The 144,179-nt window shown below is 38.7% G+C and overlaps 1 protein-coding gene across 4 annotated transcripts; it reads right to left on the bottom strand.

The window, feature by feature from the left end:
- Window positions 1–51,029: 51,029 nt before the first annotated feature.
- pax3b (paired box 3b) lies at window positions 51,030–141,112 on the bottom strand. Of its 4 annotated transcripts, none has more exons than XM_059989393.1 (10): window positions 141,025–141,112; window positions 139,961–140,193; window positions 138,337–138,466; window positions 137,658–137,792; window positions 111,832–111,852; window positions 97,218–97,405; window positions 86,658–86,823; window positions 82,399–82,613; window positions 52,793–53,039; window positions 51,030–51,178 (listed from the first exon to the last, which is right to left on the bottom strand). In XM_059989393.1, the coding sequence occupies exons 1-10, from the start codon at window positions 141,110–141,112 to the stop codon at window positions 51,144–51,146; spliced, it is 1,458 nt and encodes a 485-aa protein (XP_059845376.1). In that variant the 3' UTR covers window positions 51,030–51,143. The 4 variants fall into 4 exon arrangements, with proteins under 4 accessions (XP_059845376.1, XP_059845368.1, XP_059845358.1 ...); XM_059989385.1 differs by lacking the exon at window positions 111,832–111,852 and adding an exon at window positions 61,211–61,218 and having other exon boundaries at window positions 82,395–82,613; window positions 97,218–97,417; XM_059989375.1 differs by lacking the exon at window positions 111,832–111,852 and having other exon boundaries at window positions 97,218–97,417.
- Between the last annotated feature and the right edge of the window lie 3,067 nt (window positions 141,113–144,179).

The following is a 144,179-nucleotide window of genomic DNA, read 5'->3' as shown; positions in this document are numbered from 1 at the left end:
AGATTGGGCTTCATAGAGGATGTCATTAAAGTCATCCCAATAATAACAGATAATCAAGGAGCAGGGATGCATGTGGTAGAGGAAACTTAAACTATCATGGTCATGATATGAAGAATACTAGACAAACTAATGGCAATAAAGCCCAACAAGTTCCTTGACCCCAATGGTCTGTATCCTAGCATTTTGAAGAGAGTGGCTGTAGAGATAATGTATGTGTTAGTTGCAATTTCCCTGCTGTTTGAGGGATTAAAACAGCACAAATGTTATATCACTATTCAAGAAAGGAGGGATGCAGAAAGCAGGAAATTAAAGGCACTTTAGATAACATCTGTCACCGGGAAAATGCTGGAATCCTTTACTCAGGAGGTAACAGGCACAATAATTTTTTTAAAAAAATCATAAGACATTCAAACAGAGTTAACCCAGAGTTAACCTGACTTTATGAAAAGGAAACCATGTCTGACAAATTTTCCAGGATTATTGGGGGATGTAATAAATTCAGATTCAGATTCAGTTTATTGTCATTTAGAAACCACATATGCAATGCAGTTAAGAAATGAGACAACGTTCCTCCAGAATGATATCACAAAAGCATATGACAAAACAGACTACACCAGAAAATCCACATAACATTTGGCAATCCCCAATCCAGAGTCCAGAGAGGCTGCTGCGTATTAATATCGTGCTACCGTCTTAGCACGTTCCCCGGAAAGGAGCTCCAAATCCACCAGACAAAGACCAAAAACTAAAGCTACAAGTCCTGCACAAAACCACATAGTTACAACATATAGTTACAACAGTGCAAACAATAGCATAATTGATAAAAAAAAATAGACCATGGGCACAGTAAAGATAGTCCAAAGATGTTAAAGGACTGTAAGTTCAAAAGAAACCACCACACAGTTTCCACAAGTCCTCAGGGTCCTAAAGACTCGCCATCCCACGCCGGCGGCAGAAGGGAATAGCCCTGCTATGGACTTCCACAGCACCGTCCAACTCAGCCTTGCAGACGCAGAACACAATGAAAGCTCCGTCGAACCCAGCCTCACAGATGCAGCACACACCGAAAGCGACCTGACCACGGCGGACTCCGAGTCCGTCGAACCTCCGAGCCGACGACCATCCCCTCCGGCACAGCTTCTCCTAGAACCATCCTCTGCTGAGCGTATTAAGACAGCCCCACCAACGGCCATCAGCAACGCGACCCTGAGGACTGGGAGCCTGTTCTTCCCAGCAGAGTCCCGGACCTCACAGCAGCAGCAGCAACGAAGAAGGTCTTCCTGGAGATTTCCCAATGTTCCTCCGTGTCCCATGTCCATTTTCAATTGATTATGATTGCTCACAGCACCCCACTTCACAAATAACAGATAATCAGCTCCGGAGTGGCCACTGCAAGCTGCGTCGCGCTGCCATCTTGGAAATATAAGAATATATTAAGTAACAATAGAATAAGAATAAATAAGAAATAGGGCAAATAGAAAGAGAACTAGAGGAAGTAGTGTACCTGGACTTTCATGTGGCACTGTAACGAATGCATTCTGGAGAATTACTATGCAAGAGTGCAGGGAATTGTGGGTAATCTATCAGCAAAGATGTGGCAGTGAATATTTTACCAGAATATTAAAAACGTCAGCCATTTCCAGACTGGCAGTCAGTAAATACTGGGGTGCCACAGATATTACTGCTGGAGCCTCAACTAATTATAATCTATTTTGATAAGTTGGCTGAAGGGATACAGTAGGTTGTAATTAGCTCTGCTGAAGAAACAAAATATATTAGTAAATGAGTTATGATGATATCTCAATAATACTGCAAAACAAAACAGATTAAGTGAATGGGCAAGAAGTTGGTGGCAAATAAGAGTAAATGTGGCAGGACAAAGAGATCTAGGGATCCTAGCACATGAAACACAAACCGTTAGCATGCAACTACAGCAAATAATTAGAAAGACTAAAAACAAAATTGGCCTTTATTACAAGTATTATGCGATATAAAAGAAGGGAAGTTTTTATTGCAACTTCGCAAGCTGCTAGTGAAACTACTGCTAGATGGGTTTGATCTCTGTGTTTAAGCAAAGGTACCCTTCTAGTAGAGGCAGTCCAGAGAAGATTCATTAAATGAGTGCTGGGCTGAAGATGTTGATATATAAAGCGAAGTTGAACAGGTTGGCACATCAACACTTGGAAAGTAGAAAAGTGAGCATATTGCAGCACATAAAATTCGGAGTGGTATTGACAAGATTAATGCTGCAAAGTTGCTTTTCCTCGTGAAACATAGCTTCAGAGCAAATGATTGCCCATTCTAGACGGAGATGAGAATTCTTTCTCCTCGGCGGCTCATGGGATATGAAGAAAGGCATTGAATATCTCAATCTGCATACAATATATGAAAACACAGGGGAATTCAGATGCTGCAAACTGCAGCAAGAAACAAATTGCTGGAGGAGCTCAGCAGGACAAGCAGCATCTGAGAGGGGACGGGTAGGGAAGGAATCCTCAGGGCTTCCAGTCAAGTTGCTACATTGGGGCTGAGTTTTGAAAACCGATGCTGCTCGATCTGCTGAATTCCTCCAATAATTTGTTGTTTTATGCAATCTATTAGGCACCATTGCAGCAAGATAGAAGCACACATACTGTACGTGCCTCAAGGGATGTGAGCAGGACCAAGAAGGGATCAAGTTTAAGTTAAGGAACAGTCCTTATCTGAGGCTCTGTTGGGAACTCCCACAGTGAAGATGACCACTGAGTCACAATGAGAAAATCACAAAGAATAAGCATGGTCCCTTCTTTGATCTGCTTACTCTAATCAATGGCTACTATCATCCATCCTCTACTAGTACTAGTCCCTGGGTAAAAGAAGATTTCCATTCCAGAGAACTGTTTATAAGCTGATTTCTCTACAAGTTTGAAGTGTCCATTTTCTTTTGTGATCCATATCATATCATTCTATATTCAATGGATTGCAAGACTGGGGCTGTGTAGGGATGGGATAACGGTTTAGTAGAAGATACTTGCCATCTTGGGCAGATAAGCAACTGGAAGGATTTACCTGCACTCCGAGTTTACTTGGCCAACTATCTTAAACCATCAAATAAACTCCGTCCGAGATTGTTTTGTAAGTCATGATCTTCATCGAGCATCTATGATCTGTCCGCAACAACAGATAGGATTTCCCAGAGGCCACCCGTTTTAATTCTATTTAACATTTGCATTCCGACATGTTGGTCTATAGCCTCCACTGCTGCCACATTGAGGCCACTCTCAGACAGAAGGAGCAACAACTCATATTCTGTCTGGGTAGCCTCAATTTGATGGCATGAAAATCAACTTCTCAAACTTCTTGTAATTTCTAGCTCCCCCTTCCCATTCTCTCTTTTTTCATTCCCCTTTCTGACTCCACTTTTAACCTTCACCTGCCCATCACCTCCATTGCCCATGGTCCACTTAACTCTCCTATCAGATTGATTCTTCTTCAGCCCTTTACCTTTCCACCTATCATCTCCCATCTTCTCACTTTAACCCCTCTTCCACCCACCCACCTTCCCTCTCACCTGGTTCCACCTGTTACATTGTACTCCTTCTCCTCCCCCACCTTCTTAATCTGGTCTTTTCCCCCTTCTTTTTCAGTCCCAATGAAGGGTCTCGGCTAAAACATTGAATGTTTGTTCCCCTCCATAGATGCTGCCTAACCTGCTGAGTTCCTTCAACATTTTATGTGTGTTGCTCCAGATTTCAATCATCTTGTGTTTATCATTTGATGTTTTGATGGCAGGCAACTGGAGATGATCTAAGCAAAATGATGTCATGGATGCCCAGTTTTACCTCAAAACCATTCTGGTTTCCTTGTGCTCTCCCAACTGAGAATCCAAAATGACATAGTTGAGCTGGAGGGCTAGGCTGGGCCAATTGATATGTGATCATTTTTGGACCGTTTTCACACCAGCTGTGCCAAGCATCAGGAGTTATAGTTGATTGTCTCCTTTGCTAAAATGTTAACATACTTCACAGTTTTGCACAGGGTGTTAAATGGATGTCTTACATTCCCACGGACTCACAACTGGTTGGCTTCTTTCAAAGATTGCAGTGTTTTTCTAGTCACCCAATTTTATGAAATGGCTCATATTAAAATACTCACTCCAGAGCTATGGTTAGCTCTCTTCCTCTCTCAAGGCAAGTTCTGTCCTCACCAAAGGCCTTTCCTTTGTCCCTCTCTGCCCACACCTCAGAGAGTTCCACACCCACCACAACACCGAACTCTTCTTCCATCACCTCTGTCTCTGAGCCCACTTTTTTGGCAAGAGTTCCACACCCCACACTGATGACCCCTTCTCCCAGCTCCAACACTCCTTCTCTTCTTGGACACCCCACTTTGGATCTTTTTATCTTGATTTGCCAATGGGACATAAACTGGCTCAACTTCAGCCTCCTCTCTCCTCATCAATCCTCTCCTCTGAATGCACTGCTCTCCACTCCCTCAGTACCAATCCTATCTTTATCATCAAACCTGCAGACAAAGGAGGAGCTATTGTAGTGAGGCAGGCTGACTTCTACCTTCCTGAGGCCAGTCTTCAACTCTCATTCACCTCTTCATACCTATCCCTTGAAGAGGACCCCACTCCAGACCATCAGAAAACTGTCACTGATCTCATCAACTCAGGAGACTCCCCCATCCACTACCACCAAATTCATAGTTCCCTTATCCTGCACTGCTAGATTCTACCTCCTACCCAAGATTCACAAGCCTGAATGTCCAAGTATCCCATTGTCTCTGCCTGCTGCTGCCCTGCTGAACTTCTGTCCTCATACCTTGACTCCATTCAAACCCCTTGGTTCCATCCCTTTCCACCTACTTCTCCGCGGATTGTCACCTTGTTGCGGTGGAGAAGCTTGTGTGGTCCTGAGATCCCGAGAGCGGTGCCATCTGGAGCTCTGCTCCTGGTAGGGTCACCCATGGCGGTAAGGTCGAGGGTGACATCCTGACAAAGAGCAATCCAACTAAGACCTCAACGGTGGAACAGGTGGACGAAGTTACTTCAACTCAATGGCCGTGAAGGCGGATGAAGGCTGCAACAAATCCATCAGCTCCAATTGTCATGTTTCCATGCCATTGGAATCAGTTGGTTGATTTGTGAAGTATCGTGTGCTTCTTGGAGTGCAACATCAAGTACACATTAAACAAATACACACACAGGCGTCTTTGCTCTGTGGAAACAAAACGAAGAACATCATCCTTGACCTTGAGAGATAGCCACGACGACGACTTCCATGACACTTCTCATGCTCTTGATCTCCTCACTAACTTTCAATTCCCTGCCCTGACCACCTAATTTTCACCATAGTTGCCAAGTCTCGATTCACTTATATCCTCCAACAAGAAGGCTTTATAGCTCTCTGCTTCCTTCTCAATAAAAGAACCAACCAGTTCCCCTCCACAACCACAACCATCTGGCAGAACTTGTCCACAACCTCAACAAATTTTCCTTCAGCTACTCAGACTTTCTCCAGACTTGAGGGGTGGCCATGGGTACCTAAATGTGTCCCAGCTATGCCTACCTTTACGTTAGCTATGAAGAACAGTTGATGTTCTGAGCCTTCCCTGGTAACGCTGTCAGGGTCCGGTCCGGAGTCCGCGTTCTGGGTCTCGATCCGGTCTGAGAGCTCCAGACTCCGGGTCTTGTAGCTGTCCCTCCCGGCCCCTGTTAAGATCATCCTGGATCAAGGAGGCACACCTGTGGCCAATTTGGCTGCAGGTGTTTATAAGGGGCTGTGGGACAGAGACTGGGTGGGTGCACTGGGAGGTGGGGCTGAGGGTTTGGAAGGTGATGGTGCATGTGGTTTGGAACTTGTTGAGGGAAAGAGAGTGGAGAAAGAGTGGGAATTGCTGAGAGGGGTTTGCCTGGGTCTGGTAATGGCAGACAAGGTGAGAGGAGGGGCTGAGGGAAAGAGAGTGGAGGAGTGGGATAGGGATTTGGGATCAGAGGTAGGCAGCTGGGGAGAAATGGATTATTGTGAAGGGAGAAATAAAGGGAATAAGAAGATAGTGAGGGGATGGATGAATGAAAACTGAGACAAAGGGAATAAAAGAATAAGAAATGACAATGGAGAGAGTTCTGAAAGTGAGGAAGATGAACAAGTTCAGAGAGGAGGTGTTGTCATAATTAGGTTTAATGAGAAGGTGCAAGGACACATGAAGAAAATTAACCTGTTTGTGCTAACAACAACTCTGGCAAATAAGATAGGGGAAATAGTATTTGCAAAAGTCCTTAATGATGGCAATCTATTGGTAAGATGTGTGAATGAGGAACAATTTGAGAAAGTACTCAAGCTAAAATGCAAGGTGGAATATACAGGGAGGGTGGGAGCATGAAAGGGTGGTTGTAAAGGAGTGATCATGGGTGTACCAATGAGTATAAACATGGAGGAGTTGAAGAGGAATATCAAAGGGGGGAAAGTAAATAATGTTCTAAGACTGAAAACAACAAAGGAGAGAGTGAAAAAGGAAAGTGAATCAGTATTGATTGAATTTGAAGAAGAAAGAGTGCCAAGGAAAGTGTTCCTGGGTTTCATAAGTTACCCAGTATGGGTATATGTGCCAAAGCCATTGAGGTGCTATAATTGTCAAAGGTTTGGACACATAGCTAAAAACTGTAAAAGGCAGAGGAGATGTGCTAGTTGTGGGGATGATCATGAATATGGAAAGTGTGGAACAGGAGTGCAACCAAAATGCTGCAATTGTGGAGGAACTCATAATGTGGCGCATAGTGGGTGTGAGGTTATGAGATGGGAGAATAAAATTCAAGAAATAAGAGTGAAAAGAAAGACCACTTATGCAGAAGCTGTAAGAATGTCAAGAGAACAGAATAATGCTCCTAATGACCAGGGAGCAATAGGGATGCAAGAGATGCAGTGAAGAGTAAATGACAGGATTTATGTGGGGGGGGGGGCGGGGGGAAGCTCTTGTAACATTCATTACAGGAGTCATTAATAGTACGGCAGAGGTAAAGTCAAAAAGTGACAAAATTCAGCTGGTTGTCAAAGCAGCAGTAAACCATTTAGGGTTAGTAGGACTGACATGGGAAGAAGTGAGGGAGAACCTAACTAATCAGTCAAACCAGGGAGTGTCATAGGTTGGTTAGTACTCATTATGGTGATTCTTTTGCAATGGAATGCAAGGAGTTTATTGGCCAATGGCCAGGAATTTAAGGAATTTATTAAGGAAAAGGTTGTAAAACTGGATGTAGTGTGTATTCAGGAAACTTGGTTGAAACCAGCTTTAGACTTTGTGGTACATGGGTATACAATGATAAGGAAAGATAGAAATCTAGGAGGAGGAGGAGGTTGTGCTATGTTAGATAGAGTACTGGAAAAAGGAGACGATCAGGAATACATAGTGGTGGAAATATGGGAGAGAGGGGAGGGAGTTATAATTAACTGCTACAATCCATGGAAAAGGTTGGATTTGGACAGCCTACTAAGGATACAAGGACAAAACAGACATAAAGTAGTGTGGTGTGCAGATTTCAATGCTCACAGCACAATATGGGGGGATCCAATTACAGATTCAAATAGAACGGTAATTGAAGATTTGATGGAAGAAAGGGATTTGGTGTGTATGAATGATGGTAGAGGAACAAGGATAAACATAACAACAGGAACTGAGTCGGTATTAGATATTGTGTTAGTGTCTAATGTTTTGGCTGGCATTAGTAACTGGGGAGTTTGGACTGCTTCAACAGTAGGCAGTGATCACTACCCAGTTTTATGTTCAGTGGGTGAAAGAGTTGAAATAAGACCAGGTGGGGGAGTCCCAAAGTCAGTGTTTGGAAAAGCAGATTGGGGTAACTTCCAGAAGTTAAGTGAAGAAGCATTGACAAAGATTGACATTTCTGGAGATATAGATGAATTTGTTACGTATCCCGTAACTGGATAACTCACCAGCAAAGATAGAGAGGTCCGTTGGAGTCTGATGGCACTATTTTCGAATGTTTTTATTCATAAAGGGGGGCACAAAAGTAAGGTTAATACAAACATTCAGAACATATACATCGGCAAAACTCAATCTAAAGCGCGGGTATAGCAATAATCATCATTAAGAAATAATCTCGACTGTTGTCTGGTGGATAATATATTGTCCATTGGAAATATAAAAGTCACTCACAAGTCTGCAGGCGTCAGTCTTTTTGGGGAATCGCTGGGTTTCACCTGTTTTAGAGAGATTGAGGAGAAACGGAAAAACTTGCCCGGGTCTTTGATGAAGCAACTCCGTTGAATCAGGGGAGCGTTGTTTCCCTGTTATTAGTTCGAAGTCCTTCTCGGTATTATCAGCCACCTGCTCCCCAGGCAGAGAAGTTACGGAACGCACGTGGCCTTTGAATGGCTTCCAGCTATCACGGGAGCGTGGAGCGATCGAGTCCTTCTGGAGCGTCTCTCTGGGGTACCGCCTCCTGCAGTCCCCTTTTATCTTGACTTGCAGAGTTGTAGATGTCCATCAAAGTAGGGTGATGCAATCCCCACCCCCACATTGCCCGAGGGTGTCCATATCCGTGGTAGCTGTCACGTAGCAGGGTCATGCCCTTAGCACAGGTGTCTCTAAGAGCCATGGCCAAAACCGTTACGTTGTCTCTCATTTGCCTGGGTTCGAGACCCGAATTAATAGTGCTCTTGCGATTCTCCGGAAGGAGGGGGCTGCTCCCACCCCTTCGGCCCCTCAGAGTTGTGGTACATTCATAACAAATTAAACAGTCAGGTGATATCAGCAATTATTATGCCAGCAGAAGAACCTATACCCAGGAGTAAAAATAGGATGAATAGAAAAATAGTGCCATGGTGGACAGAGGAACGTGGTCAGGCTGGAAAAAAAAACAGAAATAGAGCATTCAGGCTAGTTAAAAGAACCCATAGTATGTAGTATTTGATTCAATATAAGAAGGCACAGGCAGTGGTGAGAAGAACTATACGTCAAGCTAAAAGGGCAAGTTGGAGGAGTTTTTGCCACAAAATAGGAAGAACAATGCCTGTGGGAGAGGTATGGGGAATGATTAAGAGGATGGGGGGATATAGAACGGATTGGGAGTATCCAGTAATGATATCTGAGGAGGAAACAGCAATCTCCAGCAGGGATAAGACTGAGATCATGGCCAAGTCATTTGTAAAGATACATAGTTCAGAAAATTTGTCTGAAGAAGGGAGAAGATGGGAAAGAACAATGAGTCAATACCCAGGTCTGTTAAATAGGAGGAAAGAAACAGATGATATAATTGATGATCCATTTACTTTGGCAGAAATGGTGAGAGCAATAAAGAGATTGAGACCAACCTCCCTAGTATGCTATGTTATGGTAAAAAATCTAGGAGAAGGAGCGCTCTTGAAGTTGCTGCATTTTTACAACAGAGTGTGGGAGGAGGGAAGATTACCAAGTGCATGGAAAGAAGAGTAGTAATTCCAATAAGGAAACCTGGCAAGGATCCGTCAAAACCCACTAGCTACAGGCCAATAGTACTAACATCAAATATATGTAAGGTAATGGAAAGGCTGATAACTGACAGGTTATCGTATGATCTTGAGAAGAGGGGAACGCTGGCAAGTTATCAATGGTTTTAGGAAGGGAAGGAATTCCATGGACTCAGTGATAAGGTTAGAGACTGAAATAAGAAAGGCCCAGGCAAATAAAGAATCAGTAGTTGCAGTGTTTTTTTGACATTGAAAAAGCCTATGATATGATGTGGAAGGAAAGATTATTAATTAAACTGCACAAGATGGGGGTTGGGGGGGAGAGTTTTTAATTGGATTAAAGATTTTTTGTTTGCTAGAAAAATTCAAGTTTGGATTGGATCAGAATTATCAAAACAGTATATAGTGGGAAATGGCACACCTCAGGGCAGTGTGATACGCCCATTACTTTTCATCATTATAATCAATGATGTCTTCACAAAGGTACCAGTGGATATAGGTAGGTCACTGTTTGCGGATGATGGGGCCTTGTGGAAAAGAGGCAGGAACACGGAGCATATAAACAGGAAACTACAAGGAGCAATTCATGAAGTGGTAGAGTGGAGTTATGATTGGGAATGTAGATTTTCAGTGGAAAAGAACTCAAACTGTATTTTTCACTAGGAAAAGAATTGAAGTAGGGAAGAAGTTAAGGATGTATGGGATTGAATTAGAAAGGGTTGGATCATTTAAATTTCTGGGAGTTATATTTGATTCATGATTAACATGGGCAGACCATATCAGGAAAGTTGAGGAGAAATGTAAAAATGTAATAAACGTGATGAGATGTTTGACTGGTAGGGAATGGGGAGCAAGTTGTTCAGCATTAAAGAGAATGTATGTGACTTTAGTAAGATCTGTGTTGGACTATGGAAGTGTAGCATATGGATCAGCAGCCAGGTCTCTTGTAAGGAAACTGGATGTGATTCAGGCTCAGGTTTTGAGAGTGTGCAGCGGGGCTTTTAAAACATCACCAGTATCAGCCCTGCAGTTAGAAATGGGAATAATGCCTTTGGAATTAAGAAGGATGCAATTGATGGCAAACTACCGGGTTAATTTGCAGGGATGCAATGATTCTCACCCTGCTAAAGGAGTGTTGCAGAAGTCCTGGGAAAATGGGAGGTTTCAGAGGGAAAACTTTAGTCGGGTAGGGAATGATATTGCTAGATCACGTGGAGTGTTTGATCTAAGGATAAGTCCTTCAGTAGTTTATCCGGTTGTAGCTCCATGGTATGGCCTGACGTAGACTGGCATTTGTTAGAGGTAAAAATGGAAGTATAAAACTGATTTGGTTAGTGCATTTAACTGTCATGTGATGGATAAGTATAGTGATTATACTCAGGTCTATACAGTGGTGCTAAGGAACCTGAGACAGGAGTGACAGGGTTTGGGGTGGCTATACCAGCAAAAGCAATTGCAATCAGCAGAAGAACATCTGATAAGTTAGCGGTGTATACAGTGGAGATGATGGCAGTGTTGGTTGCGTTGTGTTGGATGGAGAAAACTAGACTAGTCAAAGTGTTGATGTGCTCAGATTCATCTTCAGTTCTAGCAAGTCTAAGGTCTTCTCACTCAAACAGCCGACAAGATGTACTTCATGAAGTCCTTCAGTCAGTCACAAGAGTTGCAAATCAGGGAGGTCAGGTAAAATTTCTATGGGTTCCAGCTCATGTAGGGGTGAAGGGCAATGAAAGGGTGGATGAGTTGGCAAAGAGGGCAATAAAGAAAGAAAATATATAAATGCATATTAGTATTAGTAAAGCAGAGGTTAAGTGTGTAATCTAGGAAAAAATTAACCAAATGTGGCAAAAAAGATGGCACAGGGAGGGGGAAGGGAGGCATTTATATCAAATACAAAAAAGTGTTGCAGGTACTAGGGTGGGAAGTAGATACAGAAGAGAGGAAATTGTGTGGACTAGGTTAAGGCTGGGGCACTGTGCACTAAACCAAACATTGAAATTGAGAGGGAAACACCAGACAGGATTGTGTGCGGAATGTCAGGAAGAGGAGTCAGTAGAACATGTAGTTCTGAGTTTACTCCTCTCTCTACCCTCCTTTTATTATTCTGACTTTTACCCTCTTCCTCTCTAGCCAAAGTGTCAACTGCTTGTTTCATTACATTGATGCTGCCTGACCTGCTGAGTTCCTCCAGTGTTTTATGGTGGTCCTGGAAGAACTGGCAGTGCCTTTGGAAGACCGGATTGAGGAGGCATATTAGTGTAAGAAGGTCAATACCAGGAGCTGGTAGAGCAGTGCCAGAGACAGGGGTGGACGGCACGATGCAAGCTTATAGAGGTGTGATGTAAAGGTTTTGCTGGCTGCTTGCTGTGCCGAACCTAGTCTCTCCTTGGCATTATGAGGCTGCGAAGAAAAGAGCCATCAGGACCGTCACAGAGGCTGCTGAGCGAGCCTGCAGATGGGTATGAATGAAGCGATGAGACCCATGGATCGATGTTTCTGGGACACAAGCCAGGGCCTGATCAATCCCTGGCTGGGTCGCCTGGGCAAGTGTGTCTGATGATGAATGACCCAAAACATCCGATCACCCCAAGGTACCTCACTGATGATGGGTCCCAGCATCATGTATGTTTCTATTGAAACAAATCATTGGCATGTTACTTAGTCACTCCGTCCCATTGAAAATACCTAGGATAAAACAATAGATGAATGTTCATGTTAAGCAGGATAAGTAGATCTTTCAGGCCGAGACTCATCAGGACTGCCAGTTGATGTTAATTATGATATTTTCACACAATACCCGAATCAGAAGAATAACTACTGAGTGCATATTTTCTACCTGTAGTAAAGAGTGAGCCATGTTCACGTTAGTTATAGGTCATTGAATACTTCAGAATGAGACCAGAGAAGACATCAAGTGGACTCAGGAATTCAGACAAAGGACCCTTGACTATGCCAGCAGACATGGCACTCCAGCCAGAGGGTCTTGACTTTCCAATTTGACCCAGTACAGTCCTTTATTTGTGGTGACATGCATGCATGGTGATCACTAGTCAAGGGAGTCTGAATGAACTACTTCTGCCATTTGATTTGTCCAAACTGCAAGATTATTAAAATTGTCCATGATTATGTAGCACTCAATACTCAATACCCAGAGCCTGGACTGATACCTTACTGCCCTATTGTCTTGTTTGTTATTTATTGTAATGCCTGCACTGTTTTATGCACTTTATGCAGTCCTGGGTAGGTCTGTAGTCTAGTGTAGTTTTTCTGTGTTTTTTTTTTACGTAGTTCAGGCTAGTTTTTGTACTGTGTCATGTAACACCATGGTCCTGAAAAAATATTGTCTCATTTTTACTATATACTGTACTGGCAGTTATGGTCGAAATAACAGTAAAAGTGACTTGACTTGATTTACTTTTTTTAAGCCTCTGTTATTTGCCAAAGAAGATGTTATAGTAAATTTATGAAGTTAGGTCTATTTACAAGATCTCTTGTAGTCTGAAATATTGCTCATATTATAGTCATTAGCTTAGATCTTGCTTTCAACAGGACCAAACAGAAGCATCATCTGGTCTATGAGTCCAAAGATGTGGCATTTGCACGGCCAAACATACTCTCTGTTAACTGCAGCTGAATGTTTCAATATACTCTATTAGGTGAGATCCACTTCCTGGGAATTCCAGCTTTTAATGGGAAAGCAGTTTACCTACCCTAAAACAGTGTAGATAATGTAGATGATAGGACTAGAGGAAGAAGTTAAGGAGAGAGTTTCTTTTAATAAAAAAATGCATATTATCGCATTTTTTATTGATCTTGAAGTGCTTCATTCATTGTTAGTTTTAAAACACTTTTTTTTCAAGTTTGTAAGATTCACTAGACGTGAGTGTCTAAAACATGCAGATATATTTTAAAGCCCTGATAGCTTTGACAGTTGACAAAACTGGGAACAGGGTTTTGCTGGTGGTTGAGGCTTTCAGGGAATCTTTTTAGCATTGAGACTTTTCCATTTGATTGAATAAGGTCCTGCCACACCATTGGGTTTCATTACTGGAATCCAGGATGGTCCAAGCCAGAACGTTATGCTCTACAGAACTGAATGTCGTAAGTTAGGATGCAGGATGACCACAGATGATGATTTCAGGCGGGGACTAGGACAATATCTGGACCAATGTACTTGTGACTTGATGATAGAGTTCCTTCTGTTATTCCTAACAGAAGGTTTATTTGACTAATGATCATTTCCTTCCCAATTTCTCTCTGGGAATATAGTCACTTTACTGTTCCCCAACATGCAGGTCTTCTTTGGTAACACAATAATTCTTCATGTACATTTCCAGCAGGCCATGGAAAGCAATTATGACAGCTCTGTTCCTTATTCCCAACCTTCACACATTCACTTTCTAACATTTACTTCCCCCTTTTTGCTTCAATTGCATTATTTAATAGCAAACCGACAATATAGACTTTTCTTTTTTCTTGTGTACAAGTTTTTTTGTTATGCAAGGAGAATACAGCTAATGAACATGTATAGAGAATTATCCCCATGATCCCCAGCAGTTTTGCAATTTATTAAAGTCAATGAGATGAGACTGTTCCAGATTTCAGGAGCAGCAAATGGTCAGTTAACAAATATCAAAATGCTATAGATATAGAAAATCTGAAATAAAGTGATTTCCAGCATTTTTTGTTTTTACATTTGATCTTCTTTACACAGTTTACCAACCCTCAAAGAGGTTCAAAATTATTCTCAGAGTTTCTGATTTAATATTTCTAGTAACTACAAAAAAGAGTGACTATCGTTGTTTTGTGGAGGAAAAACTATTCTAATAATTCATTCCCCTAATCTACTGTGCTTTCGAGCAATGTTTAAACCTGTCAGTAATTTCACCATTTTGTGGATACAATCTTAGCAAATGACATCCTCAATAATTAACTATTTAGTACATGCTGATAAATAGCTGCTTTAGGGAGCACCATTGAAAGAATCTATTGCATTGTCACAAAAATGTTTAAACAAACATAATTTTATTTCATATTTGAAGAGGTAATATGAATGACCTGCCTTTAGGTTGTTCTGTTGTATTTCAGTGAGACTATTTTGCGTGCTGTACAATAAAGTAATAATATTGGGTATGCTTTTTATTTAGTTTTTTTAAAGATGAACTCATCCCAAATTAGTTCTAAAATACCCCATGGCAGTTCAATACATGGCAACTTTGAAGTGCTGGAAATACGAAAACAGAATATGAATTTCCTCACATTCTGAAGTTCTAGGCCCTAAAGCACTGTGCTGTGAATTCTATTGCTGATAACATTTCAGAGCCAGTATTAATTTATCTGGGATTGATTCAGTAGAATTTTTTTACTTACAGTAATCTGCATTGGGCAAGCCCCAGGCAATTGTAACATGTACTGAGGAGTAGTAGGCAAGGGATATCAATGAGAGATCCTGACTGGCTTACATTTAATTCGAAGGTGCTGGGCTATCATTGATTGAATAAAACGAAGCAAGAGGTATCTGATGTCCCAAGAGGAATAAATGATGAATTATAAATGCAAGTTTACACTGGAAAGTTAAACTGGTGGTTGAGTAATAACTTTGAGGACTTATTTTTGATCACAAGTAGCAGAGTTGTGCATTGGTTCAATCTGCAACTCCAAGAACCAATCATGAAAATGAACGAGAAAACAAAATGTATGTACAGTACCACGTGTGGCTGATGAATGTAACAATGTAATGTAATGTTACCACCAAGAAAACCTTAACGGATGCTGGTTTCTGATAGCAGAAATTCACTGACTCTACAATCCTCTCAATGTAATTTGCTTCTCTTAACTTTATGTTTATTTCATTTTATTTAGTGATACAATTCAGAAGAGGGCCCTTCGAGCTGCACTGTCAACAATCCTGCAAAACCCAATCTAACCCTAGCCTAATCATCGGATAATTCACAATTACCAATTACTTATTAATTGGTATATCTTTGGATTGTGGGAGGAAACCCATGCATTCCACGTGGAGGACCCCTTACAAACCCCTTACAGATGGCACCAGAATTGAAGTCTGAACTTCGATGCCCTGAACTGTAACAGCTATGCTACCAATATTGCAGCAATAGTTAGCAAACATGAAAGTGCAGAATATATTGTCAGAAATATGTTTCTAATGGCTTATAAGAGGGAATTTATCTAACGCACTGCAGCTTGGTAACTGAGCTGGAAATTCCCATTACAAAAGTTCTTCGAAGATTGAAGAAGGAGGGTGAAACAATAGCATAGTGGTGGGTGCAGAACCTGTGATCGCTGATCCGGATTCGATTTCTGCAGCTGGCTGTAAGGAGTTTGTATGTTTCCCCCGTGACTGTGTGTGTGTTTCCTCCAGGTGCTCTGGTTTCCTTCCTCATCTTAAAAACACGTGTTTACAGTTAGAGAGTTGTGGGCATGCTACGTTGGTGCTACGTTGGTACGTTGTGGCAACACTTGTGGGCTTCCCCTGCCACAATCGTCTGTCTGTGTTGGTCATTGACCCAAAGCAATGCATTTCACTGTATGTTTTGATGTACATGTAACAAATAAATATAATTTTAAAACATTAATAGGGAATGTGTTTACCTATCTCGAACCCAGTTATGGAAATAAGTTCAATCCAACTCTACATTAAGCACGCATGGTTAAGGCTAAGGTTAAATATCTGAGAAGAAAATCATCGCGGTTCCCATTCCAGCTTGCTATCTCCTCCTACTGGTCAGAGTCCCTAGCAGGAAGAATGCTGTTTGAATTTGTCATCTGTGGAAAATTGCTCATCACAATTCAATGCAATGCACATAAAATGCTGGAGGAATTCAGCAGGTCAGGCATCATCTATGAAAACGAATAAATGGTCGAGATATTGGGCCATGACCTTTCTTCAGGACTAGAAAAAAATGGGGAAGATGACAGAATAACAAGTTCAAGGGAGGGAAAGGAGATTAGTTAGAAGGCGATAGGTGAAGCCAGCTGGATAGGAAAGGTAAAGGGCTGGAGAGGAAAGAATCTGATAGGAGAGGAGAGTGGACCATAGGAGAAATGGAAGGGAGGATCCAGGTGGAGGTGTTAGGCAGGTGACAAGAGGTATGGGACTAGAGAAGGGAATAGAAGAAAAAGGAGGGGAAGGGATTTTTTTTTACTGGAAGGAGAAATTGATATTCATGTTATTAGTTTAGAGGCTACCCAGATGGAATATGATGTGTTGCTCCACCACCTTGAGGGTGGCCTCACCATGGCACATGAGGAAGCCATGGACCGACAAGTCAGAATAGGAATGGGAATCAGAATTAAAATACTTGGCCACCAGGAAGTTATGCTTTCGGCAGATAGAGCAGAGGCGCTTATGAAGCGGTACCCCAGTTTACAATGGGTCTCACAAGTGTAGAGGAGGGTCCATCAGGAACATCGAAAACAATAGACGACCCCAGCAGATTCACAGATGAAGTGTTGCCTCAGCAGGAAAGAGGGTTTGAGGCCCTGAATGGAAGTGAATAGGCAGGTGGAGCACTTTGGCTGCTTGGAGGAATAAGTGCAAGGAGGGAGATTAATGGGGAGGGATGAATGGGCAAGAGAATCATAGAGGGTGCAATTCCTGTGAAAAGCGGTGGGTGGGGGAAGGTAAAGATAGGCTTAGTGGTAGGATCCCTCTGGAGATGGTAGAAGTTACAGATGATGGTGTGTTGGATGCAGAGGCTGATGGGGTGATAGGTAAGGACACGAGGAACTCTATCAGTGTTAAGGCAGCAGGAAGATAGAGTGAGCATTGATGTTCAGGAAATGGAGGAGATGCACGTGAGAGCAGTCTCAATGGTGGAGGCCCATTCCTGGAAAGAAAAGCTGCATCTTGGGAATGGATGCAGCAGCGATGGAGGAAATGAGAAAAGGAAATAGTGAGAAGATGTTAATAGTCATGATAAGCATGGAATCAGTAGGTTTATTAAAGATGTTGGTCAACAGTTTGCTTTCAGAGATGGAGACAGAAAGATCCAGGAAGGGGAGGGAGGTGTCAGAAATGTACCAGGTGAATTTAAGGGCTAGGTGGAAGTGGAGGCAAAGTTGATGAGCTCAGCATGAGTGCATGAAGCAGCATCAATGCAGTCATCAATGTAGTGGAAAAAGAGTTGGTGAGCGTTTGTCAGGAACTGGGGTCAGATGGACCCAGACGCAGGACGCAGACACTGAAGTACTAGGGGGAGGACAAGATGGGGATGCCATGGCAATTAAGGGTTAATGCAGGTGGGGCTGGATCCCAGAGTTCAGACAGGGCAGGCAGGAGGATCCCAGAGTTCAGATGGGACAGGCAGGCAGGCAGGAAGATCCCAGAGTTCAGATGGGGCAGGCAGGAGGATCCCAGAGTTCAGACGGGACAGGCAGGAGGATCCCAGAGTTCAGACAGGGCAGGCAGGAGGATCCCAGAGTTCAGATGGGGCAGGCAGGAGGATCCCAGAATTCAGACGGGACAGGCAGGAGGATCCCAGAGTTCAGATGGGGCAGGCAGGAGGATCCCAGAGTTCAGACGGGACAGGCAGGCAGGAGGATCCCAGAGTTCAGACGGGGCAGACAGGCAGGAGGATCCCAGAGTTCAGACAGGACAGGCAGGAGGATCCCAGAGTTCAGACGGGGCAGGCAGGAGGATCCCAGAGTTCAGACAGGACAGGCAGGAGGATCCCAGAGTTCAGACAGGGCAGGCAGGAGGATCCCAGAGTTCAGACGGGGCAGGCAGGCAGGAGGATCCCAGAGTTCAGACGGGGCAGGCAGGAGGATCCCAGAGTTCAGACGGGGCAGGCAGGAGGATCCCAGAGTTCAGACGGGGCAGGCAGGAGGATCCCAGAGTTCAGACGGGGCAGGCAGGAGGATCCCAGAGTTCAGACGGGACAGGCAGGCAGGAGGATCCCAGAGTTCAGACGGGGCAGGCAGGAGGATCCCAGAGTTCAGACGGGGCAGGCAGGAGGATCCCAGAGTTCAGACGGGGCAGGCAGGCAGGAGGATCCCAGAGTTCAGACAGGGCAGGCAGGAGGATCCCAGAGTTCAGACGGGGCAGGCAGGAGGATCCCAGAGTTCAGACGGGGCAGGCAGGAGGATCCCAGAGTTCAGACGGGGCAGGCAGGAGGATCCCAGAGTTCAGACGGGGCAGGCAGGAGGATCCCAGAGTTCAGACAGGGCAGGCAGGAGGATCCCAGAGTTCAGACGGGGCAGGCAGGAGGATCCCAGAGTTCAGACGGGGCAGGCAGGAGGATCCCAGAGTTCAGACGGGGCAGACAGGCAGGAGGATCCCAGAGTTCAGACGGGGCAGGCAGGAGGATCCCAGAGTTCAGACGAGGCAGGCAGGAAGATCCCAGAGTTCAGACGGGGCAGGCTGGAGGATCCCAGAGTTCAGACGAGGCAGGCAGGAGGATCCCAGAGTTCAGTCGGGGCAGGCAGGAGGATCCTGGAGTTCAGACGAGGGAGGCAGGCAGGAGGATCCCAGAGTTCAGACGGGGCAGACAGGCAGGAGGATCCCAGAGTTCAGACGGGGCAGACAGGCAGGAGGATCCCAGAGTTCAGACGAGGGAGGCAGGCAGGAGGATCCCAGAGTTCAGACGGGGCAGGCAGGAGGATCCCAGAGTTCAGACGGGGCAGGCAGGAGGATCCCAGAGTTCAGACGAGGGAGGCAGGCAGGAGGATCCCAGAGTTCAGACGGGGCAGGCAGGAGGATCCCAGAGTTCAGACGAGGGAGGCAGGCAGGAGGATCCCAGAGTTCAGATGGGACGAGGCAGGCAGGAGGATCCCAGAGTTCAGATGGGACGAGGCAGGCAGGAGGATCCCAGAGTTCAGATGGGACGAGGCAGGCAGGAGGATCCCAGAGTTCAGACGAGGGAGGCAGGCAGGAGGATCCCAGAGTTCAGACGGGGCAGGCAGGAGGATCCCAGAGTTCAGACGAGGGAGGCAGGCAGGAGGATCCCAGAGTTCAGATGGGACGAGGCAGGCAGGAGGATCCCAGAGTTCAGATGGGACGAGGCAGGCAGGAGGATCCCAGAGTTCAGACGGGGCAGGCAGGAGGATCCCAGAGTTCAGATGGGACGAGGCAGGCAGGAGGATCCCAGAGTTCAGACAGGGCAGGCAGGAGGATCCCAGAGTTCAGATGGGACGGGGCAGGCAGGAGGATCCCAGAGTTCAGACGGGGCAGACAGGCAGGAGGATCCCAGAGTTCAGATGGGACGAGGCAGGCAGGAGGATCCCAGAGTTCAGATGGGACGGGGCAGGCAGGAGGATCCCAGAGTTCAGATGGGGCAGGCAGGAGGATCCCAGAGTTCAGACGGGACAGGCAGGAGGATCCCAGAGTTCAGACGAGGGAGGCAGGCAGGAGGATCCCAGAGTTCAGACGGGGCAGGCAGGAGGATCCCGGAGTTCAGACGAGGGAGGCAGGCAGGAGGATCCCAGAGTTCAGACGGGGCAGGCAGGAGGATCCCAGAGTTCAGATGGGATGAGGCAGGCAGGAGGATCCCAGAGTTCAGATGGGACGAGGCAGGCAGGAGGATCCCAGAGTTCAGATGGGACGAGGCAGGCAGGAGGATCCCAGAGTTCAGACGAGGGAGGCAGGCAGGAGGATCCCAGAGTTCAGATGGGACGAGGCAGGCAGGAGGATCCCAGAGTTCAGACGGGGCAGGCAGGAGGATCCCAGAGTTCAGACGGGACGAGGCAGGCAGGAGGATCCCAGAGTTCAGATGGGACGAGGCAGGCAGGAGGATCCCAGAGTTCAGACAAGGGAGGCAGGCAGGAGGATCCCAGAGTTCAGACGGGGCAGGCAGGAGGGTCCCAGAGTTCAGACGAGGGAGGCAGGCAGGAGGATCCCAGAGTTCAGATGGGACGAGGCAGGCAGGAGGATCCCAGAGTTCAGATGGGACGAGGCAGGCAGGAGGATCCCAGAGTTCAGATGGGACGAGGCAGGCAGGAGGATCCCAGAGTTCAGACGAGGGAGGCAGGCAGGAGGATCCCAGAGTTCAGATGGGACGAGGCAGGCAGGAGGATCCCAGAGTTCAGATGGGACGAGGCAGGCAGGAGGATCCCAGAGTTCAGATGGGACGAGGCAGGCAGGAGGATCCCAGAGTTCAGACGAGGGAGGCAGGCAGGAGGATCCCAGAGTTCAGACGGGGCAGGCAGGAGGATCCCAGAGTTCAGACGAGGGAGGCAGGCAGGAGGATCCCAGAGTTCAGATGGGACGAGGCAGGCAGGAGGATCCCAGAGTTCAGATGGGACGAGGCAGGCAGGAGGATCCCAGAGTTCAGACGGGACGAGGCAGGCAGGAGGATCCCAGAGTTCAGATGGGACGAGGCAGGCAGGAGGATCCCAGAGTTCAGATGGGACGAGGCAGGCAGGAGGATCCCAGAGTTCAGACGAGGGAGGCAGGCAGGAGGATCCCAGAGTTCAGATGGGACGAGGCAGGCAGGAGGATCCCACATCCCACAGCATGGATCCCGGGCAGAGCTGCCTCCCAGGTGGAAAACACAGAGGCCTGAGCCAGTCGCAGACACCTGGGCAGGTGCAGGGCACACCCCTTAGGGAGCAATAGGTGGAAGGGGCAGAACCCCCTCCAGGTAGCGGCAGTGAAGCCAGATCAGCCCGACGGAGGCAATGGGTAAGAAGGGGCAGAACACCCGCCGGGCAGCGGCAGTCCATCCGGATCTGCCTGATGGAGGCAATGGGTAAGAAGGGGCAGAACACCCGCCGGGCAGCGGCAGTCCAGCCGGATCTGCCTGATGGAGGCAACGGGTAGGAAGCTGGGTCCAGTGTAAGCAGCAAAACTACAGTGATCCACCGGGTAAATTGGTAAATTGGGAAAGGCAACCGACAGCATGGCAGCGCAAGCAAGGAGAATAAGGCGGAACAGTGGGACCAGCACACAGGAGAGGAGCAGGGGAACAAGACCAACTGGACAGAGCATATACAGAACAATCCAGCAACCAGGGCAGAGCAGGATTCCGAGCAGGGCAGAGCAAAACGACCACCCGCCCAGTCTCTCTCTCTCTCTCTCTCTCTCTCTCTCTCTCTCTCTCTCTCTCTCTCTCTCTCTCTCTCTCTCTCTCTCTCTCTCTCTCATTTCCTGAAGACTGCTTCTCATTTTAATTAATATATACTATCCATAATTTCAAGCCTCCAGAATAATCCCTGAAATTTTCACTTTATATTTCATACATTTCTGGTGTTAATTCCCAAAGATTTCGCGTTTCCCTCAGTCTATTCATAGTTGAAGCAATTGTCCATGTCAAATCAATTTGGACCGAAGGATATACCAATTGAAGACTGAAGGATGAAGGTAGCACCGCCTCCTTTAGGTAGTACTTTTGAAATAGATAGAGATTTACACATCATTTTTACATTGTAAGTTCAGTGGCCACATTATTAGGAACCTCATGCATCTAATTAAGTGGCCACTGAGTGCACATTCATGGTCTTCTGCAGCCATGGGTTAAAACCCTGGCACAATGAGGCTGCGAGGAAGCAGCTCCACTAGCTAAGGCACCATGGACCCATATCGGGTACAAGATGACAAGAATGTGCAGCCACGTAATGAATGAATGAATGAATAAATAAATATATAGATAGATAGATAAATAAATGTAAAATGGAGAGTTGTGTTTACAGATAATCAGCTCCAAAGTGCTTTGAACACTCCCCAATAGTATTGTAGAAACTAGAGTTAATATGTCTGAAGATATAGTACAGCAATTGAAACAGTATTTTTAAGCACAGATCTCTGATAGCAGAGAATTGTAAATCTGGCACTGCAATCAGACAATGGAGTGAACAGTGAGTGCTCATTTGATTGTGCTGCGAGACACATAGAGGCACTGCAGTTTGGGGAAGTTTCTCAATTCTGAACTCAAGAGGTAGTTTGATGGGAGACATAAATTTTGAAAGGGTCCAGATCATGCAGTAAGAGACAATGAGATGTACACTCAGTGGCCACTTTATTAGGTATGCCCCGTACCCAATAGAAAGGGCACTGAGTGTATGCTCATGGTCTTCTGCTGCTGTAGCCCATCCACTTCAAAGTTCAATGTGTTGTGTGTTCAGCGATGCTCCTCTGCACACCACTGTTGTAATATATGGTTTCCTGTCACTTTTTTATTAGCTGTAATCAGTCTGGCAATTCTCTTCTGTCCTCCATCATTGTCAAGATATTGTCACCCACAGAAATGCTGCTCACTGGATGTTTTCTTTCGTTATTCATACCAATCTCTGTAAACTCTAGAGACTGTTGTGCATGAAAACGCCAGGACATCACCAGTTCCTAAGATACTCAAACCACCCCATCTGGCACCAATAAACACTCCAAGGTCAAAGTCACTTAGATCACATTCCTTCCCCATTCTGTCATTTGACCTGAACAACAACTGAATCTCTTGACCATGCCTGCATGCTCTTATGCATTAAGTTGCTGCCACATGATTGCCTGATTGGATATTTGCATTAACAAGCACATGCACAGGTGTACCTGATAATGTCACCACTGAGTTGTATATAATTTCAGTTGATGGATTTTCTTTAATGCAGGCAAGTGTGAGGTATTGCTCTTTGGGAGGACAAACCAGAGTAGGACATTGATAGGGCACTAAGAGTGGGATAGAATAGAGGGATCTGGGAAAACAGATGAATATTTCCTTGAAGTGGTGTCACAGGTAGATAGCATCATAAATAGAACTTTTGTCACATGAGTTTTCGTATATTAAAGTATTAAGTACAAGGATGGGGATGTTATGTTGAAGTGGTATAAGATCCTGGTGAGACCAAATTTGGAGTATTGTGTGCAGCTCTGGTCATTTGTCTATCGGAAAGATATCAACTAAGGCCAAAGAGTACAGAACTAATTCACTAGGGTGTTGCTAAGAATTGAGCCCCTGTGTTATAGGGAAAGGTTTAAATAGGTTAGGACTTTATTCCTTGGAACATAGGGGAATGAGAGGAGACTCGATGGAAGTATGTAAAATTATGAGGGGTGTAGAAAGGCTTTTTCCACTGATGTTGGCTGGGACTAGAACTGGAGGTCTTTGGATGAGGATGAAAGGTGAAATATTTAAGGGGAACCTGAGGGGGGTTTTCTTCACAGATGGTAGTCTGAGTGTGGAACAAGCTGCCATTAGAAATAGTAGATGTGAGTTCAACTGCAATGTTTAAGAGTACAGAAGTGCATGGATAAGAGGGGTATTGAGGGATATGGACCAGGTGTGGGATGATGAGGCTAGGCAGAATAACAGTTTGGCATGAAACTGATGGGCCAAAGGGTCTGCTTCAGTGCTTTAGTGTTTTATGTCTCTATGGTTCCATGACCTTATGGATAATAAACATTCCTTTCATGATGTCTCCAGTTTCAGAATTGTTTCAGGTGATTAACTGTTTCTAGTGTTGCAATAGTATTTCAGGATAGAAAATTCCAGGAGGAGACTGTTTGAAAGTTAAAACTGTAAGGATAACCATTGGCTTTCTAACCCATTCATGAATAAACTATCCTTATTGATAATTTGTTATTCACTGTTTCCAGTATACAGGACTGAATAAGGGAGAGACCAAGACATGGTGTTAGGACTGTTAATTGATGTTAATAATGAAATTTACACACTATGCCTGTGTAACCCTCTCAGCATAGACTTGTAATGAATTAGCTATTACTGTAAATGCAAACTAACAGCAACATAACTCTTCAATGCATGGGAATAGCAATGAAAAGGTCATTACCAGTAAATAAATGGTCTAGGATGGATATGATTCAGGTAATCACAAAAAACATAAAAGTCTGAAAGTATCTTCCAAGGGAAAATAAGACTATTACCTGTATGAATACTGACAAACACCATGCAGATTAAATGCTTGCCAGGAAGCATTAATTTAGCTCACACCAGTATAAACAGATCAAAATTATATTAACAAAGTATTTGTAACTATAACAAACAAAATAAAGAAAAGGGTCCAAGACTATGATGTGCACATAATCATTGGAGCTCATTGATGTATAATCAATCCAGTTTGCTTCACTCTGTTTACTCACAGTTACCAAAACAGTTCTGCGCTGACGAAACAGTCCAAGTAAAAAAAATTATTAACGCAACATCCAAAGGAAAATGAGAATAGGTTGAGTTAACTTGGCCTTTTCTCCTTGGAGCAACAGAGGATGAAAAGTGACCTAATAGAGGGGTATAACATAATAGGAGGTGTTGATCGTGTGGATAGTCAGAGGCTTTTACCCAGGGCTGAAATGGCTAACACGAGGAGGCTCAGTTTAAAGGTGCTTGGAAGAAGATACAAAACAGATGTCAGAGGTAAGTTTTTCACACAGAGAGTGTTGGGTGTGTGGAATGCACTGCCAGTGAAGGTGGTACAGGCGAATACAATTGGTTCTTTTAAAAGAGACTCTTAGATACGTACATGGAGCTTCAAAAAATAGAATAGGTTACATGGTCGGCACAACATTGTGGGCTGAAGGGCCTGTAATGTGTTGTCAATTTCTTTAAAAAATAGGCATTGAACTTTCTCTAATGTCATGTGCCAACTGAAAGCTATCTGTCCATTCACCATAAGACTACAGTCTGCATGAAGATTTTCAGTTATCTGTAACCGTCCTTCCAAATTTAGTTCTGTGAGCGTTTTACCACGTTCTTCCATTCTTCCACTATATTTGTTGTCTGTTTTCCTTTCCTTCATCTTTCTCCTTCTTTTCCAAAACTTCTTCAATCTCTCTAGAAAAAATGGCTACCCCTTCCCAGTTTTTTTTTTCCTCTTGGGGGGCATTTAATTGGTCAAAATTCAGTAAGTCTAACTTACTGTATTAATCAACTGAATTTTTAATTTAAACAGAAAAATTAAATATTCTGTTGTATAATGTAATTAATGGAATACTTTTTATATATAGATTTGCCTTTAGAAAAATCTGCAGAAAATAAACTGCCCAACAGCATAATTGTACGAATAAAATAAAACATTAGTGTGTTACATTTGATTCAGAAGAATGAGCCCTGAGTGCAATTGTTCCTGACTGTAGCAAACAGGGGAACAATGAGTTGTGCAATTCAACTGAGGAGTAAACAAAAGACCAATAAAGCCACACTTGGTGAAACAATTTCAGGCAAATATTCTTGTCCAAAGAATGGAAAGAATAAAACAAAAAGTTTACACTATATGTAGATAAAAACACAAAATGCTGGCAGAACATGCTGTCTGGCCTGTTGAGTTCTGCCAGCATTTTGTGCTTTTATTTATTTCCAGCATCTGCAGGCTGCAGATTCACTCATGTTACACTACATGTAGAGTTTGTTTTGGAAGATAAACCAGAGCAGATGTGTCCTGCCAAAGGGTCTCAGCCCCAAACTGGTGTGTGTGTGTGTGTGTGTGTGTGTGTGTGTGTGTGTGTGTGTGTGTGTGTGTGTGTGTGTGTGTGTGTGTGTGTGTGTGTGTGTGTGTGTGTGTGTGTGTGTGTGTGTGTGTGTGTGTGTGTGTGGATTTCCAGCATCTGCAGATTCTTCCTTGCTTGGCAGATGAAAGTCCAGATGTAATTGTATCCCTCTTCAGAATCAGAATCACATTTATTATCACCGGCATGTGATGTGAAATTTGTTAACTTAGCAGCAGCAGTTCAATGCAATACGTAATCCAGAAGAAAATAATAATAAATAAGTAAATCATTTACAGTATGCATATATTGAATAGATTAAAATTCATGCGAAATACCAGATATAATATATATGTTAAAAATATAAGGTAGTGTTCAAGTGCTCAATGTCCATTTAGGAATCAGATGGCAGAGGGGAAGAAGCTCTTCCTGAATCGCTGAGTGTGTGCCTTCAGGCTTCTGTACCTCCTATCTGATGGTAACAGTGAGAAAAGGGCATGCCCTGGGTGCTGGAGGTCCTTAATAATGGACGCTGCCTTTCTGAGACACCGCTCCTTGAAGATATCCTGGGTACTTAGCAGGCTGGTACCCAAGATGGAGCTGACTAGATTTACAACCCTCTGCAGCAGCAACCCCTCCCCCATATCAGACAGCAATGCAGCCTATCAGAATGCTCTCCATGGTACATCTATAGAAGTTTTTGAATATTTCTGTTGACATACCAAACTCCTAATGAAGTATAGCTGTTGACTTGCCTTCTTTAACTGCATTGATATGTCGGGACCAGGTTAGGTACTCAGGGATCTTGACACCCAGGAACTTGAAACTGCCCACTTCTCACTTGTCTCAGAGAAAAATAATTGCACTGACTGGAAATATATTCAAACACATTGCAGCTCACTGCAAATGAAACAGTCCACTGTTAGCAATTGTTAACACGCAATCACAAGTACAGAGAATGATTTAATAGTTTCATAATAGATTCAAAGTTCAAAGTAAATTTATTATTAAGTAGACAATAGGTGCAGGAGTAGGCCATACAGCCCTTCAAACAAGCACCGCCATTCACTGCGATCATGGCTGATCATCCACAATCAATACCCTGTTCCTGCCTTCTCTCCATATCCATTGACTCCACTATCTTTAAGAGCTCTATCTAACTCTTTCTTGAAAGCATCCAGAGAATTGGCCTCCACTGCCTTCTGAGGCAGAGCATTCCATAAATCCACAACTCTCTAGGTGAAAAAGTTTTTTTCAATTCCGTTCTAAATGGCCTACCCCTTATTCTTAAACTGTGGCCTCTGGTTCTGGACTCCCCCAACATCAGGAACATATTTTCTGCCTTTAGCATCTCCAATTCCTTAATATGTTTCAATCTGATCCCCTCTCATTCTTCTAAATTCCAGTGTATACAAGTCCATTCACTCCAATCTTTCAACATATGACAGTCCTGCCATCCCGGGAATTAACCTCGTGAACCTACGCTGCACTCCCTCAATAGCAAGAATATCCTTCCTCAAATTTGGAGACCAAAACTGCACACAATACTCCTGGTGTGGTCTCACCAGGGCCCTGTACAACTGCAGAAGGACCTCTTTGCTCCTATATTCAACTCCCCTTGTTATGAAGGCCAACATGCCATTAGATTTCTTCACTGCCTGCTGTACCTGCATGCTTACTTTCCATGACTGATGAGCTAGATCTCGTTGTACTTCCCCTTTTCCTAACTTGACACCATTCAGATAGTAGTCTACCTTCCTGTTGTTGCTACCAAAGTGGATAACCTCATATTTATCCACATTAAACTGCATCTGCCATCATCTGCCCGCTCACCCAACCTGTCCAATTCACCCCACATTCTCGTAACGTCCTTCTCACATTTCACGCTGCCACCCAGCTTTGTGTCATCTACAAATTTGCTAATGTTACTTCTAATCCATTCACCTAAATCATTAATGTATATTGTAAATAGATGCGGTCCCAGCACCAAGCCTTGCGGTACCCCACTAGTCACTGCCTGATATTCTGAAAGGGATCCATTAATCCCTACTCTTTGTTTCCTGTCTGCCAACCAATTTTCTATTCATGTCAGTACCCTACCCCCAATACCATATGCTCTAATTTTGCCCAGTAAGCTCCTATGTGGGACCTTATCAAAGGCTTCCTGAAAGTCCAGGTGCACTACATCCGCTGGCTCTCCCTTGTCCATTTTCATAGTTACATCCTCAAAAAATTTCCGAAGATTAGTCAAGCATGATTTCCCCTTTGTAAATCCATGCTGACTCCTGTTACTGCTATCCAAATGTGCTGCTATTTCATCTTTTATAATTGACTCCAGCATCTTCCCCACCACTGATGTCAGGCTAACTGGTCTATAATTCCCTGTTTTCTCTCTCCCTCCTTTCTAAAAAAAGTGGAATAACATTAGCTACCCTCCAATCCTCAGGAACTGATATGATATGGCAACAATGAATATACAAAGTGTAGAATTCAGACTGTTTTTTTATAAACAAAGAAACATTTATTTAAAACTCAGCTCAGTGACAAAAGAAAAGAAAACAAACGACTAACTTAACTGGAAGTTAACTGCTGTACGGCAGCTCAAACAGTTCTTAAAGCAATAAATGCGGAAGTCTAAATGATTTACACAGTCATTTAGGAGAGACTTTCCTGAAGTAACAAAATCCTCGACGACGTAACGTTACTGCTGATCCCAGCCGAAATATGCCTCGGCCGAAGGATTTACAACAAAGGAAATAAAAAAGCCTTAAAGGAACTGACTACCCTTGGCGAATAACGCTGCGTCCAACCCTTTCTGCTCTTACAGCAGGGATTATCTCGGATGCAGGTTACTAATTCCTTGAATGAAGATTAAATAAGTTTGATCCTGTATTAACGCTGATGACATCAACTTTATTCGATCCTTCAGGTTCCCGTACTTCCATAAATCTTCACTCTTCAACTGAACTAAACTGGCAGCGTTGTGGCGAAATTGCTGGCAATAACCTTTGAGACTTAAGATAGAAATTAAACCTCCACTTTAAAACAAAACTGCGTCACGAGATGAATACGCAGCATAACGGAGCCATTGACAAATTAAACAACGAACAGACCTGTGTCACAGCAAGGCTTTCCCGTTTTATACCTGTTGAAACAGGCCATTACATGATCCCTCACTGGCAGGAAAATTACATCATGTGACCTCACACTGGTGAGAAATTACATAACCTTACCATCACAAGACCATTACATCATGCTCATAAGACAGTCACAAGATACCCATGGGGTATGTAACAATAGAACATTGGAAAATGATTACCAATGTGTCCACAATTTCTAGAGCCACCTCCTTAAGTACCCTGGGATACAGATCATCAGGCCCTGGGGATTTATCAGCCTTCAGTCTCATCAGTCTACCCAATACCATTTTCTGCTTAATATGAATTTCCTTCAGTTCCTCCGTTACCCTAGGTCCTCTGGCCACTATTACATCTGGGAGATTGTTTGTGTTTTCCCTAGTGAAGACAGATCCAAAGTACCTGTTCAGCTGGTCTGCCATTTCCTTGTTCCCTATAATAAATTCCCCTATTTCTGTCTTCAAGGGCCCAACTTTGGTCTTAACTTTTTTTTTCCTCTTCACATACCTAAAGAAGCTTTTACTAACCTCCTTTATATTCTTGGCTAGTTTACCTTCGTACCTCATCTTTTCTCCCCATAATGCCTTTTTAGTTATCGTATGTTTCTCTTTAAAAGTTTCCCAATCCTCTGGCTTCCCACTCATCTTTGCTATGTTATACTTCTTCTCTTTTATTTTTATACTGTCCTTGACTTCCCTTGTCAGCCACGGTCACCCCTTACTCCCCTGAGAATCTTTCTTCCTCTTTGGAATGAACTGATCCTGCACCTTCTGTATTATTCCCAGAAATACCTGCCATTGTTGTTCCACTGTCATCCTTACTAGGGTATCTTTCCAGTCAACTTTGGCCAGCTCCTTCCTCATGACTCCATAGTCCTCCTTATCCAACTGTAATACAGACACTTCCGATTTTCCCTTCTCCCTCTCAAATTGTAGATTAAAACTTATCATATTATGGCTCCTTTACCTCGAGTTTCCTTATCAAATCCAGTTCATTACACAACACTAAATCCAGAATTGCCTTCTCCCTGGTAGGCTCCAGTACAAGCTACTCCAAGAATCCATCTTAGAGGCACTCCACAAACTCCCTTTCTTGGGGTCCAGTGCCAACCTAATTTTCCCAGTCTACCTGCATGCTGAAATCCCCCATAACAACCGTAGCATTACCTTTACAACATGCCAATTTTAACTCTTGATTCAACTTGCACCCTATATCCAGGCTACTGTTTGGGTGCCTGTAGATAACTCCCATTAGGGTCTTTTTGCCCTTACAATTTCTCAGTTCTATCCATACAGACTCTACATCTCCTGATTCTATGTCACCCCTCGCAAGGGACTGAATTTCATTCCTCACCATGAGAGCCACCCCACCCCCTCTGCCCACTGGTCTGCCCGTATCGATAGGACGTATACCTTGAATATTCATTTCCCAGCCCTGGTCCTCTTGCAGCCATGTCTCTGTTAATCCTACAAAATCATACTTGTCAACTTGCAACTCAACCTCAAGCTCATCCATTTTATTTCTTATATTTCATGCATTCATATATAATACTTATAATCCATTACTCCCTTCACCTTTCACATCGATTCCTATTGCATTTAGCCATACTTTCAGATCCCTTCCTGAGCTTTCTGCCCCGTTAATTCTGTTGTCTTTCTTAACTTTTCTTCTTCTCTCTTTCCCTTTAACTCCATCCTTATATTTCCTGTTCATCTCCTCCCCCACACTGCTTAGTTTAAACACAGAAGTATGTGTCACTGTCCCGACCGTTAACTCCCTATCTTTCTCTTAATTTCCTTTGATTGTGCCACAGTTCCAACAGTTAATTTCCCATTTGTTTCTAATTCTCTTTGATGACATCACAGCTGGTTTCCATCAAGACCTGCAGCATAAGAAACCCGACATTACAAACCCTTGTTGCCAGATCGTTGGTTTTTGCCTGTGTGCTAATTAACGTTCCCCAGTCAATTAAGACCGTGTGTTCAAAGTTTTGCTCCAGTTTCAAGGTTTACCTATGAAACTCCGTCTCTCTGTGTCAAGGCTCCGTGTCAAGATCCCAGCTGTTTGCAGGTCAATGTAAGCAGCCTAGCTCAATCTCTGTGCCTGTGTCCTGCACCTGCGTTCGCTTCATTCACTCATTGCAACAGTATGTATATATTACCATATACTATCTTGTCATTTTCTTGCAAACATTTATAGGAAAAATAAATAAGTATAACAGAAACTACAAAAAGACATACAATCAGAGACTGACAAACAATCAATGTGCAAAAAAAGGTTAACGCCAAGTTTAAGATTATCATAGTTTTACAGAAATAAAGTTCTGATTACAAACAAGAGAAAATCTGCAGATGATGGAAATCAAAGCAACACACTCAAAGTGCTGAAGAAACTCAGCAGACTAGGCAACATCAATACAATAAACTATCACATTCTATAAATAATCCCAGCTCTGACAATCAGCATTTTTAGCAACACAAGATGCTGGAGGAACTCAGCAGGTCAGGCAGCATCTATAGAAAAGAGTAAACAGTCAATGCTTTGGGTAAGGACTCCTCATCAGGACTTCTGTTGTTCAGAGCCCCGAAGAAGGGTCTCGGCCCGAAGCATCGACTGTTTACTCTTTTCCATAGATGCTGCCTGATCTGCTGAGTTCTTCCAGCATCTTGTGTTGCTAAAAGTTCTGATTGTCAGACATGGGATTATTTATAGAATGTAATATTCCTGTCTGATGGAACATTAAACAAAAGGGTGAAAAACGAAGGTGCTGCCAATGTTGCTTAGGTGTTTCAAACATTGTGGATAGTAACACAAGTGTCTGAGAATAGAATGGTCGGTGGAAGAAGGCAGGAAATGTAGATCGTATTTTCATTCTATATGTATTACATTATAAAAGATGGTGGAAATGAGCAGGAAAGAGATAGAATCAGATTTAGAGTACAGCATTTCTGAGGAAGCAACCTCCAGCTGCTGATGCAACATAGCTCTGGAACAGCATATAATGTCCTGTTAAAGCAAACTTTAGATAACAAGGTAGTACAGTTGAACATAACAACTTGGGCTGTAGATGCACAATAGGACTATACTGAATCTGGCTGGAAATGATCTCTAAATAATAAACAAGAACACAAGAGAGAGCTCATTTGCATTTTATTGTAGCATTCCAAAACAATGTGATATCTTGCTTGGAAATGGTACAGTAGAGTTGAGAATGATAGAGGCTCACCAAGACAGCATTGTGAAGGTTGCCTCAGCATTGTGATTCACTTCACCTACACACCTCACTGATGAATATAATAATATCTCTCACAGAGCAAGGAAACAAATCAGAAAGCAACATCTTCTCACATGAAGGCATGTTCCAATGGCTTTCCAGGCAATAGACAAAACTATGGAAGAAATACTAGCGTTGCTACGTAATTTTACCCCTGTTTATCTTGTCTGGTGCTTATTGAGAAATAAGGAGCAAGCTGAGAGTCTGTCTAGTCATAGAAATGTTAAAGTGGTTCTGAGGAGAAATTATCCTATGACAGAAAATATTTCAGCAATCCTGAAAAGAGCAAGTATTTTCTATATTTCTTCATGAGGGGAGTTCACATGCAGCCTGCTTCAAAGGATACTTTTAGGGAACACTACCAAAGAATTGACACTCTGAGTACCATAACGATCATATCTGATAGTATTCTGATTGTAACAGAGATTGTATAGGAGGCTTAGATCATGGCTGAAAGATGAGTGTCCTGATGGAGGGGTTAGTGGAGAAGCAACTGAAGCAGAACAAGTAAACATTGAAGTTCGAAATGAAGGAGTTCTCAATCATAAGTCACTTGATTATCAGAGATGGCCTAGAGGTCAAAATAATAAAGGAAATGCTGAGCCTGACTAATACTCAGGGTTTGTCAGCTATCTGAGCAACTTCTTGCCCTAAGTGAGATGTGTGAGTTGCCCAGAAAGCCCAGCTAGAAATGGAATAGTCATGAGGAATACCAATAAACAAGTTATCACAAGACAGGCAATCAAAGTCATGTTGTAGTACTTCAGTGTTAAGAAGAAGGCAGGGATCCAAGAAAGGATGTTAGAACTATGACCTTGCTGGAGGTTTAACCATATACAAGCAAAACTTTGATCGATGCAAAGATGAATGGGAGTGGAGATCATTATTGTTTATATTTTGCTCATGCCCAGAAGTCACACCCTTCCAATTAATAATATTAAAACTATGTGAATTAGAAGTAAAACTTTGATTAAACAATTCAGCGTGGCATTGTATTGACAATTGCCCTAAAGTCACATTTAAGTAAGGTTCTGGGCATCCTTACCCTAACTAATCAGCGTGGAAATCGAACCATTTGCAGAACTCCAAAATTCAGATCTAGCCACTACATGTATGACAAAATATTGGCCGGTATATCACTTAGCACAGCCAGCAATGGCAGTCAACATCACTCATCCTGAATCTTGTACATACACAAAGGCACAATATGACATTCCATAATAACTGAGCATCTTCATCAACAAAATATATTTTAAAATATATATTTATGAGCATATATTCAGACATTACAACCATGATCAATTTGATTAAAAATAACTCTTGAAAACAAATCAAGTAAAGTGTTTTATAAATACTGAAAAAATGCTAGTCCAGTCTATTTAAGTTCAAAGCCAAAATACATATAGAGTACATACTCCCATCATTACATCCAAAACAGCTTGCTTGCTACAGGGGACTCAATCTCAGGGATGTTCACAAATAATCACCAGCTTCCACTTACACTATTCTGCATTAATACAACTTAATTCAGTAAGCTTTCATTGTTGACAGTGGATGTCTAGACACAACTGATATTCCAGCCGAAATGAAACCTGAGGAAATGCATTGCTCCTTCCTGGTCCAAAATCAACCATGCTTATGCTGTCTTGAATGGGAAATGTAGAATGCAATGCAGTGACCTCAGCAGTGCAATGCGAGAATATTTGAATCACACACGTACCGACTTTATAAAACAAGTCGTCAAATAGACTGGCCAAGTAGACACTTACTGACAGCTCATCTACCATCCTCCCCCACCCACATTCCAGAATGGCAGAGCCAAAAATAAAACCACCTTCCAGGCTCTGAGCTGATCCTGAGCATCCACCAGGTTCAAAAACTAACAAGGCAAACGGCTGATTCAATATAAATTCTTGTTTGTCCATTCATTCTGTAAACTCTTCCAGAATCAAATACCCCAGCAGTATTTATCTCCTCTCCCAATGTGGTAATTAAGTAAAGAACTCTTTAAAAAGAAAAAAAAGTGTAAGGACAAAAGTCAGTATTAAGATCTTCAGGCCCTCACCACTCAGGATTATTCTCTGCGGTAAACCTGTTATTTAAACCATATCTGAAGCTCCTTGAAGGCATTTAGTGCATGAATCTTTTTTTTACAATTGATTGATGATTCCTAAGCCCTGATCCAAACAGAAAGTCTGTTTTCAATTAAATCATTATTTAATATATGTATATATATAATATATTAAAAAGGCAACAAACTTAGCTAAGCCGAAACAGAAGCTCGATGAGTCGTGGGAAGGCATTCCTGAGCTTCACATGGGGCTGGTGAGACCTGGGAAGAAACAGCTGCAGTAGGTTATATGAAACTGAAGATGCACCATCATCTACTAATTTGTGAAGGATATTTTGTCCAAATATTGAATGTAGCAATAAATTGTTCGGTGATATTGCATGTGAGGTAATTTCCATATGTTTTCCTTAAATCTCTTGATCAAATAACACAATCATAAGCAATGAAATAATTACAGATCCATGAATTCTAGGCTAATTATTGGCACTTTACCTGATATAACCTGATGAACCTGATGTTCATGGTTAGGATGATATATGTGTTCATGGCTATATCTGCAAGATATATCAGCTAGTTGAGTGGTGTTTCACCAACAACCTTGCACTCAACGTCAGTAAGACCAAAGAACTGATTGTAGATTTCTGAAAGGGTAAAATGAGAAAACACACACCAGTCCTCACAGAGGGATCAGAAGTTGAAAGAGTGAGCAATTTCAAGATCCTGGATGTCAATATCTCTGAGGATCCATGCTGGGCCCACCAAATTAATACAGCTACAAAGAAGGCACAACAGTGCTATACTTCATTAGGAGTTTGAGGCGAATTGGTGTGTCACCAAGGACACTCACAAATTTCTACAGATGTACCATGGAGAGCATTCTAACTGGTTGCATCACCATCTGTTCATAGACTTCAGTTCAGCATTCAACACAATCATTCCTCAGAAACTGATTGGAAAGCTAACCCTACTGGGCCTGAACACCTCCCTCTGCAACTGGATCCTAGACTTACTGACTGGGAGACCTCAGTCAGTCTGGATCAGAAGCAGCATCTCCAACACCATCACACTGAGCACGGGGACTCCCCAGGGCTGTGTGCTCAGTCCACTGCTGTTCACTCTGCTGACCCACGACTGTGCTGCAACACACAGCTCGAACCACATCATCAAGTTCGCCAATGACACGACCGTGGTGGGTCTCATCAGCAAGAACGACGAGTCAGCATACAGAGAGGAGGTGCAGTGGTTAACAGACTGGTGCAGAGCCAACAACCTGTCTCTGAATGTGAACAAAACAAAAGAGATGGTTGTTGACTTCAGGAGGGCACGGAGCGACCAATCCCCGCTGAACATCGACGGCTCCTCAGTAGAGATTGTTAAGAGCACCAAATTTCTTGGTGTTCACCTGGCAAAGAATCTCACCTGTTCCCTCAACACCAGCTCCATAGCAAAGAAAGCCCAGCAGCGTCTCTAATTTCTGTGAAGGCTGAGGAAAGTCCATCTCCCACCCCACCCCCCCTCCAATCCTCACCACATTCTACAGAGGTTATATTGAGAGCATCCTGAGCAGCTGCTTCACTGTCTGGTTTGGAAACTGCACCTCTCGGAGACGATCATCGGGGTCTCTCTTCCCGCCATTACAGACATTTACACCACACACTGCATCTGCAAAGCAAACAGCATTATGAAGGACCCCACGCACCCCTCATGCAAACTGTTCTCCCTCCTGCAATCTGGCAAAAGGCACTGAAGCAATTGGGCTCTCACGACCAGACTATGTAACAGCTTTTCCCCCAAGCTATCAGACTCTTCAATACCCAGAGTCCGGACTGACACCAACTTACTGCCCTCTACTGTGCCTATTGTCTTTTTTTTTATCATTTATTGTAATTCCTGCACTGTTTTGTGCTCTTTATGCTGTCCTTGGTAGGTCTGTAGTCTAGTGTAGTTTTTGTGTTGTTTTACATAGTTCAGTGTAGTTTTTGTATTGTTTCATGTAGCACCATGGTCCTGAAAAACGTTCTCCCATTTTTACTGTGTAATGTACCAGCAGTTATGGTCAAAATTACAATTAAAAAGTGTCTTGAACTTGAACTTGGTATGGAGGGGCCACTGAACAGGATCAAAATAAGCTACAGAGGTGTAAACTTAGTCAGCTCCATCATGGATACTAGCCTCCGTAGTTTCCAAGACATCTTCAAGGAACAATGCTTCAAAATGGCGGAATCCATCATTAAAGATCCACATCATTCAGGTCATGCCTTGTTCTCATTGCTAACATCAGAAAGGAGGTACAGAAGCCTGAAGGCACACACTCAACAATTCAGGAACAGCTTCTTCCCCTGTGCTGTCCAATTTCTGAATTTATATTGAAGCCATGAACTCTACCTCACTATTTTTAAAATTTTTGTACTACTTAACTACTTAAAATATATACTTACTGTAATTCACATTCTTTCCTCTATTATTATGCATTGCCTTGTACTACTGCCACATAGAACAAATTTCATTACAAATGCTGGTGATATTGAACGTGATTCTGATTAAAGAGATATGCAGTGAGTATATTTCATTTGATATGCCATGATACATACAGAAATGTAACAGAACCAAGTGACTCCTCTGCTTCTATTCCTTAAGTTTACTCAGAATGAAAATGTACTAAATACTGGAAATCTACATCTGTGGAGAGAGTAGCTGATAATGCCCTGTTGGATAACATGCTAAGAGTATTATGACCAATTTTTAGTTATCCTGGTATTATGTATAAACTGCAAATTTATTGCTGGTAGAGAGATTTTAATGACATGATAGTTACAATTGCTCAGTCTTCGTAATCATGAAACATCTATTCTGATCAATGCAGATACAGATAATGAATACTATTTGTTTTGTCTTACATCAATCAGTTTGGTCCAGTACCTTTTGGTCCAGTACATTTTTGATTTGCAATCATCCGAATTTATCTCATAGTTCTTCCTTCTCAATTAGCTCGAATTTCTCAAGCCTCGCCTTGTAGAGTGGTTTCTGATACTATAGTTCAAACTCAAGTCTCTTGTTGTATTCATTCCTGGGTTTAATTACTTCCTTAATTTTTGGCAACCCTGAAAATTTTAGTATTAACATCTGCATTTTTTTCAATCCAGTGTATATGTATACAACACAGAAGAAAAGATCGAGCTCTGATTTGATGCTCTTCACGGTTCCTGCTGCATCCACATTGTCTATGATCACACATACATACTTCAATAAAAGCTGAAGGCCATTAGTTCCCAGGAAGTTAACCTGATCAAGAGTCAACATCTTCTAAGAAGGTGAAAAGGACATGAAAGGAGAAGGGTTTGTTACTGGCTGTCAGAAAACAGAGGAATTTGTATTAATATAGAATTAGGATTTTTGCATTATGCAACCTTGTTAATTTATTAGATACTTTAGCATGAATCTGATAGAATATGACTACAATTTCACTTTTTTAATAAAATGATGATTAAACTGGTAATTAATCATTCATCATATTATGTAAAAGATTTCGTATTTCTGTTAGGTGAAATCTGTTATTGGGACAACCCTCTGTGCAACTATCAATAATTTAGCATAACCAAAAAACAAACAACTTCAGAAGTTAGGTATCGGAAATTAAAAAAAGTAAGTGCAGGAGCACTCAACAGATCAGGGAGTATATGTGAACAATTAATATTTACAGTCGACGACCTTTCATCAATTCATGTCTCTCTGCTCACAATTGCTGCCTGACTTGGTTGTTGAGCATTTTTGATTACTGAACTTTCTTGTCCTGAGATGCACAATATTTCCTTTGCACAAGAGCAGAATGAAAACATTTCTGAGAACAGGATTGTGCTGTGTTTCATTTTAACTGTACTTAAGTAAGCAGTTACCAATAATTTCAATCATGCTTGTGAACATACAAAAATGTGCAATAGTAATAAGGTTTTGTTCAGATTGCTACCAAACAATGCTAATAATATTTTTTTTTAATGGAGGGAATCATTCTTGCTATTTTTCTGTATTTGGTATCTTAATATGCCTGAAATGTTTTGCAGTCCTATTAGTCCTGGCAAAGCAGTTACAGGCATAACTAGAGGATTATCAGCTTACAGCCTGTTGCTAGTATTTATTTTTATAGCAAAACAAGCCTATCAGTTCCAAGCTTACACAAGGGACAAGGGTGAACCAAGCTGTTCTATAAAATGGGCAGCACAAAGCTCTCACCAACAGAGCAGTTTCTTGGTGGTAGACAGTAAGACAGATGCTGATTGGCTGATAATTATTTTTCATAGATTTTAGAAACTACAATTTAATTAAACTTAAATCTGACAACAGAAACTTGTAGTGAAATTCAATTGTCAGTAGCAGGTGGATTAGGTAAGATGCAAAGAAAAGCAAAGACTATCCAGAGCTCTGAATAATGGGTGAGGTGGCACAAATGTTCAAGACAAGCTTAATTAAGTTTTAGGAATCACAAACACAAGAAAATCTGCAAATGCTTCAAATCCAAGACAGTCCCGATGAAGGGTCTTGGCCCAAAACATCGACTGCTTATTCATTTCCGTAGATGCTGCCCTACCTGCTGAGTTCCTCCAGCATTTTGTGTGTGTTGCCTTATTTTTAAGAAAGTCATGTATAAAAATAGATCAGAACTTTAAATCAACTGTGGTTGTAATTACAGGGTTTTTGCCTCTGAACTGGAAATCTATTCAAGCCCTACTTCAAGGCAGAAACTCAAGTGAGTACAAATCAAAATTTAAAAATGAGGCCCAATATGTTCTCTCAAGTGATAATGATGGATCTGTGGCTCCATTTTGAGTCTGGGTTCTGGCATAATCACTTTTACCCTGACCAAAGAGAATTTTGTAAATTATACTAGAAAATTTACAAACTCTGCTGTTTGTGGGCACAAATTGTTTGCTGTGTTTCTTACAGTGGGTCTATTGCAGACAGATTTAATTGGCTGGAGGGTGAAAAGCACAATATAAATGGAAGTCTTAATTTCTTTCAGAATAAAGAATTGTTATATACAATATTGTCACATACTTAGTTGACATGGATGAAGTCACCTAATGACACCTGAAGCCAATATTTCTGAAGAGGCATTGTCAACGAATATATTTTCATCTTAATAAAATAATGTTTGCCGATGTCATTAAGGAGAGTGATCTTTAAGTTTTAGGTAAACATTTTGATTGTAGACTCTTGCACTACCCCAATGCCCCACGAACTTTATTTGCATACTTTTGAGATGAGAAGTAGCCTGCCTGATAATCCATTCCTAGGCCAAATTTTGGATGCCTGGTGGCCATTGGCTCAATTGGAGCTGTATCAAGTGGAGGATTGGGAAAGAATAGTCCATGAGGAGGGAGTGGGGAATAACAGCATAGTGATAGATGGTTGGAAGAATTAAAAAGGGGTGGGCATAATGACTTTGAAACTGGGGGATTCATAGTGTCATGGCAGCAAAGAACAAAGGGTAATGAAGAGATGATGTTCAAAGGATGTACGATAATTAATAAACTGACCTAAACTGCAGATGTTCCCCTCCTGTCCTGGGAACACTTGGTTGCCCTTGAAGCACCTGGTGATAGTTATTGACTGGGACAAAGTGGCCCAAATTTCCTTACAGTGTTTCAAGAGTACGACTGGATGGGGAAAGTTACTTTCCAAAGCATTCTTGATGTAGAAATCACATCACAATGTAGAGTGGACTATGTTCACATGTGCCTGGTCAGATTTCCATAGCACTCCAAACAGCACAGATCATTATTGTGTTCAACCAAGAGAAAAAATGATTAAGCTGAAGGCAAGCTTTGTTCAATTATTTCCAGACAGCTGTTCCAACTTTGCACTGGCCTTAAGCTGGAGAGCATATTGAAATGAGGCCCAGAAATTAAAATGGCTTAGATCCCTCACACTTTCAATATTAACTCATTCTCAATGCTTGATTTGAGTAAAAATGTGATTTTCCTTTAGACAATGTATCAATTGGCTGGTTTCTTGAATAATGTCTCATAGCTACAATATGTTCAGCTTTCCTACTCATCTTTGGAGTATGTCATTCACTGGCAAGACAATTTATATTGCCTATCATTAACTGCTTTTGAAAAAGTGATGGTTAGTGGCCTTCTTAAAATGTTGCAACCCTTCTTGTGAGGTGTGGTGAACTACATATACCTGTCTGGACACGCCCCCTGCTGACTGCTCCTGTGGCTCCTCCCACAGACCCTTGTATAAAGGTGATTGAGGCCAGAGCCCGGCCTCTCAGTCTCCAGGATGTAGTATGGTGGTCAACCACTGCTTGTCCCTTCTTCCAGTCAATAAAAGCCGATATCTCGCCTTTACGTCTCAGAGTGAGTTATTGATGGTGCATCATGAAGATCATTCCACATTATTGTTGAAGAGAAATGTCAAGGATTTCAACCCATCAATAGTAAAGAAATAATGATGTACTTCCTATTCCAGTCAAGACAGTGCTGAGCTGTGGCTCAGACTTGGCTGCTTTTCAGATTCATACAGATTGTTTTGGGGGACAGAGAGGGGAGGTAGAGGTGTGGTTAAGATTTGGGGACGGGTATGAGGGGGAGATAAAGGCCAGGCAAGAATGTACTGCTCCACATTCTGTGTTTGAAGGCCACAGTGTGAATGTGCAACTAAAGACACCCGTGGACACATGTTGGACCAGCAGGAGCTGTGGAAAAGGGCCAGTGAGGATGAGAGCTGGTGGCCCCCCAGGATGGCAAGTACCCTCAGGTCAGTACCCCTGCTCATTTCAATGGATGCTGCCTGACCTGCTGAGTTCATCCAGCTTGTTTGTATATGTTGATTTGACCACTGCATCTGCAGTGTACTTTGTGCTCCCCCAGGTCAGTAGGTCCCTGGGTTGGAGATCCAAGCGGATGTAAGGTAACCCCCTAAACCGGCAAGTCTGAAGTTCATGCTTTGCAGTTCAGAGTCCCGTCATTGGCAAGTCCTGGGGGTGATTTCAATGACTGAGATCTAAAGGTCGATGACAGAAGCTGGTGAGTCCAGAAGTTGAGGCCAGTCCATGAGTTCACTGAGGGCTGAAGGCCTGGAGGCGGTGTTGGAAGACAGTCTGTGCACATGAGTGAGAGGGTGAAAGGGAGCTGTTTTTGCTGTTGTTATTCTGTTATTGCTGTTCTTGCTTGTGTTGTTCTGCTGAACATTGTAGGCACGTAATATTGCCACTGGAATGTGTGGCAACACTTGCAGGCTGTTCCCAGGCATCCTTAAGTTGTGTCTGTTGTTAACACAAATGATGCATTTCACTGTATGCTTCAATGTACATGTGATAGATAAATGAATCGAAATTCGGAATAGCGTGACTAGGAGGGCAACCAACAGATAAATGTTCTCATGTAGCTACTGTATACTCGTGGGGTAGCATTCAATGTTTATGATCATGTTTAGCATGTGAACAAAATGGTTAATATCATTCTATGGTCTTGAGCTGCCTGAGTTTTGTTGACTTACTGGTAATGTTAGCGAGAAGAGCATCACATGCTTGAGGTTACAAGTTCATGGTCAACAGTGCCCCATGATGCCTACTTTGGACTAGAACAAAATCATTCAGTACCTATCCCATTCCAGCATGATTGTACTACCATGCAGCACAACGGAGGATGCCCTTGGTATTGAGGCAGGACTTTCTCTACAAGGTCACTCCTACTGATGCTGTCAGGGGCAGGGGCAAGTGGCAGAGGTGATGGAATTCAGGCTCATCAGTTTCTTCACGAGTCCATCTAATCTGTTCTCATCTGAATGAATTGGCAGCAGTTAAGCATCTTGTCATCAGTTTCTTCTGTTGGCCTGGTTGTGTAAGGCTCTAGCAAAGCAGGTTGATTGGGAGAGCAGTCTGTTGTATAAATCCAGACTTATATCTTCCAATATGCTTGAAAGAAGTTCCCTGTTACTATAGTGACCAAATGGGGTCAAATGTTCCAAACTTTTCAGGTTTGAAAGACCATCTAATCTGTTTTGCATTGCAACTTCTGATATCCAATTAGGAAAAAAAAGAATATCAAAAAGTTCTGACTCATTGGTAATGTTGCAACTCTCCAGAGAGATGCTTGTTTATATGATATGATGCCAGGTCTCATTCATTTCTAAGTTATGACTTCAGCTAGTGATTACAGTATTTAAATATTTCAAAACTTGTAAAATTTAGTTTGTCGCTTTAAAGCATTAATGCAAAAGATCTGGGTTATTCCCATAGGAAGGGAATATGCTAGAGAATTGGCAAGTTTAAGATGAACGTGTGACAGCTCCAATTAGACTGCCAAATGGAAAGGATGAAGTTATAATTTATTCAGAAAACAAAAAAAAAATCTGTGCAGAACTGTACAGTGCTCATAAAACCAGAACAAGTACAGAACTTTAATTCTTCTAGCTCAGCCATATATCCTATTACCCTCTTCTTGCAATTTGATTTGAATATATTTTTCTTTTTCCATGACATAGAATTCTACAAGACCGTCTCCTGGGGCCTGCTTTTCAAGGCTGAAAGACCCGTGTTTTTCTCATCTTTCCCCAAATCACCGATCACTTACACTGTTTTCAATTCGGGAGTGTCTCCCTTGCTTGACAGTGGCCAGAACCAGACATAACACAAGAGTAATTGTATGACCAGAGCCCCATTGTCCATGAATTCATTAATTTTTATAGCTTAAGTTTTTTTTTGCCTGTAGCTCAATTTACTTTATCAATTGCTTCTCTGCATTAATTGGCACATTGAACACTAAAGACTAATTAAACTCCTGCCTTTCAAATTCATTTTAAGCCATTTCAGGATCATATTTGGGCTCTATGGCTTATCTACTTACTTAGCATTTGCTTGCATTAAATTTCTTCTGTAACCTTTCCTACCAGGTATATATTTAGTACAATTTATTTTATAGTTTTTCAGCTATATCATTGATCATTCTGACAAATACAGCATCACTGTTTAGCTAAAATACCTTAGCTTTTGAATGAATAGCACTGATAAAGAAAGGAATATTGAGTTCTGCAGGACCTACTGCTTACACCCATACTACATCACCTTGTCCTTGTTATTCTGTAAATTTGGTCCAAGGCATCCATCCTGAGGGGTTATATGATCTTTTTAATGTTCTATGTTGAATCTAACTTTCACTTTGAATTTTACTTATTGAAAATATAGATGTTAAGTTATTGGATTTTCCAAGCCATTTAAGTTGTCAATTTTTTTCAGATGTCAAAAAGGTTGATCACTTTGGAGCTTCCCCTTTGATATCCTGTGGTGTGGTTTTTATTGTCATGTAAATACTCCCTCAAATTTATAGCTAACAATTTGCTCAAAATAGTGTGACTGGGACTATGCCATCTTGCACCTCCGGACCTGCCTATGAAGGCCGCCTTTGCCCAGACCATAAAGTCGCAGAACTAGATGGAAAAATACCCCAACTTCATTAGATTACGGATAACGAGCAGTTCTTTGATTCTGTAGTCATTCAGGTGCCATGTCAATGCTGGAGGAGAGCTTAACTCCAATATCCTCAGGATTCTCATCTTTGGTGATTTCAATATTCATATTAATGATCTCTCCAATGTGAACACTATTGCAGCTGAATTCATTAGCTTACTAGACAGCCTAGATCTTACCCTGCATGTCACTGACCTCACCCATCAACTTATAAATACACTTCATTTAGTAATGACAAATGGGTTAAATATTACTAATGTCTCTTGGTCTGCCACCACTATTTCTGATCATTTTTTGTGTAAATTTTGGTGTACTTCTGCCTGGAACCAAAACCAGAAAAGAAATTACAGTTAAAAGGTTTCTTCATGCTACAACACAACTTAAATTCTCTGAGCTGGCTAGTTTATCTGACCCATATAGCTTAGACTGCTCAGCAAATGAAATAGTTGATTCTTTCAACAATAACTTGGCAAAAATATAAAACAGAGTGGCCCCACTTAGGATTAAAAAGATATCACTGAGTAAAACATCACCATGGTTAAACAATGCTGTCAACAAACTCAAGAGATCATCCCCACTAGCTGAACAAAAATGGAGGAAAACTAGACTAAAAGTCCACCATAATATTTTCAAGAAAAACTAGCCTCCTTTCATGCTGCTATACATTCTGCAAGAACCCATTTTCCAAGATTATTAAAGCGAATAGTGGCAATTCAAGAATATTGTTCTCAACTATAAACCAACTATTGAACCTTGGTGCAATCTATAATGTCCTCAGTCAAGCATCTGCTACAAAATATGTGTATTCGCAATTTTTTCATCAACAAAATTGCTTCCACTAGGAAGAGTACAGCTACAATTAAAGCCAACATCTTAAACCTTCTCCAAATTTACACATATTTCTGGTAGAGATGACTGTAGAAGGGGCAGGTTTGGTGGTGTTTGGTCAAAGCAATGATTAGTGGAAAGGCTAGTTGAGAAGAAAATCAGGGGAAGGGATGTGCCAACTGCAGTTTTCACTTTTGGGAGGGAGGAACAGAGCAGTTAAGTTGGTCAGGAAGAGACTGTGGTGGTAAAAGCCCAAGGAAATAGTGAGCGAGAGTTTGCCAGGGAAAAGATTGGCTCCGGAAAAGGGAGCCTAAGGTCATCGGTAGTAGAAGCAGGAATTGGGGCCATTATTAGCTACAGTACATGAAGGAAAATCTGACCAGCAGATGAAATCCAGAGATGAAATCGCATGGGATCAATAGTAAGTCGGTAAGTTTGGTCCAATTTTGTTTTGGTCGGAGACAGCAGATGATATAGGCAGAGGGGTGTTGGTCTGATGGATGTTGGTGACCAGAGGTGTACCATGGCAATTAGTGCTGGGATCCTTCCCCTTTTCTTTCTTCCATGGCCTTCTGTCAGACTATTAGATTCCCCCTCTCTCTTTCACTAACCTGCTCTTTACTTCACCCCTCCCTGCTCCTGGTGTCACCCATCACCTTGTGTTTCTTCCTCCCTTCCCCTCCCCCTTTCTTACTCTGGCTCCTCATCTTTTTTTCCAGTCCTGATGAAGGTTCTTGGTCTGAAATATCGACTGTACTCTTTTCTATAGATGCTGCCCAGCCTGCTGAGTTCCTCCAGCATTCAATATGTGTTGCTTGGATTTCCCGCATCTGCAAATTTTCTCTTGTTTGTCACTAAAATGTAGCCTGGATCAGAGTGTCTATCCATAAGGAGAAATTGGACAGACTTGGATTGGTTTCTCTGGAGTATCAGATGCTGGGGGGGCGGGGGGGCAACCTGATGGAATTTTATAAAATGATGAAAGTATTTAAAGGGTAGATATTCATATGATTTCCTTCAGGGACAGATATCACATTCTAGAGGTTAGGGTGAGAAGAGGAAAGTTTAAGGAAAGGAAATTAGGGAGGGCAAAAATAGGATTAGTATAGACAAGCATCTTGATTATCATTGACTAACGGGACCAAAGGACCTGTTTCCTTGCTATAGGACTCTACGAATCCATGAGGTGTGAAAAGCAACATCGTTTTTTGCTCAGAAAATAGTAGAAGTCTGGAGTGCACTGCCAGTAGAGGTGGCAGAAGTGGATACAATAGCAAAATTAAGAGACCCTTAGACAGACCCATGAACAAGTGGAAATAGAGGGATACAGGCTATTTCCTGGCAGACAGGATTAGTTAAGAGTAGCATCATGGTTGGTGCAAACGTGGAGAGCTGAAGTGCCTGTTCCTGTCCTGAGTGTTCCATCTTATAAAACTTCAGATTCCCTAACCACAGAAGAGAAAAGATTGCATTGATAAAATTGAAGCCTCAACACACGTGGCCCACTTTCTGAGCCAAGAGGTCATTGTTCCTCAGAGGCCTGCATTGTGCCATAACAAAAGAAAACGTGCACTTGTCACTGAACAGGTCTGGCAGTCTCTCTGCTCTCACTGTCAGAGCCATGCAGAACCCAGAACAAAACAAAACTCCGGAATTGTGCTATTATCCAGTACTGAATGATGTGGAGTTTAAGATTTTTATCGTTGTGATAGAACTTATAGGCCATTAGCTTTGTTTACCCTTCTGTTTTGATCAACTTTTTAAAAAAAAATCACTGCTGTCAGCTCCTCATTGAATGCCCATTTCCTATTGTACTACTGAAAGGCAATTGCTGGAACATTGTTTGCCATCATGACGTTTCTTGGCTAGCTCAGCTTTGGTTTCTTTGATCATGCATTCAACAAGGCTGTGGAAACAATGCAGAAGGGTAAGGCTCAAGAGGTCTTGGACATCAACTTCAGCAGCTATGTACCAAAGAGATGGGTTCAAGGAAGCTTCTCCCTTGAGTAGAGCAGGAGATCACCAGGATTTTGTACCAGTTGTCACCACTATGGAGAGCTGGATCTGTGGAAGAGTGAGAGGATGAGGTGCAGGACAGGCAGGGAGAGAAAAATAATCTTGTTGCATTAAGAGAATTTGTCCCCTTCTGTTCTTAATAAACATAAGAAGAAATTTTGATGTAGCTGACAGTGGTCTCTTTAAGGCCGGATGGTCAAGCCACTGCACACTGGGACTGATGGACAAGTCATGCATGGTGAAACTTGTATTCCAAATCATTCCAAATTTCAGACGGTAATGACAACCATTGAAGTTTGCTGTAAATATTCTGTGTATCTAACAGCAATATTGGATTTTTATGCATGTCATGTGCATGTGAAATCTAGAAACTGATGCCAAATCAATTCACAATTAGGATTTTTTCAAAGTCAAATCTTCACCGAGTTTAGTGTGAAAGAGGAAATTTCTGTGGAAATTTTTGTTCCAGATCCAAAGGGGAAAAGGGAACATCTCATGTTGAAGTGAATGGAATGGATTGGCTTCAAACATGCTGTTTAATTTAAATAATAAGCTCTTAAATTTGGGCAGCACGGTAGCATAGTGGTTAGCACAATACTTTACAGTACCAGTGACCCAGGTTCAATTCTCACCGCTGTCTGTAAGGAATTTTGTACATTCTCCCAGTGATTGTGTGGGTTTCCTCCAGGTGCTCTAGTTCCCTCCCACAGTCCGGAGATGTACCGGTTGGTAGGTTAATTGGTCATTGTAAATTGTCCTATGATTAAGCTCGGATTATATCGAGGGTGGCTAGGCTGCATGGCTTGAAGGACCTACTCGGCGCTGTCTCAATAAATAAATCTTTTAGTCTCCAATAATGTGTTAATTTACATACTTAAGTATTTGTAAGTGTTAAAGAAATGTTTTAAAGTATTTAAACTGATAAAAATTGTTTAAAGCATTTTACATAACTCCAGTATTTTTTTTCCTTTAACTTTTTATATATGCTAGGTATTTTAATGGTTTTGAAAGAGTTTTAAAAAATTTTAATAGTTTAAGTTTCATGATCTTTGATCTTTGAAGTGGATCCCCCTCACTAAGTGTTCTGAATTAGCCTATCTCGGTGCCTATAAAGGACAATGGAAACTGAAAATGGTGCTGCAATTATCAAGAATGGAGAAGTTAAGGGTAGGAAGTACTCAGCAGGTCTTGCAGCATCTGCAGGGTGAGAAATGGAGTTAAATCCCCTGTTAATGAAGTATCATTGATCCTTATTTTTCTAGTTGCTGGTCTCTAGCAAAAAATAGTTCAATTTCCTTTCTCTTTGAATGGAGAATAAAATGATGAAAGGCTAAATTTGAGATATTGTAAAGAATTCCAGATTCATTCTGCAAGAGGCCACAGTCTACTAAGTTTATTTCCACTGTTATTTTGATCACCCATCTGTATGTGGACTTTGGCCCTCAATGGTTCCGGCCACCACAGATGGTAGTTTACTATGTTCCAATATTTCCGACAATTTATTATTTCCAGTATTTTCTGTTTTTGTTTTAGATTTTGAGCATCTGCAGGGTTTTTTTGGTTTTCATATTTCTGTGTGCATTCTTTATGAAATCACATTTTATTGTTCACTGTGGTGAGTAGGAGATTTGCTTCCAAAAACATCCTGGGTGTGGGTACATATCTACTGACAGTTAGTCTTCCATTCTCCTGCATCCTCCTCTTCCAATTGCCCCTCCTTATTCTCCCACCTCCTCATTCGCTTCCTCCGCCTCCTCTGCTAAGGCATACCTACTTTAGGGCTTTTGCCGAAGATTGAAGTCAGCAGCCGGTTCAGCATGTTGGTCAAGTATAGAAACCACTAAACACTTAGATAGTCACAACATCAAGAAAAAACTCCACCAGGAGTTAATACGTGAGGATTTAATGATCCCTTTTAAACAACACTGTTGAGATCTGAGGTATGGACTTGTGGGTGGAAAGACAGAGAAGATCATCTTTCCTGCTGAATGTGTTCAGTTGTGCATATTTAAAAGATGCTGTAAGCTGGAGAGATGGGCTTTAAACTAACTGTGCTGTTGAGTAATCAGTATTACACAAACTGATTTATGCTACAACTTGCATTATCTACATATTTTCAGGTACTTACTGCCTGTGCACCATTGCCTGTACTAATGTGGCATTTTATGCAACCTGCACTACAAATTTGAGTGCACGCCACAAAAATTCTTTTGGACTAATCTCAATTTAACTCTTAGTGGTTGAGGACACAATACAAAGATTTCCTTATCCATATGGGGTTCAAATCCCAAGCAGAGGAAGTAATAAAGTTCAGGTTCTATATCATAGCTGCAATTAAAAGAGTAAGTACAGCTGGAATGTACAGCACATTCACCTTTGCTCATAAATAGTGACCAAACATTGACAACAGTGATCCTTATGCAATAGTGAAGGCACACTCTGAGATATTACAGATATCTTCAGCTCTGGGCTATAGGATTCATGATTACCACCAGACACAACAGCAATGCTTTAAGCTTGCAACTTCTCCTCCAACAGAGGTCAGATTTTAATTCATACATCGTTGCTTTCTGAGGTTCAGGTAGGAAAATTGTTCATTGGAAGCCATATGTCATAAATGGGACTCGTATTCAGATAGATGATTTCCTTAACTGTTTATTTTTTATTATAAATAGTAAATATTCACTGTGTTTGTACAGGAAAGAGAATCTTTACATCAAGGCTGTATTTTTGCAGTCAAATGACAAACAGAAGGATGGATGGCAGACACTACAAAACATTCAGTTCCATTCAGTTTCATCACCTTTTAAAACCAGTATGTGACAGAAGGGGTCACATCATCTAATCTTTGTACTTAATGGCAGTAATTATCTAATTTTTTCTATATTCTAAGCAAAAATGTACACATCATGAGATACATGCTAATTTCTAAAATAGCTGAATATATAGGAATAAATAATAATCTCTCTAGGAAAGTCTATGTTGCAATGCAACAACTTAACAGATTGATATAATGATCATAATTAAGTTTGTGGACAAAGTCATGGGAAATGATCCTGCAAACTCCTATGGATGTATATAAACATCCAGCTATCAAATTTGCTTTGTGATTCGGAAATCATACTTGTGAAAATATCACAATATCCCAATTGCCACTATGTTTTAGGCATTTAGTGGAAAGACAGTCACAATCCATTATAAACAATTTCTGGAAGTCCAGCTACCTGTCCATAGCTTTCCTGTAGACTTACTGAAATAAGAAATAGTTTTCAGTCTGTAATATAAACTTACACATTTTTTCTGCATATCAGATTCTTTTGTGAATAATTTTATGTACAATATCAATGGAATGTATATTGTTTAGATCTTGTATACTGTTAACAATGCCCAAAACACCTGTCAGTAAATATATAGCCAACCAATTATATTACAAGGATATCAAGAAAATATAGAATACAGTACAATACCTTCAAGAAATACCATGGTAGATATAGAAGTACATAATATTGCACATTGCAGTTTCATTACTAAAGCTGGAGTTGGTTTGTTGCTTTTGTTATTTTTTTGCATTGAATGCATTTTGATAGTATACCTAATTATAGAACTTTAAACAGCTCCACTTACTTCAAAAGAGATCATTCCACCCTATTACTTAGTCCTTTATTTGGGTAATTTTGATGCATTCATTAGCAGAATCAGAAACCAGAGTTCTTGTGATAAACATTTACATTTTAAAAATTGAAAATACAGTTGAAATAATTGATTCTACTTCTGATATCACAGCTGTATTCTTAAATCTATTGACAAAAGGAATCAACCCTCCAGTGATCATTGAAGCCTACCCTTAATATTAATTTTGGGACCGAGCCATCAGGATGTCAAAATTTATTGGGAATTAATGAGATTTCAGTGACTACGTGGATATCATTTGATGCTTTGGTAACTTGTAATTTGGGGGGTGGGGGTGGGTAAAGCAACAAGTAGCTATCATGCAGAGTTATGGTACTATCAGCCAAGATCTGAAAGCAAAGTAAAACTTCAGAGAATACTCCATGGATCAATGGAGAAGAAATTTTGAAATGGTATTGTTTCTGTTTGTGAAGTCAGGCCATTTGAAGAGTAACTTAAATTGTCAATACTCAGAGTGTTTCCAAATCAGTTTTTCATTGTATTCCTTATGAAACTATATGTTGATAATTAATGCATGAGGAATGCCACAATCTGGGACACTTACTGAATGTTTGCTGCATATTTTTAATATGGAAGGACTATTTGGAATGAATTTTCTCTATCTTCTCTCAACAGAAGAGTCAAATCTAAGGTATCACTACTATTTAAACCAAGAAATAGAATACGAGTCTCAACCAATGATCACAAGTGAAAACCATTATCAGAAAAAGACAAATGTTGGTTTGTTTCTGGGGAACAGATCCAACCGTTGTGGGCACCATGGTCCCATTATGTTTGTGTGTCCAGAACAAGGGTTGTTTCAACTTTTATGGACTTTTTCATTCATGCTATATCTGGCTTCAGATAATGAAAGGCACCTGTAATGGAAGTAAAAGAAACTTAGGAATGCTTCTTGTGACAACATCGTTGCAAGGGGCCACGTCAAATGCAGGTACAATGTTGTCAGGGCTAATCATGACCTGCCAAAACTACAAGGGTTACTTTGTTTATATTAGGACAAGTTTGACAGTACCACATGGATCCAAGAATATTGTCCAAGATGATGCCTGATTTGGCCTTTCTCAGAACATGTGTTTTTAATAGTGACATTCCAGTGGCTGCTTTATTTTTTGACAGACCTTGGCCTTAGGTTCTACATAAATGGCAAGCATATATTAGGTCCTGGCAATTAATCACATCAAGATGCTGCTGACAGCACTGAAGATAATTATATAGAGTGCTTTAACTCAGCCCTTCAACTAACTTTTTCTGTTAGAAATAGGCAGAAGTTCTTAAGTGCATGGCAATGCCTTTTCAGGATATTTTGTACTGGTTATCTAATGATCTAACTCAATTTATTGACTTTCCAGTGATCCCTTACGACAAAATCTCATCTTGCCAAAATTAAGTTTTGTTTCATTTGTGCTATCTCTCTGTTTATTCAACAGTAACACTAACTGCAACCACAGATTGTTTAACTTTATACTTACAGACAAAGGGAGCCTTAAGAGGAAAGATTTACCAATTAATGTTAATATTTCAATTGCAGCACCTTTACGACTTTTAGAAGTACAAAAATAATAGTGTATACAGTACTAAAAAGTTTGGCATTTCACTGAGTACATAGAATAATATGTTCACATCGAATCCTTCATGCATTCTCTTGATAGATTTGTAGATCTGTCGATTTTAAATCATTTAACAATTGTTTAAATATCATAGAATTTGATCTAATGCTTTTAATCAGTGTAACGAAAGTGTAGGCAGTTTTAATTCCATGTTAGAAGAAACTTGTATCAAAGTTCTAATAGGCAAAGTTCTAATAGCCTATAGACAATTAAACAGTTAGTGTTCTTTATTCATTAATTAAAACTACATCCCAGCTAATATAGGAAATAAAGTACCACCTGTCTGCTTGCTCGTAAGACAGATGATTACAGCCATGAGATTAAGTATTTTCATAATAATAGATTTTTGGCAGTCTAACAGAACTTGAAGGGAAAAATGCTGATTGTAGCCTCGCCAGACTGTGGTAACATCCAACGTGTAGACTGCTATCCAAAAATAGGGCAAGACATTGCATTTTCAGATACCAGAAATGCACAGTACAGAAAAACATCACTTCTTCTTTTGTTCCTCAAATGAAATATAACATTAATCCTGCAATATATTTACATTAGTAATCGGCCCTCTTCTGATCGTAGTTCTTCAGAATCAAACGTTGACCAAATGTACATTTTCTTTTTATTACATTTTGTATGCCCTGCTTGTGCATTTGGCTGGAATGTTGCACTAAGTGCCAAACCAAACTAAAGGAGCAATATATTCTGTAATTATTTATTTTAAACAAGACTAATAAAGTTGTAATGAACTTCACATTCATAATCAGAGTTTGTATACTGAGTCACACATTTTGATACAAATCGATGAAGGATGGGGCGGATATGCATTTTTATAGCTAAACGTATTGCTTAGGTTGACATGGCACTTACTTTGCCCATATTGTCCATACTGGTATCCTGCCACTGGATCCATGCTGTAACCTGAGGAGCTGTAAGTTGATGGACAATATGACTGGGAGGTGGGCAAGGTGTCAAGAGGTTTCATTGGGTCTAGCCGCTGACTACAGCTGGCAGAAACAGAAGTAGATGGTTCCAGGCCTCCAGTTAGTGGTGATAGGGCGTAGTCAGTTTGTGGCTGATGTGGAACGCCACCAGGATTTGCCAAGAGTCCCATTACCTGCAGAGATGCAAAGTCACACAATTACTAAAATACTGAGACCAAATTATATTTTTGAATGCATTTTTAAAGTATTGTTTGGATAGTGTTTTCGGTGGTCTTTGCATTGATCATAATGCTATAATGGGTTGTGATCCAAAAAGAATGCTATTGTGGTCTCACTAAGCACTCCTTGTGAATTGAACAAATAGAGCATAAATAAAAATTACCAAGCAAACTACAGTAAAAAAAAAGATATGTTTCACCAATCTATTTTAAATTTTTGGTCAATGGGAGTGAAATGAATAGGAGGAAATGATTTCTAAATTGTACAAACTGAGAGGTAAACATCTCCATGTTATCATGTATAGCTCTGAAATAAAACCCTAAGGAATGGAACAAATTCAGTTAATTTAAAACATAATGTTAATGAAATCTTGGTTAAGCAAGAAGTGAAAGAACAACTATTTTGGGACTAGGATAAAGTCAATACTCTGGTCCTGATTTACCCCCATTCTCCAACTTCAAACCAGCCTCTAAAACATTACATTGTCTCCGTGTTATAAGCATGACCTCCCTTCCGTGCAGACCACAGCATTGCCTGAAATCCCCCTGGTCACGTTTGAACCCCCATTTCCTTACATTGGTGCTCTCAGGAGTCTATCACTGGTAGACGATTAAAAATGGGCCATGACTATGGGCTCAGAGCAGCAGGTGAAATTCTACCTCAATTCTACAGAGGGAGATTCAGGAGAATTAGCCGTGGAAGTGTTGCACGCCTGCTGGGATGCCATGGCAGTCCTATGGTCAGTCGACTGAATGACAGGAGGGTAAAGTTCATAAGATAAATACCTTTGGATTAAGAGGATGGAGATGTTGGCCAGAAAGAACTACAGTCTACAATTTAGTGGATTTGGATAAATCAAGGACAGGGGGAGCAGACAAACCAGTTGTCTTTATTTCCTCCCATTTTGTGAACTCTGGGATAATCTAATCAGAGCAATTGAATGTGGACACAAGGAGCTTCAGGCAACGACCTGCTAAATCTGAAGCCATTCTCAGAATAGTAGCTACTTATTTTACAAAGTGCCAGACGTATCAAAGAAGCAATCTGTAATTTAGTTAAACTCAGTGTCTGGATCAGCTAATTTGACTGGTTTGGACAGTCAGAGTTGAAAGATGCAAATACACAAGGCTGGGTGGAAGAAATATAGAACAATGTTAGTTGTGGCCCTGGACTAGGGACAGTAACAAGGTGATTCAGGTAAATCAAGACCTTGAGCCAATGGGATGCAGATCCATCAGCTCAGCTGCTGAGGAACATCCTAAGAGTCAGGAGCTCCAAATATGTAATGGCGATAACTCTCCAGGGACCAACCATCACGGAAGTAGAGGACCCCATGGACACATGGCCATCAGAACCACGAGGAACGCCTGGCCAGTGTCGACTCCTTTCCTGGGTAATCCCTTTTTTCTTCACTGAGTATCTATGGAGGACCAGGAAATTCTAGTGGGTGTGTACACAAGTAGTTTGTGAACCCTGGTGCTTTTTAGTTGAAACAATACAGGTGAGTTATCAGTAAATACAGATTCTCTCTGAGCCTCTCTTATTATTATTACAACGGGTGATTCTTGTAACAGCCCAGACTAAAATTTGCATCAATATGAAAAGAATGTCGTGTTTATACATGAAATTCCTCATATCCTCATGTGGAACATGCACTCAAAAGGAAACACTTACAATTGAGTGAGACAGGTATCCAAGTCACTGTGCCAGAAGCGGACACAAACACAAGGAAAGGACGAGAACAAGCAAACTGCTCCAACAATCTTGTCCATTTGACTTCTCCACATCAGAACCCTTAAGCCCATCCCCCAACCCATCCACCATCCTCAGGTGACTAAAGCTGACAGAATCTCTACTTTACCCAGATTAATGTTTCAGTACAAATATCTCAGATATAATTTAATAAAGGTTACCCAAAGATATTTTTGAATTGCAGTTAAAAACAATTTCTGTCATTTAATTTACTGTCTTTGGAATGTTAAATATCGCTTGAATATTATAAAGTTTTAATTTATTAACACCACCCTTTGTTTCAGATATACAACACCAAAAGGAAAATAGTGGCGCCTGTTCTTGCAGATTTCACTCAATTGATTATTGTAAGGTTATAATGCATTATTTTTACATAAATATGTGCAATATCGTCTTCCTCAAGTACAAAAATCAGCAATCCAAAATAAATTTTGTTTCAAATTATAACCAGATATTGAATATAATACTGAAGAGCAATTTCTTGTCAAAGGAAATTTACGTCTCTGGCCTAATTTTGAGATCAAGTAACAGTGAAAAGGTGAAATCCTCACAAAAATAGTTTTAAATGGTAATTTTTTTTGTTATTGAAGGGACAATGCGACTTTTTCTCAAGAGGAATTTGATACACACTCAACTTAATATTTCTATAACTTAAGGCGTCATGGTATTCTATCAGTTGTATAAACCTGCCCGGAGGCAAACTCTTAATATGTTTGGAGGAATGCCAGAGAAAAGATTGAATATTTTAAAGTTTCCTGTTTCTCAGAAGATATCAACGAATGACCCTAAATGTCCATCAATGTAATTTATTAAGAGATAATTATTTTCTGGCAGTTACAGCAAAGGGAAAACTTGCAGGAAAATAGGTAAGGAAAATAAATTCGGATTAAATTTTGCAACACAGTCTCTACTTGTAAGTCTGTTATTTTTATTCTTATACTGTAAATAAACAACTTTGCTTCTTGAGCATTCAGATGGCAGATTGTAAATCAACATATTCAATATTTTAATCATATGTCTGGTTTCTAATTTGAAGTAAGGCAAAAAAAATTACTTGCCCTTCTACCAACTACAGATCCAGTTACTCTAAATGATGCTCAATCATCACATCAGACTCATTCTGTAAACCAAATGTGAAGAGGAATGCTGAAGAAAATTATATATTTACACAGTATTGATTAAACTTCAAAATTTTACAGTTGCTTCCAGGCACAGTTTTGATAAAGGATTAACATCTAGTTTGCAGAGGATTAAACAGATAGCTTTGATGCTCAGAGTGAGATTGCGTATTTTAAGTGTCACACTTGTATTTCAGATACCCAAATACATAGCAGTTAAGAAGCAGTGATTTTATACATAGAAATTCCATACTTGAATCAGAATTTTATTCCTGAAGAGGGATCAAATTCCTTAAAATGATTTGTACCCTTAAATTGTAATGGTTCAGTCTTCACAGTAAGACATTGGGCTTCCCAGCATCAGAATTATATTCAGGAGTAGGCCACTCAGCCCTTAAACTTGCTCTGTCATTTAATACCATGGTTGGGTTCATGGTAGATTAAATTCCATATTCCTGTCCACTCATTGTAATCATTTATATCCTTCTCTACCAAATACTCATCTACATCTGCTTTAAAATATTCATCAACATTATATCCAATGCCCTCGGAGGAAGAAAATTTCAAAGGCTCAAGAGCTTTACCAGGACGTTGCCTGGTTCAGAGAGTATGCATTATGATCAGAGATTAAGAGAGCTAGGGCTTTACTCTTTGAAGAGAAGGAGGATGAGAGGAGACATGATAGAGGTGTACAAGATATTAAGAGGAATAGACAGAGTGGACAGCCAGCGCCCCGTCCCCAGGGCACCACTGCTCAATACAAGAGGACATGGCTTTAAGGTAAGGGGTGGGAAGTTCAAGGGGGATATTAGAGGAGGGTTTTTCACTCAGAGAGTGGTTGGTGCATGGAATGCTCTGCTTGAGTCAGTGGTGGAGGCAGATACACTAGTGAAGTTTAAGAGACTACTAGACAGGTATATGGAGGAATTTAAGGTGGGGGGATATATGGAAAGCAGGTTTAACGGTCGGCACAACATTGTGGGCCGAAGGGCCTGTACTGTGCTGTACTATTCTATGTTCTATGTTCTTGCTCCAAGGGAAGAACAAAAATTTGTTTTATTACTGTCTTAAATGAGTGACCACATAATTTTAAATAGTGACCACTGTTCTGAAGTCTGCCGGAAGGGGAAATGTCCATTCCACATCCACACTGTCAAAACACCTTGAGATCTTGTAAGTTCCCTTTCATCCTTCTATGTTCCAGTAGTGCATACAAACTTATCCTGTTCAACCTTTACTCATAAGTTAAGCAGCCCATTCCAGGTACTGGTCTAGTAAAGCAATTCTGAAATGCTTTCAACACATTAACATTTTTGCTTTGTGAAAGAAATCAATTCCACACACAGTTCTTCAGGTCTAATCTTACCATTGCCCTATATAATAGGAAAAACCTCTGTACTTTTGTATTTAGTTCTCCTCGAAATAAGCAATAACATTCTGTTAGCTTTCCTAATTACCAAGTGTACCTGTATATTAGTTTTTCGTGAATCTTGCATCAGGACAGTTTGATTCCTCAGCTGAACAGTGAGAAACAAATCTGATGACCTTGCTATGATGACCAAAAATGAAGCAAGGACTACCCTCATTTCTGATGTCAGTGACAGTTGGGCAGCAGTTCAGATCCTTATCATCCAGCAGATATAATCTCACCAAGCTGCAAGAACTGGCGATCACATTTTAAAACTTTTAGAAGTCATAAAAAAGCACAGTTTTTAATTAAACTTTTAAAGTTTTTACTGTGTGCTAAGTAAGGTTAATTTGCTTATGATTATGGTATTGTGGGGTGCATGGGAGGGGTAGCACCTCTAGATGGGGGGCTTGTTGCACTACTTGGAGTGGCTCGTCATCTATTGGTCCCCACCAACGCCCAGCTCTCACCCATGGATCCTCGTAGTTGTTTACATGCGACAGTAGCCACACTCTAGGCACGGCTTTGACAGGCCGGCTGAACCAGGTGAGGGTAGGCAACGGGTCTGAAACCCTTGGTGAGATGGAAATTTGCTCATCCCGGCATGCGAAGACTGCTTCGGTGGATCAGGCGGAGGAAACCCCGGGGGTTCAACGGCTGAGAAGGTGTTGCAGCAGCGCATTGTGCAGTGCGTAGGGCGCGGCAGAGCACTTAAAAAGATGCGGCCATCCAATGCAGCCAAGGAAGTTGCCAAACGTAACGATTCTTCATGCCGCTGGATCCTAACTTCTGAGGCCGAGAGAGTGGGGTCATCACTGTGCAAGGCTTTTCCATTTGAATGTCTTTCACACACTGCTAACATTGTGCAATGGTTGGCTGGTGGCGCAGTGAGATCAGCGCCGGGCTCAAGAACGGAGGTTCCCGAGTTCGATCCAGTGACAGGCACTCCTGAGCACACTCTCCATCCGTGCCGGGTTGATGTCGAGCTCACAACTCGGCCTCATAAAAAAAACTGCCTCTCTGAACAATGTAGTTTTCCTTGGACTCCGAGGGACAACAATTGTTGTTATAATTAGTATTATTATTATTATTATGGTATTGTATCATAGCAATAGAGAAAATGTATGTCACATATGGAAGACATTCACACCATTATATCTGCATTGAAGAAGAGCTAGCCAAGCTAATTTTATTTCCAATACTTGTAGGTCAGAACTTAAGTATACATTCAAGATTTGTATAAATTTGATGTGTGTCTCCACCTCCTCAGGCACAAGTTGCAGACCCCCAACTCTTCCTTCATGTAACTGTTTTCATTCTCTCCCCTCTAAGCTTACAACCAAATATTTAAATCTATATCCATTAGTTTGTCTAAATTAAAGTTAAGAGAAGTAGGTCCTACTTATTTATTTTAACTGGGCCCTGCATAACGTTACACATCTTAATTAATTTTCCTCTCATTCTCCTCACTTCCAAAGAAAACAACCTAGCTTATCCAATTTTTCTACACAGCTAAAATATTCCAGCCCTAACAAGACTTCCTCTACACCCATATCAGTACAATGGGATTCTTCCCATTTGTTAACCAAAGTAAAATGCAATACAGATTCAGTAGTCTAACCTGCGTTGTATGTATTTAAACAATAATCTCCTTGGTCTTATAAACATTTAATTTTATTTAGGTTATTAGTTTAAACTCAATTAGTTTTTGAAGCATTTATGTGAAGATATGACAATCTACAGTCATAAAATCAATTTATAAGGTATTGAGGTTTGCTAAGCAATAATTATGGCTTAATATGCAACAATCAACAGTATTTTAAAGCAAGTCTTATTTGTAAGTTTACATCAATTAAACTGATTTCCTTTGACTCTGTTGAAAGCTGTAAACACCACAGGCTGTGGAGGAAGACTGAATCAACGGCTATCCTCATTGGATGTCTCAGCATCCATAATTTAATGCAGATATTGGTGTTAATTTCACAAGATAATGAGAGCATTATTGCAGGAAAGTCTCAGTTGTTTTTCTTGATGCTTTATTGCCGAGTTCAGTAGATGAATGAAACATTCTCAGACTTGGAAGTATGGTCGGTAATATCTCATATTTAATCGTTGATTGCCCAGTGGCATGACCCCAGCAGGGCAGTAGTGCAATATACCTTTTCTCTGTGTCACCAAACTAGTCGAAAGAGTGGGGACAGTGCATGATATGTGCCAGGTACCCGGGAGCCAACCAATCATTGATTATTAATGGAAAATTGATATATTTGGCTGTATCAGTAAGTATAGAATAAAACACAGCTGTAAACATTCTAAAAGAGTAGTTATTCAGGTTCCTAGGCTCATGTACACAGAACATTAGATAAGTTACTTCAGAGTGATGACTACACAACTCTAGTAAGATTTCAGGAAGAGAATAGAGGAAGTTTAGAGTTGATGGAAAAATGCACTGAGAATAACTTATGAACTTTTTTTTATTTAATGTGTTGAACAACTTTAGAATCTTAACTTTGCAATTATGTACAAGATTCTAGTTTGAGTGAAATGAATGAAAGATTATTTTGTATATTTATTTCCAAGTTTTCAAGCAGAACATTATCCAATCTGGTCTTCAAAATCATTAGGATTAAATATGTGCTTTCAATACGTGGTCCTGTCAGTACAGTTTTATCACAAGTTGCCCATCTACCAATGATAGCCATTACAGATGATAGTGATACAGAATTAATTAACAGCTTGCATTGATTTCCAATAGAAATTTTAGCATAAAAATTCAGAAAATCAATTTTTTAGAACATTTGTGATAAATCCTTAAATGTCTATTGAGTAATGTTTTCTGCCCCAAGTGGTTTAATGCCGATAAGAATGCTCCAGGAATCAACCTGCAGTTGATTAACAGCAAAATAATTAGATTTTAGTAATTTCTGCATGGTTCTTTGAGAACAAGAAAAAGAAAGTATCCTGGGGCTATGGGGTGTCAGTTAAGGTATTTCAATGTGACCTTCTCACTTAAAGCATGGAGTTACAGGAAGGGCAGAACTAGTCTGCACCAAATCATACTGCAAGAACTGAATGAAAGGAGAACTAGTCTAGGGCAACCACCCCCAGCTTGCTGGTACCAGGATGTTTCCATCAGTAAAGGGATGATTCAATGAATGCCCATGTGTAAAAAATGAATTTAGTAGAGAATTGATTGTTTTCAGCTTTGATTCTTCCAGCGATCATAGTTTAGGCCATAAGCATTCAATTGACAGCGCAGTCTTTACTGCTTCTATCCAAGAAAGAAACTTCCCAACACTTTTGACCCCTGACCCTTCTTAGATGAAATTACTAAAAAAAACACAATTTTATTTCATCGACTAATGTTCATTGGAAGGAAAAGTTAAAACAACAAAAACTCATTTATCTAGGTTTTAACTAGCCAGATTAATTCACAAGTTCATATTGAAATTTATAATGAGTGTGAACAAAATTAAACTCTAGCGAATAGTCTAAACACATGCATTGATTTTCAATTTAATAGCAATTAAACTGCATTTTTTAGTAAAACCAAATAGTTTTTATGATCTAATTCTGTCACATCACAGAAATCTATTACGCGCATTGTGCAGGTTTATTAAAGAGAAAAGAATTATCATTAAGTTATAGATATTGTATCTTAAAGTGAATTGCAAAGATCTCTGACATAGAAAATAGGAACATGGCAATCTTCAAATGCAAAGAAAGTTCATAATTTGGGGGAAGGAATTTAATATAGAACTTCCCTCCCCTCCACATAAATAAGCATAGGAATGCAATTGGACAATTGAACTATGTTTGTTTACAGTAATACTGACAGTACAACAACTTTGTGTTCTCTGCTCTTTTAATGAATAGTGTGCTGCCCGTACTGACTGCAATATTCATTCACTTCATGCCACTAAAGAGAGCCCAATACCAATACTTACTGGCACAAGTTCAACTCAGCGTGTATGACGTAAATCTAACCCTTACTTTTAATGGAGAGTTTCACTATAACTGAAGTAGATAATAGCAGACATGTAAAAAGCAAATTTGGCCTGAAAAACGGTAAAGAAACTTACAGCAAAGGGAAAAACAGATACTTGGTTTTGCAACTAGAGTCCTTGGTGGAGAAAGTAGAAAGTAGGACAGTTGTTCTGGATCTGCAAGGAATACTTTCAAATAGCTGCAGGCAGTGAAGGAAGTCGAAAGAAGAGACCAGTCAGCAACTGCCCTCTTGAGATGTTGATGACTGGTGAAGTGGAGGTGGAGTGGGAGTCTTTCCTGAAGCTTAATGCATATCAGCCATGAAGAAAAATAAAGCATATAAAGAAAAATTGTCGGCTGGAACTCTGAAAACCGAAGTGGCAATAGAAGTGTCACATTACATTGCAAACTGATTAGTATCATCTGTCTACTCTGCATACTTCTGACAGACATTCGTTTTGTGAATGCCAGTGCCATCATCAATATGGTGTGCAAGGTGACTAGCACCAGTAACAGAGGTGTACATGTGCACAGTGAATCCCAATCTATTCACTAAATGGAATGGATAACATTTTGAGTTTTATAAATTGTAATTTATGACTTGCACATGGGCATGTTTATTATTTTGCAGCACTATTTCTACTCGATAATTGAGCAGCATAACATCATATCATGCGATAGCTCCCCTGTTGCTATTTGAAATGAACCAATTTTTAAATCATTTATTACAATATACAGCATGTGTATCGTATAAGAATCAACACCAGTGGGACTTGCATTGGATACAGGCACTGATGCTCTACAAGCCTATTAGTCAACAGATGGACTTAACTCTGCCTATTTGGTTCCAGTGGTGAAGTGGAGGTGGAGTGAACAGCACTCATAATGCCAGCAAAACCATCAGAGTTCACCACTCATTATCTCAGGATACTATCAATGTCTCCAGGAATTCCACAAATATATTGTTAAATGTAAAAATCTCAAAACTGTTGGCAAGGATTGTGCTCTTCCACTTCTAGACCACTGGACCATAAGATCATAAGTCACAGGAGCCAAAAGAAGCCAATTGGTCACATACTTGATCATGGCTGATCTATTTTCCCTCTGAACCCCATTCTCGTGCCTTCTCCCTATAACATTTGATTCCCTTACGAATCAAGAAACTATCAACCTCCACTTTATATGTACTCAATAACTTGGCCTGCACTGCCATCTGTGGCAATGACTTCCACTGATTCACCCCTTTCTGTTTAAAGAAATTCCTCCTCACCTCTGTTCTAAGTGGCCATCCTTCTATTCTGAAGCTGTGCCCTCTGGTTATAGAATATCCCACCACTAGAAACATTTTCCCCACATCCACTCTCTCTAGGCCTTTCAACATTTGGTAGGATTCAATGAGATCTCCCTTCATTCTTCTAAACTCCAGTGAGTATAGACCCAGAATCATCAAACACTCCTCACACATTAACCGTTTCATTTCTGAGATAATTCTCATATAGCTCTGGACCCTCTCCAATCGCAACATATCCTTGTTTAGATTTGGGGCCCAAAACTATTCAGATGTCGTTTGACCAATGCCTTATAAAGACTTAACATTAATTTCTTACTTTTATTATCTAGTCTTCTCAAAATCAATGTTCTCCAACACAAAGGCTTAAATTAACATGCATGAAATGCTCCAACTATTAATTAACTGGGAAAACTTACATTTTATTATGTGTCATTTAACAAAGTCAACAAACTTGTAACTAAATAAAGCATTCTTTAACATGGAAACATCCAAGGTAATTCACCATTGCAACATCAGCTACAAATATTGATCATGAATTATAGATGTAGATATTTAGGCATATGAACAAAACCTTACTTAAGATTTTTAAGAGACAAAAAGAATCAGGAATTCCAGATCTTTGGGTCTTGAGAATTGGAAGCAAGACCAGCAGCGAAAGAAGATGATCAAGAGGCCAGAAGGAGTATAGATATCTAAGCAGCTGAAACAATTCAATGAGAATACAGAGAAAGGAAGTGTTGGGGGCATGCAAAGAATTTAAAACAAGGATGAGGATATTAATTTTAAGATCATTTTTAAGCAGCAGCTAATTTGGATTATCAATCATGCGTTTGATAAGTGAACAGGACACTTTGTAAGTTAGCACAATAGGAATAGAATTTTTAGGTGTCCACAGACATGTGGAGGGAAGAAAATGGGAGGTCAGGCAGTGAGATAACATTTTTTAACTGCACATAATAAAAATCAGCCAGAAGAACACTTGACTAGTCAAAACTAGAGTTAATAGAGGTAAGGAATTAGATTTTAGTAATAGATGAAGTGAGGCAGAGATTCAACCAATGCCAGACTAACTTAGTAACAATGCTGATAAGAGCCCAACAGAGGAGCAAATAGTGGCATAGAATCATCGAGGGATGCAGCATAGTGGTGTTCCTGCCCACTGAGTTCACATTTACTTTCAGGTAGCAATTGGCAGACTAATCCAACCCTACCCCACCTTCCCATCAATCCTCCTGTAGATTTCATCACTCATCCAACATTAGGGATAATTTACAATGGTTAATAAAGCTACCAACCCACATGTTTTTGGGATGATGGAGGGCATTTGAGCATGCAGAGGAACCTGTGCTGTCTTAGAGAGATCTTGTAAACACAATACAGACATCACCTGAAGTCAGGGTTGAAGCAGGTTGCTGGAGATGTATGGAAACATCTCTATTACTTGTACCATTATAATACCCTGTGAGCAAGCATGCTGGTTCAGAGTCAATGAAGTCCATTAATGGGAAACAGGAACAGGAAAAGTCTTCCCTCTATTTAGTTGGAGCAAATTTATACACATCCAGGAGTAGTCATGGATATTCCAGAAATTAGTCTAGTGAACCTTGAGTGTGTTCTACCATTCACTGATGACTGAATTTAGCATCCTCAGTTTTCCTCGTATGTCTGGATCTCTTTAGCTATTATAATTATCAATAGTTCTTTCAAAACTGTAGTTAATGGTTTAGCATTAATCGTCTATGGCAGGGAATTGTACAGGTTCACCACTATTTGGGTGAAGAAATTTCTTGTCATTTCGGACCTAACTGGCAAATCCTGAATCCTACTCAGGATCATTAGAAGCATCTTCCTGAATTTCTTCTGTCCATTTCCAACAGGATTTTACATTTCAATGAGTTCCCTTTTCATTCTTCCAAGTTCTAGTGCATATAAGACTCTTAGGCCCTGAAGATTTATCTGTCTTGATGGATTTCATCAATTTCCATATTACCATTTTATGCTAATAATTCAATTTCACTTATTTCCTCCTTCATTAGACTCTTGGTTTACTGACATTACTGGGAGGTTAATTGTGGATTCAAGGACCAAAGTCCTTGTCCAATTCATTTGCCATTTCTTCGCTCCTCATTATTAATTTATTTCTGTGGGTAAGATCTTCACTAATTTCCTTCTGTTCCCATATCAGAAGAAGCTATTACCATTAGTTTTATATTATTTACATGCTTTTTCTGGAAATCTATATTTTGCTTGTAAATTAATCCATTGGTTCTCCTTTTCTTAACTCCAGACTGTTCCCAGTCCTCACGTTTACTGCCCTTTCATTCCAATTATTTGTTGGATCTGATGCTGTTCATGAACTCCCTCATTAGCTATGGCTGAATCACCCTTGCTGTTTTAGTTTTCTGCAAGACGGGAATGTACAATTGTGGTGTTCATCCATGAACTCCTTAACTGTTTGCCATTGTTAATCCACTGTCTTGCCCCATAAGTAACCTTTTCCAACATAGCTAATCTTGTCCCATTCTATTGAATTTTCTTTACTTACATTCAGGACATGACTCTCAAAGTCATTTACATCACTCTCCATCTGAAGAAAGAATTGCATCATACAATTGCTCCTCCTCAAGGGGCTTCAGGCAACGAAGCTGCAAATTAACCCTTTCTGATTACACAATATCCATTCTAAGATGATCGGCTCACTAACTGGTTCCTTGAAACGTTGGTCCAGAGAGCTACCCTGTGTAATTCCACCTCCACAGAATTATTACTGATTTGGTTATCCTGAAATATATGCAAAGTCATCTATCATTACAGCTGTACCCTTGTCAAATGCCCCTTAAATTTCCTGTTTAATGCCATCTCCAATATAGCCACTGCTGTTTATAGATAAGTATTCAACTCCCACCAGTTCTTTCTGTTCTTCTCTACTTCTTAGTTTTTTCATAGAGATCTCACATCATCTGGGCCAAAATACTTCCTCATCATTGCACTAATCTTCCAAATTTGAAATGCTATCTCATCACTCCACCCTTTTGCCTGCCCTTCCTAAATTTAAGATTCTTTTGTTTGTTCTGTTTATATTCTTGGTTTCCTTGCAGTCATGTCTTAGTATATCACTTACATGCACATTGGTTTGTACAATTAATTCATCTATCCTTTGTCTTAATGCTCCATGCATAAGACAAAAAGTTTTTAGACTTGTTTTTACATTCTTGGCATTATTTTGCATTGCTTGCATTTCTCCCTTGTTTTCTATGCTTTAAACTTTTGTTTTTGTCCTTTCTGACTTTCTGTCACTTTCCTAGTTTCCTTTCTCTTTCTGCCCACAAAAGTTCCCATCCTCCAGCAATTTTAATGTAAGTTCTCCTTTAAAGCACCATTGGTGCCAGTCCTGCCCTGATACACCATTTCAACTTATATTAATCTCAGCTCTTTGGAGTCAATTTCAATATCCCTAGAATTTAAATTCCTCCACTTTACATCAGGATTGGCCATTTAGGATTGAAATGACAAGAAATTTCTTCACCCAAAGAATCATGAACTTGTGCAATTCTCCACCACAAAAAAACTACTGAGGCCAAATCAGTAAGTATATTTTTGAAATAACTAGTGATATTTCTAATAGGTAAGGAGATCTAAAAATATGGGGAAAACTAAGGAACAGGGTACTGAATTCAGGAGTCATCATGATGAATGGTAGAACAAGTTCAAAGGTTAGTTAAATTAGTTGCTGGAATAGGTACTTCAAAGATAGGAATGTGGACATATCTGATTTATCCTAATTTTGCTGGTATTAGTCCTGAAATTCCTATTTTTGAGGTCATTTTTGTAATTCACTTCCTAAACCCCAATTTGTTAAACAAACCATTTGACTATTTGGTGATAAGGTAAGATCTGAAAAGGTGATGGTAAATTAGAGTGTCATCAGAATGGTTTTGGAACTAATGCTGTTTTTTAGGTGAATGTCGCTGGGGTTAATGTTAACCTGATAATTAGAAGGCAGGGGAAGAACCAAGGTTAAATCTTTCAGAACACAGAGGGTATTGATGCAGTTGCAGGAAGCAGAGGCATTGCTGGGAAATCTCTGACTGAACAGTCCATAAGAATGGAGTGCAACCCCACCCAGCTGGTCAATAATGATGGGGCCATGAATGCAGTCATTCTGTCAAAAGCTTTAGACAGATCAAGGAGGGTAAAGCGGAATGGGTTACCTGTGCTGGTGTGCCACCAAATGTCATTAGTGACTTTAATCAACCTTGTTGCAGTACCCATTATCATTTTAAATGAATGATTTCTGCTAAGCATGTTTTCTGATGCATTTATATTGCCTCAAATAACATGTATTTTACTTATGAAAATTTAGCTTTTGTTTTACTCATGTGAGAGTTTTCATTTTCTGCTTAATCATTCATCCCAATACTAGCAATAAATCTATAATAAAGCATGCTACACTGTTTTCCAAAAACATGGAAGTGGATTTCCAAAGCAGGGTGGAAAATTGTCACTAGTTTATAGTATGCTTGGTATTACCAACCCGGATGAATTTTTAAGCAAGTGTTTTTCTCCCAATTTGTTTAAGATTAGAATTCTTTAATGAGATCAGCACTCATTTAGCTGAATAACATCACATTTGTTTCCTGTTAGAATCTTTTTCAGCTCTCAACTGAAAACAACAGACATTGAACAAAATAAAGTTCTGGCGAAGTCATTGATAAATTGTTGTGGGGAATTTTCTACAAAATCAATAATTAGTATTAAAACTAAGCCATTGACTACCATTGACACAGTGAACCAACCGAAAGCAACTGAAAACCAGCTATGTTGCATTTCATGTTGATCCTAATTAAATTTTCCCCTGCATCATCTTAAGAATGGAGGCAACAGTTTCCATCCACCTCTCAGATGATCCAGTGCTCTTTAAGGGGCTATAATTGAAGATTAGCTCTACTATAGCAGATAGACACTTCATTATAATAGTAGTTGCATTTTCAAATTCATTTTTATATCATCTTAATTGGGAGAGTGGAATTATTTCACCCTGAATGGAAATTCTCTACATTGTATTTACATTAACTAAATTCAATGGTATAAGCATTCATTCTATAACTATTCTGAAAGTTAAAGCATGAAAGGATAAAATGATGAATGTTAAATCTAATCACTTTACTTAATGATATTCAAAGCATCATAACAACAATGGGAAATCCTGAGCTTTGGAACTACTTGAAGAACAGTTATGTATTTTTTTCTGTATTATAATTGACCTAAAATTCTATGTTGACTGATAGTGCAAATATATTTACAGTTTTGAAAATATCTGCAGATGCTGAAAGTCTGTAATTAAAGCAGAAAATGCTGAAAAAAACTTCGTAAGTGAGGCAGAATTCGTGGAAAATTAATCTTTCTGGTGGAAGACATATGACATCTGTTTTGATAAAGGATCATCAACATAGCAGGTTAACTATTTCTCTTTCCACATACACTGACTGACCTGTAGAGCCTTTTCAACATTTTCTCTATTTAGATAAGTTTACAAATTTCTTTGCTTGGCCATACGGCCGACATAAGGTTACTAAGTATATTAGCTTAATATAATCATAAATTTCTCCATATGCATGATTTGTGCATTGGTGTGAGGGTTTATAAAACTAATTATCAACGTTACTTCCAGGAGAATAACTACAAAAAGTACTTTACATAGATTACAATAATTTAGCGTAGATCACCATAGATCATCAAATTTGTGTCTATAAACTAAATCACAATCCTAAAGTGAAGTAAATAATATGTATCAACTATTCCTGAATCTGGATTTCAAATATCACTCTCATCACCCTGGTAGAGCAGCTGGTAACACTGCTTCGGGTGTTTTTATAATAAAAAACATTATTGAAAAGAGGGCAACCATCAATTTAATATGAATTTTGTTTCTCAAAGTACATGTTACCATATTATTTTGTCTTCAGTTTGTAACAGAACATCTAAGGACTTGAGTTATATGTAAATTTGAGAAATGAGATGAAATCTGTTTGGTGACCTTTCGTAACTTCAAATTCAGAATGTACATATCTGATAGTGCACCAGCGCATCCAAATGAGTTACTGGCAGAGTGAAGTTTTCGAGTTTCCTTATCAGAGGCATTTCAATTTTTTGTTCTCTTAAGCTCATATGGTCTCAATCATTAACTTTCATAATATTTTCTTATGTAAAAACATTACAATGAACTATGCCTGCACAATGCAGGAAAAGGATTTTCTGCCATTGTATCATTTTACATTTTTAATATATCCATTATGGCTGTTGTACAACTTAAATGTGTATCTGTTTGGAATAAGTCAAAATATGTCTATGTAAAGAAATAAGCATGTATGTTAACCCTGTGTTAAAGAAAAATTAAAAGAATTGTTAGCATGAAATTTACATTAATGTAGACACTTAATCCATTTCAAAACTAGATGGAATTGCTTAAAATAAAACTACAGAAGTTACAAGAATATAACTTTGAAAAAATAATGATTACATATTAATCTCATGAAAGAAGTATGTTTCATTTTTCATGTTATAAGCGTAAAGTAAATTTTACTTTGAATGGTTTTCTTAACTTTAATTTTATATTCACTATTATCATCTTTCAGTTTTGTAATTTGTTACAAAATGTGAGATAATAAAACAATGGCGAAAAAATGGTGAAATGGAATCTAATAGTGAAAAAGTAGCAATTACAATTGTTTATAAAGACAAACAGATTTCTGTATTTGAAGTCAGAGCATTGAATATTAAACCAATCGATTTTTGTGAACATTAGCTGAACCAGCCCTGGTGAATTCCTGTGAGCCAGGAATATCCTATTAAAGGAAGTCTGTTAGAACACACAGAGGAGCAGAAGTAGGCTGCCTGTCCTCCCAAGTCTACCCTGATGTTCAGTGAGATCAGGGGTGATCTGAGTCTAACCTCAATTCCATATACTCACTTAACCCTAGAACTCTTACACTGCACATTTATCAGATATTTATCACAATTGGCCTTTGCGAAAAAAGGTTCCAAATACTCATTAACTTCTTAGAGAGAAAAAAGATCTCTTCCCTATATGGGCAACTACTTACCTTTAAATAGTGAACTCTACTTCAAGATTCTTCCACGAGAGAAAACCTTCTTTTCATATCCACCCTATAAAGTTCCCTCAGAATCTTATAGGTTTTAGTAAAGTCTTCTCCTGGTCTTCTATTTCTCAGCCATGTTTCATAAGGGAATCTGTCCATTCAAGGTATTAATTAAGCAGATCTCCTCTGAATTGCTTTCAGTGTATTGACATCCATCCTTAACTCAGAATTACATGTAATCCAAAAGAAGCCTCATTGATGCCCTATATTTCTGAAATATAATGTCCCTACTTTTGTATTCAGTTCCCTACCAATAAACAATAACATTTTATTGACTTTCTTCTTTACTTATTATATCTGCAAAATTGCCTTCTGCAAATCATGCACTAGGACACCAAGATACTTCCGTATCTCAAAGAATGGCAAACTCTCACTATTTGGATCATATGCTTTGTTATTATTTCTTCTTTGCCAAAATTAACAATTGCAAATTTTCCCAGATTGTACTTCATTGCCTGTTCATTACCCACTTACATAACCTTTAGTCCATCCTTCTGACCTGTACTTAAATTTGTGCAAATATTTTATGCTTGATACTGTATTTATCTTGAACCTTTGTAGTTAATCGCATGTTGCGAGCCCTTCCCTTGGAAATATTCTTTTCATTGGAATGTACTGTATTTATTCTGCATTTTCTGGAAGATCTTGATTGATAGATCCCTTAATGTAATGAACTATTTCATTAACTGTGCTTCCACACCCTCATAATTGCCCTCATTTACGTTAAAAGTTCTGGTCTTGCACCCAGTCTTTCCGCAAACTGAAAGCGCACTTCGTTCGTGTTATGACCATTTCCAACTTGCTGTGCCTTCACAATGAGTTAACTAATTCATTAATTCTATTTTATTTCACAATAATGGACCAAATATAACACTAGAGAAATAATACGATGAAGATATACCAAGAAAGAAGAGTTGCAGTTGTGAGGAAATGCTCAGATATTCCACTGAGATCTTACAGAGTTTTGCAAAAGAGTCAAAAGTTTGGAAAGAGTAAAATATGAATGTTTGACTCAAAATCTATCAATGTGACCATTAACTTATGATATCCCACACCTCAACCCACCCCAGGGAGATAAAAGATTCCCTTCAAAATTCTTGTAATAGTTCTAAAGGTAATTTGCAATTTTCTGATGCCTGACAGTGTTGGATGTTAATCCAAGGAGATCCCTGGCATCTAGCATGTCTGATGTCATGACTGAAATGCCAATCATATTAAAGACTTACCATGACACAGGAAGCATTGGTAAACTTTACATAGAATATTAAATAAGCATTACATTATATTATATCTATAAAATTATTTTTTAAAGTCAGTTTGTTAACCAGCAAATTATGACTTAGCAAGCCAACATAATCTCCCTTAGTTCTCCAAATATTTATATAATCACGCAATGTTTGAAAATGCCTACATATCAGTTCAAGTGATTTTAGCTTTCTGCTAAAAATTAAACAGCACAGTGTATGAAGATAGAATCACTGACAGCTGTAATCAGATTTGCACTTAAACAATATTCTTGCGTGGCAATCCAAAGTTTGTATCAGTTGCAAGAGTGGAGAGCACTGTAAGATTTGCTGTTTTTAACCACTCTGAGATCCAAGTAAATAGTGGCTACATAGACTGGAAAACAGTTTGAAGAACAGTTGAAAAAATTAGAATAAATTTCTCATAAAAAAATATTATTAGAGCATGATTAGGTGGAGGTTATTGCATTATTTAAAATAAATTATGTATGTGTTTTGACATGAAGTAAAAATGTAAGCTACAATATTGAAAAATTCCAGTTCAAGATGTCATGTTGACAGAACACAAGGGCACTGCTGACCTTTCTCTGCTGCAAGCTCTATGAAAGAACAAATTCTGTAAATCACAACAAACTGGAATAATTGTTCTTATAAATTCTCTGAAATTTAGCATCAATATTAAAGCCCATCAAATACAATCTGAAATGACGTTTTCCCATGAAATTCCATGAAAAATTATTTCCAAGAAATTATCTCCTTATAATTTCACAAGTTGCAGAAAGTTGCTGAAGCTATTCTTAAATAGGATTTTCATTAACAAAGATGTTGTGAGGTATGGGGCAACTGGAGTTAGATTACAGTATAGTTATTGAATCCTAGAACAGTATACCAGCACATCTCAAAGACATGTAGGTCAATTGGCAGAGATGTGAGAATAGGTGACAAGGACAAGTAATGGAGACATGAGATCTGATATGGCTCAGAATTGACTTCATGAGCTTCAATTGCTTTCTTCAACATTGTAAAGAGATATGATACAATAGCTTGAGCAAATAAAGTCTCCTGCTGCTGTACAGATACTTATTCTCTGAGTCCCCTTCAGGCCAACATTATCCAATAATTCTGAGAAATTCTAAAAAAAATCTTCCAATGATTCAAATTGTAAATTTGAGTGAGATCTACAATGATCAATAATATTTTTTCTCTAGGTCATTATCGCAATGCTGCACACTGATACTAGGTACAAAATATTTTAATTCAATGATTGTTAAATTCTATATATTGATTTATACTGCAGATACAGTAGGAAAAAATCTGACATTGAAGTTTGTCACCTATAGGATTCTGATACATAGTTGCTTTATAAAGTTTTCTGAAATTCTTGAGTTAATTGATAGTGGTAGTAGACAAGCTAAAATAAATGGATTGAAATATGCCATCAGGAGGCAAAGAGAAAACAAAATCAGATAACACATAACGGTAGAAAAGCAAATTTGACAATTTGTCCAAAAAGTATAAACGCTGCTGGTTATGTCAACCTTATAACAATCAGTTCCTTTGAAAAATAATAGCTGCACGCCATGTCACTGGGCACAGGTACTCAACATAGTTAGCTTTCATTAGCCAAGATTAATCCAAAATGGTCCCACCTTCTTTTCAGGGATTACCCAGGATGAGAGTGAATCAGCAACAGCTTGTCCAATTCCATGGAAGTCAATGAATTTCCAACCAGAGTGTAACATTAGAGCAAAGTAAAGAGTTAATTTGTTGCTAAAGCTATTTTGAAATGAAGTATTATTACCATCTATCAGCTGAATTCAAAGTAAGATCAATTATGTGGTAACTTCAGCATTCAGGATTAAAATTTCATTATTTCTCAAAAAATACAAATCATAGGATTCTTCAGATAAAAAAGGAGAAGTAATGAATAGATTTAATGAGGTAATCATAAAAGCAAATTTATACTCTAACATAGAAGACCATTCAGTCTAAAGCATCCATAAAAGCTCCAGAGGACTATCCCATTAATCCCATTCCTTCTTATATCCCTGTACTATTTCCAAATTATTCCATTTCACACCAGTCCATCAGATTATTGATATAAACCTGCACTGAGATAGTTTGCAATTAAACAACTTCCCAGACTCACAAGAGACTGCAGATGCTAAAATCTAGCACAACACACAAAGTGCAGAAGGAACTTAGTGAGGCAGGCAGCATCTATGGAGGGAAATGGACAATTGCGCCCCTTCATCTGGACCTCCCGTCCAGTGTGCCTTTGAGATGTGGGAGCAAATGGGAGCATTCAGAGCACCTACATATCATGAATAGAAGCTACAAACTCTGCACAGATAACAGCCAGGATCAGGGATGAATCCGGCTCCCTGGAATTGTGAGGCATCAGCTCTGTGACACTACCATCTTGCACTGGTGATCAAGGAGATTGGGAATTCATTTTATATCCTGCCTGATTTTCCTTTCAGTTAATATCAATTTTACTTGTAGTTTTCTTTATATTTGTAATTATTATTCGGCATTTATATTTAGCTTTAGATAAGCAAATTGAAAACAACTGACAATAGGAAAAATGAAAGGATCATTTGGAAAAATGTACTTATATAAAATAATCTACATATTGTCAATTATAAGCAAATACTGTTTTTTATTGCTAGTATTTCAGTTGTTTGTGATTATACAAATCATATATTTAGCTGGTTCTATATTTAGATTAAATGTATTGGAATATATCAGACTAAAGATATACACAGATGTACTTATCTTACTATACTGTCATTATTAACCATCTTGTGATTCCCTGCTGGTAGTCGCCATTTAACCATGTTAAAGGTTAAAACAGAGCAGTATTTTAATATTGATCTCAGAAACAAAGACCCTTAGCATTAAATTTGTGAAATCAAGTTCTAATTTGAAGTAAATGAAACAGTATTGCAAATCCCGCAGAGATTTTGTGAGGAAGTATTGAATTAAATTGCTCCTGACATCATTAAAATATCAGCCATTCAGCATAATTTGAAGTGAATAAACAGTAAAATATTTCACAGCTAGCTATCATACGAAAATCCCATGGAACTGCTCAAGTCAGTGATGGAATGCTGCTTTTAATACTAAAGCCCATCTGTGAAAACCATGGACCATGTTAAGTGAATCAAATTTTCTGATGGTCGATTATATTTCATTTCTCTTTCCTCTGAACCAGAAAACTGCACTGCATTAAAAAATACATTCTTATTCACAGATTAATAATCTATCTTTTGCCTCTGTGGTGCATCTTCTAGAGAATCAAATTGTTAGCAAAACTATATCATATTTCATTATTTTCAGCCTAAATAAGGTCTTCCTCATACATAATATATTTTCTTGCAGTGAATTAACATTCTTGTTTCAAACTCCACTGACAGTTTTTCGATTCAGAAATGTATTATACAGGAGCTGATGACATTCTCCTTTCTGACCCTTACACATTTGCTTTCTGTCATTTACAGAACATGCTGTCAGTGGAATCCTGATAAATGCTCTTGAAGATGTCACAGCAAAGCTTGGTCTTAATGGGAAACACATGCGGGTCAGTAACCTTTCATTCATCATCAAGAGGAGGGTCAAGCTACTGCTGGATCATTGATGGTCAAAAGCAATTAACCCTTTCATTTACTATTTCTGACAAGAGCATTCAACAGTAAGTTTCTACACTTCACTGTGTTAATCGCCAATCTGCAGATCTTTTTTTATATTTACTTTTACTAGCTGTTAATGTCAGGACAAACTTTGGTAGGTCAAAATAATAAAAAAAAATTATCTTTTCACACTGGTGTAGTTTTCCTGTACTTGAGATTAGGCTGTCTTGTAGAAACTGCGGCATGTTAAATATTCTATAATGTATCTTCCCATACTTTTTAAAATCTCAACAGAAGATAAAATTAGGTGCGTGTAAGACAGATCTCATTCGTTTTTCTCTTAGTGTTAAACTGAAATACAGTATTAACCAAGACAGAAAAAAAATGCCGGAAGAACTCTGTAAGTACGGCAGCAACTGTACTGAGTTCCTCCAGATTTTCAGCACCTGCAGTCTTCCCTGGTTTTCCAAAACAGAGTTTTTTTAAATTTTCTGTTGATCTCCTTCTACATCAATTTCCTAAAACCTATTAAATAATAGCCACTATGTTCTCTTCCCCAACAGATCTGTTGTCTTCTCAAAACCTTTGGATTCATTGGTCATAGTTTCCCACTAACAATAGTAGGAGAGCCCCTCCTATTCTGTGGTGCAGCTCTGGAGTCTTCAGAATGCCCTCAAGTACTCTCCTTATCATTCTCATCTCCACTATCTTTAATTGATTCTGTGATTGCATCGAAATATTTTATATGAGCCTCATATTTCACAGTGTTTTAAACACTGTTTGTCTCTGTAAGATCCTTATTGCACATATATACCTCTAGCTGTGCTGCCTAACCCAAAGACACAATCCGGGTTCCCTTTTCTACACACTCTTCAGTTCCAAAACACTGAACATAATTGGAGGCTGTTTTCTATTCATAAAGGGACTGTGCTTTGAACAAGTTCATTGCTGCTTGCTGAGATGTAAACTCCATGTCTCCAACATAGTAATTCAAAATAAAAACACACCAAACAATGTATATAGTTCCATGTAGTTATCCATAAGCATTCCAGAACATTGTCTGATACCTTATGCTAACCCTACCTACTTTGCAGCTCAAGTTTACTGAACAGCAACATGTAATAATAATTCAGTGACCAGTTTTACCTTCAGACTCACCATCAAATGTAATGGACCAACTGTTATTTCTATTATTCAATCTGCTCATTTTCATTAATCAACATTATCAAATGGCATTAGTGACTTGTTTGTTAGTCAGTTACTGCCCATTACACTACTGGGGTTTAGAGCAGCAATGAAGTTTCTCCATCTCTAGCAGTGTTCAAGGCTTTGTTCATCATGTCAGTAGCTTCCTCTCGGTTTTCACTACTGTCAGTCATGCAAGTCCCGGTTGGAGACTCAGGAACAGAAAGATTCTTCATTGCTGTTACTGTAACTATTTTGTTTTACCAGTCAGGGTTGTTAGCCCTTAGCTGAACCATCAAACGTAAAGGACCCGTGACTTGATAAGCCAGCTGCCTTACATCGAACAATACTGACAATATAGTTCAGCAACATTCTGATATTCTAAGATGCATAACTGACATTTTTGTGATAAAAAGTATTTTCAACTTTTAAAGTTATCTGCCTTAGTGTTTTTATTTACAATTTGAGCATAATATCATATTCGTGCTTCTGGAGATTAAGAAAAGTCAGAATCTGAACATAGAAATGGGCAGATGGCAGTAATCAGATTCCTAATGTTTGCAGTTTGCTAGCTACTTCTGCAAATTCATTTGGTGTGGCATTTTGAGTAAATTTTATTTTTAGTCCTCTGTAATTTCTTTCCTTGCTGATGAAAACGCGGCTAAATAAGATATTAGTTAGAACCAAATTGCATGAAATAGTTGTTTGAATCTCAATTATATCATTACCCAATTAGAAGTGAAAAATTGGATCTGTCCAATACTTGAAACAAGCTATTTGATCAAAAGAAATCGGAACTTGATATTAAATCTGCAATTGAAAAAATACAGGTTGTTTACAAAAGAATATGTACAGAAAATATTCAATAGCACTGCATCATGGAATAAACTGTTTCACTAGCTAAGTGAACAAAGATTACATTTGAAATCAAGGTGCAAAATTCAAAGACTGAACTTTACAGTAATATTCCAAATCTCTGTTCTTCCACTGAATTTTGTTTACTATTGCTTCTTTTTTAAATACACATATCTTGCATGTACATAAATGAATAGCAGGAGGGAAAGGTATAACCTGCCTTCTTTTTTTAATTAGTTACTGGGTTGAGATTTTGGTCAAAGTGCAAATCAGGCAACAAAGAGAACACTTAATGACATAATGCTTCAAAGCGATATGGCACAATAACCAAAATGTTTTGGATCTTGGTTCTGTCTTCAGAAAACCATGTTGCTACCATGCTTTTGTAAAAGAAAAAAAGTTTGTGAAAGTTATCACAGGATGGTTTGATTAATCTGCTGTCAATCATAAGGAACTTTTTCATTACAATAAGAAGGGGTCGGATTAATTTTAATGTCCCAGCTGAAATCCTCTTATGTTTTCCAAGGTTAATCTTGATTGTCTTTGATAATTAGTCGCTAAGATTTAGTTATATTTGAAGTAAATCTGTCCTTTCTTGGCTATTGTCTGCGCTGTAATCTCAATAAATACAACTTCTCATCAGTTAAAGGATGATCGGTGAATATCAGCAGTAAGAGTATTTCCAGCTACCAACATTGGAAAGGAGCTAACTTATCAAATCAAAAACAACTGGTAGGAAATGTCTAGCTTCCCTTCTCTGACTTATGCTCCTGATGGAAAGAATTTGTTCTTCCAATACGCATTAAAATTTGCAGAATAAGCTGGAAAATTAATTATGTATTGGGGATCACTAAGACAAGAAAAATATATAAAATCCTTTCAACATGTATTGTAATTTGGTATTGTATGTTATAGTCTTACTGCAATAGCTTGCGATATGCATTCTTTCATTTCACAGATCATAAGGCATACGTCAGCAGCAACAAACTCAAGGACTCTAAGACTGGAAAGCCATTGAGAGTCTTAACCTTTCACACATAAAAACTGCATTCACATGACACTCTCAATAAGGCTGTCTTTGGAAGCTGCACAAAAGTATGTTAGTTAGGGAAGGAATACAAAGAAGTTATTTTACATTTTTTATATATTAAAAGTCATAAAGAACGTCCTTTAATGGAGACAATGATGCATCTAAGGTACGGTAAGCAAAAAGTAAAGTATCTTAAGAAATCCATTTTTAAAATAATTAAAGAAGGCTAGAACAAAAATTATAGACATTAGCATAACTTTGAATTACAGATGATCCACATGTATTGTTCCAGCTTCAGCCTTGAGGTTTATGACATGATCTGAATGCCCTGATACTGTGCAAGCTTTGTAACTCGCTCTTGTGTACCCATGATTTGCTGTGTATCACATGGAGTTGAGATAGATCTTATTACCTATAATATCGCTGCTTAGAAGTTAAAGGGCACTTGGTTCCCACACCAATGCAGACATAAATTTTAGATTCCTTCATGCTTTCAAAACAGTAAAAGATATTTAATCCATACAGTAATAAAACTAAACTTGATGGATTACATACCAGAAGAGGATTCTGATCAAAGAGTTATATGATATTGCAGCAAAATACACATTTTAACAACTGCTATATTGCTATCAATGAAGAAGTCTTTTGTGGAATAGTACTCAGATGTAAAACTCACTTTGAAACACAGGAACATTTTTGTACATTATTTTTATAAAATTCTGAAAGTGGAGACGCTTTTTTGAGGTATCAAGAGTTTGGAGTCAAAAAGTATTTTGAAGAAGAACATTAACTTAAAATCATTTATGAAGGAAGTTTTATATTTGTTTGATAATATCTCGTCATCTATTTCTTGGGGGGGAGCTACACTTTAAAAAATAAATCACTGGCACATGTAAGTAGAATGTTTAAAATGAAGAATGGGGCCTACTACGATTACGCAATTTATATGCCGTATTTGTCCCATCAGTCAGTGATGATAAAGCAACTTTGGTTCAACTCATCCTTCCTGTCAGGGTCATAAAAATAAAGGCCCTCCTTCAGAAGCTGTAAGATGAAAACAGATCAGAGACTTTCAACCTGGGAACAGGCATTGGTTGATAACATCTACAGGTGTTGAACTGCAAATTAATTCTTTATTTATTCTTCAATTCAAAACGCTCTGGGTTTTATTGGCTTTAGGACAGATGCTGTGACCGAAATTTTGAATAAAGTATTATTTTCAGATGTTTGAGTTTTAAATGCAGAGAGAACATGATTTTCCTGATTTATCCTTTCCTATATTCTCATGATATTAGTAGATTTGATGGGGCAGCTAGTTTACAGATTATTTTTAAATTCAGCCCAGCAAGGATGTTGTGATTATGACAAGATTTCTTATGAAATAAAATGGCATGAGTTCAGGTCAGATGCTAAAATAGTGGCCTTGAAAGTCTTCAAAGTCTGAGCTATTGATAACTAGTTGCTTGATGTGTTCCAACTTATTGATTCAATGGGAGAGCATGAGTTCAGCATGTAATTATAATTCATGCTTTATTTCCTAGCATTGGTCATATGTTTGCCTTCTTGCAATTTCATCTGGTTAGACATGTGCAAGTCCTAAAGGTGTTTGAGGATGCTTTTCAAAAAAAAACAACAAACCAGGCCAAAAAATGATGTGATTGGAGCTGGAAAGAACTACTACATCAAAAAGTAGCTAAACTAACTTAAAACCTGAAAAGAGGAAAGACTCAACAAGTCATGCAGTTTGCATAGAAAGAGAAAAAGAGTTAATGTTTTAGGTCAATGACCTGTTGAGTAACTGTCGGATTTTTCAAAGTTTTTCTCCCCCGTTACTGGGTTATATGATGTAATGGGAGTTATGCACCAGCTCCAGAAAAAGTAGATCAGACCTCATCTGGAGAAATGCATTCTTTTGTGACCAATTCATATTAGGGAAAGGTGTGTCGGGCTACCGGAAAATGCTGTGCAGTTTCTATAGAATTATATCATAGTTAGGTTTAATACTATAGTTGTATTTTCTTGAGTATAGAAGATTGGAAAGTAACTAGTGAGTGATTAATAAAAGGATTTGACAGGATAGCTAAAAATAACTTGATTCTTCTGGTGTAGAATTCCAGTCAAAGAAGGTATAATTCTAATCATAGACAATGAATATCTAATTTTTATCAGGAAGTACTTAAAATGTAGATGTAGATCTAATTTAAAGATAGAATGTGTGGGTGAATTCTTTTCCAGAGTCTTTGAATTCATATACCTTTATGATTATATTGACTAAGATTTCACATCACAAATATACATTTTCAGATATTTTGTCAAGAATCATACATATTTTCCAACTAGTCCAACTGTATCAACAGCATAGATACAAAATGCAACACAAAACAGGGCACTGCTGTCATCATTTCACCAGAAAGATGATCTTCAAATACAGTAGCAAGGCATCTCCATTGCAATGACATATTAATCAGACAGAGGCTAAGGCATTCAAGAGGGCAAAACAAGTAAATGAGCTGATGATATGCAGAGCCACTTGACTGTTTTGAACATAAGGCACTAAGAATTTCTAATTCCAATGCGACAGCAATGTGTTTGATGCTGCTACACTCTCACTTCCCAAAAGAAATTGATTAAGATGTCAATTAATTGCATGCTCTAAGCAAAAGAAACCAGGAAAGGTCCTATTTGCCCAAAGGGGGGAGTTGTTTATTCTCACTTTATAGTTTCTACCATAGTCTGAACTGTTGGATCTGGGAGTTATCAGCGTACTGCAGAAAGCGGTAAAAACATTGCGCAATTCAACTGCACATTAAATGAAGAATAAAAAGCCACAGATGCAAGCAATCATTTTGGCCCCCCTTTGTGCCATTAGAATCTCATTTTCTGCCTATTAAAATGTTCCTTACTGTTCAAGCAGTCGCGGTAACCAATGATTGGTGTGTAATTGACTATAATTGTCTTTTCACTTTTCATTTATGTCATTTTGTGCTTCCTTCTGTTCTTCAATTTATAGAATGCTTTTCAAGAAAATCATACCTTTAGCATTCTATCTCCTCACTCTGAAATGACTCTGTTTTAATTATATGTTCAAGTCCCTTGTGACCTATATTAAAAATTAACTGGTGTACATATCAAATGACACCTGTGTCCAACTTATGCTAATAAATGGAGACAGTATATTTTAATAAAATGATAATGTCTACTTTCACCAGCTGGTAATACATTTAAAAAGTTTAATGGTGCAATATCAAGTGTGGGTGATATTAGCCTAAGGTGCTATATTAGCTTGAGATGCTCCATTAAGTGAGCCTTAAGCCTGCATGTTTCAATGAAGGGATCATTCATGACAATGGTGTCACACAAACCAACTTTATTTCCCCCCACCAGTCTCTTATAACACTATATAAAATTAATTGCTTCTAGTATAATTTACTGACCACATAATCATGTAATATGGATGTTTTCCATAGAAATGTCATTGTGATATTAGAGCTTTAAATTTATAAACAAAAGTAAAACTTACAGTAGTTGTTTAAAAGCATATCTTAATGTTGTCTTTGCCATTTTGCCTGATTTAACACTACTGTGTGGACTCATTGTTAAACAAAATATAACCTGATCATAGAACCTAGATCATAACAGCACAGTACAGGCCATTCGGCCCACAATGTTGTGCTGACACTTTAACCTACTCTGAAATTAATCTCACCTTTCCCTCCTACATAGCCCTCCAGCATTCAAGCATCTAAGTGTTTCTTAAATGCCGCTAATCTACCTGTCTCTACTACCACCCTTGGCAGAGCTTTCCGTTTGCTCACTACTCTCTGTGTAAAAAGCTACTCTCTGTCATCCCTACATACTTTTGTCAAATGACCTTAAAATTATGCCCCCCATATTAACCATTTCTAGATCAAAAAAGCTGAATTTGTAATGTGAATTCCCATTTAAGATCTATTATATGTATTTTAAGGGGAGAGGTTTAGCAAAATAATTATAATGATATACATGTCTTACTCTGTTAAATGGCTCCAAAAGTAATGCCCCACCTAGAGTTCCAATTTTGAACTCTAGTTTACTTAACAGAGGATCTTAGATAGGGAATACTAAGTTAACGGGATTGTTAATTCACTTTTATAAACATTGTCAAAAGAATATATTAGTAACTGCCAAGATTGAAAATGATAGAAATACAGTCTAGAAAAATGTCTTTAAAAATTAACCCATGTATTTAAACAATGGAGGTAAACAAAGCAAGTTTGTGACTTTAATGGTAATACACTTTAATCTATTACATAGTAACCTAAAACACACATGGAATTTCATCTTGGAAAACTGTTTGATTTTTACTTTCTTTATGAGTTCTGCAATGAAGTCTTTGTAGTTACTCTTTATATAGTGTTCTCAGTATTTATCCACTTGCATGACATTTGAGTATTCCAAAAAGATAACAGTGAAATAGTTGTCTTATAAAGTGCCAAGGAAGCCAAGTACTTGGAAAAATTACTGAGCATAAACCAGCATAGTCACATGAACTGCATAAACAGATTTGGGCAATGATTTTAAATTTAGAAATCTTTCTTTAGTTTTGCCTTGGGTAGCAAACTATTTGCTTCACATATACAGTAGACAGCCTGTTCTGAATCACAAAACTGACCTGAGGTGAGAGGCCGTTGCTAACCGTTGGGTTCATAGGATTGGTAGACCCTGCTGGAGACACAAAGCTGTCTGTGTACCCTGAAAATCCATGCCTGCTGGTGGATAAGCAGTAAGCTGAACTGCTGTCCGGAGTAGAAGGGAGGCTGCTCTGATGAACTGATGTCGGAGGCAGAGGCTGTGGCCTGTGAACTGTGTTGCTTGGATCGGAGATTGCTGAAAGCACAATAACATTTATTGTATTAGTGCTCCATCACTTTTCTATCTTAAGGAATTGCTATTCTAAGACTAAAATCTAATAATCTTGTGTATCTAGTAGCCTTTAAGGCACTTTTTAGCAATTGCTACTTATTTGTTTCAGAAGTCAAAATATAGTAACTTAAAAAAGCAGAATCTTCAACAAAAAAATGTTTGACTTGTTCATAAATATACCTCAGTAATATAAATTCCAGTAAAACACATATAATATTTAGAAGGGAAAAATAATGAGAAAGCAATTTCATAGAACCTAATTAAAAACAGTTATCTACCCTACACCCTCCCCACCTTATATGTGATTGATGCTATCATTTGATCATATGATTGACATTGGTCACTAGAAACCAAAAATGATATAATTAAAGATGTAATTTACTGAACCTAAAGCTTCCTTCATTGTTCCCTTTGATGAAGCTTCATACAAAAATTATTGGTTTTATTTTTGGTAATTCTCCCTGGTAAAAAGATTTGTTTCCAATAGACTTTTTGTTATGAAGGCAGTGACTTTTTAAATAGAATGCTAACCTTCTTTTGCAATATCATTTACAAGTCATTGAAACATGCAAAACATTATCTAAAAGCTAACCACAATGTTATCGATTTTAATATTGAAAGAAATGATACTTTCTTCTACATTTCATTGAAAAAAGAACACAAACTTCATAAAGCACAGTAATTACCAAATTTTTAATATATTCTCTTCAAACAGAGGAAATTCTTCACCAGTGATTAGAATATTATGTATTTACAAAGAAGTATGAAATTTCTTTTTTTTTCCCCCTCAGAATCAGAATCAGGTTTATTATCACTGGCATGTGTTGTGAAATTTGTTAACCCTTACCGTTACTTTAAATTTTCATGAAACCTGTCTGAGGATTTTTATTTTATTGCTTTCCAACCTTCTGCAAATGCTTCCTGTTATTTCAGAAATGCTTCACCCAAAAGTGTTAGTATTCTTTGCTTTGAAATCTGGAACTGGTTTAAAATCCTGTCCCAAATGATGGGACAAAAGTCTCAATTGTCTTCTGGCTGCAAAGAACATGGCTCTTTCATTGAACTGAGTGTCTCGTGCAAGACTTTGGTGACAGCACAAAATAAGCGACTTCAGCAAAATGACGAATGCTGCAGTGAAAAATTCTGCTGATTTACCATTACTCACAAGGTACTACCTTGTGAACAATTTCACTCCCCACAGCCACTGTGGCTCATCTTACTTGCAATGGACAGGTAGAGCAAACATTGCACTTGTACTGAAGAGGGGTGAAATTAAATACACCGACAGGTAGTTAATTCCACCTGTGAACCAGACTTAATGATACTGTTGAAATTCTTTAAGAAACATGGTTGTGATTTTAGTGCACAGAGTTCAGAGGAAACTTTCCATCATTGCAGCAATGTAAAGGATATGTTTTCCTGCCTCTAACATCATTTAAACTCAAAGTAATTGAAAGTGACATTGGGTCTCATAATGCAAAGTGTTCCAAAGTCTAGTGCCAACACATTTACTGAAGAATGCTTGAGTGTACACACTAAAGTGGCTTGATAGCTATTTATCATAACTAAAGGATCTTTCAATTCCATGAAACATCTGGAAGAAATGATTGTAGCAGAAACATCAAACTGCTTTAAAGAATCATGCAGAGAAGCCTTGTAGGCAAAAAGATCAAGACAAATAGAAAACTTTGTGTTATATGGGCACGAAAAACAAATTAAGAACAATAATTCAGGCCTGTTATAGTTACTTCACAATTATGAGAAAATATTGAGTATTACTTCTTTTCCAATAATTTTCCAGAACAACCACATTCCAAAAGGAGTTAAGGATGCACAATGGATTATGTTAGAGTTGGAGGGCTTTAGGCTTTGGGTAAAAATGTCTAAAGGAGTTGTTGTGCGAGACACTTATGATACATCTCTTTTGATATTCAGTTCTATTTAAAATAGTGGGAAAAAAGTGACTTAGTTACTGCAGGAAAATGGATGCATGACTCAAATATATCAGATGAAAAGGTGAGCAGGGCACTTGCAGACAGAATTTAATCCCAATGAATTAATTAACAAATTAACATGAGCAGGGTGCTGCACTATGTGACAGCAAATAGGGGTAGAATGTATAGAGAGTAGTAAATACTAGGGTGTTAAGGAATACTCAGGAACATTTTTTCCATGAAAGCAGCAACATATGTGGGTGATGGAAACAACATATGGCATGCTTGCCTTCAAAGGTCAGGGCTTAGAATATAAAATTTGGTGCAGAACCAAGATGTTGCCTGAATTTGGGAACATTAGTTATGGGATAGACTAGGCTTCTCCCTTGAGGGAAGGAGACTAAAAGGTGACCTGATCGATGTAATAAAATTATATGAGGTATAGATAGGTTAGATGGTCTGAATTGTTTTGCCATGCAACAAGCAAATGTATGGATGTGGTAAACCCCCCCCCCCCCCGCCCCCCCCGGGTATGAAACCTACGTGATCACCCTGAGCCAGAGTAAACCATTGATTTTTACGGGAGTGTTGAGGAGACAGGGAGCCTGCAGGACAGACAGGTTAGAGAAGGGGCAAAGAAGTAGCAGATGGAATACAGTGTATGTCAGTAGAAGAATAAAGGTGTCAGCTATTTTCTAAACAGGGAGCAAATTCAGAAATCAGAGGTGCAGAGGAACCCGAGAGTCCTCATGCAAGGTTCTCTAAAGGTTCAGGGTTAACTAGCAGGTTCAGCTGGTGGTAAGGAAAGCAAATAGCACTTCATCAACATTCATTTTGAGACTATAATATAAAGAGCAACCATGTAACATCGACGCTTTGGTCAGACCATACTTGAAGAATTATGAACAGTTTTGGTCCCCTTATCTAAGAAAAGATGTGTTGATACTTGAGAGAGTCTAGAGGGGGTTCATGAGAATCATCCTGGGAATGAAAGGGTTAATGTATGAGGAGCATTTGAAGGCCTCAAGTCTGTGCTCACTGGAATTTAGAAGAATGAGGGGAGGATCTAACTGAACCATAGATAGAATGGACATGAAGAGGACATTTCCTATAGTGGGGAAGTCTAGGACCAGAGGACACAGCCTCAGATATAAGGATATCCCTTTACAACAGAGATGAAGAGGAAATTCTTTAGCCCAAAGGTGGTGAAACATCAGAATTTATTGCCACAGATGACTGTAAAGGCCAAGCCATTGGGTATATTCAAGGCAAAAGTTGTTAGGTTCATGATTATTAAGAGCATCAAAGGTGATGGGGTGAAAGCAAAAGTATGGTGTTGAGAAGGACAATAAATTAGCCATGACGCAGAATTGCATCAGAGCAGAGTTGATGGGCCAAATGGCCTAGCAGTTGCTCCTATGTCTTATGGAAGGGACTGGCCGCAGAGAAATGAGGAAACTATTCAATAATTTAAGATGTTTTAAGTTGTTTGGGTATATTTAAATGTTTTAATCATTTCATGATTTATTTTTTAAAAAGTCTAAACATTAGACAGTTAGCTGGACCTGAATGAACCAGAAGTTTAATTTTTCCTTTACCCATTATATTACTGAAAAACTTGCCACCACACAGACCTGGCACCCAGGGATCAAGCCTGCCTTGAAATATATATTCTGAATGGAAAAACCACAAGAAGGGAAGTTCTTACTTTTCTCAATGAGCAAAGGTGATTCGGAAACAAACCAGTGATTGGATATTCTAGCTAAGACAACTGGGAGCAAGAGTGATGGCTGCTTATTAATCATACCTTTTGGGATACTGCTAAAGTTAAATTTATACCTTATTCTCTGTTCTCACAAGCTATTGTAACAGAAGCCAACTGAAAAAAAGTCATCTAAAATGGCAAATCATTCACCTCTTCCTTGATAATTTCACTTTTTTTCTAGTTCTTATGGATAATAATACTGAACAACTTTTTCTTATTTGGAAGCTCCTTGGTTTACTCTGAAGCACAAAAGCTTGTGATAATTGTAATGACATTATTCTGTTTAGAATATGGGTATTAAAGATTTACCCTGTGGTATCGATGTAGGTGGATAACTGGCATCGGACAGCTGGTATGGCGACAGTGCTGGCATTGCTGTGGGCGGGAATCCACCTGGAATCAAGTGATTAAATGCCAGTAGTTGATTGGCTCCTGCTTGTTTCCTCCAACGAGCTCGGCGGTTGCTGAACCAAACCTAATAAATTAAATAGGATCACTTCCAGGACAATTTTAATTGAATTGGAGTACTTTTGCTATAATTATTATCATAATTAAGCTATGAGTTATAAAATCAAACTAATTAATAATGCAAATTATTATTATGCAAAATTCATGAACAAAAATAATAATCTTAAGATCCAATTGTTGTGAAACAAAACATTACAATAAGCCATTTATGTTTGGAATTATGTTCACTTAAAGCCATTGAAAACTAACAAATGATCCACTGACAAATCAAGCATGTCATTTTGTATACAAATTTCAAAAATAAATCTTTTAAAGATTAATTTTCTTGTAAGATTTTTACTGTTATCTTGTCAATAGACTATTCAAATAAAGCTTTTATGTTAATATGTAAACATTTTATAGTATATAAGCCAGAGCCATGTCTTTAGTATTCATGAAGCAGATCTGCAAAGTTGGCATCCTTTGGCATTCCATCTGAGCTTTGTCATTTTTAATCTGAGCTACCACTAAAATGAATTAGCCTTTTTATCAAACAGCAAGGTTGGACAAAACTCCAAGTTCACTAGGATCTGGAATGTCAGATCTGAGTAAATCTTCCGTAATCAGACACTGGCGCAGTTTCAGTTTACGTGTAGGTGTTAATTCACCTCTGAATCAGTCCAAGAATACTCTTTATGAGTAATGCGTTTTCCACAATATTATAATGGTTTGATTTGTTATTTGGCTATAACATAGTTGTGCAGAATTAAACCTGTTGAAGTTCATCAGCAGTTAACTGTCACTGGTGTTTTATTGACATACAGATGTTGTATGTGGGTTTAAAAGGAGCAAAGAACGGCAGTATAAATGTCATTTAAAAATGTTAAAATTTATTGCTAGGAATAGCTCAATAAAAGTTAGCAGATTCCGTGTTCCTACTGTCTGAGAAATGTTGAATTCGCAACACTGAACTGTCGTGAAGAAGTCAATGATTGACTTAAATCTGTCATTCATGCTGGGTTTAGTAAAAGATCCATATGTTAGTTGTTCTGGGGAATTTAGCAGGGAAGTAGATCACAGCAAGCCACATAAGAGATGATAGGCCTCATGAGACCAGATGAAGCTGTGAGGAATGCAAAGAAGTCATAGGGTTAAGGCTACACTATGCCAGCTGCTGTAATATTGTGGCTTCTGCATGCTCTGAGGGGCAAGTACTTAAAAAGTGTTAGTTCTTCTACTTCACTTAGATCATTCCTTGAGTTCTGAAAGTGATATGCAGGCATAGAACACGCTTATATTGAAGGCAAATAGCAAATAAATACACAGCTGCTTTGCTATTTTCCAGCAATCTACTGTGATGTTATATAAATAGCCCCAGTAGAAGATATTGCAGATAGATAACTAGACTGTTAAATTATTTACATCGGATTCCTTTTCCTTCCTCTTCACTTAGAGAAGTTTAAACACAATGTTGTGATGACACTGTTGTCTGCATTCCTCCAATAATTGAGGCAAGTTGCTAATTTGTTATGTGGGCACATTAGTTTAATTTTGTATTATGTTTGTGCCGACATTATACACCGAACAATCTGTTCTTATGTTTAGTACTTAAAGACTGCTTTCCATACCATCTGATCCAAAAATATGTTACATATGCACATTTAAGCTTTCTGTGATGAATATAAGTGATTTAAAACTAGGATTACTGTATTTATAACATTTCTGAGTGTCTTACACACAACATATTTTCTTATCTTTATTTAGCATTCTTTATAGTGCTTAAAATTATGTATTTTCCTTCTTCCTTTACTGACCAAGAAATATTTCATGCATCTGGCTGAGCAAACATCTTCATGGTATCGCAGTCTCTGGGTAACAAGGATCAGATTGAATTGATGTCTGACACAAAGCAGTATCGGTAAAGGGAAAATTCTTGCCACAGAGATTGCCAGGTCCCTGTAGGGAATTGCTTGGAGATCAATGGAAAGCATTATTACTTCTAGGCCAATTGCAAATTCTGTACCAGGGCATTCAGTATTTGCCACAGACTTGCCTACACATCAATTCTGCCCCTCTTTTAGCAAAACATTTGTAACTGAAAGAGCCATTTGTAGCATTAGTGTCATATTTAACAACTTGTCATTAAGGCTGCCTACTTTCTACTCCTCAATAAAATCAATTTCCAGCCTTGCCTCAGTTGTGCATAAGAACAGTCCTTTCAGCTCACCACATCAATGAATACCATCGTGCCTATCTATACATGGAGTCATAGAGTTGTACAGCAGAAAGATGGGCCCTTCAGACCACTGTGTTCAACTATTGTTGGAGCCACCATGTATTTTTTGTTACCTTTAGACTTGGTGTCTCGACATGTCCTCGTGCTCAGCTTCTCTTAATCTAGCATGTACAAATTTTATGTCATACAAAATTGCTGCCCACATTCCATTTTCCACTCTTCTTCATCAATTATCCCAACTTCGCAAATAATATGACTGTAAAATTCTTGCCCTTCATTCCATATCCTGCTATTCATACCCTCGACTCTTCTCAGTTGGACGGTCCTCTGAGAATCTCTATGCTTTATCACTTCTGACCTTTTCAGTGTCCCCAAGAATCATGACTCCACCACATTCAAATTTCCTTCAGTTTCCAAGGACCAATACTTGCCTTTATGTCCCTACCTCTCATTTCACGTTGACCAAGTTTTCCTCACCTATCTTAACAGCAGGTTATATTCCTCAGTATTAACATTTAGTGAATAATATTCCCATTTTACCTCAAGGACATTATACAGATTGTGAATTTTAATTCTGAAGATCAACCATTGTTGAGAGAATATCGAATATAGATGAAAGCCTAAGGAACCTAGAACGCTGAACAGTACAGGACAGTATAGGCCCTTTGATCCACAGTGTTGTACCAAACTAATTAAAACAATGACTCTGAATTAATCTAATCCCTATTCCGACACATTGACAAAATCCCTTCCTTCCTTAGATATTCATGTGCCTTTCAATGAGGGTCTTAAACGCTACTATAATATCTGCTTCTATCACCACCCCAGGGATTACGTTGCAAGTTCCCACCACTCTCCATGTATAAAGTTTGCTTTGCTCATCTCCTTCCTAATTTGCCCCTGTCAGCTTAAGTACATGCACTCTGGTACTAGGCTCTTCAATCCTGGGAGAGAGATGTTGAATGTCTTATGTTTTGCGTAATTTTATAAATTTCTGCCAAATCTCCCTCAACCTCTGCTGCTCTGCAGAAAACAGTCCTAGTTTGTCCAATCTTTCCTCAAAGCACCTGTCCGCCATCCAGGCAGCAATCTGGTAAGCATCCTCTGCACCCTGACCAAAGCCTCACATTCTTCCTATAATAGGGTGACCTGATTTGAATGTAATACTCTAAATACAGCATAACCAGAGGTTTATGAAGCTATAACTTCTGGTTTTTTAACTCAATACGTGGACAAATGAAGGCAAGCATGCCATATGCCTTCTTTACCACCCCATCATCTGTGCAGCCACTTCTAGACAGCCATGGACATGGGCCCCAAACTCCCTCCGTTCATCAACATTGTTAATGATCCTGCCATTAACCGTGTACTCTCCCTTTTGATTGGATTTTTCAAAGGGCACCACCTTACACTCTCCCAAACTAAACTCCATCTGCCACTTCTCTGTCCAAATTTACAACAGATCTACTGTATCACTTGGAAAGCTACTATGCAATTTGCAACACCAATTGTTGTATCATCTGCAAACTTACTGACCCACCCTACCATATGTTCAACCAAATTATATCTGTAACTGCAACTATTGCACTATATTCTCTATTTCACTACTAATTTTCTCTTGAAATAGTCTGTATTGATGGCACGCAAAATTATCATGGTATGTGACAATAATAAACCAATTCTGAAATGCTCCCAAAAGAGCTCAGAAGCCAATGGCCTCCAGAAATCGTTCCTTGGGTAACTGGTTTAGATATATGCTGCTAATACTTTATTGGAATAAATCACACAGTGCAAGTGAACCTTGGAAACTGCAGCATAGGTTCATGAACATTGTGATTCTGATCAATAGAAACAAATCAGTAAAAAGACCAAAATCATTCCCTTCTGGAGAACAGCAATGAAATTACCCCAAGGGCTAAATGCTTATAGTGGATTGGAAAATGTAATTCCCTGCCTTTCTAGTCCATTTTTTTTAGCCCATTTTTGTCACACCAGACAATCAGCCATTTTTGTTTGGTGAGTGGTGTCAGGATTGGTCTCCTTTCAGATTAACCAGGTCACGATATGAACGTTCCTGACTCGACCCTTGTTTTGTTTTATGAGGCCGAGTGGCTAGCTCAACGGTCAACCCAGCTCGGACGGAAAGCGTGCTCGGGGGTGGCCCGACTTGGATTCGAACTCGGGAGCCTTCGCTCCAGAGTCTGGCACTGATGCCATTGGGCCACCAGCTGGCCATAAGACCATAAGATGTAGGAGCAGATTTAGGCCACTCAGCCCATTGAGCCTGCTTTGCTATTCAATCATAACTGATTTATTATGCCTCTTGATCGCATTCTCTTGTCTTCTCCCAAAAACCTTTGACATCCTTACTAATCAGGAACCTATCAACCTCTACTTTAGCTATACCCAATGACTTGGCCTCCATAGCCATCTTTGGCAATGAATTCCACAAATTCATCATGCTCCAGCTAAGGAAATTCCTCTTGATCTTTGTTCTAAAGGAATGTCCTTCTATCCTAAGGCTGTGCATTCTGGTCCTAGACTGTCCCGCTGTAGGAGACTTCCTCCCCACATCCACTCTATCAGGGCCTTTCAACACTTGATAGGTTTCGATGAGATTTTCCATAATTCTTCTTGTTCCTTTAAAATGCTCCCAGCCCAATGCTCCCAGCCCCATACAAACACAATACTAGCCATGCAATCATAATTCAGTAATAAGAGTGTTACAGAACATATCTTGAAAAAAACCTGTCTCCCTGCATTGGAATGACTAGTGTTCACTCCTTCCACAGCTTTACACAGATGGTCAAAGGAGTCTGACCACCCTCGGTTGCAAGCTCACATTGTGACACTGCATAACACACTTCGACAAGCTACGCTAGATTTCGGCAACATTTAAAATCTTTGAGAAGCATAAAAGTAAAAGAATCGAAAGGACGCCATCTCTATCCACACTTTTTTGCTTCCCAAATGAACAACTTACTTCAATTACTTCTAGTTTAAAGAAAAAAATCAAAAAAGCTGTAGAAACAAATATAGTAAAGCTGTAGAAACAAATATAGTAGAAACAAATATAGTAAATACTGGATTTCAGTTCTGATGAATGGCTGCAGACCTAATATATTAACTGGGTTTTTTTCCTTTCCACCAACGCTGCTTGATGCTGAGTTCTTCTAACATTTTCTGTTTTGGTTCCAATTTAGTGAGCTGCTTTTGCTGTTCCTCTCTACAATGGTGAGGCCAAAAGCAGATTGAGTGACAGCTCTGCAGAATGCCTTCATTTGGTCTCAAAGGATAGTCCTCAGCTTCCAGTTGCCTGTCACTAGTCCTTAGGCCAGTGGTTCTCCTTCCCGGGGGACATGCCAGATTTTGTAGGGGACACAAGTTAAAAACTGGGGGGCGCTGGAGTTTTTGAATGGGCCATGATAAGTTTACTATTGTAATTATTTTAATTGGCACCCTGAATGAAACAAATGGGGAAAATGAAACAGCAAAGCAGCTTAGCCTGTGTGTAGGGTTCGGTGCGGCATTGTCAGTCGTTATCTCTGCTCCTGTTTGACCACACACAAGTCATCATTCACACCCCGCAGGGCGACCTGCTGAGCCCTGCTCCACATCCATCCCCAAATCACAAACTGCAGATCGGGTGGGGCTCTCTGCGGCAAGGCCAGTGAGCAACTGTGCAGCTGGAGGCTGGTTCCGTTTGACTTCCACTGATCCATGTGTGTTATAATACTTATAAAACATGACATAAAGGCTGCATTTGCTGCACTGAGGTCAGCTGCCAGAAATGGCTAAACCGCAGAGAGCCGAGAACACCTCGTCTAACAGTGCATCGCTATCTACAATCACAACTTCCATTAAATCCTCGATGTTTATCACGTTTTGAAAGAAAGTTCAATTTTCTTTTCTGTGTGAGTACACACTCTTTATTGCCATATAGAATTTACATATATAATAGCATTTTAAAAAAATTTGCTGAAAAAATTAAGTTATTTTTAAAAAACACTGCCTAAAAGGCTAGTTTTATGTTTACAGGTATATTCAATACTGATACATTTTCACACAAGTTTATACATATTATAATTCAAAATAAATTTATTATTAATGTACATATATGTCAGCATATACAACCCTGAGATTCATTCTCTTGCATGCATATTCAATAAATCCATAATAAAATAATAACCCTAATAGAATCAATGAAAGTCGGGCATCCAACCAACACACACAAAATGCTGGAGGAATTCAGCAGGCCAGGCAGCATCTAGGAAAAGAGTACAGTCCTGCTGAAGGGTTTTGGCCCGAAATGTCCACTGTGCTCTTTTCTATCGATGCTGCCTGGCCTGCTGAGTTCCTCCAGCATTTTGTGAGTGTTCCTTGGATTTCCAGCATCTGCAGATTTTCTCTCGTTTGTGATTGGACGTTGAACCACTGTGCAAACGGCAACAAATTGTGCAAAAAAAAAGAAATAATAAATAAATAATTAAGCTATAAGTATTGAGAATATGAGATGAAGAGGCCTTGAAATTGAGTCCATAGGTTGTGGAAACATTTCCAATTAAGTGGCAAGTGAAGTTAAATGAAGTTATCCCCTTTGGTTCAAGAGCCTGATGGTTGAGGGGTATTAACAGTTCCTGAACCTGGTGGTGAGAGTCCTGAAGCTCCTGTTCCTTCTTTCTAATCACAGCAATGAGAAGAGAGCATGCCTGTCTGACTGAGGTCCTTGGTGATGGATGCTGCTTTCCTGCAACAATGCCTCATGTGGATGTGCTCAACAGTGGGGAGGAATAGGCCGTATCCACTGATTTCTGTAGGATTTTCCATTCAGGTGTATAGGTGTTCCATACCAGGCTGTGATTCAGCCAGTTACATGTACACCTATAGAAATTTGTCTAAGTTTCTGATGTTAAACCAACCTTTGCAAACTCCTAAGGAAGTAATGGTACTGCTGTGCTTTCTTATTAATTGCCTTAAGTGCTGGGCCCAGGGCAGGCCCTCCAAAATAATAACACCAAAGCATTTAAAGTTACTGATTCTCTCCACCTCTGATCTTCCGATATAATCTGACTCACGAACCTCTGGTTTCCTTCTCCTACTGTCAATCGTCAGTCCTTTGATCTTGTTGACACTGAGTAAGGGGTTGTTGTCATGGGGCCACTCTCAGCCAATTTTTTTATCTCCCTCCTAGGTGCTGATTCATCACCATCTTTGATTTCACACATGACAGTAATGTCATCATTGGATATGACATTGGGCCTGTCTTTAGCCTCACAGTCATAAGTGTAAAGCAAGTAGAGCAGGGGCCTAAGTTCACAGCCTGCGCTGATGGAGATTCTGGAGGAGATGTTGCAAATCCCAAACTGACTGGAGTCTGCAAGTGAGGAAATCAAGGATCCAATAGCACAAAGAGTTATTAGGCCAAGGTCTTGAAGTTTTTTAATTATTTTTGAAGGGATGATGGTATTTAATGGTAAGCTGTAGTCGCTAAAGAGCATCAGTCACTAAAGAGCATCCTGATGTATGCATCTTTGCTGTCCAGATGTTCCAGTGTTGAATGAAGAGGCAATGAGATGGCATCTGCTGTGGACTTGTTGCCCTGGTAGGCAAATTGGAGTGGATCCAAGTGACTTCTCAGGCAGGAGTTGACATGCTTCATCACCAGCCTCTCAAAGCACGTGATCACTGATGACATAAGTGCTACTGGGCGACTCTTCGATTATTGTTAATATTCTACGCAGCCTTCTCACACAATTGTATTGTAGTTATTGTTTATTATATATATATAGTGTATGTGTGTGATAGACACACACACACACACATATATATATAAACAAATATTGTTTTTTTCTTTTTATATCATATTACCCATGGCTACTGCGGCAAAGAAAAATATGTCAGTAATATTCCATTGTTTATCTTGTCCATGGTTTTATTTCATCTCCCACAGGACAAAAGAATGCCAGTGTCAAATTTGCATAATAACACTTTCAAATGAAAGCACCTCTTATCTGGTTGAATGTAGTTTTAGTCAAGTTCTTCACCGGCTATCAAAAGCTCATAACTGTCTTGATGTTGTGAAAAGCGGTGGTCTTCAGTTTTCTTTAACTAAGTTGCAATCAGATTGTGAATAACTTGCTAGTTTGAATCTGTTGCAAATATCTCACTAAATACCCAAAATAATAATCTTAAGTGCTTTTTCATTGCTGGTTGGAATATTATATATATTAGAAATGAAGTATCCTATTCAGAGCTTTGAAATATTTTTATTTTTCATATAGACCTGTAACATATATTTAAAACATAACAATAGCTTTAACTTGTTAAAACATAAATATGACTGGAAGATGATGGTGCCAGCAAATAACGCGACCAAAGGCAACATCCTACAGACAATTCGAGCAACTAACTACACCTTTCACTTCTTGTTTCAAATATGATTCTGCTACTATTGGAACCTATGATCTACATTTTGATGTCGCACTTTCAGATCAGTTGAGCAACCTGGCACTTTGCTGTCTCTGAGGGTCCTCTGTGATGTTTTGAGTGAAGTGTGCAGCCTGGAGACAGTGTGTGAATCCATGATCGATTCCATTTTTTGCCCATCTCGCTGATTAATGCATTGAGGAAGATTGAAATCAATGAGGATGAGAGAGGGAGGCAAGCAGGTGCTCAGTGCCATCTGTCTATGTTTGGCTGGTCCATCTCTTCCTCTCGCTCGCTGCTGCTGGACGAAGGTGCTTGCATGTGACCAGTCACCCTCTTCCACTCTCACTCACTGCTCCAAGAGAAAGGTGCCTGCAATTGACCGGTTCCTCTTGCTTGATGCCACTGGAGGATGGTGCCAGATTCTTGGGTCTTGGGCAAGATTTAAACGATGCACTTTGTGGATTGGACTCTGTAGTTCATGTGTTCCTGGTTTCTGATCACTCCTTTTTTGTTGCTAACTTGTGCGGTTTTGATTGAGGTGGACTGGCTCTGCCGCCTGCAGTCAATGAATGACAGCACGAGATTGAACTGAACGTTCATGGACTGTTCTGATGACTTTGTGTTTGATGCTTTTCTTTGAATGGTTTTGTTGGTTTCATGGCTGTCTGTGGGAAGATGAATCTCAGGGTTGTATTGCATGCATACTTTGATAGTAAATGTAATTTGAATATTTGAAGCTTGAATATTGACTGTTTCATAGAATAATTAGTACACTTGACCAAAATATCTTTACCAGCAGAGACTATGGAGTGATGGGACCACAAGGATAAATGAAAGTCACAAGTGGGCCACAACCAGAAAAGGGTTGAGAACCACTGCTCCAGGCTTTTCTTTCTTTCTTTCTTTCTTTCTCTCTCTCTCTCTCCCTCTCTCTCACTCTGAACAGTTGTTGTCTTCCTAACAGCATTCCAAACAATCTCATTATAAACTTAGGGACTATCTACTCAGCTTCAGACTTGGCACACTACCTATCAGGTTCAAAATTGAATTTAAAAATTAATTCAAATAAAAACAAATAAGCTATTCCAATATTCAAGTGCTTTGTTTTTCTGCACTTCTAGTATTTCAGATAATGTTCATCTTCTACTAGTACAGTACATCTCCCAGATATACCACCTGCATCATCTTCCAGCTGGCACCATTTCCAATTGTATTATTCAACCACATTTCAGACTTCCCCTTTCATTCTCTTTGGCTCTAACCTCCATTTCCTTCAGCTAACGTTTTTCCACTTCAACTTACACTAAAAACACATTCAAGTTCCAATTCCTTCCCCAGCTCTGATGAAAGCTCATTGAACTGAAACATTAACATTGTTTCTCTCCAGATTTGTTCTCTGGTCCCCAAGCAAAACACAGAAAATGCTGCAAATGATCAGAAGCTCGTATTGTATTAGCAGAAATAAAATGAGATAACTTTTGTGACAAAGGGCCACCAGCCGGAAACATTAACTATTTCTCTTTTCACAGATGTGGTCTGACCTAGTGTTTTCTCAATTCATTTCAAATTTCCAGTATCTCCAATTTTTTTTTTGCTTTTGGGTGTAGTTATCAAAACTGCAACTAACCACTCAATTTACTGATTTAGTTAACAACAAGAATAGTTTATAATAAACATATTTTTGAAATATTGGAAATAATAGAATTTTGTATTAATAACATACAAATTCAATGTCAAGAAACAAGTTCTGCTGTTACCTGTACTCGTGCCTCTGTAAGCTTTGCTCTCTGCGCAAGTTCCTCACGAGTGTAGATGTCTGGGTAGTGAGTTCTCTCAAATGCTCTCTCCAATTCCTCCAGCTGTTCTGCTGTAAATGTTGTGCGGCTACGTCGCTGTTTCCTTTTTAGAGGCAGGTCTGGTTCTGAGTCAATATCTGATGCTTCATCTGAATTATTTGCTGTAGGAAGAGTTTTAAATTTGTTATTTGCATTTTACTGCATCGTCACAGTAGTAAGCATAGTAGAAATCTTGCTGAAGCTGGTTTTGCTTGTATGCATACAGCTCTTATAAATGAACTTGTATGCAGTGCAGTGAAAAATTCAGATGTGTTTATATCATGTTTTTATTGACCTTGGAACATCCCAAAGCACATTCCAAACTTTAAATATGTTTTAACTAGAGACACTATCATAATGTTTATAACCAGGAGTTAAATTTGCAAGATCCCAAGTGGGGAAGTATCATCATAATCAGTCTATTTATTTTCAGTAATATTGATAAACGCAAAAATATTGATCAAGACATAGTGGGAAAATTCACCTACTTTTCTCAGATTTATAGCAAGGAATTGTATCTCATTTACCTGAAGGAGCAGACAGAGTCAGTTTCTGTCTAACTCAGCTAACAACACGCAGCTACATTATTTGATCAAGTTTTTGCAGATGGACCAGATTCTTCAATTTTCCAACTTGAAAGCAAAAACAAACGCTGAAGTTTTACACATTCTAGGAAAATAGGGAAATACCGTACTGGTTCTACACTTGACTGTAGCCTTGTCAACTGAAAACCATATTTTTATGTAAGGGTTAAAAGGTTTAGGTGTTAACAATTTTATGCAAACTCACTAGAAAATTTATTACTTAGAGTAGAAATTGGATTACTTCGGTCCTCTGCAATCCATGCCCTAGTTTAAATAAATATCCTCTGCATGTATGAAGAGAAGCTAAGAATTCCATTCTGAATATTACTTGCTGTGATGATATTTCTATCAACAGAGATCAATGCCAGGATCACACAATCTGTGAATTTCATCACTTAGTGAAAAGGAAGGAAAGGAAAGTCTTGCTGGAATTTATTTTCACTGTCAAAATTGAATAAAATAACAAAATATACAACACAGAAACAGGTAATTCAGCCCAACCAATTTAGGCTATCACTCAAGTTCCACTCCTGCATACTTGCATCCATCCTGTTCTAATTCTGTCAAAGTAATGCTCTGCCCCCTTCTCCCTCATGCACATCTAGTGCCTGCTTCAACTTTAGTAATAAGTTCCATATTCACATGATGCTCCAAGCGAGGAAGCATCTGCTGATTTCCTTGAATTGATTTCTTAGTGGCTATCTATTTCTGTTCAATTCCTGCTTTGTTCTCATTCAAAAGTGGAGAACTGTCTTGTCTACTCCTTGCGTAATTTTAAAATGCTTTATTAATTTAATGATCAGCCTTCACATTTCAAGAAAAAATCATAGTTTCTTCATCTTTTCCGGGCACACATAATCTCTCATTGCTGGTATCATCCTGTACTTTTGTACTACACTTTCTACTATACATATTTTATGTATTATGTCAATTTCAATTATGCAGAATAGTCCAATCATGGTCTAACCAAGGTTCTGTATTTGTTTTCTGTCTCATTAGAAAGTAACCGTATTGTATGCTTTTTTGGAACATTAATTTCCAATGCTAATGCTAATAGTGTACTCTCTCTTTACTCCATTTAATTTCTTATTTTCCCTGTAATAGGTGATCTTTTTATTTGCCATACAAATGTAATTGCTCACACCTATCAGCTGAAATTCAATTGTCAAATATATTCCATACTACTTCATTAATGTTGCTTCACAGTTTGTTGAGTTCTACTCATTATTGAGTACTTCACACCTTCTATTTGCTATCATCTGCAAATTTAGATTTTGTTTTTGCTGACAAATTCTAACCCAATAATGTAACTTGTGGAACAGTAGTGTTGCTGCCTGACCTGCTGAGTTCCTCCAGCATTCTGGGTGTGTCGCTTTGGATTTCCAGCATCTGCAGGCTTACTCATGCTTATGATTTGCTGTTCCATTACGACGTCTCTTCAAGCAATGCCTACCCTGAAGAAGTTTAAATCTTCTCTTCAACAGGAGTATAGTGAAACCCTCTCTCACTGCTCCCCTTCTATGATCTCTGCTTCCCTCCAACTCTTTGAACATGTACTCACACAGACCCACTACCACAGCCATATATCCTTCCTGGGAGCTTGTCCTCACCACGATGTTGTTTCACATAGCTTGTTCTCCAGCTATTTACCATTCTCATCCACCTGGCTTCATCTTCCAGCTAGCCTCCTTCCCCTCCCCCGCCTCAACTTTTTATTTTGGCATCTCTCCTTTTCCTTTCCAGTCCTGAAGAAAGGTCTTGATCTGAAATGTCAACTGTTTATTCATTGCTATAGATGCTGCCTGATTTGCTGAGTTCCTCCAGAATTCTGTAAGTGTTGGTTCCTTGTCAAACCATCAGTTTCTACCTTCTGTCAGTCCACTAGCCTCATGATATTAGGAACATGTTTTTTTTAATAGCTCAGCACTTCATTTTTCCTCCCGCTAAAGAATTTGTACAAAATTTCTGCTTTACATACAGACCATGAGAAAAGGTATTTGGAATTTTATTCAGATGATCTTAGAGAGAGATGTATTTATTGAATGAATTTGAAATTATCATCTACTTTCCATCGTCCAAATAGAATATCATTCAAGAAAGCCTTGTAAGTGGCTTTAACAATGGCTGCAACATACCATCTGTATCTTAGTGAAACTGAAAGGACATTTCCTGTTTTACATCTATCCCACCAATTCAATTTCATTCATGCAGAGTGCAGTCATAAACTCTAAATGTTTGTTAATCTACATTTATAACTTCTGAGAAAACAATATCGACTTTGGAGAAAATTCAGCATAGGAGCCCGTAAATTAGAATCCACAAGCTTTTCATGCTGTTTCACTTCTGCAGCAGAAATACTTCAGGTCCAGGAGCTTGGCTGGACTTGAAGTTGCTTGCTTTGGCATATTTCTTTGCATGTAAATATATACCTACACGTCTGATGGAGTAACATCTGGCACTTTAAACTGGGATCTATGTATGCAAGATCCATGCCTAAGTAACTAAAATATGCTAATGTCACCACCTTTAAGCTGACCGTATCTACTAATTCCCATCCTGGGTCCAGTACATAAGTGCCATTACAAAGAAAGCACAGCAGTACTTCAACCTTCTTAGAAGTTTGTGAAGATTCAGCATGTCATCGAAAACTTTGATAAACTTCTATAGATGCATGGTGGAGAGTATACTGACTGGTTGCATCATGACCTGGTACGGAAACACCAATGCCCTTGAACAGAAGAACCTACAAAAAGCAGTGGATACAGCCAAGCCCATTAAAGGTAATGCCCTCCCCATCATTGAGCACATCCACATGGAGTGCTGTCACAAGAATGCAGCATTTGGCATCAAGGAGTCCCACCATCCGGGCCTTGTTCTCTTCGCACTGCTGCCATCAAGGAGGATACAAGTCCCACATCACCATGCTCATGAACAGTTATTACCCCTCAAGCAGCAGGCTCCTGAACCAGAATGGATAACTTCACTTACAGTACCCCAAAACTGAACTGACTCCACAACCTATTACTTCACTTTCAAGAACTCTACAACTCCTTTTCTCAATATTTATTACTTACTTGTTTCTTATTATTTTGGGTTTTTTTGGTATTTGCAATTTGTTGCTTTTTGCACATTGGTTGTTTGAGAATCCTTTTTGTGTGCAATTTTTCATTGATTCTATTATGTTTCTTTGTATTTACCATGATCCCTGCAAGAAAATTTATTTCAAGGTACTATATGGAAACATGTACTACCTTGAGATTGCCTTCCACCGCCCTCCACTTCCTCTGCACCAAGCCCAAGTTCACCATCAAACCTGTAAACAAACGGGGTGCTGGAGTAGTGTCACACACAAAATGCTGGTGAAACTCAGCAGGTCAGGTCAGGCAGCTTTTATGGAAAAGAGTAAACAGTTGACATTTCAGGCTGAGGCCCTGCACCAGGACTGGAAAAAGATGAGAAGTCAAAGCAAGAAGTTGGGGGAGGGAGGAAGAAGTACAAGGTGGCAGGTGACAGGTGAAACCAGGAGATGGGGAGGGGTGAAGTAAAGAGCTGGGAAGTTGATTGGCGGAAAAGATAAAGGGCTGGAGAAGAGGAATCTGATAGGCGAGGATAGAAGACCATGGAAGAAATGGAAGGGGGAAGAGCACCAGAGGGAGGTGATGGGCAAGTAAGGAGATAAAGTGAGAGAGGGAAACAGGAAAGGGAAATGGTGAAGGGGCGTGTAATTACCAGGAGTTCGAGGAATCGATATTCATGCCATCAGGTTGCAGGCTACCCAGCCAAAATATAAGGTCTTGCTCCTGCAAACTGTGTATGGCCTCATTGTGGCAGTAGATAAGTCGAATGAGTGCGGGAAGTGGAATTAAATGGGTGGCCACCAGGAGATCCTGATTTTTCTAGTGGACAGAGCGTTAGCACTCGGCAAAGTTGTCTCCCAATTTATGTTGGATCTCACCAATATGCAGGATGCAACATTGGGAGCACTGGTACAGTAGAAAATCCCAACAGACTCATAAGTATAGTGTTGTTTCACCTGGAAGGTCTGCTTGGGGCCCTAAAATAAAGTGAGGGAGGTGGTGTACAAGTAGGTATGGCACTTGTTCCGCTTGCAAGGATAAGGACCAGGAAGGAGATCAGTGGGGAGGGATAAATTGACAAGGGAGTTGCACAGGGAGCTATCCCTGTGGGAAATGGAAAGTGGGGAGTCTTGCGTTTGTGCTGTGTAGTGTGGTGGACAGACCTCTACCTTGCTAAGGCCAGGTGGCAAAACTCAGACATCATCTCCTACTTACTCCTTGAAAAGGATTCCAGTCCGGACCATCAGACCACTGTCTCTAGTACTGTCATTGATCTCACCAAATCTGGAGATCTCTCATCCACTGCCACCAAACTCACAGTTCCCTTGCACTGCACTGCTCACTTCTAACCTCTACCCAAGAACCAGAAGCCTGACTGTCCAGGTAGGCCAATTGTCTCTGCCTGCTCCTGCCCTATTGAACTTGTGTTTGCATACCTTGAATCCATTCTATCCAGCTAGATCTGCCTGTTCGTTGGCTATGTGGAACAGTTCACCTTCCAAGCCTTCCCTGTTAATGCTCCCCAGATCTTTCTGCACTACATTGATGACTGCATTGGTGCTGTTTCATGTACCAATGCTGAGCTCAACAATTTCCTCAACCTTGCCTCGAACTTCCACCCTGTCCTTAAATCCATTTGGTCCACTTCTGACACCTCTTTCCCCTTTCTCGATCTCTGTGTCTCCATCCCTGAAGACAAACTGTTAACCAACATCTTTTATAAACCTACCAGTTCCTAAGGCTATCTTGACAAATCCCTTCCCACCCTGTAAAACTGCTATTCCTTTTTCTCAGTTCCTTCATCATCTCCACTGCATCTGTTCCCAGGATGAGGCTTTCCTCTCCAGGACATCAAAGTGGTCCTCCTTCTTCAAAGAATGGGATTTCCCTTCCTCCACCATTGGTGCTGCCCTCACCTGCCTCTCCTCCATCTCTCAGATATCCATGTTCACCCCAACTTTGTGCTGCCTTAAGAGAGATAGAGTTCTACTTATCCTCAGCTACCAACTCTTTGAGCCTTTGCATCCTACACATATTCTCCGCAACTTCTGCCATCTTCAGTGGATCCCACAACAAAACACATTCTTTACCACCTCCCAGTTCTCTGCTTTCTGCAGGGATTGCTCCCTCCATGGTACCCTTCTCTATTCATCCTTCCCACTAATCCCTCTTCTGGCATCTATCCATGCAAGCGACAAAATTGCTCCTCCTGCCCACACACCTCCATTCAAAGAACCAAACTGTATCCAGTGCTCCTGATGTGGCCTCCTCTACATTGGTGAGACCTGATGTAAATTGGGGGTCCGCTTTGTCGAGCAGCTCCGATTCATCTTCAAAATTTCCCAGGGGCCAATCATTTTAGCTCCGATCACCATTCCCATTCCAACATGTCAGTCCATGGCCTCCTCTTCTGCCACAAAACACCACCCTCAGGGTAAAGTTGCAACACCTTGTATTCCATCTAGGTAGCCTCCAACCTGATGATATGAACATTGATTTCTCTTTTCAGTCATTTTCTTTACAACCATAGAGCTGTGATGCATAGAGATAGTGAGGCAGAAGCTGGTGGGACTGAGTTATCTCCCTATTTAAGCTGGAGGAAGCTACCACCATGTGCATCTCAGAAGCTGGTAGCTCACCATCAGAATGTTGACCAAAGTATGCGAATTCTGTAGCATACCAAGGAGAAAAGCTTGCTGCTTAGCATATCACACCATCATTCCACTGGGCACTGCTGTGTCCCCAATGATTAGCGGGCTGCTTGGCCCAAAGGCACACATTTGATCTTGAGTGCTTTAAGGGACAGAAACCATTGGATCTGTAAGCCACAGAGAAGATTACTGTCTAATATCTCTCCTGCACTGCCCTCAGAAGCAGTCTATGCTCTGGATGTAATAGAGATGGACTTCGAGTTATCATTTCATTCACAGTCTTGTTCACTGAACACATTGTTTACTGTAGGTAGGATTGTCTAGTATTAGTTCCAGAGTACACAACTCCAAAGCCATAGAGGGTCTTTTTGTCAACCCCTGTCTAGGTAATGGCACAGTGTCATACTGTTCCTAGACCTCCTTTGTCTAAACGTTAGCATCTTTACTGATGCCATCACTTTGGTTTTTCCATATCCCTATGGCCAGAATAAGTTATTGAATTACTGAACAGGTATGTGACCTAGCCATAATTTAAGGGCTTATTGGGGCAGAGTGGCATTAGCGTCAGACCTTTATACCTGAGTAAGTCTCCTGTGTGGCTTTATTCTCCATGTCTTTCTGCTTATTGTCTTCCCCATTGCAATCTTCATCATTATTAATATTGCTTTCTTTTCTGTTAAATCTTTTCTGCATTTGCACGCAAAGAGATCACCCACTAAAAGAAAAGTATCACAGAAGCTTAGAAAGAAGAAGACAGATGAAGCTGTAGAAGCTTATTCCAGTCCTGTCCAGATGTAATTATATTTCTGTAACATTTCCCTTCAATTTCACCAATAGCTTCATAAAAATATCACCACTGCTGAGCACGGGGTATTGGAGCCTTATAAAATCACAAAGTATTCAAAACACGCTTTTTAAATATGGATGTTGCTGTAATACTAGGGAACAAGACAGCCATTTTACTGCAAATTTTCAAAAGTAAACAAAATTTAACTTATAATCTTATTTTTGATAGATGTTGAGGTTAAATATGTGAGGTCTCAGTACTAAACAATCAGCACATAAAGCAATCAAACTTAAAACATTTTGACGTGGGCTATGGGATCACGAATAGTGCAGCAAAAATGCAAGTCTGTTTACTTTCATTTTATCATGCTATGAGGGGTGATTGATAGGTTTGTGGCCTAAGGAAGAAGGAGTCAATTTTAGAAAACCTAACACATTTATTTTTCAACATAGTCCCCTCCTACATTTACATACTTAGTCCAACCATCGTGGAGCATACAGATCTTGGACCTCCAGAAAGAGTCCATGGCAAGGGTGATTGATAAGTTTATGGCCCAAGGTAGAAGGAGATGAGTTATACAGCTCTCGTTACATGCACATGCAGGACAACTCTTTGAGTGATTATGGAGAAAATTTGAAATTAATAACTCATCAGGGGTGATTGATAAGTTTGTGGCCTAAGGTAGGAGATGAGTTATTAACTTCAAATTTCTGCATAATCACTCAAAGAGTTGACCTGCATGTGCATGTAATGAGAGCTGTATAACTCATCTCCTTCTACCTTAGGCCACAAATTTATCAATCAACCATCTGTGGACAATTTCTGGAGGTCCAAAATCCGTATGCTCCATGACTGCTGGACTAAGTGTGTAAATGTAGGAGAGGACTATGTTGAAAACTAAATGTGCTAGGTTTTCTAAAATCGACTCCTTCTACCTTAGACCACGAACCAATCAATCACCCCTCATATAACCGGCCACTGGTTGACATCATAGCTTCTTCTACTATATAATGACTTTCTTGTGTGGTTCCACTTGGAGATATAACTTAAAAATGGTTTAGAATTGCATATGAGCAATCCATCATGGTAGCAGGAAAGGCAATTCACTGTGCCAAAAATTGTCCTGCTTACCTGCTGCGATTCAATCAGTCACTAAAATCTTTATTGTTTTTGGTCTTTTTTAATATAGGCAGCCGTCAACAAGTGCACCCACTCAGAATTACTAACTCAAACTGGAAATACAAATATTCTGACCCTATGCTGCAAGGCAGGAATGGTTTTGGAGAGGATCAAAAGATGAACTTCTTGCTGCTAGTCACAGTAGGCTTGTGGTATTGAAAATCTGTAAATTTAGTCAGGGAATGCTATTCTAATACGGAACAGAAGATTTTAAACATTCACCATAATGAAACAAATTGGATAAAGGCATTCACCATCAGTGAACTGTAAATAAAGAGGAATTTCATTAGATGTAGGCAATGAATACAACAAGAGGATTATCTTTGAATGGATGGTATACATCAATATAGAGTGGAGTTTCACTGTAAATAATAACTTTACTCAAAGGAAGATTCACCATAACTGAACTCATTTACAGTTTCTCTCTAGGCATGCACTTATAGTATAATAAATTACTACTGCATAAAATGTTCATTTACAGTGAAGTTCATTCACCAACTACTAATATATTTAGTATTAGCTTTCAGAAAGTCTTCTGACACAGACAGTTTATACAGTAGACAGATTTGTTATAAATGGGAAAGTTGCACAGGGAATTTACTGTAAATTGACAATTCCTGCAGGGGGTTCACTGTAAATAGACACTCATTACAAAGTGAATTCATTGTGAATGGGCACATTATATAGCCCAAAGATTCACTAATTCAATGTCATACATAGGATACACTATGAAAGACTATTTTATTTTAGGGTGATTCACAGTAAATGGATACTTCTTACATGGAAACATCCAGTAAATTCTTGAGTCATGCAGGGAGACCATCATAAGCATACCATTTATACACACTTATATACTGTAAATGGACCACTTATACAGGGAGAAGATCCCTTTTAATAGGATGCTTCATGGAGCAGAGGTTGACTGCAAATGAACAGTCACTACAAAGCAAACTCACTGCTAAGTAGACGTTCAATACAGCAGGGTAGTTCACTGACTCTACAAAGTGTCTGTAGGGGATTCATGGTCAGTGATCACTCTAAATTCAAAGTAAGCTGATGCTTTACACAGAGATTCACTGTAAATAGACACTTTTATGCAGGAAAGGTCATTGGATAGAGATACTTAATACAGCAGGGAGTCTCCCTATAAATGAGCACTTATGTAAATTAACACTTACGGGAAGAGATTCAATCTGAATCACAATTAATGCAGGGTGATTCTGTATAATTAGGCACTGCAGGTTAATTAATTGTAGATGGCCACTTTCTTGAACATGACCATCTCAAAATCTTTTCTTTCCTGATTTTAAATGCTTCAATTCTGCATGTCTTTCAAATTAATCTATGTTCAACTTTTCCATTTATATCATCCACATTAATAACCATAATTTCAGTTATTTCATTTTAATACATGTGTACCTTGCAATTTCCCATAATTCAATTCCTTCTTTGCACTAAGAATGTCGAAGTATTTATCTGAGGGTATCCAAATTCAGAATCTAGATTTTTTTAATTGTCAAAATCCTCTCAGTAATTGTATCCAGTGCCTAAGTTATTTGAATAATCAAGAAATACACAGATAACACCAGAGTGATTTCTTTAAAAAAAAAGGAGACTCAAAGGCCAACTTCTGCTTTTACCATTGAAGACCCCACAGGTAAACATTTTAAAAATGCTGGATCTCTACTTGCTCTACCAACTGTACCAATGAATTCAGACAGCCAGCAATTTATTAATGAGATAAAGAGGCTGAGTTCAATCACAGTGAACACTCAGATTAATTTGAATTACTGAATTCATACCTGAAGAACATATTCTGTTCATTAGGTTATGGCTCTACCCTTTCAGTAACTGTGTATTTCACAATGAGAGAAATTCCTTTGGGAAGTACAGCCGTATATCTTCGTCTTTAGTGTTCAACGTCAATTCTGGCTCTTTGACGGTATAAATTATTAGCAATGTGATTAAAACATTTTAATCACAGGGTACACAAGTAAGTAGTTTCCTCTAATAAATTATCTCAAGGACCATGGAGACTCATTAATAACCAATATGTTTGGGGAAAGTCTCAATGGAGACAATACCTAGAAATCTAAGCCTTGATTCTGTTTCAAGTTGTTTAATCTGCACAATTAATTCCTCTTTCGTAGAAATGAATGGGGGTTATTTACAACAAACAAGTGCATCTTTTATTCATTTGAATCATGCAAATGTGAATATACAAAATGTGGAAAATACAATTATGCATTAGAGCACTGAAAGAAAACATTCATTTTTAACTGCACACCAACTGAAAAAAATAGGTACTTCTTTAACTTCTTCCTGCAATAACAAACCCTAAGCAGTTCCAAAATGGAATTACTAGTCAAATTAAATATATTCTATTGAATATATATTTCTAAACTATGATTGCACAAAACACAGGAAGATCCATTGGATTAAGCATGCATTTGCTGGCCTTCAAGTGGTCTATCCAATTAAATACCACTATCTTGATATTTCGAACACTTCACAACTTTACCATTTTGATATTTATCCAAATAGCTAAGAAAAGATCTGCTTCCTTTCATGCTGTACATTCTAGATTGCAACACCTTTCTGTGTGAAAAAAAACCTTCCTAATGTCACAAACTGACATGACAAGTCAAAATCTTTCTGTGTTGTTTATAACCCTTCTGTTATAAAGAATGGCTGATTCTCATATACTCTATCACAACCACTCTTTCTTTTTTGAGTGTCAAAACCTTTCCTAACAATTTTAGCACCAAAGAAAACAACCTCAATTTCTCCAGTCCCTCCAAATAATTGAGGTTTCTCATTCCTGGTATGACTCCATTAAAAGAAAAAAGAAAACAATTTGAAACTGAAATATTAACTCTTTCTTTTGCCACAGATGTTGAGTGACTTGCTGAGTCTTTCCGGCATTTTTTCTCTTTACATTTTCAGTATCTGTGGTATTTTGCTTTTGGGTTTCCATTCCATCAACTCCTAATAATAGAGTGATAAAGCACAGAAACAGGCCTTGGATTCATTCGGTCCTCACAACCGTCAACCAGCCATTTATATTAATCCCATTTTACTCAGCTCACATTCTCATCATCTCCCTCCAAATTCTTCACTCACCTCCATACTGGGAGCACTTTACACTTGAGACATAACCTACCAATTGGCCCAACTTTGGGATGTGTGAGGAAACCAGAGCACATGAAGGAAACTCACAGACAGAGGGAGAGTATGAAAACTGCACTGTATTGAATCTAAGTTTCTACTGCTGAGATGCAGTGGCCTTATTTGGCTGTACCACAGTGCCACCCTTGCTCTTCTTCAAACTTCCCACCGTCTTGATGTCCTTCCTAAAGAATGGCATCCAAAATTAAACACTCAACTCATTTTCTCAAGTCGTTATAATTGTTATGAAATTGTTCAAATTAATTATGTAAGCAGAATCATAACAAATTTGACAGAATTTCAATGAACTCTACCCGATCAGATCCTTTAAATTGAACCGAGAGCTGTTTGGTGGAACTCGATTAGCCCTGGTGTCGGGGACATTGTCAGGAGCTGCAGCAGAGAATGGAGGTATCAGAGGATGTAGAGACATCATCCGTAGGAGGATATACTTTCAAATGGTAGGGCTGATGGATCAGACATGTGATCAGGTCCAGTGAACTGGTCAGATATACATCTGCATTGGAGTCTATTGATCAGGAGCCCAGAAGTAATTATTAGTCAGGTGGGGGTGAGTAAGTGATCAAGGTAGGCAAGAGAATAAAACAAACTAAATTTGTTGATGTCTCATAAGCAAGCTTCCTGGCAAAGAAAGATTAGCATGCATCCCCCCCCCCACTCACCAACCCCCCCCCACTGCCACCACTGATCCCTTTATGAAATACTAAAGAAGTCCTCAGCTCTTAGCTTAAGGCTTGATTTAATGTGAACAGGAATTAACTTTGCAAAATTGGGTATGCCATTTGTAACCGTGTTTTTCCGTGTTGGATTTGTAGAGTGAACGTTGCTTGAATTTCCAGTAAGATGAAAACTACTTAACCTGCTCACAATCAAAGTTTAAGATAGATTTCATTTAGGTGGTCACAACTACACCTTGAGTATAGTGAACCTGTCTATTCTTTTCAGCAGATATGGCCATCCATTTGAAGGTAAATATAACAAATGGATATATATATTAAAGGATCTGAACTATAAGGACTGCGTATCATGGCTAAATATGACCTGTGGAGACAATCTTTTGAGATTTAGAATTAGTATAAGCTTCAACTTTTCAGGGGATGAATGTTGTTGGAAAAATATTGCCCAACCAGTAAACAACTTGTTTGTTTTTCCATTTTATTAAAGTCAATGGGAAATATCACTGTACTTTGCAGTTAATTCCTAAATGTTTACAATGTTGTTATCTCACTGAAACTGAAAATGACCCCTAAATGTGTTTGAAATTGCTTCAAACACTGAAACGAGAGACAGAATTGAGGACATTAGAGAACTAGAAGGATTAGAAAGTAATAAGTTTAGATAACATCAGAGTAAAATATTCAAAGAAGCCGTGGAGATGATAATAATGAATTATTTAACAAGGTATTTGAAGGAAAGAGTAAATAAGATTGTGCATTTTCAAAACCAGTCAGATGAACTTCACACTCTTTTCCTATTCTATACATCTCGATATTCTATTATCATTATTGCAGTTTTCATTTATTTAGCATCAATGATCTCCTGTGATTTCATCTCTCAGATTCGGGAGGTGCATAGAATTGACTTTAAACCAAACTCCATTTTAAAGAATCTGCCTTCAAATTTGAAACATTTTTGAAAATAATTTCAAATGTGAACTATTTAACTCGAACTTGTAGCAGTCCTCACAATGATTTTTTTTGGTTCTTATAGACTCTATAAGAGTTTTGATGTTGCATCATTACAGTGGAAATTTATTATCATTGGCAAATTCCTAATTTTTGCAATCACCTGTATTTTGAGAAGCGGTAGCTTTACCACCTTTGGTACTTAAGTAACAAAAAATGCACAATTTTAAAATATGAATAAAATACTAATCTATTTCACTGGAATACAATTACAACAGCTCCTTTTAGTACCCTGTTCTCTTTATTGAATTTTGCTGATTGTAATAATTTGGCAAATTACTTGAGAATATGTTCATTTATTAAAGTGGCACCTGTGGTTATAATATAACTCTTTTATAATCCTGCTACAGCTACATATTTTATAATTTTGTTTTTCATAATCCTGCTCGGGCTCTCATATCTTCTGCTGGCCTCTTAAATTTAAACTATCTCCCTCAAAGGATAATTGACAGGTTAGCTTTTTTTGAACTACACTTCTAAACCGTGGAATTCAAAAGCTAAAACTATAAGGGATGCAGACTCAGTTGACACTTTTAAACACCAGCTCAAAGCCTATTTATTTAACCTTGCTTTGAACTAACAACTTTTTGTCTTTTATTTTCATGTTTGCATTTTTCCCATTGTAAAGCACCTTGAACTACATCATCTGTATGAAGAATGCTCTATAAATAAGTTATTATTAGTAGTAGTATTATCACAGGAAATAAAGAGTGCATTGATGAATATTAATAATTTCCTCATATTTTCAAATTCATTTCCTCTAAATCAGCTCTCCTTATGTCATAAAAAATCATAACAATGAAAATGCAAGTATAAAATTTCTACATTTAATAACTGGGTAATGAAAATCCAACTTGTGTTATATGTCCCTTATTAGCAAAGTCCCCCGTGTGCTAGTTTTGTTTGCGGATCACAGCAATACGCACCAAAATGAGGGCATCCAAACTGATTCCATCTTCTTTTAATGATTACAAGATCAATGATGTACGCAGTCACTACTCTGCTGACAACTTCTGGTAACTTATTCCCTCCGAAATGTGACATCTAACTGGCCAATAAGAAATTCAACATACTTGGATAATAAATTCCCCAGCTAAAAGAGTTATTATTTCTTTACTTGTAGTCAGTCTATCTGAGACTATGAACTAATGCACATAATAAGTTCTGACCAGTGATACTAGCAATTTTTTGAAGAGCTACAAAGAAAATATGTACATCATACCAACAAACTATGAAAACCTTAATGAGCCATGTATATTATGTATTTTCAGACATGCATTCTCTAGAACACAAACAGTTATGCAACACTGGGAAAGAGCAGGAGGCAATTAACATTCTGTGGTCTTGTAAGCATTCATTTTAGTATCTTTTCTTATATTGTAACTGATCTCAGTTGCTGCTGGCACTTTGTATTTATCGCGGTTATGTTTATGAGAGCCAGCAGCAACTAAGGACAGAAGGCATCAGTGAACATCCTATGCCCATTCCATGAGTGCAAAATGTAGGCTGCTCAAAAATGAATAATTATCATTATAAATTTAGAAGCAAATTTTGACAAATTTTATTGGTGCTCTGATTTCACGTCAAGTATAACCATTATCTAACTGACAATAGTTTAACCTCTGCATTTTACCACATAAATCTGCAAATTAGAGTGAACACATGGTTCCTAATCAGAATTTTATTGAATGGTCTAGCTGTAGTCAAATGCTAAGTTTAAATAAGGCTGTAATCTCTACTCAGTGTCAGAAAATAAACACATTACACATCGGGAAATTGCAAGTGAATTTTTTTTCACTTCATAAGCTAAAACTGAATATAATTAACAATGAACATTATAGACGAGAAATTCCAGCAGCAGCTTGGGATCAGTTCAAATGTAAGGAAAGATACAATCAAAAGAATGCTAAGAAGCCATTTATGTATCCATGACATTCTTCCTCAGTGTGGTTTGATGTGGCCTCTGCTGCTTTTGTCTGGAAAGAGCTCTGGCAAGGAGTAATGAAACTGGGAGAAAGTAGGAAAGACAGCAATTAGCAAAGGGATCAGGAACAGGAAAGCAATAACACTCTATGGGATTACAAATTCTTCACTATAGGAACAAATGAAAAAGGGAGGGAAGCCATAAGCACCACAACTGGATATGCCATGAAGTTTAATTAAACAAGGAATTAGGAATTAAAAGCAGTTCTTTCTACTCTGACCTTTACTGTGACTTCAGGAAATATTTGGCTTTGTTAAGGCAGTGATATATGAACACTTCAACCAATTTCATAAGGAACTGAACACAGCATGACATTTTAGTGAGATTTCTTTCTCTTTACACCAATTGTGCAATTATGGAAGTGTAGTTGTTGATGGAGAGTTGAAAAATACATAAGCAGTCGTGCTTGAAATATAAATTTATGGGTTTGTTCCTATTTTGTATGGTTGAAGATAAATTTCTGCAGCAGAGTGTTTTAGCTGATGACCAAAATAGATGTTTTTCTGACACAAAGTATTGCTTCTGCAAATACTAATAGGGCTGAAAGCATTTTAATTATTTTAACTATTACTTCATAGCATTTGACAATAGAAAATAAAAAGTCTTGAGATCTCTTTGATAAACCTTACAAATTGTTAAAGGAGTAAATAAATACATTGACTACTTGTTCTAAATTATTGTTCTGCTAGTGTGAAATAGTACTGGTGATGGACAATTATTCAGCTTACAAGTTTGCCACTGCATTCTATTACATTAATCAAAAAAATCTGCAGATGCTGCAAATCTAAAATGCAAGCAGGCTGCATAAAGTTTAGGAAAGAAGGAGTTAACGTTTAAGACCATAACAATTGGGAGCAGAATTATGCCATTTGGGCCATTAAATCTGCTCTGCCATTTAATTGTGGTTGATTTATTTCCCTCTCAATCCCATTTTCTTGCCATCTCCCAACCCTTACTAATCAAGAACTTATTAACCCCACCTTTAAATGTACTGAGTAAGATTAAAGGTTAAAAATCTTTCATCAGAACTTAGAAAAAAAGAGGAAAAAAAACAGAGAAAACAAGTTAATTTTGGAGAGTCAAAAATAAAAGTAAAACCGAAAATCTAAAATAAAACAGAAAATGTTCTTAATACTCAATAGGTCAGTCCAAATCTGTGGGAAGAGAAAGAAGGTTTAACTGGCTTCTGATGCAGAGTGTTCACCTGAAACATTGAATCTGCGTCTCTTCTCACAGATGCAGTATGGCCAGCTGAGTATTTCAGCCATTTTCTGACGTTACATTCCTTTTGGGAGATCATCTCATTCTGCATTTCACATTTGAATGAATACAAAGTTGTTTCCTCTCTTTCCCATTCTGAGATAGGGCCCTGGACCTGAACTGGTAGCTTTATTTCTCCTTTTGCAGATATTGCATGACTGGCTGAGTGTTTCCAGCATTTTCTGCTATTCTTTCGAATTTCCATCAGCTGCTGTTATTTTGACTTTCATGTTTCTCTTAAACTTTCACACCTATAAGGTCATCTTTAACTACTTCTACTTCCAAAATTCAGAAACATTTAAAGACTATTCAAATATATATGAATATAAAAAATAAAATGTATTTAAAATAAATTTAATTGAAAATATTGAAATATTAACAAATAATTTTAAAATGGATATAAATCACTATTTTCACAATGAGTCTCTGACATCGCTCCCCATTAAAATGAATAGGGTCACCACTGCCACATCCACTCTCCGTAGCATGATGCTGAGAATCAGATGTGATGCCCATCTTTCTTCAGTGATTCAATGTTCCATGCCTGGGTTCAATGGTGAGTCCAGCAGAAAAGCAGAGACCCAAGTGCACAGGCAATTGACTCCAGTTCATTCAGGCTTCTGCCCTTTCGCTGCTTAGAAAAAAACAGGAGTTGACCTCAGAGCCCCAGTTATCTGCCCAGATACCATCTACCATCTCCAGTCCTCAACCTTTAATTGCCCATCCAATCACTGATTGACTGTCTGGCCATCCACCATCTTTAATCTATGATTCCCATGTCACTAGACTCCACCTCCATTTGCACGTCAGAAATCACAGTCAATGTATTCACCTGGAACAAAGCTCATTGTCTAATGACATGGACTATCTGTCGCAGACATCTCAAAACACTGCAGGACACCACCAGCACTGTTTTGTTGCAATTCTCCACATTGACCTTCACTGGGAACCCAAGAGCAAAGGATAGAAGGAATGCAGCATCTACTTGTCCACCTGCTCCATCATGCACCTTTTGCTCCCATTTTGACCTTATCATTGACTTCATAATCCACACAATGTTGTGGAAATAAGTTAATCTCAACTACAACCACAATACAACAAAGATCACAAAGCTTTGTGCTTGACATATTTTGTCTGTGGAGTGGCCTCAGATAAGCCTTTATATTGGGCTACTCTTAAAGTTAGGCCACACCACTGAGCAGAGCTGTACCCCAGTCAATTTCCAGCAGGCAATCAAGTTCAGAGCAGTGATAAAAGCTGACTTGCAGCACTCTGAAATTGTGCCAATATTGATCAACTGAATTTAATTCATTCCACAGATGACACATCATTGCCCGGAACCTTTCTTTGCCCCTAATTCATTATATAATACGTTCTATGGTCAAGTCACATTACTCCTCCAGGAAGTTTCAACAGAACTTCACAAATAGAAGATAAATAACAAAATGTGCAGCTGTTGCACAATTCAAATGTTTCGACTGCACCCCCAGGTATTAAAGCAACAGAGACAATTTCCATATGAAGCAACATTTGGTTTACTGGTTACATGCCTTCCTCTCAATCAGAAGGTGTGGGTTTGGAAAGTTGCTGCAGTTACAGCAAATGGCTCTGAATTCTGTGTTGACATCCAGAAGGATATTCATATCCAATTGGTCTGATTGCCTCTTCTCCAGCTCTCTAGCCCAACCACCTTACACTCTAGACTAGGATGGTTACAGCCTTGACAGCCAAGGTCTGGCAAGACTATTAATCACCCGGTGAATCTTTCCACTACTCCCCATTATTGCCCAAGGGTGATAGATTAAAAAAGCAACATTGTCTGTACTTCCACAGCTGCTATGGCTTTCAGCAAAAATGTTAATAAAAAATAATCCTTGAGAGGCGCAGTGGGCTTGTGGAAGAAGATGCTCACTGAAAGAAGATGTATAATTTAAAAGCATAAGAAAATTTCACTCATAGACCAGACTTTTTTTTTATTTTGAATTAAATACTCTATTAATCTATACGGCCACACCATGGGGCAAAAAGTTGTTTCCGAAGAGATCCATCAATCAGATTCATTGTGCTTTGTACATCTATTTCCCTTTGTCCTGTTCCATTTGTGAATCTTTATCAAAAAAAGCTAAAAATTAAAAGATTTTATTAGCCCATAATAAAGCTAATTCAGATAAATCCTTAAACAAAATTCCAACATGTTAAAGGTAGTATAATCTTTCCAGCTGAATGTACTGAAAAAAAGAATTGCAGTCTGCCAAAAGCCACCTGTTCCCTAAACTAAACCAAACTTCTCATTCTAAAGAACTAGAACTATCATTTTTACTTGCCTGAAAACTAGGCATGCTTTAGTAATTCTGATACCCTATCACTGGATCAGAGTTAATGACAAATGACACTTTCCTCTTTGTGGTTCTCAGGATTTTTGTTGACATATTTGGCTCCTTTTGTTGGGGCCTAAGAAGTGGCCTATGGCAGAAGCCTATTCTGCCAATTTCCACGCTCCATCTGTGGTATACATCAACAGGCCCTTCCTCACAGTAAGCATTCTGACACCTGCCTGGCACAAAGAGACACTTAAGAGGAATGGAGTAGAACAGTTGAGGACTGGAGTAGGAAACTCAGCAGGGGTTAATCCAGTTCCCTCTGTTTTAGCATCCCATAGCACCTGGAGGTACTCATGTTGTACAACGTTTCCATGTATTTGTTTTAACATAAGAAGTTATTTTATCAGCAGTAAAATTTGATTTAGTGTGCTGTTGCAAACAATGCAAACAATATATATATATATCATGCAAAAAGTATTGTTTTGAGAATTTAGATAATCCATAACATGTAATAAAACAATAGCTTACACTTTCTGTCACTGAGAGTTTAACTATTTTGATTATATAGAGGGAACAGTGGCAGTTTGATAAAATCAATTGATGTGCCTTTGAGCTTTTTAAACTAGTTTGTCTTCACTGAAGATACATTTAATTTCTGCCATCCCCCGACCAACTTCCACTTCTTCCATTTTCCTGACTCTCAGCTCCACAGCAAGGGGTCATTAATAACAAAATAAGCCCTTGACAGTTCCGTGCTAACCAAAATGGTACAAATAAACTCTGACATCCAAGAAGTCCCACAGTGGTTTTGCTGTGGGTGGAGAATCAGATTAAATATGAATATAGTAAACAGCAGGAGACAAGTTCATAAGGTCTAAAGTCAACTAGGAGCCCCCCTCGAGCTTTTTGCATTATTACCAACATCTAGGTTGATGTTTAACTCAGAACAAACATTGTTTAAATCAACTTCAATTATTAAATCCAAATCCAAAAGAATATCCCTAATTTAAACTGGACTTATGAAACACTGCTTTTGTGCTGTCTGTTTCAAATGGAATGCTGGCTGTAGGTTTTTATAGTTTAAAACATCCAATATTTTACTCAATGTTGGTTCTAAATAGAAAAGCTTCAATGGCTTTAAATATTGTGGTTACCCTCTCTGAAACCTTAAAAGCATGGCAGCATTTTGTGTGATATTCTTGCTGCTGTATTTTGACAGCAGTTGATTTTTTAAAGTCCATGCAGTTAATAATATACAAGAATATAACAGCCCAATGACCTGGCTTTTCACAATTCAGCACCCATTCTATTCAAATCTTGATATCTCCCAGTGTCTTTGAATTAAGATGTATAGAAATTTCTGAAGGCAAACTTAGGAGGGATATAACATTATTTTGTCAAAATCTGAGGTGTATTCAATAAGTTCTGGGTTAGATTGTTTGTGGAAAACATTGCAAACCAAGTTTTAAGATGTTTTTTAACCAGATATAGAAACATCAGCCAGAATATATTCGAGTTAAACAAAGTGCCAAGAATACTTGGGAGTATCTTTGTGGAGGAAATCTCAAACAGTTCATACAGTTACAAACAGTTGCTTGCATTGTGAGGAATAGTCCTGGTAAATGAAATACTGAAGATAAAGGCAGCAGTCATCTTCGTTTATATAACTATCAAGCACGAGGCCTTTACAGACCATATGTGCTCCAAGCACAGTTGCTATCATAGACCAGCCACAGAGTCTTTTGGGAGCTGTTAATGAACTGGGTAATTGAGCTGTCGACATGTGTTACCAAAACAAAACAAAAGGGAAAAAAGACAAATGAACAATTTATTTGCGGATCAGACCAGTTTAGCTTCTCAGCAAATAGAACAAAGTGATTGACTGAGTACATATAACAGTACATTGAAGTAAAGCAGATGTACTCATGGCAATGATGTGGCAACAGCTTCTGGCCCATCTGTGCCTATCATTTACTAAAAATATTAATTTTACACCTGCCTAAGTTGTCTTAAAAATTGATAAGTCCTACTTAAAATCATTTCATAAATATTGTGGCATAAACTATTTAAATATTTGATGTCTCCACCTCCTGCTGTACATAAGCTAAGAAGAACATAATGAAATCATTTCACTTTATTTAATGCTATCTGCTCACTATTTAATAATATGTTTAGTTTAGAGTTAAACTCATTTAGATTAATTAAAATGTAAATAAACATCTGGAGCAAAACAACAGGAGCATATTGGCCAAGGGTGAACTTTGTCACTTATTAACCCCTTCATTGCTAAAAGAAATGCTATCTGAATTTCCCCAGTTTAATTAGTATAATATAATTTGTTAATAACTGAAATACTACCACTACGCTCCAAATTTTAGTTATTAAATATCTTGTTTTTCAATAAATCTACTCCAACTGCTACAATTACACATATTATAATATTTAAAACTAAATTGCTTCAGAAGGTTGAAAAATTACATTGGGTTTCAGAATAATAAAACATTGAAATTTACATCATTTAGCAGTGTGTTAAAAGAAGTTGACTATTGGCCTATTATTCTTAGTAAGTTATTACTCTCCATTAAGAACAGATTAACTTTTGAAGTCATTTAGTCATTGTTGCCAAAATATTACAAGAAGACCATGAAACAATGTTGTAAATTATGAAGTTTATTGAAGAATATCTAATGGTTAAAATCTACATTCACTGCTTACAGTTGAAAAAAATAGGCATTTAGAAAGCATGATTCCTAATGGATATGATCACAGCAACAATCACCATCACATGTGGAGATGGGACACATGTTTCACTGGTGTGAAACCAGGAACAAATTTCCAATTGGCACCACCCCAGGAAAGTTTGTTTATGTCATGCCAGAGAGCAGGACAATTAGAAAAAGCCATGTTGAAAAGCATAAAATGGACATTTTTATGGCCACTAGGGGCCATATGAAAGTTGAATTTTAATTACGTAACTCATGCAAAATTGATACTTCTAATGATACGTAGAATTTTGTTTTACCCTGATACCAATTCCTTCCTTTTTGCCCTTGTTATTTGATTTTCTATTCTGATGTGAATTAATGAACCATGAAAACATTTACTTTTTAAACATAGGAGCACTGAATATTTCTCTTGCTGTGGAAACTGCAAATCCACCATGAAAGTTCTCTATGCTGGCCTGGGGTGCTAACATCAAATCAGCCTCCCCACAGTTTGTTCGCCATAACTATGGAAATAATTGTGTTGTGATTCACACTCTTCTCACATAAATCTGGTTATTGAATGTTATAACCATTGATTGTAATTACAAACACCTCACTGCATATATTTCAGGGATTACACTTTTCACTGCCAGTCAAAAGTAAATGATCAGTTAATTGAAACTCAAACTGAGAAACATTGGTAGAAATTGACCTTATGATAAACTTTGACCTGGCAATATGTTACAAGCATGCTTTCCAAAGTTGTGCTGTTAGATTCCCTGCCACCAAGTTATATGAGCAACTTGTTTTACTTGAGTAGAAAATTTAAACACAAGATCGTTTCACTATCAGTCTGACATTTTAGTGTTATTTTATCTATTTAGTAGGGTTCTGTGTGATATTAAAAGCACTGTTCTTAGTGCACAAAAGACTCTGACGCTAATAGCTTTTGTTTTTAATATTTTAATTATATATTTCTAATAGTCTTAATGGACATTTTAAATGGATCTGTACAGATTTAATATGAATGAATGCTTATGGTATGTAGTTCTTTCTTTTACCTCCTATCATTTCTTTCTGCTTTTGGTCACTTGAGAGGAAAATTTAAGCAGAAGCACAGTGGATTCCTTAATCCAATTTCTTCATCTTTGTCTTCAGGGTGATTAACTCATCCAAATTCACATTCCCAGACAGACATTTTATTTGAGGAGATTTTCAAAATCCATTGTACAGTTATTGGCTAATATTATTTGTTGGAGGACATGCTTTCAAGTTATTTGCAAAGGTGTACAGGCTAAAATAACTTATGTCACATGACCACAAGAGGGCAATGGTCAAGAATCTCTTTTCAGTGACTCAGTCAGTGCTTCTTTTCTTTTATATTTGAACAGGTCAGCAATTGCCAACTATAAACAAAGAGTTCATTCAGGCATTTGGATTCACAGTTTATGGTAAAGCACTCCTACAACTCCAAATAGTTAATCCAATATCCATATTTCAGTAATGTGGGGGAATGGATATGGCACAATCGTTGGGATTCTTTGTATAAGTTGATATGGGAATCAACATATACATCAATCACCAGGCATCAGGATCTGATCAATACAGTTCTGCTGTAATGCTGCACTTTCGACTAAATGATCACTCATTACAATATAAACAACATTTTAAAATGCCATCTGATCAAAATAAGAACTTTGGTGCTCAGGGAATACGATTTTTCTTGTATGTTGAATTAACATGACATCTTTTGGGATTTTTTGATATATATAAGCAAACAGTGAAGATGTACATGAAATGCAGAAGAGAAATTGATACCTTACATTATTAACTATGATTAACTGCAAAGACCTAGCAACTTTTGGGTGCCTCTTTGAAGTATTTACAGACACACTGACAACAATAAAACCTGCATCTTAAAGAAGTGACTGGTTCTATTTCTAAGTAACAGAGAGAAATGTCATAAATATCTTGTTTTATTTAACATGCTAATGAGGTCAACACATTGCACTTAAAACAGGCCAATTCTCAGCAGTGATAAACCTCTTCCATTCATCCAACCGATCTTAGTTGGGGTAAGGTGGTTATGTTTATCTTAAGCTAACCCAGATCAGAATAATCCATATCCTCAATATTGATATAGATAAAAAGTTCCAAGTGTCAACAATACCTCTATAATGAAGTATAATATCAAGGCAGATCCCAAGCTGACATAAAATCCAAACTTTTGCAGTTTTTGCAGTTAAATATGCTAGTTCATGATGTGAACACACAAATTGTTTTTCTTGAACTATTTGAGCTGTACAGTTGATCTGAGGAAAACCTCTTGACATACTGATCATTTCAGTATTACAAATGTTTTTCTTATCTTTCCTGGAGCATGATCGTAAGACTACATCCAGTAATTAAATATTTATTTGTTTAAAGCTGAAGAAGATCAAGTTACCAAACCAAACGAATATAACTAATAGGCTACATGGTTACATGACTATTCAAAACCAGTTTTGGTGAAAGTACCAGTACAATTATTAACTAAACATACACAAAGATGTCTGAAAATGTATTTCTATGTAAATAGATGTAATTTTATTGTGTAGTTACCAAGGAAATTGCAATGGCTGGCTGGATCCAAGGCAGTCCTTTACAGAATATTTTACTCCCAGCAGATAATGCTACTGAGCAGGTGCTATGAAGCCACTAACCTGACAGTGCTAGCATAGCTACATTGATAAAAACATAAATTATCAATGACACAAAATGGATCCACACCTCTTTCATATTTTTAAATATATTAGATTAGAATTTATAAAGCTTCAGTTACTTTGTTAGGTGTAAAACTTCTATTCTTTTCGAAGTTGAGCGCTTCCTTTGCTCATTTGCTTAAATGTGAAAACTTGGTGATTGGGGAGGGGGATACATTTCTATGTTGGTACTAAGTCATAGAAAGCCAAGCTACATATTATCTCTGTAATTAATTAACAAACTCAGCAATCTGGAATGGACACATTATCATCACAGGTGCTGAGTTTACCAAGCTAATTGGATAAAACAGTGGGCTACAGTCTATTGCTTTCCAAGATTAGTGATTGACATGCCTCTGTCTGGCTTGTCTATTAACTGTGGTCATATTGTTGCTATCTGGAGTTTTGCTTGGCTAATACTTCTAACAAATAGAGTGCTTCTTTAGCCCTTTCTCCTTGACCTTCTCTTGTCCATTTTCTTTTAGTCAATTCAAACTGCCTTATGAAGGATTTGGTCACAGTAGAGTGAATCCCAATTCAGTGCATATAGTTAAGAGAGTGCAGCCAAATTAGCTCTTAGTCAACTCTGTGCAGCACCAATTCAGCAACTCCCAACACTTAATGCAATTGGGTACAATCGATTAATTTGGTGCAATAAATTACAAAACAATAATAAACCACATCAGAACTCTCAGCCAAAATGAGTGGAAACATTAAAATAAACTTTAGGCGCAATGGGCTATGAGTGGCCCTGCTAGTACTCAATGCTATATAATGCAATTAACAAACACAGAATCAGCTGCGCTACATTAACCACAAGCTGAAACAAAACTCTCTGAACTGGATGTACCCCTTCTGAAGGGCTACTGAATGAATATAGTCCATTGGAGCCTCAGGTTCATCCTATTGCCTGCCCTGAATACCTCACTTCAAAGACAACCCGCATTCATTAATTGGCCTTTGAATTAATATCAAAAGGGTCACAATGTGAGTGCCAAAAGAGAAAGAAGCTTTAATGAAGCATAGAACTGCCATTCATTTGCAGATAAGCATGTTTTTATGCTTGGATGGTCACCATGCTGAAGGCCTCATGAAGGGGGAGGCAGAAAGAGTTGAAGAAGCTTTGCTCTAATGGTAATTTGTACTGTAAACAAACAAGAGAAAACCAACAAATATACTACAAAATAGTGGTAGACAGTTCAAGCCACAATAGGACAACAACTTTCAACTGCAATGACATACAGCAAAACAAAGGAATAGCTTAAATTAGCTGTTCCTCAGTTCAAAATCTTATTTTAATTAATATGTTATTTTAACAAACACAATCACTCTATCCAACTTTCAGTCTTTGTATTCAAATGTAATCAGAATTCTTGATATAACCCAAATTCACTCAATGTTACTTTATATCAATGAAATTGTAATGTTCCATTTTAAATTGCAAACTTCAAACACATTTGAGTTAGCTTTCTGAACTTCTTTCAATTTTATCAAGTCATTGTCATGGGGTATTTTGGAAATTTATTTCTCTTAATATTAAATCATAATTCTCAGAAAGCAAATTTATCTCTTATGATAAAAATTACTTTTCATTTCTGATCTCTATCACTGATATTTTGACTTGGAAACATTAACAGTATGTTACCTCAGTCAAGCATCCAGCATTTCAATGCAGTCAATGTTACAGAATCATTGAAATAGAGCCTTACATCCTATGATCTGATAAGTTAAAGTCTCTTCATTGTTTGCACTGATGTGCTTATTGATCCCTTTTTTAAAAAAATCTTGAAAAGTATTGCAAAAAAGTTTCAACTGCCACCTTTTTTTATCTGTCAACAGCAGACATTGAGAAAAGCAATTGCTGAAATATTGATGGCAAGTATTCACTTTATTTACACAAAGTTCTTCTCAGTTTCTTTGATAAAAGCAGTTAAATCTTTTTACTCTTTCATGTTTTGTCAGAACTTGATTCCTTTTGTCCTCTGGCTATTTGCCTAGCTGCGAACAATGATGCAGGGAGAATAGAAGCAGATTGTTGGAATGGTCTTCAGTGAAACTAATTATGACATGTTGACTGCACTCACCATGACATATTTCAGAGATCCAAGCTTATTCAATTACCCTTTCCAGATTTCCCTTTGAGAAATATTTTATCCTTTTCAGTGTTTGTATTTCTGAAGTGCATTTATGTTCAATCTGTAAGCACAATCCCCTGATCTATGAGGGATGGTATTGTTACCGTTATTATACCCATTTCCAAATTAAGTAAACACCAATGGGATATTGAAGACATAATTTTGTATGAAAGGCTTAGTAGTAAAGAAAAAGATTTTTTCTCCGTGTATTTTTACAGCAACTGTGATATTTTGTAGTGCCCTCCTTAAGATGTGGTTCTAAACAAGGGCCATGAGGCTATGGCTGTTTTTTGTTTGAGAGATTTCTTCTTGTTGGAATAAAACACATTTCATTCCATTTTGCTAATCACAACAGGCATTGACAGTTTGGTGAACACTGGACTTGTAATGCCTGATGATCATGGTGTGGGTTTTGCAGATGCCAACTAACGGCAGCTGCTCAGCGAGGGTATATTAGAATAGAGCCAATGAAAGAAAGGAGAAACATCTTAGTTACATACATCCTGAAAATATGAGTGTTTAATAACTTGGAAAACAAATTGAGACACTCATATGATTTGTATTCAGAATCCAAATGTTGCTAAAAAAATTATATATGATTTTATAATTTTAAATTAGCCGACTACTAATTATTTTATTTCCCTTCTTTTAAATCATGTAGTGCCACTCTACTTCAGAGGATGGAGCTCTGTTTTTAGGTCTTTGCTAATTCAAACAGGTTAGTAAGAAATTCAAAACACTTTGCTTGGATTGAATCATCTTCTACTAATCTCCACCGCACTGTGAGGCACTCTGTCCCATCCACTCACTGTCCCATACTCTCCAGCAACTGCACAACTATACGCACCATCTCCACACCACCTACCCCCCAGGGACTAAATAATGGAAAGCTTTCTGCATACAAAAGCATGCTCTAGAATTCTTCCTTCCACTTAGAGTAGTATCTTGTTCATTCATGGAATCTCTAAGGTTGTGCCAGCATTTATTAAGTCCTAAGGCTTTTTTTGCACACATATGTGCAAGATGCCTCATAAAGAAAACACAGGATAGGATATTTCTGAGCTGGGGAAATCTGCCACTTTAAACAGTTCAACGACATTCTGGTTCTTGAAATGGAATATTCCAGAAGATAGGACATACTTCCCTGGAACAAAAAAAAATGCACTATCAAAATACATGGTTCTTTACTACAATTCTTGTGTCACTTAAATTTGATTTTATTTTCAATAAAGAGAAACAATTCTGGGGCTTAATATTATAAACAAAAACAAATAAACAAAAGGCCATGGGGATTGGTAACAGTATTAAATCATGTAATCTGATAGAATCTGGTCTTTCGTCCATCACACCCACTCCTATTAATATACCCTTGACCTCAACATGAATAATTGGAAGAGTTGCTTTTCTGAGAAGGCAGACAGCCTGAAGGCCACTGTAGCATGCATCCTTGCAATGATTAAATAGAGGCACCACCCTAACTAACGTGTGCCTTCTGAACATAGTGTTGTAGCGGTGTGCTACACGCAGCGCTAAAATTACGACACGGAGTCGGTAACTGCAGTCGAAGGAAAAAACTTTATTCGAAAACTTCAGCCTCACTTTTAAGCCTCCCTCAACCGGCCCCCCATGGCGCAGAGGCTCCAAAGCTCTGTGCTCGCAAACCCCCGTAGGCTATCTAATTGTGAGTCGGTTCGGATGCGCCAGGAAATGGGTCACCACAGTGTCACATTTATGTGAGGGACTTAGATAAGAATTTAAAGAGAAAATTTCAATAAGTTCACTTATAATGGAGAAAATAACATGGCATCAACAAAGTAAACAACATTGAACATGTAGAATTGCAAAATAGAGAAATTCAAAATGATTGAATTAAATTCCCTTAGGTTCATCAATCTTAAAATAACAGGTAATTCCAAATAGATGAAAACCTTCAGTAAAGTAACAGGTGAACCTATTAAGAGAACATGGATACATTAATTTAGTCTTAAATGTTCTACTGTACCCAATTCAAACCACTTATGTATGTTTCAGCACTTCAGTGTTGATTTCTTGCAGATTCTCCACTTCAAAAATGCTCATGATACCCTGACCCCAATAACAATTTGGGCAAAAGTGTTGTTTCTCCTCTTCCACTGGGAAAAGTTAATCCCATTTACTAATCTGAATTTTGCCGGGAATAGCCAGGATTCCAGCTGAGGCTTCACATTACTGTCTCCATCAAGCAAGAGCATCATCCTCTTGGTATTTACTTGAAGCACTACTTCCTTCCAGTTCATTCTACAATAGCACCTACTGTTACACTCTCAAGCGCCTCTGTCTTCTGCAGTTATTTAATCAGCACCTGCAAACCATTCCCCAGTGCATCTATCTCCAAATTAAATTGATTTGAACCAGGGTATTATCATTCAATTATCATATAAATCACTGAAAATCAAACGTACCTCCCTTTCAAAGTTTAAAATCTTGCTCGAAGTATGATTATTCTACTTACAATTTGGCCTAACATATCACTGCAAACACACCCTATGATTGTACATTTTGTATTTCCGACAGCTAAGTCCTGTTAAGTATTCTGTTCAGTTGTAATTAATTATATAAATTATAGAAATAAAGGCTATAGACCAATTGCTCACAAATCAGATTATAATGTTGGTTGGCGTTGACATGAACATGAAAAACACATTTTATATCAAATGTCACAAGCAACATAAAATGGCAGCCAGGAACAATGTTGCATCATTCCAACTCATGGCAATGGAAGCCATCTCCCTGCTCCGGAAAGAAGTGTTCCACTTGCCAGATGATTAATTCCATAAAACATATCCTACTGAATATACATGGTATTCTCATTGTAACCATCTTAGTTAACAACAGCACTCCTGAACATCTGCTAATACTTGTTCAACAGTCTTTATGAAATATTATTTGAAAGTTATTTTGGTTTAAAATGTTTTTATTTCTGAGCTATATATCTCCCCAGAATAATTTGATAAAAGCCAAAAGGAAACATTTATGAAAAAAAATAGAGCAGGAAGCATTCTGCCTCAACTTAGTCTACATGAATGTCAAATTTCAGCAAACACCATTCTACATGACATGATGATGCAAAAAAAAATAATTTCACTGCAGAACTCAAGGCAGTGTTTCAGGTTTTCTTTACAAGAAAAACATCAAATCTGAAGAGTTTGTAAATGGTCAGCTTTTGGATAATTAAATGTACATCCATGAGGGTGTTTATCAAGAACGCTGCATATGAAGGGCCCTTAGTAATATCAAGCATCCCACCCATCCATCCAACATCCTCTGACTTTCTACCATCAGGTAGGAGACTCCTATGCATAAAAACAAGAATGCTCATGATGGGAAACAGTTTATTCCCTCAGGCCATTAGAATTCTGAACTCCCTGCCACATCACATTCAAAGTGTCACCAGTTAATCTGTTCTGTACCTACAATATTTAATTTATGCACTTTACGTTGTTTATTTATGTGTAATTCATCCATAGATTTATCCTTACTTTCATAAATTATTTGTGCTGTATGTGTGTTATGTGTATTATTGTGCTTCACATCCTGGTTCGGAGAAACGTTGACTCGTTTGATGGTATACATGTTTATAGTTAAATGACAATAAACTTGGCTTGACTTTTATTTTCCTCTAACTTCAAATCAACAAAAGCTGTTGCAGATCTTTTTCCTCAAACATGGTTGACCAACATAGTTTTGAAAATCAACCAAAGGTATTGAAGTTTTATAGCATGGATATTGTAGAAATCCTCCACATAATGCAATGGTAACACTCACAGTTATCATGGAGTTTGAAAAAATAACGTACAACTTTTGTTTACCTAGGTTTATTACATCAGGCTACAGACAGCATTGTGGAGGCATCTGCACTTGGAAACTAAATTGGCAGCCCAATACAAAAAAATTGTGTGTTTGTGGCAGCAGTATTACTTGTCACAAATGAAATCAGATAAATTAAATTCCATGAGAAAATAACAAAGGTATGCAGTAACTTGTAGCAAAGTTGAAGTATAATATTGTTCACTTTGATCTAAATTGATCGCCTTTTGTATCTGTTTAATTGGGAGATGATTGTGCAATCTTGATGTGAATTTACAGAATGATTGGTAGTGACTTCACCAAATAAAGTAAAATATAATCAAAAAGATTAGCATTGAAATGTCTTAGAGAACTCATCAGCTATAGTGTGAAATTATTCAAACTAGAACACACAAATCCACCTTTAGGAAATTGATGATTATTCCCAAAAATACACCTAACTTGTTATTAGTGTACAGTGTTGTTAAGAGCATTGATGTTTAGTTCCCTATACTCTCTTACCATATCATTTTACAAGGGGGAGGATGAGAATAATTGAAGCTGAAAAGGCTCCTTACTCCATTATAATTATTTTCTGATTTTTTTCCCCCCTTGGTTCAAAGATAGTTCAGGAATGGTTTAAGTGCATGGCCGTGAAAGGCTTCTTAGCAATTTTCCAAATCTGGTGTTGATTTTAGGTAGAAGGTTTTAAAAAATGAAAGAAAGAGTGAGTATCCCACAGATGGAATTTATACAAACAATTTGGACCACAATTACTTTGGTGAAAATTAGTTCTGATGAAAGTTTACTTTAAGTGACTATCTTTTTCTTTAAAATTAATCAAGATTATATAAAATTTTACATAAGCTTCTGAATTAATGTACAACTACAACTTAATAGCACTGTAACAAAATATTTAGTATAAAATATTCATTAGAAATTAAACAATTAGATTAGCAAACTGTATAATTAGCTTTCACATTTGTATACAACTATATCGTTAATGTGCACAGAGATCTCTAATTAAGTTAATGATTGTTAAAAAACCTATGTTAATGAAGTTTCCATTTAAATATCCTACATTAGATACAATAAAGGTACCCTCCCTTTAACTGCTGTAAGCAAAAAACATAGAGCTTTGATCCCTGTTGTTAAAAGGCAATGACAATAAAGTTCAGCAACAAGGGGCAGAGCTACTGGCCCCTCTTCACACAACAATAGCATCAGCACCAACAAACAAGCACTTGATCAATATTTGGCCAAGACAACTGAAAAGTTTCTTTACAGATTTTAATTCCAGGTTGTAAAACAGCTGTAGGGCAAAAAGGGACATAAAACTCCAATGAATTCATTTGTGAGGAACCTTTCCTGCCTGTTTAGCATGTAGTAACTGCATGGCCACAGCCATCATCAGCACATTCGGCTTCACAAGATATCTCACGGGATATGAACAGTGGCCAAACATAACATTTTAATTCAACTTGCTGCAATTCATACAGCTTTCCAAAAAAAAGGCACTGTTTGACAAAGAAGGCAATGTTATTCTATGAACTCACTTGATTAAAATGATACCATGTGTTCCAGGTACACTGACACAAGATACAAGACTTTCATGCCATAATTGGTTGCTGGGTTTATTTATATCCTAAGGAGTTGTTTCAGGTGACACCTTAACTTGTATTATAATTTGCTATTTCACCTAACATGAACTTTTGATTGGGGATAACTTCTGGTATAAGTTTGATGCCCACATTGCCAGCCAAAACATATCATAAAAATAGAAATTTATCCATCAGAAACATGTTTTGTTTGTAATCAAAGCTAGTTGATTTATGTTAATTCATCACATTAAAACCGGCACAATTGTTTTTAAGTGATTTGAACTCTTGCTTCGCAGAGTGGAATTATTGTATTTATTCAAACAGAAATTCTCTTAGACATGTGTGCATTAATGGAGCAGCTATGTTTTCTTTGGAATAATTGCCAGTGAAATTATTTGGTTTTGATATGATGTGCTAGAAATTAGTGATTTAATTATGATCAAAGGTTTATCAGACAGTAACACGAAATTAAATGGCAAACGTATCTCCTTTGTTCCTTAAAATAAGTTATAACACTGAAGAATATATCCCATAAAATAATTTCTGATTTGAATGTCATTTTGTATACTTTAGATCTATTTTGCACTCAAAATTTATCTTTATTGAACTGTTGTTCAGCACTTGTTGATATGCTAACTACAGGTGAAGTAGACCAACTCTTTTGGACCTGAGGCAGAATTTCCCAGTAATTTCTGTGTTGTGATCTATTTTGTTGTGCTTAATATTTATGAAATTAAAATAATACCTCACATTTTTGTTGCATGAGAAAGCAATATACACTTTATAATCTTTATTTTGTACTAATTTAGCAATAAGTAAATATCTAGAGAAAAATGTAAAAGAAAAGAGATGGTCTATATTGTAAAAGATTATATGATTAAACCTCATGCTTTTTTTTAGAAAAAGAAACACAAACGGAACATAAGCCACGTCAGTTATGACTTTCACATTCAAATTACAAGACCTACAAACTAATTAATCTGATTATTGATTCTATCATACAAAGCTTCACTAATACAGCCTAGCAATCAAATGCCTACTGGCATACAGAGACTGATGCCATCACCATGTGGCATTGCATTGCAGTGTCTTGTGAGTGATGGGAGCATGAAATCTACCTCTGGAGGGGTGAAATTTCACGCTGGTAATTAGACAGGCCTATCTGACCAATTTCACTTCACTACAGAATCAACACCAGGTTCTATCTTATTTAATGTGAACAATAAAACAATTACCACAGGTTTCCTTTGGCACTAGAATTTCAGAATTTTTCATTGCTTCCCATCAGAAGATATGAAAATATCAGCACCAACAAATATGAAAATATTAATACCAGAAAATTGGCAAAATACAATTGACTCTATTTCTAAAGCCCAGAGGAGAACTATCTCAATGTGCTTATCCTAGTATGCCTAAAAACAGTGCATTTTCAAATATATTCCTCGTACACTCTTCCCTCATCTTGAACCAGTTAATTTTCTGAGTTCAAATTCCAAATTACACCTCATCTATATGGACAATTGTCTTGCCCGAACCTAAACAGTTGGTCATAGGAAACCATTCAATAGCAGACACTGGAGACTGCACATGCTGAAATCTAGAACAAATTGCTGGAGGAACTTAGGATGTCCATGGCGTCCATGGCGGAAAAGGTACAGTCAACATTTTGTGTGCAGACCCATCCAGTCCAGATGAACAACTGGCCAAATCTCGGCACAAAATCCATGAATTAAGCTGGGAAATATTTGGTCTATATGGTTTAGTAATAAGTTGATTATGTCAAATGAATTGTCAGTATTATTAAATTGGGTACATTAGTTTGATTTAGTCCCGTCTGGTGTTTATTTTCCATAGCTCTAGTGTTACAATGTGTATTGCTGCCCTCCTTTCCCAACACTTTCCAAAAGTTCCATGCAAGCTCTTGCCTGCATGTCAATTGGTTAAAGTTCTTTCACTCCTGGTCAGAAAACAAGCATGCCTTTATGTTACATTTGTTGCTATCTAGGCAAGCACAGCAGCTACCTTGCCCAGGACAAAGAGAAGTAATGACCAGCTTTTCTGGTGTGAGGTTGTCGATCAATTTCCTCAGGGATTCCATAAAACCAAATGGACTAAGTACCAAGGAAACAGCACAAGTGAATGTCATGCACCGGGAAGGATTGCAATCATCTTACTGGAGAATGGCACATGCAACCGTGCAGCACGCTGTTAGTCCTGCAGGTGAACGGAAACATCTCTTGCAAAGACTTTGGCCTCCTAATGCAATTGAACTGCTTGGACAGTACACTTTAAGAATATTCGATCACATGGGCGTGAGACCGTAAGATCGTGATAACCAAAACGGGCTTTTGATTTCCGAGAGGAAAAAAAAATTATGGTTTCATGCTTACAAACTGAATTTCAGTCTGAGACGCCAATACAGCCTGTACAATTGCAGACAGCTGGGTACATCTGGTGGTACAAAACCTACGGCGGCCACTGTTTTTGTTTATAATTGTTATCTTACCGATACAGATATAATTCGTTTGTTTTATTTGTGCGAGAAAATGTTAAGTGTGATTGGCCAGAAGGAAAACTGCCCGAGGAATCGTAAAAAGCTTTTCAGATCTGCTTTCACGAAATATATGTTAATTTAAAGGTTTTCTTTAGCAAATTGCATATAGTAGGTAGACTTATGTACGGCTAAGAGATGAGTCAACGAAATAATTGATTTTACTGCAATCTCATCTATATTATCTTCTCAAAGCAGTGTAGACCAAAATATAATGTTGGCTGGTGTTGTACTAAAGGAGTCATCATGAGGGGTCATTATAAATATTGGGATGATTATCACAATGCTCCCGTTCTCGTCCGTCTGCCCGCTCAACACAAGTAAACTCATCGTCAGTTTTCAGTCTTGTAACCCCTAACACTTGGTTTGCCCGTCATTCCATATATAGTTTGCAAGAGGAGAAAGGAGTCTTATCTAATAGTATCGTGCTTGCTGTCTGTTGACTTTCTGTCATTCATCCTCACTGTTGCCACTTTGTCACTGCGTGCACATGCAAGTGAATGAACACAACTGTTTCTCGTAATCTTACATCTAAATATTAAGATGGGCTCCGGGAGTCGCGTGTCTGCAGTACAGTTATTAGTTGTCAGGAATTCTATTACTACATGAACCGAAAATGCATTGGCTCGTTCAAAACTTTATTCCCCAAAACTATTTCATCTCGTTCCCCACTCGCAGCTTTACTTGTTCGTTGCTTCGAACAGCGGTCCCTGCGAGAGAGAAAAAAAAGGGACAGAAATTTCACGAATTTGCGCCCCGGGCGAATTGGGGGCGGGTCAGGGAGAGATGAAAGTGAGAAGAAATAAAGGGCTCGATTTAATCAGCTTTAAGAGGCTTCGGTCCGGGTTCTGATTGAATTTTGGACCTGCGCGTGATTGCAGATAAATCGAGCTTGACCACGCCTGAAGCTGCGCGAAAACAGTGTCCCATTCAGCGAAGATCGGGCAACCTCAGTCACTTAACTACACTACTAAATCTTTAAATATAGCCCCGACAGAAACACTTATAGCGACCCGTTTATATGTAAGAGAAAATGGCTAACAGGGAATTAAACACGAGGCGAACTTAGCAAGAATGTTGTGCTCTAATGGTTCTTAAAGCAGCGGACAGTTCATAAAAACTTCAATGGTGCATTATTTTATGTGGCTTTTTTAAAAAAAATGACAAGACTATCGCGTTCGAGATTAGAAAGTTCACTGAAAGTTAGTTATTACGAAAAGTTCCCTGACTATAAGCTTCGTAAACTTTTATTTTAAGGTCCTTTTAGTAAATTACAATTTTCTTTTCTTCTGATCCCCTGAGTTTGTCAGCTGTGCTTGCAAAGAATTTGCTATTAAAGTGCAAACAGAGGCCTCTTCAAACTACTTGGAAGTTACAAGCTGAACACTCCACGCTCGGATGCCTTGTATCATCGTGTTATAAGTAGCTCTGTAATGTTACCAGGCCGTTGCGAGAGGGGGATAAAATCTCCAGTGACTTGAACTGATTGTTTACCTGTGAACCTAAGTTAATTACAACATAAATTGCTTGTTGAAAAGATTAGAACGTAAAGGACATTTTTCCTCTGTAATAACTTATTTCCATTTAAACTAATGGTGCCAAAATAACGAGGAGATCCTAGAATGAATACACTAACCTCTTACAAGTCTTGAGCCACAATCTTTTGGAAAATTAAATTGCAAAGGCTAAATTTTAATCTATTAACTGCTAGGAAACCGCCGGCATTCTTAGCCGTTTTCTCTCCCGCTACTTCCAATTTAATGCGAGACCCTAAATCAAAGACTTTGCTCAATCGGACTGTGCCAATTGTATTTTGCTTTTGAATGACAGTCGGCATCTTACGTCTAAAAAGATGGCAAAAGAAACATTTTGTTGGTGAAAATGGCTGGTTTTCCACGGTGGAAGCAGAGTCCATAAAACTCCAAGAACTGGCTGCTACCGGCGATCACTGAATAATTCATCCCTCATTGCAAGCCCAAATGTCTTTTCTCAGCCTTTTGTTTGGATGGTTTCTGTTCTTTTTCCCTCCCTGAATTACAAAAAGGTTGCCTTCTTTTGTTGCGACCAAGCTGTCACTGGCATAGGCTTTGTCCTTCCAAGCCTAAAGTGTAACTTTCAATGGACTCACGCTTCTTTGTTTTCCAAGTTCATCTCCAAGTGTGGATTGTGTATTCAAGGACCTCTTTGTATAGCTGGAAAAGTTGTACAAATGTTTGACCAGCTCATTTGGTCGTTTTTGTCTACTCAAGATCCTATTTGCAGCGAATTCCGAGCAGGTCTATGGACTCCTGCAACAAGCGACACTTTGTGTCAAAGCTTGTGCGCAAGGCTAATGCTAAAAAGGACTTAAATTTATCCACTCTCACCGAGAGTTTCCAGTCTTTTTTTATATAGATTCGATGTTTTGATTAACAAATCATGTCTTTGCGAAAAGGTACTTTGTTAGCGGGGAGAAAAAGGAAATCAAATCTCAACAATGCCAACAAGTTAAAAGGGGCACGGCTATACCTTTTCATTGTTACTATGATCCATAGAGAAGCTCGTAAAATACACATTCAGGATAATTCAAAAGTTGGATATGGCATATCAATCAGATCAATAAATAGTTCCGACTAAAAACGAAATATCGCTCTTCATGAATCAGGTCACAGCTTCACGGTCGCCTATAGCTCCCTACTTGTCCTATGGACATTGGGCCAATCTTTCAGAGCTATGTTTCTGACGCGATTTCGCACAAACAAAATCAAGAAATAAACATTTCTAAATTGCACATGTACAGTATATGGCCAAGATCTGCGTGGATAGGAGGAAATATGTTTTCTGGGTAAATCATAGCACTAGGTAACTGATGAATCTTTGTTTCTTAACAAAGTATGATAGGAAATATAACTGGTGATATTTTTGGTGTAAGTCGGGTTTCTGTTTTAATTCTTGCAACTGTATAAATCTTCACTTCTGCGACATTTGAAGTATGCCGTACAGTTCTAGTCTCCACACTATAGGGACAGCGCTTTGGAGAGGGTGCGGATATGGTTTACCAGGATCTTGCATGCGTAGGGTGCATTACATCTAAGGAAAGGATACAAAACTTGCTTTCCTTGGAGCGTCGGGTGCTAAAAAGGGTGACCGGGCGGAGATATACAAGATAATGAGAAAATTAGATAGGGCAAATCGTCGACAACTCCCCTTCCACCACCACCCTCCCCCTCCCTCCAAAAGTCAGATACCTAAAGGTATATTTATGGTGAGAGTGGGAAGGTTTATTTTTACACGGGGATGTGGTAGAGTCAGATACAAATCAATGTTAAAGAGTCAAATGGACGCTTGAACAGGAGGGAGCAGAGTGACCATGTGCAGCCAGATGGGATGAGTTCAGACTGGCATAGTGGTGAGTGGGCCCAAGTTTTCTTTTGTTGCGGCACTGGTCTACCTTCTATGTCTATAAAACTGGCTCCAATAGTCAGACCATGTCCGCATTCCCCCCCACCCCCAACACTACGACCAGAATCCCCACCACACGCCACAGCCAGAGATCGCCATGTGGACAGACCAAAGATCCAAGGATGTTCTCAAAGGCTTCATTAGAACGAGCAACATTCCCGTCATTTTCTTGGAATTCAGAGTGGACTAGCGTTCCCAATGGCACCCAGACCCACGTGTCCATGCAACCTAGGTAGAAGCCTAGAATAAATGGCGGAGGAAGCGAGGCGATCTTTCAAAATACCCACAATTAAAAAAAAAGATTCTGGAAACTCTCAACAAGGCGGGCATCATTTGAGAAAAGAATAAAAGAGACACCGTTCATTTGGAAGATCTGATGCCTGGAACGTTAACTCTGTGCCTACTTCGAAAGATGCTGCTTGATTTCTAATTTTGCGCATCTGAAGCAGTTTTGTTTTCCCTAAATATCCAACGCCCGCTGCACTTCGCGTTTCCTTCCACACCGTCAACTCTAGAAACTACATGGAGTTTATGCAAGTCTTCGATCCTAGGGACTGTCTATATAAATGTTGGTTCCAGAACCCCCTCCCCCAGTTAGCCATGAGATTTCCCATTTATCTGCGCAGGTTCCGTATATCTTGACCAGGCTTAGTTTATTTACCGCATTTCCTTAACATGAATGATTGTGAATTTCCAACAAAGCAATCAGGAAAAAAGTTCACCTATGTTTTAAAGAAATAATTTGTTCCTGTGTAAACATGCCCGAAATACTTGAGCAAATCTTAAAAGAACCGTTTCATAGTTTCTAAGAAACAGAAAAGGAGATTGATTTCGTGTGGGAGGGGAAATATCCAGAAACGAGGATAGGTGCAATTATACAAAAATGGTAAGAGTACTTAAATCTCAAAGGGTTAAATAGACTCACCTTCTAACTCCCAAAAATAAAAGCAGTCTGTCGAATTTTTAAAATAATGCCTATTCCTTATTTCCAAAATGCTCCGTTTTACTTTTCAATTATGGTAAAGTCAGCAAAATTCTGTAAAATGCTAATGGTAGATATGGGAGAAGTACTTGGTGATATTCCACTGAAATGCCCTGAAATTCAAACTTCAATTGACAAGTTGAGAGCCCTGTTAACTATTTATGCAGTATCTAGTATATATGCAAAATTCACCACGCTGAACTTTCCCTCATTATATTTTGAAATGCTTAGAAAGTGGCATCGGAAGTTTAGTTTTCGTTTCGTTACATACCAGAGACATATTGAGTTGAAGTTGCAGTAAATTTCCTTAGAAAGTTTGATTTTCTTTAAGTATCTTCTTTCTCATTATTAGTATCCCATTAATGCACTCCAAATATTATATAATTAGAGACAATTCAAATCACATCTGCACCGAATCACTTCCAATTTTCAGATCTCGTTGAAACATAATTAGCCAATGTTGGCTCAGTTTTAATGTAACACCATGTTGAAATTAGCCTGGTATGCTCTTATCTACAGAGCTATATTTGTCCCCTCACTCTGAATTACATTTCACATTGTTCAGTAAATTTTACCAGCATAGTTATTTGTTTAAAATAATAACATCTAAACTAATAGCGTCCAATTTTTAAAGTCTACAATGTGTTAAACGTTACGACCATGATCTTATTTGATTATCTGAAACATTATTTTTCATCTTCGGAAACTGACAGTAAGATTACGAATGAAGAAAAATTTGCAAAGTGAACACCTGTTTTAAAATGCTGCAAGCTCAAACGTCGATTAGAATTTAAAACAACCATGTATGGTCTTTGAAATCGACACTAAAATCGAAATTACAGGAAGTTATTGATAGCATAATTGTATTGAATGACATACAGTTACATGGTTGTATATATTATCTGCGATCTCTACTTGATTGCGGCATCATTTAATTTATTAGGAATTTAGCAATAACTAAGTGAAGTCCTCCAACAAACGTAATCTGTTGCTGTTCCTGATGGAGCTGACACATTTAAGTGGTGTTATTTGGCTCTATTGCTCTGTAATCAATAAAAAACGGTCTACACTAATAATCCGTACAACAATATTAAGCCTACTCCTCCGCCGGCATTATCTGTAAATCAATGAAATTACAGTCAGATGTTATAAGGTGAAAATAAAATCAGTTTATCTTCGCGCACAACGAAGCGGCAAACTATCAACAGGTTGCGGTGCTGATAAGTCTTGTTCTGATTGCATCTCGAACTTTGATATCGCCGCCCATGGCTAGGTTTGTTCAATTGTTTTGACACTTTGGCGTAAACTTTACCACCTGAACAAGCTCAATAAAACTCACAGGGTGAAACAAAAGCAATACTTCCGTTCACTTTCCCTCACTCCGGGAAATGCCAAAAACCGCAAAACAAAGCTAAGAACACCTAGGCATGTGCAGCTGGCGGCAAATACGTTCGTGGCCATTCTGTTGAAACCTCCAAGGAACATCGTGATTCCTTCTACCCCAGTGTTGGTGAAATGAACTTCCATTCGCAGTTACAGTAGACTTTGTCCAAATGATGTAAACAATACAATCTTAGTGATTCCTTAATTCGCATCAACTAAATAAAGTGTCGACAGAAATATTAATCACAGAAAACGTACAATTTAATAAATTCCATCCTTACCCTTATCAGCCAGAATGCCGTCAATACTGTGCTTGGTTTTTTTATCGCCATCTTCATAGTCTTTTCTTCCACAATCTTCCTCTTCGTCTTCTTTTTTCCCGAATTTACTCCTCAGGATTCGGCTTATTGAACTCACTTGTTTGGAGGAAATGTTTAATAAGATGAACAAAATGTTTCAAGTTCCTGTGCAATATTCCATTCATGAAACAAAAGTCCAGAATATTAAGTTTAATAATTCATTTATAATTTGGGATAAAGCGATTATACTTTACTTTTATCCATCAAAAATAATCAAATGGATATTTCTCTCAAGGGAAACATTACATTCATGATCAACGACATTCCAAAAGCCCGATCTCTGGCAAATACCACCCGTCCATAAAAGCTATATAAGACATTGACTGTGCTCAATTTTAGCACGGGGAATTGTTTCTTAACAATTTTAATAAAAATAATAAATTAAAGGACCATACAAATGGAACTTTTTGAAATGCTGAATTAACTTATTAACATCATGAGGTACGGTTTCCTTTATTATTTGTTGTGCAGCTGGACGTCATTTACATTTGCAGAAATGTTCATGTTTATGGGAAATAAGAGTAGTTATGTTTGTATGTTAATCACAATATTGTTTGAATTACTTCAATTCGCACAGATCTCAAATGTTGTACCAACCAACCTGAGGGAATGGTATTCCGATCACACATGCCGTCTTTCAATAGCTTATCCCGGATTTCCCAGCTAAACATTCCAGGATTCTCTTTCTTGTATTCTTCGATCTTTTTTTCCACATCTGGTATTGCCATTTGCTTCATTGGAAATGGTATGACAAGAGAGAGGACAAAATATTATTTACAGCTTTGCTTCATTGTGACAGGTAAACTACTCCACTTCAGAGACATTCCGACTTGAAAATCAAATACAACAGTAATTTGTACTCAATTTCTAATTACGACAAACGCAGCAGTAGCTGAATAACAGCTCTATATCGGAATCTTGGGAAAAATCCATGCAAAACAAAATTCAATGTTTGATACACTTTGCACGTGAAATATGTAGCACTTCATTTGGACATAATTGTCGGGCACGCAGATATAGCTCACGACCGAAACTTTACTTGAGGAATTAGAACGAAAGTCAAATTGGACCGAAAAGGGATTTATTGATTGGTAACTTCACTGCAAATCGCTACTCGAACTTTGCAGTCACGTTTATCGAAAATGCAGGGTAACTAAAGTACGATTCCTGTGTTTAATGACCTATATTACGATAATTGCTGGCCATTACAACCTGCGTGCTTAATTGTCTGTGTCAAAACCACCGACATTAAAGATTGAATTACGAATCAAGGAATAGTGTTTTCTCCAGTATAAACATGGCATTGGCCATCCCGAATAGGTGCGATACAGTAAGCTGCTGTTTCATCTAAAATCCAAAACCCTCGATGGAGAAGTTTTGTTAAAATCTATTTACATTAAGATAACCTTTCACCTTATATTTTAAAATATGTAATACTGTACAGCAAAAATCATAAGTAAATCTATGTTTCTGGCCGTGTACAAAGCAAATAATATCAATGAGATAACAGTATGAGAGGAATATGGAAAATTAATCGTTTATTATGATTTTAATGAACCCTATTTAATCATGTTACCAAACTGAAAATTGTAATTAGTTTTACCATTTTTGTAATATGAAAAGTATTAAGCCAATATAAAAATGTTACTCCTTACGTGTTCTTACTAAGAAAATCCATTTTTTTACAGGTACCTTCATTTCTGTGAGAAGTTTTATTTTTGACGTTTGGAAGTCTTACTAAAATACTCATTTTAGTTGATCAAATTTATGCAACTTCTAAATGAACTGTGAATATATGGAACCAAACAAACACTGCCATATAACGCCGTGTTTTCAAAGTATCATATTAAAAATGTTAGGAAAAGTTCAGCGAATTTTAAAAGTGATCGATTAGATCAAATTATTTGCAGTGCCTCAATTATGACAGGCGTAACTGAGTACGGTAAGTGAATGCGTAACTACAGATGTAAATGGAACAAATTCAGCAAAAGGAAATGTTGATTCACAGTTTTAAAAATGGTAAAGTGCTATAATCCTCAGGTAGTTTTAGTCGATTTAACTGTCCGCATTTGAAGAACCTTCGTAGAACGCGCACGGACAATAGTAGCGCTCGCTATCCGTTCACTTTGGAGAGGAGCCGTAACAAAGCTTTTCGCGATGTTGTAAGATGCATCGTCCAGGTTGTAAAAGATAAATCAATTTATTTACTAAGTGGTCCGACTTACCCTGGGTTTGCTCCCAGTCGCCCCTGGCCTGATGGATCCCGTCTCTTGGTATCTGCAGAGAATTTTAGAGACACAACCGTGGGAGACCCTCAGCTGCCGGGAAATGACACATGGTCTAATGCCGTGATGAGCCATTTCCACTATCTTGTGTCTGATATGATTTGGCAGAGGCCGACCGTTTATAAAAACTCCTCCGAGCTGGTTCACTCTTCCTTGACCTAAAGGCGTTGACACTATTTACAGTAAAAAAAATGTAGCGTTAATAGACATCGTGCAACTTAGAGAAGTGGAAAGAAACTCTGAAAATATTTCATTAACGCTTATAACATATGGGTGAAGGGGAGTGTTTATCTATCGTGCGGAGTCCATTTGTAGAAACTGCTTTCAAATGAAACTGTTCGGAGTTTCAGAACTGAAAGTTTAAAATCTATTCACTGATGTCTCTTCACAACATTATTTCAAATTGTAAAATGGAAGTTGGAAGCGATAGGTCGGATGTGTTGCGATGAACACAAATAAAACCATGATACCAAACAATTTGAATCTGTTTTCTATAAGCAGACTATTCCGCCCCGTTACGTAAAAAAATTATTTTAGCGTATTTATAACATACCATAAAATCACGAGTTAGGGAAGGATTGATCACATTGAATTTTTCACATGCTCAAGGAGTAAAACTGTTTAAACTAGCCAAACTTCGGATATCTGAAACCAATGAAGTGGATTTATTTCTGTTGCTTTTCACAGTTTGTCTCCTTTTAACACAAACGTGGTCAGTCCGTGTTAAACACCAACGAACTCCTCAATTATATTAGAATTACTTACTGGATACACTGAACATGATACTTGGAGAAGTACGTTTATGAGATAATAGAAACTTTGAAAATGAGTTCACTAAATAGGCCTGTACAGCTGTAGTCGCATAACAAACTATTATTTGGCAAGTTTCATGATGTATTGCCGTTGTCTCACACAGAAGATTCCCCGTGGACGCGCGTAAACGGCTTTTCTCTCGTAGTACGAAGCTAAGGGGCACTCGATCAGTTAAAGCATGTGGAGCTCACCTTCCAGTGGGAAACCGCTGCTGCGAGAGTAATTCTGTCCCGGGGCTGGCCGCATCATTCTTGGGACGGGTCCAGCCAACGTGCTCATTTTTTTGGACACGTTCAGTCCCAGATATTCAGTGGGTTGTCGAAAGAGGAGGAGAGATATATATTTTAAACAATAAGAATAATGGTCACTTTTAAGGTAAATCCACTCAGACCAGTCGACTTCAGGACAGCTAAGCTTCAGTTTCAGTTGTTCTCAGCAGATGTGACACCCCCAAATACTTAACCGGCGATCTCAAGAAAGTTGACTGAGTTTCTGCTGAAGTTTCTGAAGGTGCTGTTGATGGTGGTTCGTGCGATGCCCTGTTACGTGTGACAGGTACAACTATGATTCAGGGGCTAAGAGTTGTGGTCACAGCCAGGAGTCGATGGGACGGTGACCTGGAGAATTTATCAGTTCTTCCACCCCTGGCTCCATCGAGACCCCTGTCTTCTGATTGGCGAATAAGCGAGATTCTTCTCTATGGAAACGTGTGCTTTGATTGGCCAATCCCTGCAATCTTCTTTTCCCATCACTGGAAATATGATTTTTTTTAAATAAAAAGCGAACGTGCGGCTGCGGCAGGAACAGAAAGCGGTCCTGAAGCCTCTCTAACACACGGCAACTTTCACTGGCTTATCTATCATATATCTAAACACACGCACCATTTTGTTTCAGAGGAGATTGCCTGCAGGTCAAAAGCCTGAAGTCAAAAGAAGGCGATCTCTGAAAACAGTGCTACATTCTTTGACACTCTGAAATATATTAGTAATACAATTCGCCAACAATTAGCAGCTGTCCCTCTAAAAGTAATCCCTAGTAAAATTGTGTTTGGAGTTATTAATATGAGGGATAGTCCATCCGGAGTTGTGAGAAACAAATGCCTCTCAGGTGAAGCCAAAGCACTGTGATGATACAGTCGAGTCAGGCCTTCGCATTTTCTGGGGTTTATATATGTGGTATTAAGAATTAAGGAAGAACCCAAAAAAAGAGAAAGAAATGGTCTGGCTGGGAGCTGAAGCGCCACAGCAGGATATGACGCCAGGACTGTTGTAAAGCCCGTCTGCCCTCAGAGAAGGTACCATTGTCTGAGTTCTCTATTTATAACTTGCTAACTGCCGGTAAACTCATCCTTTACACTCTGATCTTCAAGCACAGCCATCCGAGTGGGCTTTATTTGGAAGTGGCTATTCAAAAAACCCTGTCAGTCTGGCGCGGAACTTCATTCAAAGCCTTAATCAATCAAACGATGAGATAGTTAAGACTGGGCTTTGTTTGAAAGGCGGTTCCAAAAGAGAAACAACCTCCTTTTGGCAAAAAGTCATCGCTTTCACTTACTGATTCTTAATCTCAACAATTGTTCTCTTATACCAGAACAGAATGATTATCCAGTGACGTAACAAAAAGAAAGATTAAACGGACTCAGTCGCCATTATATTAATTCTCCCTTTTAAGTTGTTTAAAATAGCACTTAAACAGCATCATCCCATTTCCAGTGATCATCCTGCCCTGTGCCAGAATTAACCCACGTTTCTGAAAAAGAATGATCCCTGCATTTTAGGGATCGAATCAAAAACCGATTACTGTAACCAAAATCCATCAACAAAGTCTGAGTATTTTTAAACGCGGTATTTGATATTTATTTGTGAGGGGACGGGGTGGGAATAGATTTTTTTCTTACTAATGCAACTACTTGTTATTGTAATAGGTTTATATATTTAGACTCAGCACGTAGCTTTTTTTTGAATAATTTTAAAAGGCTATATATTTTGCACAAATCTTTTAATGCATCATTTAATGCAAAGGTCTCAGGGAGGAAGCTGCCTTCGTCATGGATGGGAAATTATTACAGGTAATGAAAGTGTTAATTTTAACAGATTGAGTAAAATGGGTCAGAATGATTAAGGGTAGCAGGATATATTGGTACTAGTACTGAAGTTGCCGAGAGAAGTGCGAATTACATATATAAAAGGGAAACCTGAATGTGACCAGTAATTAAAGCGATCTCCCAGACCAGGTGCACATTAATTGGATCAGGATTTCAAGTACCAGCGAGTTACCACCAATCAAGCATACACGGTAAAGGTAGATTTTGAAGAACACACATCTTACTTCAGCAGGAGCACTCTTGCGTGTTCAACTAAAATATTTTCACAAAATCTTTTAAGAGACATTCTTAAACGCAAATGATTGGAACTTTTTAAAAATTGTATGACTACACATTCATTCAACAAACTTTCACGTATTTATACCTGATATGGTATAGGTCGTACTTTGGAGAGGGCAAATTTGAATTAAGATATTTTATTCGTAAAAAAATGTTTGCCTATTTCTGAAAATAATAACGACGATACAATCAAATCATTACAGGTGTAGTACCTATTTATTTTAAACTAAGATGACGATGTCCATAAAGGTAATATTAATGTTAACCATTGTACAGTGTCTTATATTTCAGCACTTTATCCTTCATGGGAAATAATAAATACATACATACATACATACATACATAAATTGTAGATAGACTCTGCATATCAGGTATTCGAAATCACAGGAATAGCATTTTCACCTAACGAATTGATTAATTATAATTTGAATCTTGGCACTGAGGTTGTACTTTTTTGTGAAGTATTTACAAATCTGAATGTGTTATGACCAGTTAATCCGATATTTATCGCAGTTTGTCCATTAACAATTGATTGCGAACATAATTATAATTACTCGCTGTTTATCGCGTTGAGGCAAACTACAGTAATGCAAAACTCTTAGCCACCTTCTTTTGTTCAGCTGTTTTCTTGCAATCTCATCTAAAATAGATAAGAACATTAAGTAAGCAAATAATGAAGATAATTTTACAGAACGTGAACTGGTGCTGCTGCACTGTTATGTATTATGAATACATGTTAATAGAATATTAGCATTTAAGTAATCATCAACTTTCAAAACTATCAATTAACATAGTAACAAATAACAGTTAAAGTCCCAAAATGTACTTCAGTTAAAAGAATAAATAATAATGTTTTAGATAGTCTAGGCATATCAGACCGTTTAAGACACATAGTCAACTTTTTCAGTTTGCGAATTATTTGATTTATTATAAAGGTAGGTATCACCGCTTATGATTAAGAGA

Source organism: Hypanus sabinus, chromosome 2 (assembly GCF_030144855.1).
Source record: "Hypanus sabinus isolate sHypSab1 chromosome 2, sHypSab1.hap1, whole genome shotgun sequence".
Classification (NCBI taxonomy): Eukaryota; Metazoa; Chordata; class Chondrichthyes; order Myliobatiformes; family Dasyatidae; genus Hypanus; species Hypanus sabinus.
The sequence above is the reverse complement of the archived record's forward strand: the minus strand, read 5'-3'. Positions and strand labels throughout refer to the sequence as shown.

What these genes read in the sequence shown, in the direction of transcription:
- pax3b (XM_059989366.1), bottom strand. Translation starts at nt 141,112, where the DNA reads ATGAGCACGTTGGCTGGACCCGTCCCAAGAATGATGCGGCCAGCCCCG. An exon ending in TTACAGAGGCACGAGTACAG is followed by an intron (nt 86,824 to 97,217) that starts GTAACAGCAGAA and finishes TTAATTTATTAG; the next exon opens with GTTTGGTTCAGCAACCGCCG. An exon ending in ACCTACATCGATACCACAGG is followed by an intron (nt 82,614 to 86,657) that starts GTAAATCTTTAA and finishes TTGTGCTTTCAG; the next exon opens with CAATCTCCGATCCAAGCAAC.